We start from the raw sequence: 133,850 nt of genomic DNA on the forward strand, positions 1-133,850 counted from the left end.
TCATAAACAGAGAATTCCAATCATCAACCCTGTGAGGAATTCATCTCTCTGTTGAATGGTCAACCTCTTATTCTGAGAGTGTCACTCTAATCACCCCACCCAGGAGAAGCATTATCCCTGCATTTATCCTGCTAAGTTCCACAAAAATGTTGTACATTTCAATGAGATCAGCTGGCGTTCTTCTAAGCTCAAGAGCTCAGCCTGCTAACCTCTTATCATTCTGAAAAGCTGTCATTCTGGTGTCAACACCACTTGTGTGGCAAAAGCAGTGAAATTGTTAGCCAACAGTGACCTCAACCTTACTTTCACTACCCCAACCCTCTCCCCTCCAGCCCACAAACACAAGATGCTGATGGGATCAGCAAATGTTTCTACAGATGAAAGAATGGCGGTTCAATTCAGTTTCATTGAAGGTGGTTATTTTCTTGGCAGAGATAATATTTACCATTTGTTAACTCTGACCTGGATACAAAGGAAAATATGTGATATGGATGAGCACAGGGGAGCTGGATTAAAATACAGTAAGATATAAAGGTATTCAATGCATTGGATGACGCAGTTGGTATGCATCAGTTAAAATTGTTCTATGAAGACATTACCAAATGTTATTAATACTAATGATCAGTTTATTGATAAAGAATATTCTGCATTTAACAGCTATGTGTATAAACACTTAAAGTAGATATCCAAATGTCATGGTTTTAAATGTGGCCAGAACTGATGACTCAAGTAATTTTATAAGCAGATAATGGATAAATATACACCCAAAGTGTCAGATTTCCAAGGATATCAACCAAACTATTTATGAAAACATCATGTCTTCTAGAAGCTATTTCTTTCAAATATTTATGTTTAATTATTTGACTATTTTAATTTTGCTTTGTGACTCATTAAATACAGTGCATTATAAAAGACATGATAATTGTACAAAACCCACTAAAGGTTTCTTAAAAATCTTTTTGAAGGGATTAAGTTTCTTCGTTTTAATAATGGTGGAATAATTGCTGTGAACTATGCACTAATTGAATATTATGCCAGCAATATCAGGTTAACTGATGAACCATCAGCTGCACTAATATGAAAATGAAAAATACAATTTCAAAATTTGGATTTCATTTTCTCTGCTCCATATACTTTATTCCCTTTAAGGGACTGAATATCATTTTCCATGAACAGTATCACAAGATTCAACGATGCATTCCTTCTGCTAGAAGTAAACTGTCACCAATATGGACATGATAAGGAATTACTCTGATAATTCACTGAGGAAAACTGATTTATGAAGTTGTAGTGAAAGTGTTTGCTTTATCTATGCTTCCTTTAAGTTTGATGGAACAATTATTTTTTAGAACATAGAGCATAGAATGTTACAACACAGTACAGGCCCTTTGGCCCTTGATGTTGTACCACCCTATCTACCAAAAAACTAACCCTTCATTATGCTCTATTTTTTATTCATCCTTGTGCCTGTCTAAGAGTCTCTTATATACTTCTATTATTTCAGCACCTCCGCTCCTGGCAAGAATTCTTGGCACTCCCAACTCTGTAAAAAAAAAACTACCCATGATGTCTCCCCTGAACTTTACTCCCTTCACTTTTTACAGATGTCCTCTGGTGTTTGCTACTCCTGCCTGGGAAAAAAGGCATGGGCTGTCCACCTTATCTCTGCCTCTCAGAACCCCTTGTCAGTTGCCACTCATCCTTCTTTGTTCCAAAGAGAAAAGACTGAGCTATACTAACCTTGCCTCATAAGACTTAATTTCCAATCCAGGAGACATCCTGGTAAATCTCTGCACCTTCTCCTTAGCTTCCACATCCTTCCTATAATGAGGTGATCAGAACTGAACACAATATGTGATTCGCACTGTTCAGTGTCTGACCATTAACCCTGTACTCAGCCTTCATGTTTGAGCCTCAAAAAGTTATCACCTCACACTTATGTGGATTGAACTGCATCTGCCACTTTCCACCCAAATGTACATGTCTGTATCCTTTTATAACCTATACCAACCTTCAGCCCTATCCACAATTCCTCCAACCTTTGTATCATCCGCAAACTTACTGACCCAGCTTTCTGCCTCTTCATCTAGATCATTGATGACAAGTACAAAGAGCAGGGGTCCCAAAACTGATCCCTATGGAATTCCACTGACCTCCAGGAAGAATACTTTCTGTTCACTACTTCTCTGCTTTCTACATGCAAACCAATTTTTAATCCACACAGCCAAGGTTCCATGAATTCCACACCTCATGACTTTCTGAATGAGTCTCCCATGAAGAACCTTGTCAAATACCTTAATAAAAATACATATATACCACAATTACTGCCCTCCATTAATCAATTTATTTTGTTACCTCCTCATGAGGCATGACCTTCCCCTCACAAAGTCATGCTGACTATCTTTGAGGAAACTGTACTTTAGAGCGCATAGTAATTGGTGAAAAGTATTGAATATTTTACAATACTGGGTTTTTTTTATTTTAAGAGACTCATACCACACAGTGACTGATGGTAATGACCAAAAATGCCAAACAGGTTTAACCATGATCAAAGAATGTAACTAAAACAATGCTCAGAGGCTTATTAGTGGTTTTCATTCGTAATAATTGTTTCACTCCTGATTTCAATCTACACTAGCTCACATGTGCATACATTTATTCTATTTCTTTCAAATCTGAAAGTAAATAATGAAAATAATCATTGGAAAAGATAACTACAGTTGTTTGTTCATAACTTGTTGCTTCAGAAAGGAAAGTGCACATTGTTGACCTGAAATAATCTGGTCAAATCAGTTTGTAGAACTATAGAGCACTACAGCACAGAACAGGCCCTTCCACTCTTCTGTGTATGCCAAGCTATTTTCTGCTTAGTCCCACTAAGGGATATCCCTCCATATTCCTCTCATCCACGTACCTTCTCAAACTTTTCTTAAATGTCAATCCTGAGCCTGCATTTACCTATTTGGCTGGCAGCTCATTCCACACTCCTGTCACTCTCTGCATGAAGAAGTTCCCCTAACTGTTCCCATTAAATATTTTCCCTTTTACCCTTAACCCATGTCCTCTTTTATCTCACCTAAGCTCAGTGGAAAAGCCTGTTTGCATTTACTCTATCTACACCTATCATAATTTTGTATATCTCTATCAAATCTCCCCTTATTCTTCTAAGATCCACGGAGTAATGTCAAGATCTTGTAATTTCAGGACCGTTGCCAAAAAAGGAGGAACAAGGAAATGGGAGAGCTGTCAGTGTCAGGAACAAGCTTTGGTGAGTGCTTTTAAAAAGGAAATGGAGCGGGGACTCAGGCAATTGTAATTTCAAGGCCATTGCTGGAAGAGAAGGAGCAAGGGACTGGGGAGAGCTGTAAGAGTCAGAACCAGCTTTGGTGAGTGTATTTAAAAATGGAGCAGAGGGCAATTTAAGGGTTAAACAGAATGGTTATTGGTGGGAGTGGGCACTAATGATAAGGGTTAGTGACAAATAAAAAAGGGGAATCTCAAGCAGAGTGGCCAGTGTAGAGTAGCCAGTGTGTGAGTGGCTCAGGTTAGGAGTGGCAATTTGAGGCTTTGGCTCATGAGGCTTCAGTGAGCAGAGGTGGAAGACAAGATTGTTTCCAATAAAGTAAGGCCATGTAAGATCTTTGTATTTAAACTCGGAATAGATAATGGAGACAGCAGCTAGGGCAGTTGAATGCTCCAAGTGCAGCATATGAGAATCTGGGAGAGCACAAATGTCCATGATGACTACGCCTGCAGGAGGTGCATCCAGCTGCAGCCCCTAGGCACTAGAGCTGGAGTTGGATCAACTCTGGATCATTTGGGAGGCAGAGGCAGTGATAGAGGGGAACTTCAGGGAGACAGTTATCCCCAAGAGTCAGGAGGCAGTTAGCTGGGTGACAGGAGGGTGAAGGGGAATAGGCAGGCAGTGCAGAGCACCCCTGTGGCTGTTCCCATCAACAAGTATACCATTTTGGATATCATGCCTACAGAAAGCAAAGACACTGCAAAGGGAGTATCCACTGAGTCGGAGTGAGTAAAAGTCAGAAATAAGAAGGGAGCTATCATTGTGGTGGGAGTAGTCTAAAGGCTCCCGAATAGCCCTCAGGACACCGAGGAGCAGATTAGCAAGCAGATTTTGGAATGATGCAGGAAATACAGGGTAATAGATATGGGTGATTTCAACTTCCCTAATATTGACTGGCACCTCCTGACTGCAAGAGGGATAGATGGGGCTGAATTTGTCAGGTGCATTCACAAAGGATTCCTGACACAGTATGTGGACTGGCCGATGAGAGGAAACGCCATACTGGATTTGGTACTAGGTAATGAACCTGGTCAGGTAGTGGGCCTCTCAGTGGGGAAGCATTTAGGTGAGAGTGGCCACAACTCCCTTAGCTTCAGCATAGCTATAGAAAAGGATAAAAAGAGCCAAATTGGGAAAGTACTCAACTTGGCAAGGCTAATTATGAAGGGATGAGGCAGAAACTTGTGAGAGTAAATTGGAAATATTTTCAAAGCACGCAAGTAATGTGGAAGAAGTTTAGGGACCACTTGTGCAGGGTTCAGGATAGGTTTGGCCCACTGGGACCATGAAAAAATGGTAGGAAAATGGAACAGTGGCTGACAAAACAGGTGAGGCAACTAGTCAAGCAGGTGAAGAAAGCATATGTTAGATATAGGAAGCAAGAAACAGGAAGGGCTCATGAGAAATATATGGTAGTCAGAAAGGAGCCTAGGAAAGGACTGATCACCTCACTATAGGAAGGATGTGGAAGTGATGGAGAAGGTACAGAGAAGATTTACCAGGATGTTGCCTGAATTGGAAAACAAGTCTTATGAGGCAAGGTAAACAGAGCAGGGCATTTCTTTTTGGAGCATAGAAGGATGAGAAGAGACTTGATAAAGGTCTACAAGATTATGAGAGGCAAGGTAGGGTGGACAGCAGCACCTGTTTCCCAAGGTAGGAGCAGCAAACACCAGAAGACATATGTACAAAGTTAAGGGAGCAAAGTGTAGGGGAGACATCAAGGGTAAGTTTTTTTTTTAAACACAGAGTTGTGTGTGCCTGGAATGCCTCACTGGGGATGGTGATGGAGGCTGAAACATTTGGAGCATTTAAGAAACTCTTAAACAGGCACATGATGAAAGAAAAATAGAGGGTTATGGGGGTAAGGAGGGTTCAGTACTTTTTTTAAAAAGAATATATGGGTCAGCACAACATTGAGGACCAAAGGGCCTGTACGGTGTTGGAATGTTCTATGATCTTTGTTGATATTGTTGGTGGGGTGGGGGGGGGGGATGGGAACGATCGACAGGACAAATTGTAGTGATCACATCTCTGGCAAAGAGACTTGCCCGTTGGCTCAGAAGGGAAGAGGGGAAGAAGATGAGAGCTATGGTGAATGGGGACTTGTTGGTTATCTGAACAGATACGAAGTTCTGTGATCGAGATTGAGACTCCCGGATGGGGTTGGGTCCCAGATGCCAGGGTCAGGGTCGTCTCTGATTGAGTTCACAGTATTCTGGAGGGAGGGTGAGGGTGTCATGGTGGGTGAGGATGCAAGATGTCATGGTCTCCTCCTCCATTCTCACCCTGAGCACTGGAATGCCTCAGGGTGTGTGCTGATCCCTTTTTTGTACTCCCTTTTCATCTATGTCTGCATCCTGTACATGATTCTAACTCCATAATCAAGTTTGCAGATGACACCACAGTGGTTGGCCTGATCAGAGGGGATAATGAGATGGCCTAAAGGGTCGAGGTGCAGCATCTGATGGCATGGTGTGCCGACAATAACCTGGTCCTTAACACCCAGAAGATGAAGGAGATTGTTACGAGCCCAGAGGACCCATAAACCGAGCAATATCACACCTCAGAATATTATTCCTACCATGCAAAACCTTTTGATGTCCCTTTGTATTCAGTCTCCACATAACCTTTTTTCACCCTCGTTCCTCTGTCAGCTCTGGCACTCTAGGTGCCATCACCCTGCAAATCTAGTTTAATCCCACCAGAACAGCACTAGCAAGTCTTTCCGCAAGGATATTAGTCCTTTTCATGTTCAGATGTAAACTGCCCTGCTGGTACAGGCCCCAGTTTCACTGGATGATAGCCCAATGATTGGATAGGACTCACTTTCTGATTTGATTACATTGTTTTTTCATTCTCTGACCCTCATATACTCCATTGAGAGAAATATGGGAAAGTCACTGGTTTTGTGATAGTCACATGACATTTAACTTAGAATGATTTAAAAAAAGGACAAGGCAGGAAATTCCAGAGGCACTGATGATAAATAAATGAATGAATGAATGAGCTTATTGTCATATACATAAGTAGAATGTACAGATGCAATGAAGTCTGAAGCCCTCCCTCCTGCACCATCTCTTTAGTCATGCATTAAGCTCCATTATCCTCCTATTTCTAACCTTACTTGCAGTTGGCACTGGCTTAGCAATCCTAAGATCACAACCCTGAAAGCCCAGCCTTCAACTGAGCACCTAACTCTCTGAACTTCCTTTGTAGGAGCTCATCACCCTTCCTACTCACATAATAGGTGCCTGCATGAACCATGACATCTGGCAGCTCACCCTCCCTCTTGAAAATGTTGTGAACTTGATCAGAAGCATCTGAAAGACCCTGGCACCTGGGAGGCAACATACAATCTGGGATTCTCGATCTCTTCCACAGAACCTCTTATCTGTAAAATATTCTCAAATATGTTGTCCTCAAAACATTGTGGGTGATGTGTGTCTGTATAAAGGGCTTAAAGTGTTGGCAGCAATGTCTTTATTTGTTTGTCAATTGGCAAGCATCTTACTTCAGGCAATAGGGTAGAGCATGTCATGACCCTAATTCAAAATTGGCATGAGATTCAATGCCGGGTAATACTGAGGTGCAAGAACCCAATGGACAGGAAGTGATGCTACAAGTTGACTTCACCAACTAGATCTTCCACAGTTCCCACCACTGTTTTGTTGGAATGACAGATGTGTCATCAAAGAGTTCTTCAACTGGCTTCCTAAATTATGTTTTAGGTAGTAGTACTATTTAAAACTACATCAAAGCAACTTACCACATGAAGAGTTTTCAATTAGATAATTAGATGTCTAGAGTTAGTGGGAAAGGTCAGAAAGGATCTGAAAGAAATAATGGTAGAGTATAAATAAAACTAAGATGAGTCTTGTAAAAGATGTTCAATTTAATATTACTTTGATTTACAATAGCAAAAGAAAATGCTGAAGAGTTAGGAGGGAAATATTCCCTACATGAACTTCTACCAACGCTAACAAAGCTAACCTTTTAGTAGGTTGTGAGCAATACTTGTTGATTAATTGCTGTCACTTTTTTCATTTCTATGTGCTGTGTGAATGATTACAGACAGCTCCAGAATAGCCCTTGAATAGAGGACATGCCTCATTTGAGCTCCTCATTAACTGGTGTTTGTTGCACATTTTGCAGATGGAGCATTGGATGTGAAGATTCCACGTGCTTTCAAGAACATTTATGGAACACAAATGCACCATAAATGCTCTTTAAAGCTAATCTTGTCTCAAGCTCTGGTGACAGAGGACAAGATTATTCTGCTTGGAGCTTTCAGTGCTGCACATCAATGTTTCATTTTTCTATGGAATAGTTTATTAGGAAAGAAAGCATATCAATGGTCAACTCAAATAGCCTTCTACCTCTGAAGAAAATGCTGAGAAGGCATTGTCATTACAAACAGTACTTGGATTGAAGGTATCATTGTTCCAAATGCTGACACCACCTTAATTACATGCTCATTAGATCCTACACATGATTATTGGACCTAAGTGGATACAAGCCGAATCAATGTGGAAGAAATCCATCATTAATTACCTTCAAGGTGTAACCTGCCATGGTACAGATGAAAATTATTGTAAAGGATTGATGACTGCCATTCTTATTACTGAGCCCATTGACAATGCCACAGCCAACACCAAGATGAGAATGACACTGGCCTTCATGGTCTGATTCACGACAATAGAAAGATAGGTACATATTTATCTTTAAAAAATGATTATTTTAGAGAAACAGCATGGTAACAGTTTCAATTCAGGAAATTTTTTGATGTAAAAGGTCAAGTTTTATATCATCTAATTATGCATTTTCTCCTTTATATGATTTGACATTTGTCAATTGGTATCATGAAGGCATTCATTATTTTCAAGACTTGTATGTTGACAGTTTTTCTCATCTTTTGAACAGTTATCAGCAAAGTTTAATTTACCAAATTCACATTGTTTTAGATACTTGCAGATCAGAAATTTTTCACAGGTTCAATTACCAAATTTTCCCATAACTTGTGAATCTAACTTGCTGGATGTAATTTTCAAATTACAACCCTCCCAGAGGGTTTAATAACCTTTATATATTATATTCTTTCAAAATCGCATCAGTTTTCCCTCAATAAGTTAAAACTGCATGGGAGCATGATCTACAGCTTTCTATCTCAGACAAAAATTGAGATTTGATTCTTAAATTAGTTAACACATCTTCACTATGTGCTCAACATTCTATTATTCAGTTCAAGGTTGTACATCAAACTTGTATGTGTAAAGATAAATTATCCCATATATTTCCTGATCTAAATCCCTAATGTGGCAGAGGTAACAGCAGGGAAGCAACTTTAATACATATGTTCTGGTCTTGTCAAGTTCTTGAACCTTATTGGTGTGAGATTTTTTTGTGTTTTGTCAATATTATGTGTTAACCTTGAACCTAATCCTTTAATGGTTATGTTTAGAGTTTTAGATGATATTAATGAGCTATTTTCTTCATCTGATCATCACCATACTATTTACAACTCTTATGGCACAAAGAGCTATCCAACTTGGATGGAAAGATTCTGTTCTGCCCACTAGTACTCAGTGGTCATGTCTTGCCTTAGTTTAGAAAAGATCAGGAGTTCTATGTTGTATGCTAGCATTAATTTTCATAAAATTTGGAGTCCTTTTATGGACTATTTTCATGCTCATTAAATTTGTTTGTCTTGATCATTGAATGTATTTATTTATGTATATGGATTTTCGTTCAGTTAGGAATGTTTTATACATTCAGCAGAATTGTGCAACCTTTAATTTTATGTAAAAACATCCTAGGTTTTTTTGGTAAGGGGTTAGAGTTCATTTCCTTGGTTTCTTTTTTTCTTTTTTGTCATTCTGACAACATTGTTTGGGGAAGGGGTGTATCACTAATGTTTTATTTTTATATTCTTCGTATGTGGTAATCTTGTGTTCTCTATTAAATGTATTCTTTGTCTATAAAACTTAATAAAAAGATTGAAAGAGAAAGAGCATGGTAACAGGCCCTTCTGTCCATGAGCCCATGCTACCCAAACTATGAAAACTTATTTTAGTTTAAGAATAATACCAGCAACACAAAGCCCATAGAAAGAATTCTGACATTAAGGGTAGACCAGTAGTTCTCAACACTTTTGTTACCACTCACATACCATTTAAAGTATTCCCTATGTAACAGGTGTTCTGTGATTAGTAAGGGATTGCTTAAGGCGGTCTGTGGGTGCAAAGAAAACATTTGAAAACAACTGTTTTAATTGTACCTAATTGACTTGTTATGTGCACAGTTTCATAACTCCAAAGGAAATGGTCCAACGACCATTTTTCTCAAGCAAAGGTTTTCAGTAACAATTGGGACTAGAGAAGTGATTCTTAATCTTCCCTTCCCACTAGCATAACACCTTAAGCAAACCCTTACTAATCACAGAGCAACAGTGGCATAGGGATGACTTAAAGTGACTCATTGTTACTGATGAGATCAACTATGCTGTGTCATCTGAAAACTTGATGACACTGTTGAAGCTGGATCTGATGATGCAGTCATGGGTCAATAGCATGAACAGGAGCAAGCTGAGCACTAAGCCCTGAGATTCGCCACTGACCTGGATAGACTGTGGTGTTTCCGTTAGGAAGTCCAGAATTCAGTTACAGAGAGGGGTGTTGAGTCCTAGTGAGGACAACTTCTCCACCAGCCTCTAGAGAATGATCATATTAAGCCTGCAGATGGGTTGTCATTCTCCATGTGGATCAGAATGGAGTGAAGGGACAAGGATGTAGCATCATATGTGAAATGATTCCATCTGTAGGTGAACTGAAATGGGTCCAGTGTCTCTGCGAGGTGTACTTTGATGTGTTCGATCACCAGTCATTCAAAGCATTTCATAATAGTGGAGGTCAGTGCCACAGGGCAGTAGACATCAAGGACTGTTATTGTCATCCTATTGGGTACTGGGATTTACTGGTGCTGTCTTGAATCCTTCAGGAATGATGGACTGCAGCGATGAAGTGTTGAAGCTGTCCCTGAAGACCTCTGTCAATTGGTCCGAGTAGTTGTTCAGCACCTGACCAGGTATATGGTCTGGTCCAGCTACCTTGTGTGGGTTAACTCTCGATACAGTTCTCTTCACCTTGGCCATGGTTATGCAGAGAACCCATTCATCAGTGTGACATGGAGATTTTTTTTCAACGTAATTCTTTTCTTCATCAAACTGTGCATTGAAGGTGTTCAGTCTGTCTGGAAGGGAGGCGTCATTGTCCTTAACTCGCAAGGTTGACTTATGATCCATTAGCGTCTTGATCCCTTGCCACATCCGCTCATGTCATACAGAAAACAGTCAGTTGTCTGATTGTGTAGGATGGTTCAAACTGTACAGAGATTACACAAGTATTTCCTTGCCAAGGCGAATGGATGTTTAAAAGGTTGCAGTGGAGAAGTTGTCCTGTTTTGTGACCAAAGTAAGGCCTTGATCATTTTTATACTGATTTGTCTCTTTTTAAAAAATGTTTGCAAAACAGTCGACTTTCTCGAGACATTTGGAATCTCCACATAATAGGAAATCTGAAGAAAGTGTTTGTGGAGCTTCCGAAGCAGTCCTTTCCATTGCAGAACATAGCTGCTGATGCCTGGTCCAACAGCACTGTTGTTGACACTCTCCCTATTTTTTCCAGAATGGTGAAAATGGGTGGGCGAGAGCCAGCAAAGACATTGAAGGAAAAATACACGGTTTGCTCACAATTCAGGAATGACAGGAAATATTTAATCAGGATCTGAAGGTTTGACTTTCCTTAATGAGTATTGGCACCTCTTTGAATCTGAGTGGAAAGGGACTAGGGGAATTTAAGCCAGAAATGATATCAAGTTTATCTGATTACAGTTCAGTCTTGCCCTTTTCTTACTACTACAGTCTACAATTGGTTCTGAACCTTTTACTTTCCACTTATATACCACTTTAAGTATTCACTACACTATAGGTGCTCTGTGATTAGTAAGGGATTGCTTAAGGTGTCAATGTGGGTGAAAAGAAAAAGTTTGAAAACAACTGTTTTAATCGTACCTAATTGACTCATTACGTGCATGATTTCATAACTCCAAAGGAAATGGGCCAATGACAATTTTTCTCAAGCAAATTATTTCAGTAACAATTGGGTCTAGAGCAGTAATTCTCAACCTTCCCTTCCCACCCACATATGACCTTAAACAATCCCTTACTAATCATAGAGCACCAATGGCATAGGGAATACTTTAAGTGGTATGTGAGTGGAAAGAAAACGGTTGGGAACCACTGGTCTAGATCTATGAATTTCCTGCTTTTGAGTTCCCTTTTGCAATAATATGTACATGTCTAATATAAATTTAATAGATCTATTACAAATCAAGGTTTCTATTTCACTACTTTTAGGTAATAACATTGTTGAGCCCAGTTTATCTCATAAGTATGCTTTTATTTGATTATAACAAAATACTGTAATATTTTGTATCCTATATTTATTTTTAATAGTTTAAATGACATTAAATTTCCTCTTTCATATCAATCTTCTACATTTCTAATTACCTTAGAAAACAAAATATTCAAAAGTTGACAACTCAACCTTCTGTCAAGTGGGACTTTTTTGAAAGCCTTACTGGAGGCCATACAATCAATGTCTATTGCCCTGCCTTCTTCAATCTTCTTTAGTACCACATCAAAATCTTTCTCAAATTAGTGAGACATTTTCCCCCTACATCCTCCACACTATGCTGACTATATGTGGCTTTTGAACATTTTTCTTTAAAATTTAGACATACAACAAGGTTACAGGCCATTTTGACTCACAAATCTGTTCTGCCCAATTTACACCCTATTAAACTACACCTCCAATAAGTTTTAAATGGTGGGAGGAAACCGGAGCCCCTGGAGAAAATCCATGCTGACTGGGGAGAATGTACAAGCTCCTTACAGACAGTGCGGGAATCAAACACTGATCCTGTCCGGATCACTGCTGCTGTAAAGGCATTGCACTAACCACTACGCCAACCATGCTGCCCTTTCCAAATGCACATACGTGCTATTCCTGAGGATGTCCTCCAGTAATTTTATGATTATTAATACAAGGCTCACTGGTCTGTACTTTTATGGCTTTTTCCTGCTCCCCTTAAATAAAGGACACCATTAACTGTTCTCCATTCTTTTAGGACCTCATCAGTTGCTAACAGAGCAGCAAAAATCTCTAACATGATCCCAGGTAGCTCTCCCTTGCTTTCCATATCAATAATTTCTGTGTATCTGATGATATCCCATGAAACCTCTTCCTTCTTTATACTGATCTGCTCCAGATTATCCATGAGGCCTTTCATGAACTCATTCTCTTCCATGTCCTTTTCCTTGGTGGATACAAATGAGAAATATTAATTTAGGTCTATGTTACTAATGCTCCAAGCTTATCAACTTTAAATCTGTTCATAGAAGATCACCAATAAATTTGTTTGCTTATCATTTACATCATTTTCCAAATTTCCTTGCAGAATATAAATGAATGAATTTGCTAGGAATTATTCCTTAGTACAGTGAGTGAGATCTTCCCTGGCCCAATGTAAGGGAAGGACCAATACACAGTTGGTGGTATATTGGAAAATGGTGACCTCCTGCCTAGGAGTAAGTCCTGATGATGTTATAGGATCTCATGTAATAACACTCTCTCTTAGAATGTCTTGGAAAAACAGCCCAGCCTGTCCATGCTCTCATCTGCCTCCTCACATTGGGAAGAGAATTCACGAGTGTGAGATGGCACACCACCAAATTTAAGGACATATTTTCTCCTATCAGACTCTTGAATGAACCTTACACTGGCAAAATAAATTTGGCTTTGGTCTGTTTTAACTGATTTTTTTTCCTGTCATTGAGATTCCATTACTTACCAAAGTATTCACAGATATCTTCAATATCTCACCCCAGCAGAGTGTGGTACCACCTGGTTCAAACAGGCATCAATCGTACTGGTGCCCAAGAATAGTGTAGTATCCGGACTTAATGACTATTGACCAGTAGCACTTACATTAACAGTGTTGAAGTGTTTTGAAAGGCTGGTGATGAAGCAGATCAGCTCCTGTCTGAGCAGTGATGTGGATTCATTCACCTATCATAGTAACAGGTCTACAGTGGATGCCATCTCACTAGCTCAACACAAACCTTGAAACATCTGGACAGCAAAGATGCATACATCAGGATGCTCTTTATTGACTACAGTTCAGCATTTAACACTATTATCCCCTCAAAACTGATCAGCAAACTCCAAGACCTGGGAGTTAACACCCCTTCTGTGTAATTGGATCATGGATTTCCTCACCTATAGACCACAATCAGTGAAGATTGGTAAGAACTTCTCCATAATCTCCATCAATACTGGAGCACCACAGGGCTGTGTTCTTAGCCCCCTGCTGTACTCACTTTACACCTACAACTGTGTAGCTTGGTACCACAATAACACTATCTCCAAATCTGCTGATGACACCACAGTAGTAGGTTGTATAAAGGAAGGGGATGAGTCAGCATGGAGATTGAAAACTTGGCTGAATGGTGCACCAACAACAACCTTGCTCTCAATGCCACCAAAACTAAGGAGCTGTTTGCTGACCTCAGGAAAACCGGATGTACACAATCCAGTGATCATTGGGGGATCAGAGGTGGAGAGGGTGAGAAAATTTAGGTTCTTGGGAGTCACTGCGAGGATCTTTCCTGGACCCAGCATACCATTGGCATTGTGAAGAAAGTACGTCAGTGCCTCTACATCCTTAGGATTTTGCGGAGGTTTGGTAAGACATCAGAAACCTGAGCAAATTTCTAGAGATGTCGTGGAAAGTGTGCTGACTCCCTGCAACACGGTCTGGTATGGGAATACCAATACCCTGAGTGAAAAGCCCTCAAAAGGTAGTGGACACAGCCCAGGACATCACAGGCAAAACCCTCCCAACTATTGAGTGCATCGACAGGGAACACTGCTATTGGACGGCATCAGCAATCATCAAAGACCCACACCACCCAGCACATGCTCTGTTCTCATTGCTGACATCAGAACCGAGGTATCGATGCCCAAGGCTCACACCACCAGGTTCAGGAACAGCTGCTACCCTTCCACCATCAGATACCTCAATGACAAACTCATTCAGAGACTAATTTAAGGACTCTTAATTGTGCGCTTAGATTTTCTTTTGTTCTCTCTGTATTGCACAGTTTGTTTACAATTGTTATCTGTTTACAGTTCTTTTATTTGTTTACATTTTGTATAGTTTATTTTTACACTTCCAACTAGTAGTGTTTCTGCCTGGCCTGCAGGATAAAGGAATCTCAGGGTTGTATGTGCTGTCATGAATGTACTCTGACAATAAATCTGAAATCTGAACTATAAATGGGTCGACTAGTTGATTGCATAGAAAACAAACTTTTTCCTTGACAGTAAACTTATATCTGAACTTGCTGTAATAGAATTTTTTTATATATGGAATACATTTACAATGTTAGTTTTTACAGTGCAACAAGAAACCTTAATTCTTGGCTGTGGTTTCAGCCGGTGAACCTGAATGCTTTTTGTCACCTTGCTGCGACACTTCCTAATAATCATTCTGGTATGGAGAATTAGTGCTCAGTTTTCTGGTATGTTAATGTTACCACGAGGATCGCAACATATTTTTAGCGCTATTTTTACATTATTTGCTTTGACGCCACATTGGATTTTCTGCATTGGTTAGAAAATGAGTGCCACTCTATTTTTAACATATAAAAATAAAGAAAAATCAGTAGCATTCAGCCGACTGGTTGTACTTCAAAGGGACCCAAATACTGATCCTTAATTAGCATAATTAGTTAAATCTCTTTGCAAGTACTGAATTGGCCCCAATAATGTGAAATATACATCATAACAAATAGCAATTGGTTTACAGGAAGTTTTGGTGAGAGTTGATGTCAGGCAAGAATGGAATTGACAAGTGTTTTGTCCTCTGCCACTAGCCTCCCAAAAATATAGCCCATTACTGGATTTGCACTGAGTGCTGTTGCTATGTGTCAACATGTCAACTGCTTTGATAATTATGGTGTTCCATCAGCTCATTAAAGCTGGCTGATGAAGAGGCTTTTTAAAAGAGTGTTCCTGCATCAAAAAGAGAAGTGCAGACACAATGCAAGCAGTTTTATTTTACAGCTGGCCAGTCCAATTCATCTGGAGCAGAATGAGTGAATAGGATCGAGGAATCAGGCTAACCTAAAGCAAATAAAATGTGCAAGATCTTAATTAAATGCATGAAGGTAAGGCAAAACATGATTCTGCTCTTACTCAGGGTGGGATCACAGTGTGTTCTTCACTTATGCAGGAGAGTAGGTGTAACAGAAGCTCAATGATGCATTACTCTTAAAGGGATTGAGATTTTGCATCAAATATCATTTTCCTTCAGAGTCTGTTTCTGGAAGGAAGGCTTGGGGATATTCATTTTAAAATTTAAATTTTGTCTGTTTTTACATACAAACTGGAATTCTCAGTCACCAACTATTTTAATTCCTCTCTCCATTCCCACGTTATGTTGTTCCTCAAGTTTAAATTTGGTGAGACTAAATGTAGACTTTCATTTTCCACCCAGGAGGTCAAAAACCCACCGAGATTAACAGCAGATTTTCCAATTTTAGGTAACCCTGTGTCGGTGGATTCAGAGAGACCAAGCCTGGACACAAATGTTACAATCACACACAACTTTAATGAACACATGGGAGATAAAGAGGGGAGAATGTTAAATGTTATTTGATCTCTATTTCACTAAAGCGATATAGACATTCACCTCGGAATTCGGTTGGACTCCGACAATGGTAAACCTATACTTGACCTGCTAACACACTACAAACAGGGGCTCTTACACACACCCATTGCCCTGTACCAACAGGGGTGTGGCTCTCTGCAAGTATTGATCTATTCTAACATAATACGAGAGCTCAACTTCAGTGTAATGTACAGCTTACCCATGACACTTCCAGCGATGTTCACAGTAGTGACTTAGAGTGGAGCAATATCCGGGGCTTAGACCACGAGGCAGAGAGAAAGAAAGTGCCGTTATATACAGTGCTAATCTGTACTTCTAGCCAATAATGACCCTTGGTGATTTAAATTGTCCAACCGCAAGGTGTGCACTAATGGGTGGCCTAAGACCAACCTTGATTGACGAGTGATGTGACTCCCGAATAAGTTTCACACAGGGAGGACATGTGACCACCTACAATATACACATTCCAGACAGGTAGAGAGGCCATGTTTCCTCCACACACAACATTCCACTGTTCAGAAGACACATTACTCTGCAACAAAGACCATCAATAACTCTATGTACATGTATAATTATATAAAAAAGGAATAGAAAAAAAACAAAAAGATGTGTCAAAATAAAACCGATACCAATCAACCAGATCAATATATACACAAGTGCTTTCCATATGCTGGACAAGGCACATCATTTAATTCAATGCCTCTCCAGCCGTCCTCTGCCAAACATGGTCGCTGTGTTTCTGATGGAACTGCTCCCCAGTGTCAAAAGGGAGGGTAGAGAAAGGAATTTGTCTGGTCACCAATTCACATGACTGGTTTCTCCAGCTTAGCTGGCATATGTGAGCGCCCTTAACACCAATGTCTGCAAGCAGGCAGTGCAAGGTCATCATCAGGTGCAAGAGCAGTCTCTTGGCTTGCGCATCCCATGCCTTGGCTTTGTGCTTGGGCACTCCCTAAGCACAGAGTCCAGATGGCCATCATTATGCTATCTCATGGTGTGGCAGGGAGCAAGCTGGCAGAACTATACCCAAGGTGCACCCGGAGAACTCCATTTTCCTGGGTTGTTGTCCAACACTAGGACACCGATCCCACTCACCTTCTCTTTAAACATGTGCCACAGGTGCCTGTGTTAGATTCCTGTGATGATAGCCAGGAAGAGTCAGGACTGAAAGTTGGTCAATTTGCGATTTTAAATAAAAGGTTCCGAACCCCCCACCCCATGAGGTTTTTTTCTCTTAATGGGAGTTTCTGGGGCCATTCTGTCATTGTCAAGTGAAAAATATATACATTTTTTTCTATTGTTTGATCAATGACACTCTACTTATAAACTCTAACTTCAATTCCCTGAGTGTGCTTAGTAAAGACATTATTACTACACACAAAGGTAAATTACAAATTCTGTGCCCGAAATGCAAAACACCATACTGTAGATGCAATCGAATATACAATGCTGAGGTTTAGGAAAAGGAGAAAAGAGATGGCATCAACATTTAATACAATCACAAATGAAATAAAAATAAAAATATTAAATTACTAACAAGTTATGAAAATTAAATATAAATATTTAATAAATGGACTAAATTATCCGGGAATTTAAATAATTCAAATAAGGCTGCTAAATATCTATGAACCTGTTATATTCCTTTCTAAGTTTATAAGTAATTTTCTCCAGAGGTATACAATTTTGCATCCCCCTATTCCAACAATCAATATATAAGAGGGAATTGGATTTCCATGTTATCACTGAACATTTCCTGCTTATTGTCAAAGCAATTTTAATGCTTTTGGATTTACTTTTGGGGAAGTTAACATTCATGACAGCCAAATTCCCCAAAGGATCGATTGCAGATGAAGAATAAGTCCACCCTCATAATTTTCATTAATATTTCCCTCAAGTTTATCCATAAAGGTCTTAATTTCATAGATAACCAGGTAGAATGTATAAAAGTTCCAAAATCTATGCCACACATATTTGAGATTTCTGTTATGTAAATTTTGAGGGGTGAGATATAGTTGATGATGTAAAAAATTAAAATGTATCATTCTATACCTTGTATTAATAAGAGCAGACGTACTATCTAAGCATAAATTTGACCAGCATTGTTAATCAATTACAATGCCTAAATCTGATTCCCATCTCTCCCAATTTTTGGGCTTTGATCTTGGAACAGGAAATACTTAGGAATAATGAATTTACTTGTGTTCTCCTTTCAAATTAGAACCTCCATGCCTGTGCACATTGGTAAGACCAATGATGGTCCCAACATAGCCCTTAAAAACAAATTGCAATTGGAGTTGGCAGAAGAATGTTCTATTAGTCAAATTTATTTTTTAGTGTCTCAAAAGAACTGAATTGCCTCTATTGATTGTAACAATCCTCAATACACCTGAGACCATTTTGGTACCAGGTATTTAAAATTTTATTCCCCAAAGTCATGGGTATCATATTATTTTGAAATAAAGGTGTCTTTTAGTGCCATAAATTGTTCGATCTCGTCCCAGTCATAAAATACCTGCCTCAGTTGAGGAGGATTTGGGTATTGTTGGGGGAAACAGCCCAGATGGGGAAAGTGTCAGTGGCTCAGAAGGGTAGGGAAAGAAAGAGGAGGGCAATAGTCATAGGGGACTTGATTGTCAGGAGTACAGAAAGGGGATTCTGTGGACAGAGCAAGGAGAACCAGATGGTGGTTTGCCTCCCTGGTGCCAGGGACCGGGATGTTGCTGCTTGAGTCCAGATCATCCTGAAGGGGGAGGGAGATGAGACAGAAGTCGTGGTACATGTAGGTACCAACAACATAGGGAAGAATAGAGAAGAGGTCCTGAAAAGTGAGTGCAGGGAGTTAGGTAGAGTGTTAAAAAGAAGGACCGCAAAGGGAGAAATCTCGGGATTACTGCCTGTGTCATGCGACAGTGAGAGCAGGAATAGAATGAGATGGAGGATGAATGCGTGGCTGAAGGGGTGGAGCAAAGGGCAGGGATTCAAGTTTGTGGATCACTGGGACCATTTTTGGGGTAGGTGAGACCTGTACAAAAAGGACGGGTTGCATTTGAACCCCAGGGGACCAGGATTCTGGCGGAGATGTTTGCTAGGGTTACTCAAGAGACTTTAAACTAGAATGGCTGGGGGGAGGGAACCAAATGAAGGAGAACAGCAAGGAGAAGGTTAGAGTGCAATCAGAGAAAGCTTGTAGACAGTGTTTGAGGGGGGAAAAGACAGGTGATAGAAAAGGGGGATGCTCTATACGAAGGTGGACAGAGGTCGGTTACAAAAGATCATAAGAGAGATGTTGGTAAAGATAGGGGCCTACAGGAAGTAAAAAGTGGGAAATCTCTAAAATGCATATATTTTAATGCTAGGAGCATTGTAAGGAAGGTGAATGAGCTGAAGGTATGGATTGACACTTGGAAGTATGACGTTGTAGCGATTAGTGAAACATGGTTACAGGAGGGATGTGACTGGCAAATAAATATTCCTGGATTTAGTTGCTTTAGGTGTGATAGAACCCGGGGGGGAGGGGCAAGAGGGGGTGGGGTTGCACTACATGTCAGAGAAAATATTACTGCGATGCTTAGGTGCGATAGAATAGAAGTCTCATCCAGGGAGGCTATTTGGGTGGAATTGAGGAATGGGAAAGGGGAAGTTACAATTATAGGGGTGTATTATAGACCAACGAATGGGGAATGCGAATTAGAGGAACAAATTAGTAGGGAGATAGCAAATATTTGTAATAAGCACAGGGTAGTGATTGTGGGGGGTTTAATTTTCCAAATATTGATTGGGAAACCCATTCTGTGAAAGGGCTGGATGGGTTGGAGTTTGTAAAATGTGTGCAGGATAGCTTTTTACATCAATACGTGGAGGTAACAACTAGAGAGGGAGCTATGTTGGATTTACTGTTGGGGAATGAGATGGGTCAGGTGACAGAGGTATGTGTGGGGGAGCACTTCAGGTCCAATGATCATAGTGCCATTAGCTTCAAGGTAATTATGGAAAAGGATAGGTCTGGGCCCAGAGTTGAGGTTTTTGAGTGGGGGAAAAGTTAGGTTTGAGGAGATACGAAAGGATTTACAAGGGGTGGATTGGGACAATTTGTTTTCTGGGAAGGATGTAATAGAGAAATGGAGGGTCTTTTAAAGGAGAGGTTTTAAGAGTACAAAATCATTACAAACCTGTTAGGTTGAAAGGTCAGGTCAAACGTTTGAGAGAGCCATGGTTCTCAAGGGATATTGGAAACTTGGTTCGAAAAAAGAGTACTACAATAAATATAAGAAACATGGAAAAAAAGATGTTTGGGTACTATATTGAATGTAAAAAGAATCTTAAGAAAGAAATTAGAAAAGCTAAAAGAAGGTATGACGTGGCTATAGGTGAAAATAAATCAAAAGGGTTTCGACAAATATGTAAATAGCAAAAGGAAAGTGAGAGATAAAATTGGTCCAATAGAGAATCAGAAAGGACAAATGTGTGTGGAGCCAAAAGAGATGGGGGAGGACTTGAACAATTTATTTTCCTCAGTATTTACTGAAGAGAAGGATATTGAAAACTGTGCAGGGTAAAGGAAGCAAAGGGGGTATATATAGAGACTATAGTGATTAAGAAAGAGGTAGTCTGGAGCTTTTGAAACATATAAAGGTGGATAAGTCTCCAGGACTTGACATGATTTTCCCAAGGACCTTGAGAGAAGTTAATGAGGAAATATCGGAGGCTCTGGCAGTGATTTTTCAAATGTCATTAGAGACGGGTATAGTGCTGGAGGATTGGCACGTTGTACATGTGGTTCCTTTGTTTAAAAAGGGTTCAAGGAGCAAACCTAGCAATTATCAGCCTGTAAGTTTGATGTCTATGGTAGGTAAATTGATGGAAAGCATTCTTAGAGATAGTATATATAAGTATATGGAGGGACAGGGTCTGATCAGGGACACTCAACATGGATTTGTGTGTGGAAGGTCGTGTTTGACCAATCTTGTTGAATTTTTTGAAGAGGTGACTAGGAATGTTGATAAGGGTAGAGCAATGGATGTTGTCTATATGGACTTCAGTAAGGCCTTCAATAAGGTTCTGCATGGGAGGTTAGTTAGGAAGGCTAAGTCCTTGGGTATTAATTTGGAGATAGTCAAATGGATTCAACAGTGACTGGAAGGAAGGTGCCAGAGAGTAGTAGTAGATAATTGTTTGTCAGGATGGAGGTCGATGACAAGCGGTGTACCTCAGGGTTCGGTATTGGGACCATTGCTGTTTGTCATATATATTAATGATCTGGAGGATAAGGTGGTAAATTGGATTAGTAAATATGCAGATGATACTAAAATATGGGGAATTGTGGATGTTGAAGAGGGTTTTCAAATATTGCAGAGGGATTTAAACTGCTTAGAGGAGTGGACAGAAAGTTGGCAGATGGAGTTTAATGCTGATAAGTGTGAGGTGCTTCATTTTGGAAAGAATAATCAAAACAAGACATATGTGGTAAATGGGAGGGCAATGAAGAATGCAGTGGAGCAGAAAGATCTAGGAATAATGGTGCATTGTTCCCTGAAGGTAGGAACGCATGTGGATAGGGTGGTGAAGAAGGCCTTTAGTATGCTTGCCTATATAAATCAGTGCATAGAATATAGGAGTTGGGAAGTAATGATGAAACTGTACAAGGCATTGGTTAGGCCAAATTTAGACTACTGTGTGCAGTTCTGGTCACCGATTTATAGGAAGGATATTAACAAGACAGAGAGAGTGCAGAGAAGATTTACAAAAATATTGCCTGGGTTTCAGCATCTGGAATACAAGGAGAGATTGAGCAAATTAAATCTTTATTCCTTGGAATGTAGAAGGTTGAGAGGGGATTTGATAGAGGTGTTTAAGATAATGAGAGGGATAGATAGAGTTGATGTGGAAAGGCTTTTCCCATTGAGAGTAGGAGAGATGGATACAAGAGGTCATGGGTTGAGAGTTGACAGGCAAAGGTTTAGGAGAAACATGAGGGGGAACTTCTTTACTCAGAGAGTTGTTACTGTGTGGAATGGGCTTCTGGGAAAGGTGGTGGAGGCAGGGTCAATTTTGTTATTTAAGAAAGAGTTGGATAAGTATATGGATGGGAGGGGGATGGAGGGATATGGGCAGAGTACTGGTAAGTGGGATTAGAGGAGGGTACTTGGATCAGTGGAAGGGCCAAATTGGCCTGTTTCTGTGCTGTAATTGTTATATGGTTATTTGGGTTTTTTTCTGAAAACTTAGAGTCCCATTTATATACAAATTCTGCTGTCATATTTTCTCTTTCCATGCACAAACCAATTGTAACCCAGGAAGGAATGGCCATCTGATTAAAAAAGGAAGAAACAAATCCAGTCTGTGCAGCTACATAATATTTCATAAAATCAGCTAATTTTAACCCTCCCAATTTGTAATCCCAAATCAATTTTTACCATGGACATTTTAGCTACTTGCCTGACCATAAGAATAAATGAACATTTGTAACGTGACTGATTACACTCAGAGACAAGTGAGGAGTACAAACACGCTTTTAATAGCTTACAATCAATGGTCGGTAGACACAATAGTCCTCAGGTGAATCTCAGGTAAGGTGGGAAAACCAGGGTTTATATTTGGGTAGGTGAAGGTGGAGCCAGGAGATGATCCAGCCATCTGGACAATATATAAACAGAGAATTTCAGTTCACTGCATTCACCCCTTCCTCCAGAATTGAGCCTGTGGGTGAAAAACAGAGACCATTCATTAAAAAAAAACTAATAGTTTACAAATATTTGCAAGTTAAGTCTGTCATGGGGGGGGTGGGGGTTCTGGTAATTCTGGTCGAGCACTGCAGTATTAGAGGACTTTGGGCTTCCTGAACTTCCTGGAACCCCGTGGTACAGGGTCAGTGGGTCTTGATGGCTCCGGCTCAGATCGCAGAGTGGAATGACCCACTTCCCAAATGACATCCTCTGGGACCCTGAGTGGAGTACTCTGTAGTTCCTGGCACACTTGAGGCATCGGATCCTCAGTTCCAGCGGGTGCCAGGTCTCTAATCGAGATGGTGTCCCCTCTACCATCAGGGTATGCCATGTAGGGTGGCAAAGCTCATCATGCGGGTGTACCCTCTGGATTAGGGGGTCTGTCTTGCTACTCCTCACGTGCTTTCTCAGCAGGACTGGCCCTGGTGCCATTAGCCAAGTTGGGAGACTAGTCCCAGACGTGGCTCGTAAACATAAGCACGTGAGGAGTTGTGTTGGTCGTCATGCAGGGGAGCCATCTTATGGAATGGAGCGACATGGGTAGGACTTCCTTCTAGCATGTCTGGAAGGACTTTGGATTGGAGAGCTCATTTCATGGCCTTCCGTACAGTTGCGTTTTCTTTTTCAACTTGTCTGTTCCCCCGGAGATTGTAGCTATTCGTCCTGCTTGAGCCAATGCCCATTATGAGCACTCATAAATGATGAGCCCCAGTCACTATGGATATAGCTGGGATACCCAAAAAGGGTGAAAATAGAGTGCAAGGCTCTGATAACCGTTGTGATGGTCATGTCTGGGCAGGGGATGGTGAATGGAAAACGTGAGTACTCATCAATGACATTTAGAAAGTACTCGTTTCAGTTGGTGGAAGGGAAGGGATGCTTGAAATCGACACTGAATTGTTCAAAGGGGCGGGATGCCTTTATCAGGTGCGCATTGTTGGGGTGGTAGAAGTGCAGCTTGCACTCCACGCAGACCTGGCAAGACCTGGTCATTTCCCTGATGTCCTCAACGGAGTAGGGCAGGTTGCGAAGCCTTGATGAAATGAGCCATGCGAGTGATGCCTGGGTGGCAAAGCTCATTGTGTGGTGAATGCAACTGGCCGGTGTTGGCAGAGGCATAGCTTCCTCTTGACAGGGCATCTGGAGTTCATTGAGAGTACCTGACCTGTATACTATGCCTTAATTATAGATGGAGAGTTCAATCCTCCACCTAGCGATCTTATCATTCTTTATTTTTCCCCTTTTTGCTTTACTAAACATAAATGTCTCCACTCGCTGGTCGGTGAGCAGAGTAAATTTTCTGCCTGCCAGGTAATGCCTCCAGTGCTTGATGACTTCTACAATGGCTTGAGGCTCTTTCTCCACAGATGGGTTTTGAAGCGCATGGCCTTGTAGGGTGCAGGAGAAAAAGGCAATTGGCCTGCCTGCCTTGTTAAAGCTAGTGGCCACGGCTACGCAAGAGGCATCACTTTCAACCTGGAAGGATGTGTTCTCGTCAACCTCATGCATGGTGTTGCTCCGAACGTAGTCAAAAGCTGCCTGGGCTTAGGCAGATATTGGGAAAGAGGTGAACTTTAAGAGGGGAAAACCTTATCTGTGTAGTGAAGGACCCACTAGGCATATTAGTAGAAGAAACCCAGGCACCTCCTTAAGGCTTTCAAGGTCCTTGGGATCAGGTGGTCTAACAGGGGGCGCATTCAATTGGGGTCATGGCCAATGACACCTTTCTCCACCACATAGCCCAGGATGACCAGACGTTTCACCAGAACACAGACTCATTGTAATTATACGTGAGGTTCAGGGCTTTGGCCTTGTGGAGAAACCTCTGGAGGTTGGCGTCATGGTCTTCCAGAGAGTGTTCACAAATGGTGACATTGTCAAGATAAGGAAAGGTGTCTTTCAATCCATACTCATTAACCATTTTGTCCATCTGTCTCTGGAAGACTGAGACCCCATTGGTGTTACCAAAAAGGACCCCCCGGAACTGATAAAGCTATGAGTCTGCCTCAAATGCTGTGTTGGGATGGTCCTTGGAACAGCTCAGTAATGGATGGTATGCAGCATTCCGGTCGATGGTCTAATAGATACAGTACTGTGCATTTTAATTTACCACGTCCAAAATTCAAGGGAGGGAGTATGTCTCCAGGAGTTTGAAGCAATTAACTGTTTGGCTACAGTCAATCACTAGCCTGGACTCTTCTTCCCCTTTCACAACTACCACCTGGGTTCTCCATGGGCTGTGGCTAGGTTCAATGATGTTTTCTTTGAGCAGCTGCTGTGTCTTGGCTCTGATAAATTCCCGATCCCTTGCCTGCTCTTGGTAGCTCTTGGTTTGCAATCGGGATTCAGGTTCAGAAATAGTTGGGTGGGGGGGGAAATCAATATTTTGTGTGGAGAGACACATGTGGTGTCCGGCTTTTGGGACCTTTAGTTCCACAGTGTGATTGGAGGAAGTGGGCCAGAGTACTCCATGGTCACGCTTTAAAGGTGACACTGGAAGTCTAGGTCCAGCAACACAGGGGCACACAAATCCTTCAGTACATACAATCAGAACTTACAAAGTTCCCCCCCTTTTACAGTTAGAAGTACTATACAATACACCTGGATTGTCACAGATTGCAAGTGCGAAGCTTAGAAAATATGATAGTCCGTTGGGTACACTCTTAAGTTGTACCGCAGAGCCATCACAGAGTTTATAAAGCTCTCCGTGGAGCCACTGTCTACTAAACAATCAGTCAAATGTCCGATTATCCTCACCTCCATTGTAAAGTTATTCAATTGGTGAGGTATTGCCTGATCCAGGATGACCGATGCTACTGCTCCAGAAACCCCATCACTCCTCATGTTGATGTCTCCTCTTGGCCTGTGGGCAGACCACAAGGTGTGGCAAGATGGCTGCCCTCCATCTTGATCTGACAAAGGACAAGGTGGCACTGACCTTGAGTCTCAACAAAATGGCTGCCGTGGCTTCCCGTGATGCTTCACTTCCAGTGGCGGGTCCTGCCATGAGGCGCAGCAAGACACTGATGGGAAACAGCATGGAGTGGGTCTTTGAGACTCAGACACGGGTCGAGCGATGATTCAGGGGTGCACATTACTGTCACCTTCTTTGGGTTCCCTTTAGCCTGGCAGACCTTAATCCAGTGTCCTAGCTTACCACATCAGCGCACAGAGTCTTTCGTGGACCATCGGGCACGGGGGTGCTGTGCCTGTCCACAGAAGTAGCATCCCCAATCACATGCGGCCGCAGTGGTCGATGGTAGAGCTGCGGGGGGGGGGGGGTCACAGGTCCTCTGACAAGGTGCCACTTTCACCCATAAGGTTGTCAGCTCCCAGTTGGACCTGCTCGAGCAATTTTGGCAGCTCCAGGGTGCTAGCCAAGTCTTTCTGCCCCAACTCTAGCAGTCGCTGCCTTATGTACCTTGGCCTCACTCCTGCCATGAGGGTGTCCCGGATTTGTTCCTCTTCTCTCACCCTGGCCATGGCTGCTTTGTAGTGGCATTTTCTAGTCAGCACCCACAGTTCAAGAACATAATAGTCCAGCAACTCACTCTGATGCTACCAACATTGAGAGAGTCAGTGCCTCACCAGCACATCATTCTGGGGCCTCGCGTAGCAGGCCTTCAAGCTTTCTATGGCCGTGAACCCCTTGGGGCTGACTTGAGAGAGAAGCGCCGATCTGCTTAGCCATCCGATTTGAAGACGTCTTGTATGGCCATCAGGTAGAACTGGAAGCACTCCAGCCTCAGGGGGTCAAAGGGTCAATCTGGAGCATGCCTGGCTTCAATAGGGCTTCCATCCAGTTTCAAAGGTGGGAAAACCAGGGTTTTTATTGGGGTAGGTAAGGGTGGACCCAAGGGAGGAGCCATCCTTCTGAACAATACATAGACAGTGAATTCCAGTTCACTGAACATGTCCATTTAAAATGTTTTTAAAAAATTAGTAGGTAATGGGATAGGTAACAATTAAAAAAAAATTCAAGTCTCGGCATTATTTTAATTTTAGTACAGTTGGCAGGTCTCCCTGATTTTGGCTACCTCCCCATTTTGGAGGGTTGGTAGGGTGCCCTCGTGGCAGACCTGGGACCATGTGGTCCCTGGTTGGGCTTGTAAGGACTCAGGCACACAGGGGGAGGATGTGTGCCATGAGACTCCGTTTCCTTGTGGTTACCACCATCCATCCACACACATACATCTTCTAAACGTGTGTCGATCCCATCTCCTGCTGGACCATGGCTCAGTCTTTTCATGAGTCAAGCTGCAAGCTACCTTGTAGCTGTTGTGTTTCAATCAGCTTGGAAACTGCCTCCATGACTTTCTTTTCTAGGTAGGTCGCTCGAACTTGGACAGTCTTCACAATATTCATGTGGCAGGGATTCTATCTCCCTATCATTCTGGGCATCCGGACTACTTAATTTGGACGTGATATCCCACTACACCTAATTAGGGATATCAGTAACTATAGAGCTCCCCACAACTCCCCTGGCCTTAGGAAATCCCAGTAATTCCAGGTGGGAGATCGCATGGTGCCCTATATTCTCTCCATGGGGGTCCAACCTGTTGAACCAATTAACTGGCATAGTGTGGCTTGCCAGCCACACCGCCAAATGGTTGAACCCCTGACAGTCATTGCTCCACTGACCCTAGGTTACCTCCTGCTGCCCCCATTGGTGAGGAGGTACACAATCACACATGCATTGACAGGATGCCTATACACACACTTATTAATACATTTTCCTACATTGTTAGTACAATCTTCCATTCCCATACGGTTAAGACTCAACATCAGACCCTGCTCGCAGCACCAATCGTCATGTTGGGAAGAGTATCAGGTTCAGTGGGTGCACAGAAAGATGAGTCTGGACACGAGTGTTACAATCACATGTAACTTTAAATCATCGAAAAAAAACAGAACGTTAAACAGTATTCTATCACTATTTCCATTAAATGATGATTATAGACATTTACCTCGGACTTCAGTTGGACTCAGACAATGGTAAACCTATACTCTATCTGCTCACACACTACCAACAGAGACTCTTACACACACACCCAGTTCCCTGACCAACAGGGTCGTGGCTCTCTGCAAGTATTGACCTATCATAGTACTAAAGGCTCAGCTTCAGTGAAGTATCCAACTTACCCACAACACTTCCAGTGATGTCCACAGTGGCAACTTGGCATGGAACAATATCTGGGGCTTGGATCAGGCCTGATGGGCTACTCCTTGTCTTATTATGTTTTTATGTTCAGTGGAAATGTGGTTAGTGCAGGAAAGCATCACTGATGGAAAAGATCAACTTTGATCTTATTCAATGGCAGAGGAGACACAAATAACTGAACAGCTTCTCCTTTTTCCATTTTTTATATTCTTGGGCATAGAATGCATGAAGAACATAGAACAAGAGATTATAAATGTACAGGAAAGTAACTTTAGAATTTCTCTTCCACATCTTAAAGGCTTTAGTATGGTGATTGTAAAAAGTACAGTTTCTGGATGAGGACCCTCACTTCGCAAGGTTTTGAATGACTGCTCTTCATTGTTCTTAGCATGTAGTTCCTAGTCCAGCTACACTCGTGTGATGGATGAATTAATGCTAAACATTAATATTAGATCTATTAAGAGCGAGTTTTAATTCTGTGATTTTCTTTCAAATCTGTCAGTAATTCATCAAGGTAACAAAGACCATTACTGCCCTTTATTCACCCTATTTTCTGTCTCCCATTACACACACAAAACACGGTGGAAGATGGATGGCAGGGTGGCTGTAGAGATGGGAAGAGCATTGGAGGGTTTGGATATCTCTGCATTCTTGTAACATTGCACACCATATACTGCAGCTTATCAAGTATAAAAAATGAAACAACCCAGATATAACTGCAAAAGGCCTAATTTTAAAGTTTTCAAATTGCACAGAACCTAGAACATAAACAATGAGAGGAGAAAAAAAACCCAAGCTTTAGAGATTTTCAAATGAAGTGGAATAGCGGACAGATTTGCATTTTAAAATTTGTGTGAATGCTTGGCATATTGATACATAGAATATGGAGAATGAATGTGAACAAAATGACACAATTTTTAAAGGGTGGCAGGAACAGAGATGACTGTACTATGCAGACATTTGAAGATGACTGGACAAGAGCACGTGTTTAATTAAATAAATTATTGGAAGCTTGATTTTATAACTGGAGGTAGAAAGTACAAAAATGAGGAACAAATTGTAAGGAAGAATACGGAATTAGCTATCCAAATTGAGAGAAAATGAAAATCTTCACCCAAAAAGAAATGAATGTTTAAAAATTTCTACCTTGGAGGACTCTGAAGGCACTTTTGACAATATGTTAAGGAGCATGGGAATCGAGAAAGCTGGGATCATCGGGTGCTAGCTGGAGGTGAGTGCAGTTAAAAAGGCAAGGGTTAATCAGAAAGGTGATTTGTGGAGTAATTAAAATAAGGAGTAATGACTGTTATGGATTGGATTAATAAAATTATGACTAAAATATGTCTTTAAAATGTATAGATTGTTGGGGTTTAGTTTAGGTATTAGTTTAAGTACACTTGACAAACAGACATTAACATTTCATAAAACACATCTCATTTAAAATGCAAGAGAATGCATAGTGACTTTACAGAAACTTTGAAGATTGCTTATGGAGACTTCACAAGTAGGTGTTAATTGGATTGATGTTGTGAAAAGAATGGACTATAGTCTTTTAAGGACAGATGTCCAAGTTTAAACTGATTCTGGTGCCAGTGATCAAAGTCTGGTTAAAGGTTGCTATTCTAAGAGGGGCCACGTGGTTTGTGCAAACAGAGAGAGGAAAAACAAACAGGTGATTTCTCTTTGGAGAGACAGAGGGAGAGAAGTTTGTTTACAGGAGTTGGTGTTGGAGGCTGCAAGCTTTGCACTCCTGCAATAAAAAAGACCCCATTTGAAGACTAGTTTTGAGTGCTGAATTCAGCCTATTCTCAACCCTTGTAGTCAATCACAAGAGGAAGTGACTTGGTATTGCGTTTCTCCTGGAATAGGGGAAAAATAAAAACTGTGGTAACCTGGAAGAAGAGGTTATCTTTTGGGAAAACCCACAAGGGGGCAGGTTTCTTTAGCAAGACACCGTAGTAGCTGATGGAAGGTGATCAGTTTATGTGTGTGTCCAACGAACAATGAATATCTCTCTCTGAAATCATCAAAGACCTTCTTTTGCGTTAACAATTTAACTTAAAGCACCAAAGCCTGGTGAAGACCATAAATGTAACATTCTGGGCACAGTATGGAAATTGCCTGATACCAGTGAACTTGGAGAAGTGAAAAGTGAATGATTGGACAGTGAAACAAGAACTTTCCTGAACACATAGACATTACATACACTTGTGCTTAGAATTAGAAGAGAGTTATGCTATGTTAAGAGTAATAAGTTAAAGATTGATATTATTATGTTTGAAGAAAATTAAAAGCAACTTTTGTTTAAGTTACCTTTGTTTTGGAAAATTTTTGTTGCTGCTAGTTTTTGGAATCCTCTGAGGGCAGGTGAGATACAATCAGAGGATGTGGGTTAATAGTGAAAGGGGAAAAGTTTAGGGGAGGTGAGGGGAAACGGTGTGGAAAGAGCTGCCAGCTGAAGTGGTGAATGTGGGCTCAATTTTAACCCTTAAGAAGAATTTGGACAGGTACATGGATGGGTGGAGTATGGAGGGCTATGGACTGGGTGCAGGTCAGTGGGACGAGGCAAAAAAATGGTTCAGCACGGAAGAGAAGGGCTGAAGGGGTCGGTTTCTGTGTTGTAATGTTCTATTACAATATAAATTTTGTTTCTGATTCTAAAAGGTTGGCCATGGCCAATATTAACCCATATCTCAGTAAAGACTTGAACCGACTGCAATTCACCCAGTCATCACAATCACTCCACACCAGATGCAATATCACTGGTTCTCCACTCAGACCTGAATGACCTAGACACAGGAACACATACATCAGGCTGCTTTTCAATGATAACAGCTCAGGTTTCAACACCATCATCCCTTCAGTACTGGTCAGCAAGCTTCAAAGCCTAAGCTTCAGCACCTCCCTCTGCAACTGGAGATTTGATTTTCTTATCGAAGATGACAGTTATTTTGAATTGGTAACAAAATCTGCTCCTCACTGAAAATCAACAAAGTTTCAGCTCAAGGATGGGTGCTTAATCCACTGCCCTACTCGCTCTAGACCCATGACCCATCTACAAATTTACCGATGGCATCATGGTTGCAGCAGAATCACAGTCGGCAATGAGTTTGTGTTCAGGAATGAGAGATCAACAAGTTGATTGGTTTCACAACAACTGGAAATGTGGAGAACACAAACCATTCCTCATCAAGGAGTCAGCAGTGGAGAGGGTAATGAAATTCAGATTCATGGGTGTCAACATCTCTGATGAACTAGGGCCATCATGTCAATGCAATCATAAAGAAGGTTCACTATTGTTAAGAATTTGAGGATATTTGGTATATCATTAAAGACTTGTAAATTTCTACAGCTGCACCATGGAGAGCATTCTGACTGGTTGCACCACTGTCTGGTAAGGAAGTGCCAATGTACAGGACAGGAAAAAGGCAACAGAGAGCATTAAACCTGTTCAGCCCAATCATGGGCATTAATCTTTGCTCCATTAATGACATCCAGAAGTAGTGATGTCTCAAGAAAGCAGCATCTATCCTCGAGTACCCTCACTATCCAGTCCATTCCCTCTTCTCACTGCTACCATCAGGAAGGTACAAAACCCTGAAAGCAAACACCTGAAGTCACAAGAATAGCTTCTTTCCCCTCCACCATCAGATTTCTGAATGGACAATGAACCACAGACACAATCTCATTTTTTTCTCTTCTTTTGTTCCAATTTCTTTTTTAAAATAGCGTATTTATGGAAATAATAAAATGTAATAATTTATGCACCATAATCCTCGATAATGTTGTTGCAAAACAACAAATTACATGACATCATGACAATAAACCTGATTCTGATACTAGTTATGATCTGATCTTTCACTAAACATTTCTAAAACACTGATTTGGCATCAGGAGTTTATTAGGAACTTGGGTGGAGAAGAGAGATTCATCGAGATCATCTATGGATACAGGACTTTAATTACATGAAGAAACTAGAGAAACTGGTACTTCATTTCCATCATAAAAAAATCAAGGGAGGTTACATAGCAGTGTTTAAAATCATGAAGGACTTTGACAGATTTGGAATTCGTGGCCTTTTTCAATGGCCCCTTTCTCCAAATCAGATTCAATATACCTGAAGCTTTGACCAGCCCTTACTTGCATTCAGCCAGTCGGTCAAGTGTCATCGAGTCCATATTGAAATCAGATGATAAAATGGACCAACTTTCAGAGGAGATATGTATCACCCTCAACTTCATGCCAAGCCAATGCAAAGATGCCTGCAGCTTTTTTGATCCCATTTATTTACCTCAGTCACTTTTCTTCATCTGTTGCCCTGCACTTTACAGAATATGATATCCCATTCATGTTGTTTATCTGCCTCCCATGAGCAAATATGCAAATACAACAAACATTAAATCCCATTGTTATCTCTCTTCTTGGAAAAACAAAATTTTCTGCCTGGAAGATCACAGCCAATGGGTCCACTCATTTCCACAATATAGAAATCAGCAAACCTGAGACAGGTGCTGTGATGGAATCATTTGTTTCAATTATTCCACTTGATCTGGGTGAATGGACAGCGTGGGTCCTTGGACAAAATGTGTATGAACTGTAATGAAAATTTGAACTGGTATAAAGAGTCTGCTGTCCCTTTTTTTTCAAAAATCTGCCACATTATACCTGTACCACATTCAAAGAATAATCCTTCAATGCTCCATCAACTCTGCAGTGCTGCCATTTAATACTTGATTATTATAAAGAATGAGCAAGTAACCAGTTAACCAATGGCCTAAAAGTTTAAAACGCAATCTGCAGGAGGGATTCGGTGGGTTAAGCAGCATCACTGGGAGAAAAAGAATGAAAGGAATCTTTCAACAAGATGTAGAATGCAGAGGGGGGATAGGGATGGGAGGGATGAAGTATGATGAACAGATGGGAAGGTGAAGGCAGTTGGTTGGCAAGTGCCAAAGAGAGGGGGGGGGGGCAAGAAGGGAGAAAAAGTGAAGGAAGTTGAGTCATATAGGGAGGTGTACAATGCAGCTGGAGGGGGTTGGTGATAAGTCGAGACAAAAGCTATCAGTGCTAGAATGTGATGAATAGAGAAGGTAACAAAGGTAATATCATGTAAGCTATTGGGGGAGAGGTGAATAACAAATTGGACCAGATGAAAAACGATATATGGATAGCAAAGGTTTAGAAGCATATGGACCAAATCAAATGCCATCTACAAATTTGCCAATGACATCAGTTAACAACAGGATCACAAATGGCAAGGAGTAAGTGTACAGGAGTGAAATGGATCAGCTAGTTGAGTGGTGTCACATCAGCAACCTTGTAGTCAATGTCAGTAAAGCTAAGAAACAGATTGTGGACTTCAGGAAGGTGAAACCGGGAGAACCAGTCCTCATCAAGGGGTCAGCAGTAGAGAGAGGTTAAGAAACTTCAGATTCCTGGGTGTTAACATCTCCAAGTACCAATCCTGGGACCATTACATCAATGCAATATTGATGGTGGCACACCAGCAGCTATATTTCATTAGGAATTTGTCACCAAAGACTTCTATGGTGTAGCTTGGGAGAGCATTCTGACTGGTTGCATCACTGTCTGGTATGGACATGCCAATGCACAGGACAGGAACAAGCTGCAGAAGGTTATAAAATTGACCAGCACCATCATGGGCATTAGTCTTCACTCCATTAAGGATATCTTTCAGAGATGATGCCTCAACAAAGCACCTTCTATCATCAAAGACCCTCACTACCCAGGACATGCTACCATCAGGAAGGAGGTACAGAAGCTTGAAGCCACAGTCAACATTGCAAAAACAGCTTTTCCCCTCCGACATCAGATTCCTGAATGGACAATGGATCTATGGACAGTGCCTCACTTTTTCTCTTATTTGACTTTTTAAAAAATCTTGTATTTATGGAATAGTAATTTATTGCAATTTTGCACCTTATTCTGTACAATACTGTGCTGCAAAACAACACATTTAATGACACAAGTTCATGACAATGCCTGATTCTGAAATGCAGGCAATAGGACTAGCCTGCAAATGTTAACTTGATTGGCCTGGATAAGTCGTGTCAAAGGACCTGTTCTGTGCTGAATGATTTTATGAAGTGAGGGCTGGTCTGCCTTTGGGCCATATTTGCTATACAGATAGGGAGATAGAGACTTGTCAGTCTGATAGTAACTGCTTAATTTGGAAATACAGCACAATAACAGGCCCTTCAGTCCCATGAGCCCATGCCAGCCAAATAGACCCATGTGATCAGTGAACCAACTAACACCATACATCTTTAGAATGTGGGATAAAACTGGAGGACCCAGAGGAAATCCACATAGACATGGGGAGAATGTACAAACTTCTTGCAGACAACACAGGATTTGAACCCAGGTAACTGCTGTTGTCATCTTCTTTCTTTGGCTTGGCTTCGCAGACGAAGATTTATGGAGGGGGTAAAAAGTCCACTCAGCTGCAGGCTCGTTTGTGGCTGACAAGTCCGATGCGGGACAGGCAGACACGATTGCAGCGGTTGCAAGGGAAAATTGGTTGGTTGGGGTTGGGTGTTGGGTTTTTCCTCCTTTGCCTTTTGTTCGTGAGGTGGGCTCTGCGGTCTTCTTCAAAGGAGGTTGCTGCCCGCCAAACTGTGAGGCGCCAAGATGCACGGTTTGAGGCGTTATCAGCCCACTGGCGGTGGTCAATGTGGCAGGCACCAAGAGATTTCTTTAGGCAGTCCTTGTACCTTTTCTTTGGTGCACCTCTGTCACGGTGGCCAGTGGAGAGCTCGCCATAAATCTTGGGAAGGCGATGGTCCTCCATTCTGGAGACGTGACCCATCCAGCGCAGCTGGATCTTCAGCAGCGTGGACTCGATGCTGTCGACCTCTGCCATCTCGAGTACTTCGACGTTAGGGGTGTAAGCGCTCCAATGGATGTTGAGGATGGTGTCATAGCATTGTGCTAACTGGTACACTAACCGTTCCAGCCCTTTTATAATATTTCCTTTTTGCTTAAACCATCCCTGTGTGACCAAAGTCTGAGATCTGTACATCAAATGCAACCACACCATGATGACTCACTTTGAGCCCCCTTCTCTCTACAAGAAAAGGCTTATTTGAATCAACATTGTCAATTCTGAGGGGAACAGTTAAAGACTACTTCTATTTACATGCACCCTTGTCTCTCATGTGGAAGCTGATCAATTGCCTTCTGGAAGAGGTAAAGGGGGGGTTAAGAGAAGGAATTCAGCCATCCACAATGATGCAATGTAAATGGAATGTCAAAATCTACCTATTGGTTATCGGATGAATGAAAGAGAAAAGAATCCCATGTGAAGTTTTTTTTTAAATATAAAAATATACAATAAGTTTCCAATTATCCAAAAGCCACTTTACCGAAATTACCAATTATCTGCAAAAATTTTCAGCGACGACATGTTGAAAATAAGTTGATTTTTTTTTAACCTGGCATACTCAAGAACGACTCTGATGCACTGTTAATGCCATTTTGAATCCAACAGAGCTCTCATGTACTCAAGACTACCAGCCCCCCCACATCTCCATCGGGCACACAAAACTCAAAACGGTCAACCAGTTTACCTATCTCGGCTGCACCATTTCATTGGATGCAAGGATCGACAACGAGGTAGACAACAGACTCGCCAAGGCAAATAGCGCCTTTGGAAGACTACACAAAAGAGTCTGGAAAAACAACCAACTGAAAAACCGCACAAAGATTAGCGTATACAGAGCCGTTGTCATACCCACACTCCTGTTCGGCTCCGAATCATGGGTCCTCTACCGGCATCACCTACGGCTCCTAGAACGCTTCCAGCGTTGTCTCCACTCCATCCTCAACATTCATTGGAGCGACTTCATCCCTAACATCGAAGTACTCGAGATGACAGAGGCCGACAGCATCTAATCCACGCTGATGAAGATCCAACTGCGCTGGGTAGGTCACGTCTCCAGAATGGAGGACCATCGCCTTCCCAAGATCGTGTTATATGGCGAGCTCTCCACTGGCCACCATGACAGAGGTGCACCAAAGAAGAGGTACAAGGACTGCCTAAAGAAATCTCTTGGTGCCTGCCACATTGACCACCACCAATGGGCTGATATCGCCTCAAACTGTGCATCTTGGCGCCTCACAGTTCGGCGGGCAGCAACCTCCTTTGAAGAAGACCGCAGAGCCCACCTCACTGACAAAAGACAAAGGAGGAAAAACCCAACACCCAACCCCAACCCACCAATTTTCCCCTGCAACTGCTGCAACCGTGTCTGCCTGTCCCGCATCGGACTTTTCAGCCACAAACGAGCCTGCAGCTGACGTGGACATTTACCCCCTCCATAAATCTTCATCCGCAAAGCCAAGCCACAGAGAAGAAGAGACTGTACAATATTATGCTGATGCTAGAGGGCTGGGATCGGAGCGAGGACCTTGGGCTCCTGCTAAGCTCCAGCCCAAGGATGATCGGGACTCAGGTGAGAGTCAGTGCCATCAGCATCGGGATCTCCTCCAGGTAGGTGGACTGGCTCTTCGCTGAAGCTGGCAGTCAAAGCATCATGAGCTCCAGTGAATGGGTCTGGATTAGTGTTTGCAGCTGGGGCGTTGGGAGTTCCAGAGGGTGAGCGAGTTGATGGCCATGTCATTGGGTGCTCCGGTGTGCTAGTGGCCAGGGCCATTGTTTATGACAGCAGCTGTGGTGTTGGGAACTCCAGTGAGTTGGCAGCCAGGCCCAGTGTTCAGGTTGGCGGCCATGGTATTGGACGCTCTGTTGTATCGGCAGCCAGGGCCAGAGTTTCCCAGGCAGGTTCTGCGACAGCAGTGGGGAGGTGTCAGGGTTCTGAGCGGGGACCTCAGGCTCCCAGACAGGTTCCGCGATGAAGGTGGGGAGGTGTCGGGGATCAGAACAGGGAGTTCAGGTGCCTGAGGAAGTTCGGCGACAGCAGTGGGGAAGTGTCGGGATTGGTGACAGCTGATACAAGTATTCTGCTGCTAAAAGTGGGCTGCAGATCAGACATACAGAAAATGCAGTTAACCAATACACACCCAGTTCTGTATTTCGGATAATCAGAAATGTACTGTACATATCAGGTATAACTTACAGTATTTAATATGTTTTATGATAGGATAATCTACTTTCTACAAACATCAAGCTGAGCAATGATAATTATGTACAATATATCAGAAGCAATTATTATACATTAAAATAATAGCAATGAAATTACACCCCAGGAACTATTGTGCAAATACTTAATATATTCTTTGAATGCTCACGATAAAATGACAGAATAGAATGTGAGGTGAGACTTTATAGGGGCATATATTACTATAAAGCTCAAATGAATTGTGACAGCCTTTTTCACAGGGTGGGAGAGTAGAGGGTGAAAGTGACGGAGGAGAGATTTAAAGAGACCGAGGAGTAACATTTTCACACAGAGGGTAGTGGGTATTTAGAATGAGCAGCCAGACAAAGGCAGGTACAATTACAGCTTTTAGACACTTAGACGAGAAATATTTAGAAGGATATGGGCCAAATACAACCAAATGGGACTCACTTACAAGTAGACAACTTGGCTGGATGGAAGAGTTGAGCTGAAAGGTCTGATTCTGTGCTGTATTTGATTTCCATAACCTAACATTTCAAGTACTCGTATTGCTGGCAACATGAGGAGAGTATTTTTCAGGTAAATATATTTGCTACATTTGTTTTTTCATGGACGCTGATCTTGAGGAAGAGCCAACAGAGGCTGAGGTCTCAAGAGAATGATGTTCAGAATAGGTTATGGCTTTCTAAAAAAGATCATGTTTATGTACGGATAAAACCTTTTACAGCATAATAAACTTGTCCAGTATTCTTCATATGAGCGACTATCAGACAATTTTTGACATTGAAATAGAGATAATTGGATTTGCGACCAACATCTCAGACAAAAGGTTAGTTAAAGGATGATTGTAAAAATTATAGATTTTGCTTTCTAGTAAATGTGTTATGCAAAAAGTAAGTTTTTAAGTGATAGAGGCAAAGGGTAATTTAGTGTTCATGGAGTATGGAATGATTAATACAACAAAAAATATTTCAAGGTGATGTGTTACAAGTACAGATAACCAGGAGGAATAGTAGATCACAAGATATAGGAGCAGAAGTAGGCCTATTGGCCCACCAAGTCTGCTCTGCCATTCTAATCATGAGCTGTTCCATCCAATCACTCAGCCCCACTCCCTGGCTTTCTCCCCAGAACCACTGATGCCCAGACTATTCAAATACCTGTCAATATCTGCCTTAAATACACCCAATGACCTCGCTTCCACAGCAGCCAGTGGCAACAAATTTCCCAGACTCACAACCTTTTGACTAAAGAAATGTTTCCACATTCCCTATTTTAAATTGATGCCTTTTTCCTGAAATCATGCCCTCTTGTTCTAGAATCTCCTACCAGGGGAAACATCCTTGCCACATCTACTCTACCAGGCCTTTCAGCATTCAAAATGTCTCTATGATGCCCCCTCATCCTTCTACACTCCAATGAGTACAGTCTAAGAGCTGACAATCGTCCCTCATATACTCACCCTTTCATTCCTGGTATCATTGTATTAAATATTTTCCAAACTCCAACACCAGCAAGTCTTTTATCAAATACAACACCCAAAACTGTACACAGTATTCCAAGTGAGGTCTGACCAATACTTTACAGAATCTCAACATTACATCCCTGCTTTTTTATGCTATTCCTTGAGAAATGAATCCCAACATCGCATTTGCCTTCTTCACCCAACTCAACTTGGAGATTAACCATTTGGGTATCCTACATGAGGTCTCCCAAGTCCCTTTGCACCTTGGAATTTTGAATTTTCTCCCCATCTAAATAATAGTCTGCCTGTCTATTTCTTCTCCCCATGGAACACCACTGGAATCCAGTAACCAACCAGAATAGTAGCCTAATGTGTGGCATCTTGTCTAAGGCTTTTTGAAAATCCAAAAACACAACATCCACTGTATCTCCCCTATCTGTCCTATTTGTGATCTCTTAAGTAATTGCAATACATTTGTCAGGCATGATTTTCCTTTCAGGAAGCCATGTTGACTTGGGCCCATCTTTTCATGGACCACTAGGTATTCTGTTGAGGAACTTTGGGGGACATCCAATGCGCTCTAGTATTTGCCAAAGCCCTTTCCTGCTCACGGTGTCGAAGGATTTGGTGAGGTCAACAAAGGTGATGTAGAGTCCTTTGTTTTGTTCTCTGCACTTTTCTTGGAGCTGTCTGAGGGCAAAGACCATGTCAGTAGTTCCTCTGTTTGCGCGAAAGCCGCACTGTGATTCTGGGAGAATATTCTCGGTGACACTAGGTATTATTCTATTTAGTAGAATCCTAGCGAAGATTTTGCCTGCAATGGAGAGCAACGTGATTCCCCTGTAGTTTGAGCAGTCTGATTTCTCGCCTTTGTTTTTGTACAGGGTGATGATGGTGGCATCACGAAGATCCTGAGGCAGTTTTCCTTGGTCCCAACAAAGCTTGAAAAACTCATGCAGTTTGGCATGCAGAGTTTTGCCGCCAGCCTTCCAGACCTCTGGGGGGATTCCATCCATACCTGCTGCTTTGCCACTTTTCAGTTGTTCGATTGCCTTATATGTCTCATCCAGGGTGTGGACCTCATCCAGCTCTAGCCTTAGGGGCTGTTGAGGGAGCTGGAGCAGGGCGGAATCTTGGACTGAGCGGTTGGTACTGAAAAGAGATTGGAAGTGTTCTGACCATCGGTTGAGGATGGAGATCTTGTCGCTGAGGAGGACTTTGCCGTCTGAGCTGCGCAGCGGGCTTTGGACTTGGGGTGAGGGGCCGTACACAGCCTTTAGAGCCTCGTAGAAACCCCTGAAGTCGCCAATGTCCGCGCTGAGCTGGGTTCCTCAACATGATTATCCAACTGCACGAAAACCAACAAGGTCGGGTCAGATACAGCAATGAGCTCTCTGAACCCTTCTCCATTAACAATGGTGTGAAGCAAGGCTGTGTTCTTGAACCAACCCTCTTTTCAATCTTCTTCAGCATGATGCTGAACCAAGCCATGAAAGACCCCAACAATGAAGACGCTGTTTACATCCGGTACCGCACGGATGGCAGTCTCTTCAATCTGAGGCGCCTGCAAGCTCACACCAAGACACAAGAGAAACTTGTCCGTGAACTACTCTTTGCAGACGATGCCGCTTTAGTTGCCCATTCAGAGCCAGCTCTTTAGCGCTTGACGTCCTGCTTTGCGGAAACTGCCAAAATGTTTGGCCTGGAAGTCAGCCTGAAGAAAACTGAGGTCCTCCATCAGCCAGCTCCCCACCATGACTACCAGCCCCCCCACATCTCCATCGGGCACACAAAACTCAAAACAGTCAACCAGTTTACCTATCTCGGCTGCACCATTTCATCAGATGCAAGGATCGACAACGAGATAGACAACAGACTCGCCAAGGCAAATAGCGCCTTTGGAAGACTACACAAAAGAGTCTGGAAAAACAACCAACTGAAAAACCTCACAAAGATAAGCGTATGCAGAGCCGTTGTCATACCCACACTCCTGTTCGGCTCCGAATCATGGGTCCTCTACCGGCATCACCTACGTCTCCTAGAACGCTTCCACCAGCGTTGTCTCCGCTCCATCCTCAACATCCATTGGAGCGCTTTCATCCCTAACGTCGAAGTACTCGAGATGGCAGAGGTCGACAGCATCGAGTCCACGCTGCTGAAGATCCAGCTGCGCTGGATGGGTCACGTCTCCAGAATGGAGGACCATCGCCTTCCCAAGATCGTGTTATATGGCGAGCTCTCCACTGGCCACCGTGACAGAGGTGCACCAAAGAAAAGGTACAAGGACTGCCTAAAGAAATCTCTTGGTGCCTGCCACATTGACCACCGCCAGTGGGCTGATATCGCCTCAAACCGTGCATCTTGGCGCCTCACAGTTTGGCGGGCAGCAACCTCCTTTGAAGAAGACCGCAGAGCCCACCTCACTGACAAAAGGCAAAGGAGGAAAAACCCAACACCCAACCCCAACCAACCAATTTTCCCCTGCAGCCGTTGCAACCGTGTCTGCCTGTCCCGTATCGGACTTGTCAGCCACAAACGAGCCTGCAGCTGACGTGGACTTTTACCCCCTCCATAAATCTTCGTCCGCGAAGCCAAGCCAAAGAAGCAAAGAAAGAAGGTATTCTGTAATCTCATCCTTGATACTCAACTCCAGCAGCTTCGAATCCACCAACATCAGACTAATACGTCTAAAGTTTCCTTTCTGCTGTCTTGCTCCCTTCTTAAACAGCAGAGTGAAATTTACAATCCTCCAGTCCACTAGAACCATGCTAGACTCCATTGATTCCTGGAAGATTATTACCAGTGCCTCCACAATCTCTACAGATGCCTGCTAACATAAATTTAGCTTCCTCCCTAATTGCCTGTATTCCTTCTTCAGATCTTTCTCACTTTTCTTACCTATGTCATTGGTTCCAACATGTATCAAGACTTCTGGCTGTTCCTCTCTCCCCTTATTCTGGATGAATAAATGAATTCATAATGATCTTATCAGTGTCTTTACAGATATTGAGATGAAATGTTTCTTTCATGTTGTCTTACTATTCCTTGTAACTTAAAACATCTCATCCTTTGCTAGTCTGTTGGAGAATAACATCCCCAGAACCATTTCACTGGCATGTCAGGGGGTTAGCCCTCATGGTGGAACGGTTGGCATAGCGGTTAGTGCAATGCCTTTACAGCGCCTGCGATCAGGACTGGGGTTTGAATCCCACGCTGCCTGTAAAGAATTTATATGTTCTCCCCATGTGTGCGTGGGTTTTTCTCAGGAACGCCAGTTCCCCCCACCCTTCAACCCTTCAACCAGAGGTAATCAGGTGTAAATTTGGAGGCACAGACTCATGGTCTGAAATGGCCTGTTACCGTGCTGTATGTCTAAATTTAAAAATTTCTTTTAGATCTTGTGACAAATATCTGGACTTTCCCACATTGGAGGACATGATACACTCTTGAAATGTTTCCTTAGAAGGCTACATGCATATCCTCTGTTATTTTTCTTTGATGTATATTTACTCTGCCACTGTTGACAGCGAAGGGGATTCTAGTTGTCTTTGAACATGTAGTAGAGTTATTAAGAAATAAAAATCTTCTGAATATAATGCCACTGAATCAATCCAGGTGATTTGCCACAGGCCTGGAACGCACAGTGCATGAAATGTTCTTTTCTTCACATTTCAGCAGACTCTATGTGATGCAGATAATATCTAAAGTGAATGTTCTCCTCTCAAGATACTTCTGAACTTATAAATATATGGAAGTCATTCAATGTCTGAGTAGTGGTATTTAACCCTACTTCAATAAATATACACAGAGCTCAAGGTTATTTAATGTGAAGAATGCTGTTATTAATTATATTAGGCAGAACCACCCACTAATTATTGGCTTAATTGGTATTTCAGACACTGAGCACTATTCCAATTTAACTTGTTTAAACATTACACAGAGAATGAGGACTTATGGTAATTACCAGAGCTGCTGGGTTATCGGCAGTGTTAAGACATGCATTAGTTGGTAATTCTGGTAATATTGCTGCATACAGAACAATTCAACAACTGATCCTTTAGATAATGGTGGGAATGTCATTGCATTTCAGAGAGAACAAAAGTTTGTTGATTCATAAACTGTGGAATTAGATTCAACCATAAATCTTTTGTTCGGGTGCATTGGTTAAAATTCAACTGAACCTTTTATCAGATCTCAGCCACAGATTGTGCATTGCTCAGGTGATCATATTTACAAAATAACAAAACAGGATACCAAGCCTTTATCATGGATTAAAATAACACCTTTACACCTTAGGAAGAGAGCTTGAAACATGAGAGTTAGTGCACGACTGAATTATTACCATTTACTTAGTATTTGATAATCTGACTATTATACATTTAGAACATCGAACATTATAACACAGTATAGGCACCTTGGATCAGGATGTTGTGCTGACATATATAAACCTTCCCTGCTTCACACCCATAATCCTCTATTTTCTTGCATCCATGTGGCTGTCAAAGAGTCATTTAAATAGCCCTATTGTACCAGCCTCTATCACCACCCCAGGCAATGCATTCAAGACACCCACTATCACTGTAAAAAATAATACCCTCCTCTTCCCCCCCCCCCCACCCCCTGCCCCGATGCCTCCTCTAAGCTTTCCTTCCCTCATTGTCCTCTGATCTGTTATCCCTGGAAAAATGTACTGGCTGTCCACTCTATCTATGATTCTCATAATCTTGTAGACCTCTATTAAGTCACCTGTCACCATTCTTTGCTCACGTCAGAAGATGTTTTCCAATCCAGGCAACACCCTGCTCGCTCTCCAAAGCTTCCACATCCTTCCTGCAATGAGACAACCAGAACTTGAACACAATACTCCAGGTGAGGTTTAACCAAAGTTTTATAGAGCTGCAACATTACCTCACGACTCGAACTTAATCCCCCAACTAATGAAGCCCAGTATACCATAAGCATTCTTAACTACCCTAAACAACCTGCAGTGACCTTGAGAGATCTATGGATTTGGACCCCAAGGTCCCTCTGTTTTTCCACACTGTGAAGAATCTTGCCATTAACCATGCACTCCACCTTCAAGTTCACTTTTCAAAATTCATAATTTTACACTTATCTAGATTGAACTCCATCTGCCACTTTTCGGCCCAACTCTGCATCCTGTCATAACCTGTAACAACCTTCTACACTGTCCACAACACCTTCAAGCTTCATGTTATCTGAAAACCTACTGAACCATCCTTCTATTTCTTTGTCTAGGTCATTTATAAAATCACAAAGAGCAGGGATACCAAAATAGGTCTCAAGGTGGCACAGTTACCGCAACACTAGTGACTCAGGTTTGAAATCAGCGCTGTCTGCAAGGAGTTTGTATATTCTCTCTGTGTCTGTGTGGGGCTCCTCTGGGTGCCTCAGTTTCTTCCCACTCTTCAAAATTGTATCAGGTTTGTACTTTAATTGGTGTATTTGGGGGGCATGGGCTCGAGGGCTGGAAGGGTCTGCACTATGCTGTATATCTAACTTTAACAGATTCCTGCAAACTCCAATTGTCACTGACCTCCAAGCAGAACCTGTTCCATCAATAACTACCCTTTGCTTTCTGCAGACAAGCCAATTTGGAATCCATACAGACAAGGTTCCATGCCATATGACGTTCTGAATGATTCCACAATGGGGAACTTTGTCAAATGCCTTACTAAAATCCATATGCACTACAAATACTACTCTTCCTTCATCAATTTCTTTTGTTACTTCCTTAAAAATCTCAATTAAACTCCTGACTCATGGCATGCTCCTCACAAAGTCACATTGACTATCCCTGATAAGACTATGCTTCTCTAAATGCTTGTGAATCTTGTCTCAAGATTCCTCCCTAGTTTGCACACCATTCCTGCAAGACTCACTATTCTATAATTCCCAGGACTTTCCCTATAACCCTTTTCAAACAAGTGGACTATATTTGCTATTCTCCAGTGCACTGGTACCCCTTGCAACCTGGAGTATATATTGTGTGGACTTATCAATCCAAATGTTTTCAAGAAGATCAAGCACTTATTCTTTCTTAACCTCAACATGGTCCAGCACATAAGTTTGTTCTCTACTGACCTCACAGTGATCAAGGTCCCTCTCTCTGATGAGTACCAAAACAAAATACTCCTACCTCCTTTGCCTCCAGGCACATTACTTATTTTATCCTACGGGTTTAATTAAAGGATTGTGTTATCCCTACGGAAAGACAAGCAATTAAATACACATCAAACCCTTTCCAGGAGACACCACACTTGACGTAACAATGTATTCAAGTTATTTTAACTATTACCAATTGGAGATACTTTCAATCAATAAGAAATGGTTAAGTATGGCATGGTTGGCAGAGCAGTTAGTGCAATGCCTTTACAGTGCCAGTGATTGGGATTAGAGTTTGAATCCCACATTGTCTGTAAGGAGTTTGTACATTCTCCTTGTGTCTGCGTGGGTTTTCCACAGGGGTTCCAGTTTCCTCCCACCATTCGAAATGTACTGGCGGTGTAGGTTAATTGGGTGCAAATTGGGTGGCACGGTCTCAAGGGCTGAAATTGCTTGTTACCATTCTGTATGTCAAAATTTAAATTTTACATTTTAAGTCATATCACACAGAAACAGAGTCCACCCAGAGCATGAAGCATCTACTTACTTGGGTTCTACATTGATTCCATTTTATTCTCCCACTTTCCCATCACCTTCCTCTAGATTCTCTGACTCAGTGGAAATTCACAGTGGACCAATAACCCATCAACCCATCTGTCTTTGGGATGTGGGAGGAAATCAGAGCACATGAAGAAAACTAACATAGTCATTGGGAGAACATAGATAACACCAGAGGTCAGCACTCAATCTGAAGTCCCTGGATTGGTGAGATTGCAGCCCTACAAGCTGGACTACTATCCCACCCTCATTACCTCCCTCTAAATATCTGTTCAAAGGAGAAGATTCAAAATTAATACTCAATGATAAATGGCAATATTTTACAAATTCCAAACTCTTTAAGCAAACTTCTGTTACATTGACAAAATTAATTTTCAATAATCAGAATTCTTTTATTTTTAATTTTTAAAAAATTTTCACACTATGAACCAAATCAATCACAATACACACAAACATTTTCCTCTTGAATATACACAGTGGCATTTTCTCCCCCTTTTTCCCCCCTCCCTTCCCTCCCTCCTTCCCACCCCCTCCAAACCCATTAAACGTTCAACATATACAATAAAACCATTAAACAATGTCAATGAAAATAAACAAGAAAATTGTGTCATCTACTTTTATACACTGAATCAGGTCATTTTGTCTTCTTCTCATTCTATCTTTTTAGGGGGTGGAGCTCTGCGGTAGGCCCTCTCTGTTGTGTTCCATGTACGGTTCCCAAATTTGTTCAAATAGTGTGACTTTATTTTTTTTTAAATTATATGTTATTTTTTCCAATGGAATACATTTATTCATTTCCATGTACCATTTCTTATTTCCAAGTTGACATTATACATTTTTTTGCTACAGCTAATAAATCATTTTTTTGCTACAGCTAATAAATCTTTTTTGCGCTTCATCCAGTTTGAGGCCTAATTCTTTACTTCTTATATTACTTAGAAGAAAGATCTCTGGATTTTTTGGTATGTTGCTTTTTGTGATTTTATTTAATACCTGGTTTAGATCTTCCCAAAACGTTTTCACTTTCTCACATGCCCAAATTGCATGTACTGTTGTTCCTGTTTCCTTCTTACAGTGAAAACATCTGTCTGATAATGTTGGATCCCATTTATTTAACTTTTGGGGCGTGATATATAGCCTGTGTAATCAATTATATTGTATCATGAGTAACCTCGTATTTATTATATTTTTCATAGTTCCAGAGCATAACTTTTCCCATATATCATTTTTTATCTTTATGTTTAAATCTTTTTCCCCACTTTTGTTTGGGTTTATAGCTTATTTCATCATTTTCTTTCTCTTGCAGCATGATGTACATGTTTGTTATAAATCTTTTTATTATCGTTGTTTCTGTAATCACATATTAAAAGCTGCTTCCTTCTGGTAATCTCAGTCTGCTTCCCAATTTGTCCTTTAAGTAGATTTTCAGTTGGTGGTATGCAAACATTGTACCATGAGTTATTCCATATCTGTACTTCATTTGTTCAAATGATAATAAATTATTTCACAAAAAACAATTTTCTATTCTTTTGATCCCTTTTTTCTCCCATTCTCTAAAGGAAAGGTTATCTATTGTGAAATAGATTAGATGATTTTGCGTCAATAATAATTTTGGTAGTTGGTAATTTGTTTTTTCCTTTCTACATGAATCTTCTTCCATATGTTGAGTAAATGGTGCAGTACTGGAGAACTTCGATATTGCACCAGTTTTTCATCCCACTTATAAAGTATATGTTCTGATACCTTCTCCCCTATTTTAGCTAGTTCTATCTTGGTCTAATCTGGTTTTTCCCTTGTTTGATAAAAATCTGATAGATACCTTAATTGTGCTGCTCTATAATAATTTTTAAAGTTTGGTAGCTGCAAACCACCTTGTTTGTACCATTCTGTTAATTTATCTAATGCTATCCTTGGTTTGCCCCTCTTTCCATAAGAATTTCCTTATTATTCTCTTTAGTTCATTGAAGAATTTCTCTGTTAAGGGAATTGGTAATGATTGAAATAGGTATTGTATCCTTGGAAAGATATTCATTTTAATGCAATTTACCCTCCCTATCAGAGTTAGTGGCAATTCTTTCCAATGTTCTAAGTCATACTGTAATTTAATTTGTATAGGTGGCCTAAATTATTATCTAATCTAATACCTAGGTAGCGGATTGCTTGTGTTTGCCATTTAAGTGGTGATTCTTTTTTAAACTGTGTGTAATCCACATTATTCATTGGCATCACTTCACTTTTATTTGCATTGATCATGTACCCCGATATTTCTCCATATTCCTTCAATTTCTTATGTAGTTCTTTTATTGATATTTCTGGTTCTGTTAAGTATACTATGATGTCATCTGCAAATAAACTGATTTTATATTCCTTCTCTTTTATTTTTTATCCCTTTCATTTTATTTTCTGTTTTAACAGTTCTGCCAATGGTTCTATTGCTAAAGTGAACAGTGAGGGAGATAGTGGACATCCCTGCCTAGTTGACCTACTTAATTTAAATTGGTTTGATATATATCCATTTATTGTCACCTTCGCCAATGCTCCCTTATATAATACTTTAATCCAATTAATATATTTTTCTGGTAGGTTGAACCTCTGTAATACTTTGAATAAATAATTCCATTCTACCCTGTCAAAGGCTTTCTCTGCATCTAAAGCAACAGCCACTGTTGGTGTCTTATTTCCTTGTACTGCATGGATTAAGTTAATGAACTTACAGATATTGTCTGTTGTTCATCTTTTCTTAATAAATCCAGTTTGATCTTGTTCTACTATTTTTGGTACACAGTCGGCCAATCTATTTGCTAATAGTTTTACTATTATCTTATAATCTGAATTAAGTAGAGATATTGGTCTATATGATGCTGATGTTGGTGGATCTTTCCCCGTCTTTGGCATTACTGTGATTATTGCTGTTTTACATGAATCTGGCAAGTTTTGTGTTTCTTCAATCTGGTTCATTACTTCCAGGAGAGGAGGAATTAATAACTCTTTAAATGTTTTATAGAATTCTATTGGGAGTCCATCCTCTCCAGGCATTTTATTGTTCAGTAGCTTTTTTTCCTCTATTTCATATGGTTTTATCAATTTGTTTTGCTCCTCTTGCAATTTCAGTCATTTAATTTTAGCTAAAAACTCATCTGTTTTGTCTTCTTTCCCTTCGTTCTCAGTTCGGTATAATTGTTCGTAGAATTCCTTAAAGTTTTCATTGATCTTTGTTGGGTTATATGTAATTTGTTTGTCCTTTTCCCTTGACCCCAATACAGTTCTTTTAGCTTATTCTGTTTTAAGTTGCCAGGCTAGTATTTTGTGCATTTTTTCCTCCTAGCTCGTAATACTTCTGCTTTATTTTCATTATATTCTTCTCCACCTTGTAAGTTTGTAATGTTTTGTATTTTATTTTTTTGTCTGCCAATTCTCTTCTTTTTGTTGCATCTTCCCTTGTTGTTAGTTCTTTTTCTGTACTTACTATTTCCCTTTCCAACTGTTCTATTTCCCGATTGTAGTCCTTTTTCATCTTAGTTACATAACTTATTATCTGCCCTCTAATGAAGGCTTTCATTGCATCCCATAATATAAATTTGTCTTTCACTGATTCTGTATTTATTTCAAAGTACATTTTAATTGGCGTTCCATAAATTCTCTAAATTCCTGTCCTTTAAGTAGCATGGAGTTTAATCTCCATCTATATGTTCTTGGTGGGATGTCCTCCAGTTCTATTGCTAATAACAGGAGTGAATGATCAGATAACAATCTAGCTTTATATTCCATTTTCCTAACTCTCCCTTGGATATGGGCTGACAACAGGAACAGGTAAATCCTTGAGTATGTTTTATGTCTACTCGAATAATATGAGTGTTCCTTCTCCTTTTGGTGTTGTCTCCTCCATATATTCAAAAGTTGCATTTCCTGCATTGATTTAACCATAAATTTGGCTATATATAAAGATGTAAAAATAATGTAAAAGTAAGAACTAAAGAAGGGAAAGAAAAGGGAAGTAAGGGAGAGGGGAAAAAAGGAGGGGAATAAAGAGAAGAAAAGAGGGTTAGCTTTGTTTTAATGTGAAGAAAAAAAGTCTTTTCTGGAGGGGACTGGGTGGGAGAGAATAAGAGTCACTGCGAGATCAGTTGACACTTTCAAATGGGTTCGCAATCCAAATGGAGAGGGGAGTTGTGGTTGCCCCGCAAGGGACAAGGGGCGACTCAGAGAGGGGGGGGGACATTTGGGGTTAAGGGAATTTTAGATGTGGGAATGGTAGAAGTGTTGTCATACATTGAGTTCAAAAAAGGAAAACTGAGAGATGAAAGTGGGGAAAAGGGGAAAGGTGGTGGTGAGGAAGCTGAAATGAGGTGTAAACAGAGTATGAGATGGCCATGTTGCACTATATGACTATAAATATTAATGGAATACATAACCAAATCAAAAGGAAGAGCCTATTAAATTTACTGAAAAAAGAAAAAAAATAGATATAGTGCAGGAAACGCATCTAACTGGAGTGGAACATAATAAATTAAGGAGAGACTGGGTAGGGCACGTAGCGGCAGCATCATATAATTCAAAAGCCAGAGGAGTAGTTATATTAATCAATAAAAATGTACCAATCAAAATAGAGGAGGAAATAATAGATCCAGCAGGGAGGTATGCAATAATAAAGTGTCAGATATATTCAGAATTCTGGAATTTGGTCAATATATATGCACCTAATGAAGAGGATCAAAAGTTTATGCAAGATATTTTTTTGAAGATTGTAGATACACAGGGGAATATACTGATAGGCGGGGACTTTAACCTTAATTTGGACCCAAAGGTGGATAAAACTGGACAAAAGACTCGCAAAAAGAATCAGAATTCTTCTTTACTGCAGTTAAAAATGTGATCTTCAGCTGCTCCTCATCCTCTCACTCAAAGTATTTTTTGATTCGTGTCATCCATTGCCATTGGCAGTGAGTATATAAATGACACAAGCTGCTAGGAGTTGTATACTTTGGTAAAAAGTTATGGTGTCAATGTAGACACTTATAGCAGTACTATTACATTAATATCCTGTTCACAGAGCAAATTGATTCTGCTAACAGGATACAGCAATACACCAGCCAAAATTTTAAGTGTTACATGCAGTGCTTTGTTAACATGGAAAAACCCTTATGCAAGGTTTTCAGTCACAAACTACAGCACAAATGAGGCCTCTGCTGCGGCTGAAAACAGAAACCTGGCTTCAAGTTGTACAGCTTATCATTAACACCTAGTAGAGCAATTAAAAACACACTCCAGTTACAGGTATAGGTCAGTTAGCGCAAAGGTAACATTATTTTAATAATTTTAATAATTTAAAGCTACGAGGGCATAGGCATGTCATCAATCTATTCTTCACTCATTTAAAACAAATTACATAGTACTCTATGGGCTCTCTGGCCCATGATATCCTCACTTAATATTGTGCCCAAATTAAACTAAAACTCTGTTGTTTGCACATGATGCCTTTCCTTCTATTCTGTGTAGTAAGTAGTACATCTACCTAGATGCCTCTCAAATGTAGCCATCACATCTGCTGCCACCATTACTCCTGCCAATCCATTCTAGTCACTAAAAAAATCCTTCACATGTCCTTTAAACTCACCCCTTCCTTAAACTTAAATGCATCTCCTTTAGTTTGTGACAAATTTACCCTGGGTAATAGATTCTGCCCACCTACCCTATCAATGTCTCTCATAATTTTCATTTGTGTTTCTTTCACAATCATTGTTTAGGCATTTGCATGTCCCTTTAGCTGGAAATAAATGAGTTAGCTCTTGAGGCCAATAATGCAGGAGTTGATTACATGGAATGACTGGGCTTGAAAGCTTGATTCTTTACTTGCTAATATTGCATCATGGAGGACCATCTGGCCCACTGAGTTTGCTCTGCCATTCATCTAGATCATGGCTGATCTTCTATCTTGGCTCCATTTTCCAGCACAATGCTGATTTCTTAATTTCCCCCAACAGCCAGAACTCTATCAATCTCAGCTTTGCTTTGAATATTTTCAATATCCGAGCATTCACAGCCCTTGGAGCAGAAAATTTGAAATATTAATCAACATCTGAGTGAAAAAAATTTATTCTCATCTCAGTCCCTAACCCCTAATTTTGAAATATTCTGAATGAGAGGAAACATCCTCTGTTTTAAGACAAGATTAAACATTGCCCATTTTGAAGTTCATTAATGAAAATAGCAATCATGATGGACTAGTACCAAAAGACTTGGACAAATAATTTAAGAACTCAATTCCAGATCCCACAACAGGAGGTATGGAATTTAAATTCAAGCAATTTTAAAAAATCTTGAATAATTAAGGTAGAACCAGCAATGGTAAGCATGAAATTACCAGATTATAGAGTTGTCAAATCAAACAACACAGAACCAGACCCTTTGGCCCATCATGTCCATGCCAACTGCTCTACGCATCAATGTTAATCCCATTTGCCTTCATTAGGACTGTTTCCTTATATGCCTTGCCTGTTTATGTTTATCTAAATATCTCTGAAATGTAGTAATTGTATCTGACTGACTCTGCCACCACATTTCGCTGTGTGTTCCAGCTATCAATCACTCTCTGTACTATAAAACTTTCCCTTCAAATCTCCTTCCTCTCACCTTAATTGCAGAACCTCTTGTTTTCAATATGCTTTGTTGCAGGGAAAAGAAATTTGAGGTCTATACCAAGTAAAGAGGGACGTAGATTGTGCTAACTCAGTAACAGGGAACCGAAGACAGGCCCAAGCTGCGGAATACATCAGTGATTGCACCAAAATTTCAGGAACACATTTATGTTATAACATCCACCCTTTGCTGCCATAGGAAATTGGATTTATTGTTAAGTTCCAACCATGATTATGGATGTGATGGGAGATGAGGACCAGGATGCAATAGCGATCACGAAAGAGATAGATAAATCCCCTGGTCCTGATGGAATGCATCCTAAGGCACTGATAGAAATGACATAATTTACCAAAGTTCTCTGGACAGGTGTGGCAGATTGGAAGTTGGGTATGTCACACCACTATTCAAAAAAGGATGTAGGCAGGAAACTATAGGGCAGTTAGTTTAACATCTGAAGTTGGGACAATACTTGAAGCTATCATTAAAGAAATAGCAAGGCATCTGGAACAAAAAGGATCCATCAGGCAGATGGATCCAATAATCCAATAATGAATCCTGCATGGATTCAGCAAAGGGATGTCTTATTGGATACTGGAGTCTGAGGATATAAGCATGGTAGAGAAGGGAGCAGGTGGACATTGTTTACTTGAATTTCCAGAAGGGTTCCAATAAGTTGCCAGATAAAAGACACACAAGGTAAGGATGCAGAGAGTTGGGGATGATGTATTGGTATGGGTAAAGGATTTGTTAAGCAATGAAAACAGAGTTGGAATACAAGGTTGTTTTCTGGTTGGCAATCAGTAGTGAGCAGAATGCCACAGAAGTCAGTGCTGGGCCTGCAAATGTTCACAATATACATTAATGGAATTTACTCACAGAAGGGACAGAGTGTCGGGTATCTAAGTTTGCTAATGACACTAAATTGAGCAGAAAAGCACATTGTGCAGAAGATAGAGGGTCTGTACAGAGGTATAGTGGGAAGTGGGAAAGAGTCTGGCAGATTGAATACAATATTGGTAAGTTTGAAGTTATCTACTTTGGAAGGAAAAATGGAAGATCAGATTTTTACTTAAATGGTAAGCAAATGTACCATGCTGTCACGCAGAAGGACGGGAGTATTTGTGCATGAATCGTCAAAGGTTGGTTTGCAGGTGCAGCAGGCTATCAAAAAGGAAAATGGAATGTAGGCCTCATCGCAAGAGGAATTGAATTTAGGAGCAGGGAGGTTATACTACAGCTGTACAAGGTTTTGGTGAGGCTGCTTCAGGAGTACTTGCAGTTCTGGTCTTCTTACTTGAGAGAAGATGTACTGGCTTTCGAGGCAGTGTAGAGGAGATTCACCAGGTTTATACCAGAAGAGAGGGCTAGTTTATGAGGATAGATTGAGTCATCTGGGACTCTACTCACTGGAATTTAGAAGATTGAGAGGGGATCTTATAGAAATGTACAAAATTAAGAAAGGCATAGATAAAATAGAGGTATGTAAATTGTTTTCATTGATGGAGGAGACTAGAACAAGGGAACATAGTATCAAGATTCAGGGTAGTTAGATTGAAGGCAAACATGAAGAGGAACTGGTTTTCCCTTGAAGATGGTGAATCTATGGAATTCACTGCCCATTGAAGTAGTTGAGGCTACCTCAATAAATATATTTAAGACAAGGTTGGATAGATTTTTACAAAGAAGCAGAATTAATGGATATGGGGGAAAAGGCAGGTAGGTACAGATGAACCAATCATCAGATCAGCCATGATTTCATTGAATGACAGAGCTGGCTCAACAGGCCAGATGGCTGACTGTTCTATTCAGGAATAGGTTTCATGGGTTCAAGAGAATCAAGGCTGGACACCTGTTATCAACCAGCAGGGATCTTTATTTATGTATATTGGAATTCACAAAAAGGCACACACTCACACAGACTAACTCAGAATAACACACAAATACCTACACATTGGATGCAAATAAATCACTGCTAAACATTATGAGCTCTAGATTTAGAATGCAAGGCCCAACAATGTCCATCCTGCCAAAGGCACAGCACACCAATGAGCAATAAATTAATTACAACCGACTGGTATATCAAATGAACCTGGTTTCCAGCATTGACCATGACACAGGATCCAGTACAGGCCCATTGAAGTTGGCCCTCCGACGCCCACCCATGTCAGCAACCTGGACAGTACTGATCTCAAAGTAGCAGCAAAAAAAGGACCACCAATCATGCATCAACTGCACCTGTGGGCATATCTAACTATTGATTGGCACCCAGAGGACCAATCGCATGCCATCTGCAAGAACCAATTAAACATCAGCCTCACAGATGGGCAGATTAAGCCCTTGATTGGCAGGTGAGGTCATTTCCGACCAGGCTTGCTGGAGAGGTCCCATGACCCTCCACAATCCACATGACACCTCATCCTGCTCCTATTTCTTAGGTTCTTATAATATTGCTGTAAACAGAAATGTGGATTCATTGTTAACTAAGTTAAAATTATAGTTAAAAAAGCATCCTATTCTGTAATTAACTTTTATCTTGCTTGTAACTACAGTTGATCTTTGTAACCCCCATTCTGCATTCAAAACAGAAAAAGAAAGTTAATCAAGTTGAGAGTATAAGACCTGTTCCAAAAACATGCTCAGGTGATCAGCTTTGACTGGTCTCCTGATGCGCATCAGTTTTAATAAATTGCCTGTTGTTTCAAACATCAGCTCCAAATGGTATTTCTATTTTGCTCCTCCATTTTAACTCCTCTGCGGAGATCTGAAAGAGTGGTCCTTCTCTGCTTCTGCTTGAGGTAGAGTGGTGGTCCTCAGCCTGGTACAGGTGTTATACTCTCAATGGATACAATTACAGAAACTTGACTCTTGTCAGGAGTTATTTAGGTAGGTGAATAAACTCTTCCTGGCACAGGTATGATTGAGCCTGTTTGAAAAAGATGGATACCACACCCTTTTGGAGTGATATATTGAAGAAAAACATGAATACATTGGCAAGTTGATTAGCACATCATGGTAAATTATATCTTTATGTCTATATGTGATTATGACTGCTGTGTATTGTGTGGCTGTGTGTGCACCACTGTCCGTATAAACACTGTTTCATTTGGTTTTCTATGTATAGTCAGATGATAATAAATTTGAACTTGAAATGAGATTAAAATACAGGGAACACGCATGTTAAAGATGCTAGGGGTATGGAAATGTACCCTTACACAATTTGCAGCATTTACTAACCAAATAATTTAAGATAGGGAATAAAATTTGATCTCATGGAATTTGTCTGAAGAGAAAGTAAATACATCAGCATTTTTTTTTCAAATTGCACTTTTTGATGCACACTCTTATGATGTGGTTTGCATGTTTCAAAAAATCGTGATGTGGCCTGTTTTCTCAGAGAGCACCTCCTGTAATGCAGGGTCTGGGGTCTCCTGTAATGTGACTTTCATATTACAAGCTCAACGATTGATTCCAAAGTTTCCTGTGTTAATCATTTCTGATTTTAGCTGCAAAAGATAAATTGTTCAGACAAAAATAGAGTCCAATTCACAAGAATTTATGGAGTAGCCTGGCAGATGATGGAGTTATTTATTTCTTTTACTGAATAGTTAATTTTCTTTATTTGTTCTTTTGTTGGATTTTGGACATTGCTCCCAGGCTAACATTTATTGCCCATCCCTAACAGCCCTTGAGAGGGTGGCAATGAGTCACTCTCTTTAACCAGTGTCTTCCTACTGATGGAGATATTCCCATCTGCAGGCTCCCTTCCAAGACCTACAGTGGCCAGAGTTGGAAATATATGGCTGGATTCACTCAGAAATGGTGAAGGACGAACAATGTATTTCCAAGTCAGATTTTTGTAGGACTTGGAGGGAAAGTTGAAGATGCTAGAATTCCATCAACCTATTGACCACAATCTTGCTGGTCAAGACAACAGGTGTGATGACTGAGCTGCTCAGGTAAATGGTTATAGTCCACTTTGTAGATGGTATATACTGAATCCATCAAGCACCAAAGGTGAAGGGCACAAATGTTTAAGGTAATGGAAGGGAATGAAATTCAGGTGCTTTGTTCTTGATTGGATTTAATTTCTTATGTGTGAATTGGAGGAGCAAATCCGTAGAGACATAGCAAGAAACAAAGTTGTGATAGTAGGAGATTTTGACTTTCCACATATTGTCTGGGACTCCCATACTGTAAAAGAACTGGATGGCTTTGAGTTTGTCAAATGTGTTCAGGAAAGTTTTCTAAATCAATATACAGAGATACCAACTAGAGAGTGAAATACTGGATCTCCTATCAGGAAATGAGACAGGACAAATGACCTAAGTATTTGTTGGGTAACATTTTGGGTCCAGTGATCATAATGTTATTAATTCTAAGTTAATTATGGAAGAGGATATGTCTTGGCCTCGGGTTGAGATTCTAAAATGGAGAAAGGATCTAGAATGCATGGATTGCAATAAGTTTTTTTTTCGGGCAAGGATATGTGAGGTAAGTGGAGGACCTTCAAAAGAGAAATTTTGAGAGTAGAGTTTATATGTTCCTGTCAGGATTAAAGGCAAAGTTGCAGGCACAGGGAACCTTGGTTGTTGAGGGATATTAGGGATCTGGTTCAGAAGAAGAGAGAGGTGTATAGTAGGTACAGGCAACATGGAGTAAATGAGGTACTTGAGCAATATAAAAAATACAAGAAAACCCTCAAGAAAGAAATCAGGAAGGCTAAAAGAAGACAGGAGGTTGCTTTGGCCAACAATGTGAAGGAAAATCCTAAGTGTTTCTACAGGTACAGTATAATTTTTAAATATTTTTTTTTATTTAACACGTCACCATGTTATTTGTATAACAATATATACAAATATTCATCATTAAAATATACACAGTGACATTTTATTTTTCCCCCTTCCTCCCACCCTCCCCACCCCTTATAACTTATAGCAAGAAATAAAATAGAGAAAGCAGAAAAATAAATAAACAATAGAAGAATGCAAAAAAAAAAGAAAGAAAAAGAAATTGTGTCATCCAAAGTTTCATATTTTAATATTTTTGTACTTGTATCCTATCATTTTAAGAGATGGAGCCTGAAATTGGTGGTTTCTAATATACTCCATGTATGGTTCCCAAATTTGTTCAAATAAAGTATACTGTTACCTTTGAAGGTCAGAGTGGTTGGCTATGTATTGAGCCAAAAGAGATGTGGGAGATATTAATTTTTTTTTAAAATCAGTATTCACTCAGGAAACTGGCACAGAGTTGTGGGAAATAAGGAAGACAAGCAGTGAGGTCATAGAATCTAAACAGATTAAAATGGCGGAGGTGCTTGCTATTGGGTTAAATTCTCAGGGTCTGACAAGATATTCCCTCATACCTTGAAGGAGGCAGGTGTAGAAATTGCAGGGGCTCTGGCAGAAATATTTAAAATGTCCTTAGACACAGATGCGGTGCCAGAGAATTGGAGGGTAGTTTAATAAAGGGTCCAAAAGTAACTCTGGAAATTGTAGGCCAGTGAGCCTGATGTCAGTAGTAGGTAAATTATTGCAAGGTGTTTCTTAGAGATCGGATATACATTTATTTGGATAACCATGGACTTATTAAGCTACATGTCTTTGAGCTTGGTATGTCATGTTTAACCAATCTTAGCGAGTTTTTGAGGAGGTTACCAGGAAACTTGACAAAGTAAATGCTGTGGATGTTGTCTACGTGGACTTTAGTAAGGCCTTTGATAAAGTTCCACATGGGAGGTTAGTCAGGAAGGTTCAGATGCTCTGTATTCATGGTGAAGTAGTGAACTGGTTTTGACAATGTCTGGATGGGAGAAGCCAGAGAGTAATGGTGGATGATTGCTTCTCAGATTAGAGGCCCATGACTAGTGGTGTGCCTTAGGGATCGGTGGTGGGACCATTGATGCTTGTCATCTATATTAATGATCTGGATTGTATTGTGTGTAGTTTTGCTTACCTAACTACAGGAAAGTTATCAATAAGAAATAAAGAGCTCAGAGAAGATTTACTAGGATGTCTCCCAGACTTCAGGAACTGAATTACAAATTGAACAGTAAAGTTAAATAGATTAGGACTTTATTTCCTGGAGTGTAAAAGAATGAGGGGAGATTTGATAGAGGTATTTAAATTTCTAAGGGGAATAGACATAGGTAGGCTTTTTTCCATGGAGGGTAGGTGAGATACAAACAAGAGGACATGGGTTAAGGGTAAAAGGGAAAAAGTTTAAGGGAACACGAGAGGGAACTTTTTCACACAGAGAATGGTGGGAGTGTGGAATGAGCTGCCAGCTGAGGTGGTGAATGTGGGCTCAATTTTAATATTTAAGAAGAATTTGGACAGATACGTAGATGGAACTAGGCAGAAAAATGGTTTGACACACACTAAAAGGACTGAAGGAGCCTATTTCTGTACTGTAATGTTCTATGGTTCTATGTGGAATTGTCTAGGTTCCTGGAGATAGTCATATGTCTAGGTTCAAGCAGGAACATGGATATAATCACATTCGGTAACTGTCACCCAATCAAATAGGATTTGTCCAAATATTAAAATATATTCTCAAGTTTTGAAGAAGTTGTTGTCTAAATCATAGGTTAAGACCTCTAATTTTCTAATTTTTCTGTGTTAATGTATCTTGTTATTTTACTGGTGTGCCACTCAAAAACACACAAAGGAAAGTGATAAGAAATGGATTGGACACTGAATGTTCTAAAGTCATGTACCTGTAACTACACTTTCATTCTCACCCTTTCTGGATCCCCCTGCCTTCACCCATCCTATCACCCAGTTTTATTCCCTCAACCATCTGCTTCCACTTCCTGCTTTCCTTACTATTGAGATTCTACATCTGCAGCCTTCTGTTTTAAGGTTATCACTTTCCAGCTTCTGTTTCTATCTTCTCTTCTCCTCCCCACCTGCCTTCATCTCCCCCACCCCCATTTTTCCCTTACCCACCACCCATTGTTTCCCCCTGCTCCACCCAGCTCTACTACTATCTAACGTGTCTATCCTCACCCAGTTCCACCAATCACCGGCCCTGTTTCATCTCTTCTTCTCTCCTCTTAATACCAGTTATCTCTCCTCTGCACTCTCAGTCCTGGTGCAAGATCTTGAGTTGAAAAGTCAACCAAACCTTTGCTTCCATGGACACTGCCTGAACCCTTGAGTTTGATTTGCTTTTTGCTCCAGATCCCAGCATTTGATATCTTTTCTGCTCCACTGATTTTTCTTGCAAATGCTCTCCCACAGAAGGATAGAAGTTAAAATCCAACCTGATATGGGTGCCAGTGTTGGAATGGTGAAATCTGAGTTGTCTTATGTGGTGATAGGTATATACTCCTGTGAATGAGTGGCTGGCCCATCCACTGATGATTCGCTCCCCAGTATCTCCTCCCCTTATGACCTGGCCATAAAGATCAACCACCCTCCCCCTATCCATTCATTTGAGCACATGGTGTCGGGCCAGCTACAATCTAAAGTGTATTAAAGCCTATCATCTCCATCTCAGTCTTTGGAGTTATTGATAGAGCATATCAATTTAATACACTTTAATTTTTCACACAGGATGGACAAGCTGCTGAGACTCGACAGGCTAGACATCAATCCACAGGTGCCCGGAGCTGCCGAGCAGTATGAGCAGTGGATCGCCTGTTTCTCAATCTTTCTTGAAGTCACAGCAGCCCTGGTGGACACAGACGAGAAGAGACTCAAGGTCCTACAAGCTAGAGTTGGCCACCGAGTGTATTAGGCAATCCGGAGCTGCACCATCTCCCCAGAGGCCATGGCTGAACTCTGCACCTTCTACCGACCCAAAGTGAATGAGGTGTATTCATGATATGTGCTGGCCTCGAGGAAACAGCAACCTGCTGAGTCCATAGATGAGTTCCTTTGGGCCCTGTATGACCTGAGGAAAGACAGCTGGAGCACTGTTTCGACCCCCATACCTGCAGCCCAGTGCGTGGAGGAGTTGGTCCGGGATGTCTACGTGTCAGGGGGTGAGGTCTGACTATATTCATCAGTGACTGCTTGAGGAGGACAAGCTGCCTTTGAAGAGAGACTTTCAGCTTGCTAGGACTCTCGATTTTGCCCAGCGTAATGCCAAGGCGATTGCTGCCAATAAGAACAGGCCCTCTACCTGCAGGCCACAGGCACTGCCATTTTGGGACCTGGCATCACAGTCTGCCTCCATGCAAGTGGGTCACAACCCCACCACCACTGCTCCCATGATTGAATGCCTGAGGTGCCACTTCTACGACAAGCTAAAGCAGCCCCAACAACTCTGCCCAGGATATGGGAAGAAAGGAGATTACCAGAGCATCTGTAAGTCAAAACCCTCCTCAGTGAGTAGCGCTGTGTGCACCCCCTGGGGGTGGGCCATTGAACCTGATGCAGCTTCCGGTCCAAAACAGCTCGACTGCGTGCATGACATGGGAGTCGCCATCTTACCTGATGTCTCTTCCACCTTCCTGGATGACATCATTTCCACCTTTCACTGCCTGGACGATGTCACTTCTGCCTTTTTCCTTCTCCTCGGCCAGTATGACCATCTGGTCAACATGGGGGCCGCAAGGCCCCCCCCCACCCCAACAACAGCAACGATGATCCAATCCTGGACTCAGTGATACTGAACTAAGGCAGTCCTCACCTGATCACCCACTCGATGTTGGGGATTGAGGTAAATGGGAAAAGAGCGAACTGCCTGTTTGACAGTGGGAGCATGGAAATCTTCATCCATTCAGACACTGGCCATAAACACTTTTCCCCTCCCCCCCCTCCCCCCCCTCCCCCCCCTCCCCCCCCTCCCCCCCCTCCCCCCCCTCCCCCCCCTCCCCCCCCTCCCCCCCCCTCCCCCCCCCTCCCCCCCCCTCCCCCCCCCTCCCCCCCCCTCCCCCCCCCTCCCCCCCCCTCCCCCCCCCTCCCCCCCCTCCCCCCCCCTCCCCCCCCCTCCCCCCCCCCCCTCCCTCAGTTAGACCTACAAGCAGCACCATCTCTATGGCCAATCTGTTGAGATCCACGGGTACTGTGTAGCATCGTTAATGGTGGGGGGGGGGGGGTCGAACATTACGATAACTTTCATTTGCTTGTGATGCCACAGCTCTGCAAGCCAATCCTCCTGGGCCTCGACTTCCAGAGCCAGTTCAGAGTATCATGATGGTGTTCAGAGGATCACAACTGCCCATAACAATGTACAACCCCTGACACACAGCCTCCCACACCTCCACCCCCCCCCCCCCAGCAGCCAGCCTCTCCTGTGGCCTTTGCACCCTCTGCATACCCCCTCCATCATTATTTGAGAACCTGACCCCAGACTTCAAGCCTATTGCGACAAAGAGCAGGCGCTATAGTGCTGAGGACAGGGCATTTATAAAGTCCGAGGTGCAGTGACACCTGGCGGAGAGGATCAAGCCCACAGTTCGAGCCCATGGAGAACCCAAATTGTAGTGGTCAGGGGCGGGAGTAAACCCTGTATGGTGATCAACTACAACCAGACAATCAACCGATTCACGCAGCTAGACACTTACTCCCTCCTCTGAATCAATTGTCAACATGGTTATAAGATCGCCCAGCATAGGATGTTCTCCAGGATTGACCTGAAGTTGGCGTACCACCAACTCCCCCTTTGCCCAGGGGACCGCCAATATACTGCATTCGACGTGGATGGCAGGCTCTACCACTTCCTCCGGGTGCCTTTTGGAGTCATGAATGGTATCTCCGTGTTCCAGAGGGAGATGGATCGGATGGTAGACAGGCATAACTGATAGCCACTTTTCCTACCTTGACAATGTCACCATCTGTGGCCACGCCCAGCAGGACCACGTCACGAACCTTGCTAAATTCCTCCACACAGCTAAGTCCCTCAATTTGACTTACAATAAGAAGTGTGTGTTTAGCACTACTCACCTGGCCCTCCTTGGATGCGTCGTGGCACATAGTGTCACTGCCCCTGACCCCGACCGCATACGTCTCATGGTGCTCTCGATCCCTCACAACCTCAAGGCACAAAAACATGCCTGGGGTTATTTTCTTACTATGCCTAATGGGCGCCCAATTATGCTGATAAAATCCACTCCCAGTAAGATCCATGAACATCCCCTTATCAGCAGAATCACAGGCTTCATTCACCCAAATCAAAGGAGACATCATTAAAGCCACGATGCATGCCGTGGATGAATCCATCCCATTCCAAGTGGAAAGTGATGCCTCCGACTTCTCACTGGTCACCACTCTCAACCAGGTGGGCAGGCCAGTGGCATTTTTCCTCACACTCTATGGCATTGAGACATGACTCTCCTCCGTCGAGAGGAAGGCACAAGTGATCGTTGAGACAGTATGCCACTGCTGTCATTACTTGGTGAGAAAAGATTTACCCTGCTGATGGACCAATGAGCCATGGCCTTCATGTTCAACACTAATCTGCAGAGTAAAATCAAGAACGATAAAATCCTGAGGTGGAGTATTGAGCTCTCTGCCTACAACTATGATGCCCTATCCCGGGGGACGTGTGCCAGCGTGCATCTCAGCCTCCTCCAGTCCCTCTGCCACCCCAGAGTCACGAGATTGCTTCACTTCATAAAAGCTCGGACTCCACTAAGGGCCAGTTCTGTGCAAAATGTAAACCGAAGTTCTTCCAGCCTGACAAGTTGCACCGCATCAAAGCCACGCACCCCTTTGAACAACTCAGTGGTGATTTCAAGGGACCCCTTCCCTCATCCATTAGGAATGTCTAAATCATCAACATCATAGACGAGTTCTCCAGATTCCCATTTGCCATCCCCTATCTTGACATGACCTCACCCGTTGTCATCAGGCCACTCCGCAACATATTTACCCTTTTCAGGTAACTGAACTATATCCATAGTCCTTGGGGGTCCTCTTTCATGAGCGACGAGCTGCAGTAGTACCTGTTGGCTAGAGACATAGCCACTAATAGGACCACAAGCTACAACCCCAGAGGGAACAGCCAGGTGGAGAGAGAAAACACCACCATTAGATACACTCTATCAATGACTCCAAAGATTGAGAGGGAGACTATAGGCTTTAATACACTTTAGATTGTAGCTGGCCTGACTGCAGGTCACAAGGGGAGGAGCTACTGGGGAGTAAGTCGTCAGTTGGGAGGCGATCCATTTATACACAGCAGTATATACAGATCACCACATCTTATTCCATCAATACTCCTTCCATCAGCACCATGGTGTGTCAGTATGTCAACAGGAACGGACTGCCTTGGTAGTAGTTGTGGTTCTCCAGGCACATGCACACACAGAATTCACAGGCCTTGAACATGTTCAAACTCCCAATCTAAGCTGAGTAAACTAGCCTTCCACTAGCTTTGATTGCTTCATTGGGCACCTTTACTCTTTCTGCTGCAATGGTGGAGATCTCGCTGTGGAAACTCATTTCAATTCTCCACTCCGTTCTCATGCTGATACGTCTATCCGTGGTCTCATGTACTGCCAGTCTGACACCACCCACATATTGGGGGAAACACCTCATACTTCATCTGGAGACCCTTGAATTAGATGCCATTAATAACAACTTCACTGGCTTCCATGAGACCACCCTCCATCTCACCCCTTTCCATATCCCTATGTCTTCTTTCCTCTAGATCTGTATCTCTCTGTTTCCCTATTCCACCGCCTCCTTTCCTCTGGCTCTGCATTCACAGAGCCACCCCCCTCCCATGATCAATTCCTCTCCTGTCCTCTTGTCCATGTCCAATTATTATCTTTTGCCTGTTGGCTCTTTCTCCTGTCTGTTCTTCCATCCTTCCCCAGCATTTTTATTCAAATGCTTGCCTGCATTTTGCTCGTACTTTGTAGGATTCAGGCCCAAAACTTTGGTTATATATCTTTATCTCCTCTGGACATTACGAGACCTGTTGAGCTTCTCCAGCATTTTTTGTGTTTTTGAATACCTAGTGTTACTGTTGACTACTGACAAGGATTTTATTTAACATGTACTTTTTCTGGCTATTGGCTCAGAATATTGTAAGCAGCTATTTTCTTTTTCTTTTCTTGTTGATTGATTGATCCTATTGAACAGTCAGGATGACTGTTAGAAAGAAGTGGTTTAAAATGAAGTTAGTTACAATGATATATATTGATTTAGGCAATTGCTGGATTTGACATCTCAATGATGACTCTCAGTCACCAGTGCCTTCAGCATCACAGAGTCACACAGCATGGAAGTATGCCTTTCACCCCAACCTGCCCACATTGACCAAAATGTCCCATCCGCATTAGTCCTACCTGACTGACTTTGGCCTATATCCATCAAAACCCACTCTATCCATTCATCCATCCATTTTGTTTTCCTAAATGTTGCTACAGTACCTGCCTCAACAACTCTCTCCAACTATTCATTCCGCACATCCACCCACTCTGTGTAAAAAATGTTACCCCTCTGATTCCTAACAAATATCTCCACCCCTCACCATAAAACCATACTCTCTGGTTTCCCAATTCCTTAACTGTGGGCTAAAGAGTCTCTGTGTCCACCTGATCTGTTGCTCTCATAATTGCTGGCCTTCAGGTTTCTATACCTTCTTCCCTAAAGTAGCAGTGAGAAGAGGTTGTGATCAGGAAGATTGGATTCATGTTTGATCAGACATTGAATTCTTTCAATTATCATCTACTTGCTTTTTTTTAAAAATCATCTGTTTTATGTTGGAAATTCACAAACATTACTGGTATTCAGAAACATTAGGACTGGGGTCAGAACTGGACAAGTACACTTAATGCATCGTATTCATATATTTGTTTTCTTTTTCAATGCATGAACCAGTGGGGAAATTTTATTCCACAGGTGATTATAGAGACACATTATCTTGTAAATTGAGCAATATGAGGTGTCCTGGGGTAAACCTGTGCTGAACTGGTGTGCAGTTTATCCCAATAATTCAAACAGTTTTGCAAATACGGTTGTTAATTATATCGACTTTCTCATATTTTCTATCACTCTGTGTATGTGTGATGGGTTTGTTTACCTGTGTGCACATATGTGCTTTGATTTTGCATGCATTTCCCTTTCTATCAAGCAGAGGACTTAAGACACATGCAAGAAAAAGGGAGAAATTGTAAATGGACAAAGAAAGGAATTGTCTAAAAAGCAGTGAGCTAAAAATTTGTTGAGACAGTTCCACCCAATCAGCATGACATTCAGCCACGAGAGATAGGAGCAGGAGGAGTCAAACAGTCCTTCGACTCTACCGTTCAATATAATCATGAATTGTTGCTCTATTTTTTTTCCCTGATCCCTTGGTTCACACACATCCGTGTACCAAACACCATAGAAATGATCTCACCTTTACTGCCTTGGGTGTGCATATTCAATTCCATCCCTGCATACGATTTGCCTTATGAAAAATACATGGATGCTCTACATTCTCAAAGCACTGAATCCTTTCCAAAAGTATGTTGGCCCTGCAAGACTCCTGCTGAAATTAACATAGAAAGCACTGAAAGCCTGCAGGCCCTTCAGGCTTAAAAGAAATAATTGTGAGGATTTTATGAAATAGTGTCAGAAAAAGCAGCGTGTTCAACATAGGCAGCATGGTTAGCGTAGTAGATAGCGCCAAGCTGTCACCATGCCAGCGATCGGGACTGGCGTTCAGAATCCTGTGCTGTCTGTAAGGAGTTTGTGTGTTCTCCCCATGACTACATGGGTTTTCCCCTGGGGTTCCGGTTTTCTCCCACCGTTCAAAACGTACCGGGGATTGTAGGTTAATTGGGCGGCACGGGCTGAAAGGGACTGTTATCGTGCTGTATGTCTAAATTTAAATAAAAAAAATTATGTGGATCTGGAGTTTAGTGGCAATTGGAAAAATAACAATTCAGAGTGAGCAGAAGGTGGAGAATACTCGTGAAAGAAATAGGTGCTGAGATAGAGACAATGGAAGAAGAGTTCAGCTTCATGGCGTGTGTGAAACTATTTGAGGTGTGGGTGAAGGAGGGTGAAGGTGAGACCTCTACTGAGGACAGGGTGTCCTAAGAGGGGAAGGGCAGAGGAGAAGGGCTTCCCCATCTTCCCCTCCCACCCCAGCCTTTTTTATTCAGGTACCTGACTACTTTCCACTCACACCTGAAAAAATTGGTTATATACCTTTGGTTCATAAGGACGTTGTATGACCTGCTGAATTTATAAGCACTTTTATATATTGCAAGTGTTGGACATTGTGGGAAATAGATACAAGATCAAGACTGAAGAACAAAATCTTCTTGGAAGGTTGTAGTGAAGTTGATGCTGACAGAGAAAATGAGTGATGAGATCATGACAGAATTTTGTACAAGATACAGAATGTTACGTTCGAGATTTTAGGAATCTGGGATTCCATTGTAGAAGGTGAGAATAGGGAGATGTGCAGGAAAGGCTATGTATATTTTGGAATGCAAGCAATAAATATTTTCATGAAATTTATGGAATCTGGTTATGGAAAGTGTTAGATTGAACTAAAACACTTGCATAGTTATGACAGAAAGTTACTGCTCTAATTTTAAATGAGCAACTTGTACAATAACTTTACTTAAAGGTCCTATATAGATCCACTCCATTTTAGTCGTATTCGGAATAATTTCATATGGGTCCTTTATGATCTACTTCTTAATAATCATTTATAATTTTCTTCCTTACTTGTCTGATATACACACACACACACACACACACACACACACACACACACACACACACACACACACACACACACACACACACACACACACACACACACACACACACACACACACACACTAGTCTAAGGTAAATTAAGTTTAGGATCTCTGGATTATGGACTGAAGAGAAAACTCGATCAGAAATCTACCACTTTACTATATCTGTTGAATACAACTGGAAACCAGCACTGAATCCATATAGTTCCTGTGTGGATACTGTGAAGGGATGAATAGTCTTGGTTTCAACATCATACTGTTAAATCACTCATTGATATTCATTGGGCTAATGCTGGAAGATCAATCAACATTGGGTAGCTCAAAACATTATATTCAGCATTCAGTATAGAAATAATCCCTGTAGCTGATCAAAATACCAAAGTTGATGTTCCATTGAACTTTTAATTCATCTAACCCTATTATGATAAATCAATACTCCTTTCTTCTTCCATGGGTTTTGGTAACTTTCCTGTTAATTCGAACAGAGGCACTAGCAAAAGAGAACAGAAAAAAAAACTGGGATGGGGAAATAAAGGATTTTGTTGTGAAAATAACTGATCGTGTATTATTTTATGTCTACTAGCTAAATTACAAACCTCTTAAATATTGGAGGTTTCACAAGACCTGGATGATCTAATCTCTCTGCTTATGAATTTAACCAATCATCTGATTCATCTCGAGCCAGTGTTCTGAAATGATGCCAGTTCCATGGTGTAACTTGCCTTGCCTCAATCTCTTTGAACCCATTTAGTGCTACATTTACAACATGCAACAAACCACTGCTAACTCCCTGAAGAAGAATTCACAAAGTAAAGCAGTTAAATATAATTTAATCATAATCTTTTGAAAACACATTACACACATGCTTTCTTGTGTTAGATTCCACTGTTTACCAACTTCCATGTCAACTTTTTAAATCCAGTTGAACATTGGACTGTCTAAATACCAATCCAAATAACGCAATTTACTGGAACCCAACTTTATGAACTATTATTGATTGGATCATGATTATATCAATTGACAAACCTTCAAATTCATCTTGAGATATTTAAGACCATAATAAGTGCATAACTGATTAAAAATTAAGATAAACCAAATCATAAAAGCAAAAGTTAAAAATGAGGAATTAATGAAGGAATTAATAGGCTTTAAGCTGTCCCACTAAAGGACAGATCTTGAGACCTTGTCAATAGGACACTCAAAGCTGTGGCACAGGTTGACTGTGTTGTTAAGAAGGCATATAATATGTTGGCCTTGGGATTGAGTTCAGGATCTGTGAGGTAATGTTTCAGCTAAAATAAGATCTTGAATAGACCCCACTTGCAATATTGTGTTGAGCTATGGTCACCTCATTACAGGAAAGATGTGAATACTACAGAGAGGCTGTGGAGGAGACTTACAAGGATATTGCCTAGATTAAAGAGCATGGCTTATGAGGATAGGTTGAGTGAACATGGTATTTTTCTCCTTGAAACGACAGTGGAAGAGCGCTGACCTTAGAAGTCTACAAGATGATGAGAGGCATTGATCATGTGGATGGACAGAGGCTTTTCCCAGGCTGAAATGGTTAACACCAGAGGGCATTGTTTTAAGGTGCTTGGGAGTAGTTACAGGGGGAATGTAAGAGGTAAGTTCTTCACACAGACAATGGTAGGTGAATGTAATGCGCTGCCAGCGAAGGTGGTGGAGGCAGGTACAGTATGATCTTTTAAGGGTCTATTAGATAAGTACATGGAACAGTAAAAAGTGGAGGGTTATGCAGTAGGGAAATTCTGGACAGTTAGTAAAGAAGGGTATTATGTCAGCACAACATGGACTGAAGGTACTGTACTGTTCAGTAGATTTCTATGTCCTATGTTAAAATTGAAGTAATATTACAAGATGTTTGTAATACCCTCCTCAGCAGGTCACTCATTTCGAAAGGAAACAATTCTTCAAGACAGTGAGGAAGTAACAATGGGAACCAGGGGATGACACAGCCATTGTAAAGTCAGTTGACCAACTTACCATAGAGTTTTAATGTCATTATTATAATGAAATAGACAACATTTGTCAGCATTTGTTCTAGTACTGAGTAGCAGTTCACCTATCTGGAGCCTGTGACTTCTGGCATTTGTAATGGTATTTAAACCCAGCTCATGGAATTTCTTAAATTGTGTAGATTGACCAAAGGCAAGATGAAAGCAGATCAAGTGAACTGTACATTTCAAATAAATGATGGCTTTTATGGAGAAATCTGGCCGGAATGGAGCATCATCTTGCACCAAATGGCAGGAAACAGTGGGCAGAGGTGAAGGAGCAGTGCCAGTCATTGGATCATTCATCCTCCCACATTGCTCTGTGGCTTCTTCTGCTCTGAGTGCCTCCATCTGCATGACTCCTCTCCTCAGTCATGTTGTTTTTGTCTCTTCCACCAGCCATCACACACAAACACCCCATATAAAACATTGGTCCGACTATCACATACAACCCTGACTGAAAATACAATACTGGAGGAACTCAGCAGGTCTCTTAGCGACCAAAGGAGGTAAAGATGTATAACTTATGTTTTGGGCCTGAGTCTTTCTTCAAGGTATGAGCAAAATATTCAGGCAAACACCTGAATAAAAAGGCTGGGGGAGAAGGGAAGAAAAGGTGGGGAGAGGGACACAAGCCAACAGACAAAAAGTGATAATTGGACATGGATAGGAGGACAGGAGAGGAAAGGCAAATATTGATTGGGGATGGAGGTGGCTCTGCGATGCAGAGCTAGAGGAAAGAAGGGAGAGGGATAGGGAAAGAGAGAGAGACAGAGCTGGAGAAGAGGAGAAATAGGGGGGAGATGGCAGTGAGGGGTGAATGGGCAAACTGAACACAGAGAAGCCTATGTTGGAGGGTGCCCAATTGTTTCTCCAATTTAAGGGTGATGTCTGACTGGCAGTTCATAAGACGATGGAAAAATGTGATGACATGGGAATGGGGTGGGGAATTGAATCGGGTCATCACTATTGCTGCGGACAGAGCTAAGATGCTGAGTGAAGCATCTCCGAGTCTATATCCAGTCTCTCCGATGTAGAGGAGACCATTACAGGACTGGTAGATTGCAGTAGGTGACCCCTGAAAATTCACAAGTAAAGTGTTACCTGACTTGGATGGAATGTTTGAGGCCCCAAACGGTATCTTTTCTGTTCTGTCCTCCTATCCATGTCCAATGATCACCTTTCGTCTGTGCACATCCCCCTCCCATTTCTTCCCTTCTCCCAAGCCTTTTAATTCAGACACCTGCCTACGTTTTGCTCATACCTTGAAGAGGGCTTGGGCCCGAAACCTGTAGCTATATATCTTTACTTCCTATGTGTGCTGCGAGGCCTGCTGTGATAGTACAGATTCTATCACCAATGTGTATATGTACAGATTGTAGTGTAGGATGACTGTGATTGGCTGAAAGTGTAGCCACACCTACTGGCAGGTCTTAAAGGATTGTTCCTAGCCAGACCAGGTCATTTTGGACTGGTCAACCTACATGTGATGTGCTCCAGTCTTTTAGTTAATAAAAGCCTTGGTTTGGATCTTGTTATTTTACTGGTGTGCCACTCTTCCTCTTCCACCTCCTTTTTTGTCCCCTCTGCAAAGCACCCCCACCCAAAACTCCCTCCAATAATTCTCACCTTGGTTCCAACTCCCTCCATCACCCTAGAAACTTGTTTGTTTCCCCTGTGTCTGCACTAACCCACTTCCTCTGTCCATCATGTTTCACCTCTCCCTGGTTCACCAATTCCCCTGTCCCATCCTTCGTGCACTGAACTCTCTTCACTGGCTTCTCTATTACATTTCTCCAGTCACAGTAAAGTGTTTTGCCTCAAAACTTTGACATTCTATTTCTCCTGCTTGACCTGCTGAGTTCCTCCGGCTGATTTAGTTTAGCTTCAGATTCCAGCATCTAATTTGACTCCATGTTTTGTGCTGTATTGTGGGATGAAGGTCCTGTTCCTGACCTGTACTGTTTTATCTTCTAATGAATCTTAACATGCACACCCTCAAGTGATATTGTGTGGCTGCCACACACGCTCCCTTTCTGTATTGCAGACAAAGGAAATGAACATCCTTGAAAAATAAGAAAAAAATGATAGAGTTCTGTCTGGATTTGAATTGGCCATTTTTGGTCTGTCATCTGCATTGATATTAGCTTAGTTTTTCTCTCTCCATTTGTGCAGCTCAGCCTGCTGGACATGTCCCTCAACTCTGCTGATATACAGACAAAGAAGGATAAATAATTATCTTCTAACTGTCCCATTTGATCCTTTTGACAGGTTCACTCCATTGTCCTATCCATTGCTTCTGCCACCTTTTCAGCAAATTAAAAACATTTTTTTTTAATCCTCCTTTCCCAGCTCTGATGAAGGATCTTTGACTTGTTTTTCTTGCTACAAGTGCTGCCTGGCCTGCTGAGTGTCTCCAATTTTATTTTTCCCTCATGAACGAAAACGTTCAGAGATAATGAGATACTTGGGACAGTTCTTGCCGGGATGTGTTTGGCGCCTCCCATGTGCTGTGTTTGGCGCCTCCCATGTGCTGTGTTTGGCGCCTCCCATGTGCTGTGTTTGGCGCCTCCCATGTGCTGTGTTTGGCGCCTCCCATGTGCTGTGTTTGGCGCCTCCCATGTGCTGTGTTTGGCGCCTCCCATGTGCTGTGTTTGGCGCCTCCCATGTGCTGTGTTTGGCGCCTCCCATGTGCTGTGTTTGGCGCCTCCCATGTGCTGTGTTTGGCGCCTCCCATGTGCTGTGTTTGGCGCCTCCCATGTGCTGTGCTAATTTTAGCTCTGATATCTGAAGTAATTTTCACCTAATTACTCTATGATTTTTATCATTTCCAGACTCAGGTGCCAAGAGTTGATGATTGAAACCAAACTACTCATTTGACTTGCTGTGGAATTTTATTTCAGTGCATAGGAAATTTTATCCAGAATTGATTAAACACTAAAGGAAAAGTTTTGTTTATTGGTAACTACAGATAAGAGAAATAATTTTCTGGTCATGAGTACAAAGAGCGTCTTCATTGTTGGGGTCTTTCATGGCTTGGTTCAGCATCATGCTGAAGAAGATTGAAAAGAGGGTTGGTGCGAGAACACAGCCTTGCTTCACGCCATTGTTAATGGAGAAGGGTTCAGAGAGCTCATTGCTGTATCTGACCCGACCTTGTTGGTTTTCATGCAGTTGGATAATCATGTTGAGGAACTTTGGGGGACATCCGATGCGCTCTAGTATTTGCCAAAGCCCTTTCCTGCTCACGGTGTCGAAGGCTTTGGTGAGGTCAACAAAGGTGTTTTGTTCTCTGCACTTTTCTTGGAGCTGTCTGAGGGCAAAGACCACGTCAGTAGTTCCTCTGTTTGCGCGAAAGCCGCACTGTGATTCTGGGAGAATATTTTTACATCCGGTACCGCACGGATGGCAGTCTCTTCAATCTGAGGCGCCTGCAAGCTCACACCAAGAAAAAAGAGAAACTTGTCCATGAACTACTCTTTGCAGATGATGCCGCTTTAGTTGCCCATTCAGAGCCAGCTCTTCAGCGCTTGACGTCCTGCTTTGCGGAAACTGCCAAAATGTTTGGCCTGGAAGTCAGCCTGAAGAAAACTGAGGTCCTCCATCAGCCAGCTCCCCACCATGACTACCAGCCCCCCCACATCTCCATCGGGCACACAAAACTCAAAACGGTCAACCAGTTTACCTATCTCGGCTGCACCATTTCATCAGATGCAAGGATCGACAATGAGATAGACAACAGACTCGCCAAGGCAAATAGCGCCTTTGGAAGACTACACAAGAGAGTCTGGAAAAACAACCAACTGAAAAACCTCACAAAGATAAGCATATACAGAGCCGTTGTCATACCCACACTCCTGTTCGGCTCCGAATCATGGGTCCTCTACCGGCATCACCTACGGCTCCTAGAACGCTTCCACCAGCGTTGTCTCCGCTCCATCCTCAACATCCATTGGAGCGCTTTCATCCCTAACGTCGAAGTACTCGAGATGGCAGAGGTCGACAGCATCGAGTCCACGCTGCTGAAGATCCAGCTGCGCTGGATGGGTCACGTCTCCAGAATGGAGGACCATCGCCTTCCCAAGATCGTGTTATATGGCGAGCTCTCCACTGGCCACCGTGACAGAGGTGCACCAAAGAAAAGGTACAAGGACTGCCTAAAGAAATCTCTTCATGCCTGCCACATTGACCACCGCCAGTGGGCTGATATCGCCTCAAACCGTGCATCTTGGCACCTCACAGTTTGGCGGGCAGCAACCTCCTTTGAAGAAGACCGCAGAGCCCACCTCACTGACAAAAGGCAAAGGAGGAAAAACCCAACACCCAACCCCAACCAACCAATTTTCCCCTGCAGCCACTGCAACCATGTCTGCCTGTCCCGCATCGGACTGGTCAGCCACAAACGAGCCTGCAGCTGACGTGGACTTTTACCCCCTCCATAAATCTTCGTCCGCGAAGCCAAGCCAAAGAAGAAGAACAAAGAGGCATGTCATTTATCTCTGATGAAAAGTAGATCCTCATATTTTCTAAATACAAGAAGCTAGGAAATGTGCATTTTTAAAAAGGGCCTGGAAAACCAGAAAATCACTGTCCTTCCCTTGTCCCATGAACAAAGCATTTTGCTTGTTCAGATTGTAATGGTTCAGCCATGCTGCTGGGTCAGGAGTCACATATAGAAGCCATTCCAGTTAAAGAATGGGAGAATGAGAAATGCAAGGAAACCATTATACATTCTCTTCCATTCAATGAGATCATGGCTGATCATTTACCCCTTTGAAAGAGATTTGTGAACCAATTGTGTTCTTGATTTTATTGTCATATGGAGGGAGCTACAGGGATTTTTTTTTTTTTGCAAATTGAGATTCATACCTCCCAGTCAGCTTTTAATCCTTTGTGCAGCAGTATTATATTTTAACTACAGCGATGTAGAGGAAATTAGCAGAAATTTAGAGCAGTGCAAAAAAATTAATACAATTGCAAATAGAATGTTGACCTTATCCTGAAGAGGGCTGAAATACAAGACGAAATTGTGAAACAGATGTAGAGTGGCTTGGTGATTCCCCAGTGGGAGTACTCCATTCATTCTGAGGCACCACAACCCAGGAATGAAGCACTGGTCATGGAGAGGGTGAACTAAATGATGAGGACAGGTTGCACAAACTAGTCTTATAATCACCGTAATATTGCAGATGAAGAGGGAAGAAAACTGTGCTACTTAAGGCATTTAAATTGTTTGATAAGGTAAACAAATTATTTTCTGAAAAACTGACAGAGTGCAGAATGGGGGATAATGCAATTGAATCCACTACTTGATACTCTTTGCTTTTTAAATTCTACACCTTCCAAGTGTCAATGGGAAGTATATCCATTCTACTTACCACCATCCACCCATTCCTGCATCTTTTATATACTGTGTATATGTGTGTGTATATAATATTCTTTTTACAATGATATTTTGAAGCTATTACCATAGTCATTGAACATGTTATTAAGCATTAACAAATTATTCTTACTTATGGAGTTTCATACACTAATATCCACATTATAGGAATATAGACTTTGTATTTTGCAAAGAATGTACTGCAGTTATTGCATTTCTCAACTATTAAGCTCCCACTCTGTAAATTCTGGTAGTCAACAGCAATGCAATTAGTAGTTACTTACCATAAGAGGAAAAATATAGCTTTATTCCAGACCAACAGTTTAACCCCTCAATGGCAAAAATCTATAGTTGGCTTCAAATATAATGCAGGTTGCAGAAAGCATTGACCTACTTTCTGTTTTTTTTTCTGCTGTTTTGATCAATCAGAGAATTTCACACCTGCATGCACTTTGTGAATTATATTCGCAAAAAAACAGGTGCAATTCAATTGGAATTTGAGTAAAAATTATAAAATAATTATCAGTAATTAACAAACAAAGGCAACGTTAAGAGATAACTTAGTAAAAAGGACCTTCGTCCCACTCTCAGTGTATTTGCATAATTACAATTAGTTGCTGAAATGGTTCTTAGCTTTAGTTGTGGGTTAACTACAAAAAAAAGGATTATTACACATTGAATATATGGTGGGAATAAACTGCAGAAATAACGAGCAAATATTGTGGTAAATATAGAGTTTCTCACACCACAATGATGACAGCACACACAAATTGATGTTATTTATTTAAAATTTGTATAAAGTCGAAAAATATTAGTCACAAGACTCTAGAAAGCTAGTAAAGGAAAGGTAAATTGGTCTGAGTCAATAATATATTTCCTTTAAGCTGACATTTGTCTGCTGGGTCTATGGGTTTAGCATGACCTCTGTTTTAAAAAACTCCATTATAGGGGTGTACAAGCCACTGGAGAAAGAGAAGATGGAAAGTGGAATATAGGATTCTACCCTTCATTAAGTGGGGCAGAGAATATAAGAAGATGGTATATATTTTAAAAATCTTGTTCCCAACACAGCTTGGACATTGCATGCTGTTCAGTTTGCCACACTATGTGTAAATGCACTGGAAGTGTTCTGAATTTCTACCAAATTGGCAGGGTACATTGTTGGAAGCAAAATGTTCTTTGAATTATAGTTGAAAACAACTAAACATCTACATACATATTCTCTGACATCCTCACCCCATGAGGAAAGAAAATGATCAGCAATTCATTGTCCAAATTATCAGCTTCAGTTATTGAATTGGAGGGATAAACAGTGACCTCACAGGAACAATCTCTGGAGGTGAACAATAAGGGTGACAAGCTGCAAAACGTGGTGGAGACAAAACTGAAAGTTCTTAGCATGAGGCACAGTTGTGATTGCTTATCAAAGATGGAACATGAAATAGAAGCTCAAAATTAGTCATCTGAGGTAGAGCAGAGCTTTCTATTTTATGTAAAATTATAGAATATGCTTCATATAATAAATCTGGACATAATACATTTAACTTTAGCATATTATAATAGGATGCTGATTGTTGAATAGGAAATTAATCCTCTGACAAGTGGATCAAAAACTATCTTCTATTTGTTCCCTTTGCTCTTCTGCAGCTTAAATATTATTCTCCTCACTACATTCATTCAACAGTTGACAGACAAATGCTACCTCCTGATAAAGAAAACCTGTCAAAACAGTTGAGTGGCTGTTATTGTTTTAAGGAAGTGAAACATGAAAGTCCACAGATGCTGTGATTGTAGTTAGAAAACATAACAGGTCTCGCAATGTCCATTGGAGGTAATGATATAAAACCAGTGTTTTAGGCCTGTGCCCTTCAAGATACGAGAAGGCACATCAGCAGCTAACTTCATGAGGGGTTTGAGGGGATTTGGAAAATCAGCAAAGACTCTTGAAAATTTCTACAGTTGTTCCATAATGAGCATTCTGGCTGGTTGCATCACTGTCTGGGATGGAGGTGTCAATACACAGGACAGGAAAAGATTGTGAACTCAGCCCGCACCATTATGTCTTCACTCCATTGACAATATCTACAAGTGACAGTGTATTAAGAAAGCAGCCTCTACCTTCAAGTACCCTCACCACCTGGGCCAGGCCCTCTTCACACTGCTACCTTCAGGAGACTGAAGATAAACATCCAATGCCACAAAATCAAGTTCTTCCCCTTGGCCATCAGATTTCCGAATAGACAATGAACCACAGATGCTACCTTGCCTTTTTCTCTTCATTTGCATTAATTAGTTTATTTTTTTTAATGAAATTTCTGGGAATATTTGCACTTGTAATGTTGCAGCAAAACAATACATTTTGTGATATGTTCACGATGATAATTTCTGATTTTGAGTAAAAAGCAGGCACGTTTGAATAAAAAGGCAGTGGAGAAGGGAAGAATGGGGCAGAATGGGGCACAGACTGGCAGTAAAAATGTGTTAATTGGATATGGATAGGACAGGAAAGAGGAAGGTTGAAAATTGATTGAGGGAGATGGGGTGTCTTTGACTCTGTGAAAGCAAAACTGGGGGAAAGGAGACAGAGGGAAAGAGAGATAGAGTGAGAGGAAAATAAACATGGGAAGGGGGGTGAACAAGAACTAGAGGAATTACCTTTCCTCTCTCGATATTTGTATTATTTTGTTAATAATTCCTCTCTCCTGTTCTTGTGTCTACTAGGTCTCTGTAATGACCACAACATTGTAATTCCACCTATTAATCCATGCTCTAAGTTCATCTTCCTTATTCCTAATACTTCTAGTATTGAAATGAATGCATTTCAATTCTCCCATTCCCTGCAATTATACTGCAAAGTTGTTTTGAGATTTGTCTGAAGCTGAGTTTAAGTCTGACAATTCATTTGAAGACACATGGCTCATTCATTTGGATCCCTTATTTATAGCTTTCTTACGTATGACTGAATAAAATCTTTGAAAATGCATCACAATTTATTACTGAGAAAAATACTAAAGAAATATTTTCAGGAACAATTTTTAGATTATCAAAAATCAACAGTAAGAGCCTTTAATTCTGATATCTTGAAGTTGTCTAATGAAAGAAATAAATATTCACATTTTTAAAATATTTTATTTTGAGAATTTTCAATCAACATGCTGTCAAAATGAAGAATAATCAAAAAGAAAAACATCCATATCAATAATATAAACAAAAAAATACAAATATCGGTCCACAGGTCGATATTAAAGAAAGTGAGAAAAGAGAAGTCAACGTGATTCAATTATTATAAAGAAAGAAAAATTACCATAATACTACAAAAATGCCAATTCAATATCCATGTTGAACTAAAGAGAGAAAAAGATAATAGAGAGATAACAGAGAGAAAGAAGAACAAAATCCAGAATCTGCACATTAATCACATTTGAATTGATTACAAATTGAAAGCTGTGGAGGACCAGGACAAATAAAGGAAAAATGTGTCTTTGTCCCAAACATTATGGAAGGCACTGTACATTAAGTCATTGAAATGGAAGAAGATTTCACTTAGAATACCAATACCACGACAGATTAAAGTAAACAAGACATTCTGCAGATGGTGGGGTCTTGTGCAGTATCCAAAAAGGTTGGCGAAACTTAGCAGGTCATACAGCATCCACATGAAGTAAAAGATAGTCGACATTTCAAGCCTGAGCCATTGATCAGAGCTGTTAAAAATCAGGAAGATATTGGAACAAAAAGGTTTGGAAGGGGAGAAGGGAGAGGAGCACAGGTTAACAGCGTAAAAGGTAAATGGTGGACACAGGTGGGAAGGGTAGAAGAGAAAAAACTGAGAAGTGATAGGGGAAGGGGCAGAGGGTTAAGAAAGATACAAAGAGAAGGGGGTAGTCAGCTGGAGGGAAGGGAGACAAAGGAATGGCAGAGAGACAGAGATGGGGAAGGAGATTAAATGCCCAAAATGTTGATTGCATTTGACTTCCTATGGATACTGCGTGACCTGCTGAGTTTCTCCAAAATTTTTGTGTGCCGCACCACAACAGATTAGATGGGTTGAAGTTAATATACATATGTTTTCATTCATTACCCAGTGTGAGCCTGCTCAAATTTTATTGCCTATCCTTCATTATTCTCCAGAAGGTGGAGGTGAACCACTACCGTCCATGTGTTGGAACTGCTCCTCATATGGTAGGTGTCAAATTCCCAGAAATTAGATTCAATGGAAATAAAGATCCAGAAATATATTTTGAAAGTCAGGATTCAGAATAGAATACAGAAGTGAAGATGTTTTTATGCATCATATTTTATTTTCCTTTTACATATTGGAGAATGTAATTTCTCAGAGTGATCTATGGTGGCTTTAAGCAAGAAACAGTTGACCATCTTGTGTTTCTTGAGCTGTACTCATCTAAGCAAATTAAGAATATTTAATTCACTTTTTGACTAACATCTTGTGCTTTGGGGTGTCAGGAGATAAACCACTTGCTGCAAGCTACCCAATCTTTGACCTGCTCTTGTAACCATTCTAGTTACATGTCTATTCTAGTTAAGGCTTCATCAATGGTGATGCCCACTATGTTGATGCTGGTAGAGTGCAGCAATACCAACACGAGCAAGCATCTTTTGCTGGAGATGGTCATTCCTTGGCTCTTTTATGGTATGAATTGTACTTGCTAATCATCAGCCCATGTATGAATGTCATGCATGTTCATGCAGGAGTGGAATGTTGAGGCATTACAAGTGGGGTTGAACATTCTGCTATCATAAACAAACACACCCATTTCTGTCCTTATAATGGAAGGAAGATCACTGGAGCAACTTGTGATAAGAATGTTTCCTGAGGGAACCCTGATTCCAATTCTCTTGAACCGATAATGATAAAAGTCAATTAATTACAACTGCTTCCCTTTATGTGAGATATGACTATAGCCAGTGGAGTTTTTTTTTTAAACCTTGATACCCATTTTCATTAGTTTTCCTTATGTATAAGTTTCTTTTTCTTAATTTAAAAAATTTTTTTCACACTATGAACCATATTAACCAAAATAGACACAAACATTTCCCTCTTGAATATACACGGTGTCATTTTCTCCCCTTTTTCCCCTCTCCCTTCCTTACCTCCTTCTCTCCCCCCTCCCTACCCACTAAACGTTCAACATATACAATACAATAAACCCATTAAACAATGTCATCACACAATGAAAATAAACAACAAAATTGTGTCATCTACTTTTACGAATACTGTGATGTTATTTTTTAAATTATATGTTATTTTTTCTAGTGGAATACATTTATTCATTTCTATGTACCATTGCTGTACATGCAGGCTCTCTGTAGAATGGAATTATTTATTCAAAGTACTACAGAGGTTCAACCTACCAGAGAAATATATTAATTGGATTAAAGCATTATATAACGGACCATTGGTGAAGGTGACAGTGAATGGATATATATCGAACCAATTTAAATTAAGCAGGTCAAGAAGGTCACTGTTTGCTTTAGCAATAGAACCCTTGGCAGAACTGATAAGAACAGAAAATAAAATAAAAGGGATAAAAATAAAAGAGAAGGAATATAAAATCAGTCTATTTGCAGATGACATCATAGTATACTTAACAAAACCAGAATTATCAATAAAAGAATTACATAAGAAATTGAAGGAATATGGAGAAGTATCGGGGTACAAGATCAATGCAAATAAAAGTGAGGCGATGCCAATGAATAGTGCAGATTTCACAAAGTTTAAGAAAGAATCGCCATTTAAATGGCAAACACAAGCAATCTTATACCTAGGTAATATTAATTTTGGTAGTTGGTAATTAGTAATTAGATTAGATAATAATCTAGGCCATCCATACAAATTAAATTATCAGCCATTAATGAAGAAATGACAAGATGACTTAGAACATTGGAAAGATTTACCACTAACACTGATAGGAAGGGTAAATTGCATTAAAATGAATATCTTCCCAAGGATACAATACCTATTTCAATTGTTACCAATTCCCTTAACAGAGAAATTTTTCAATGAGCTAAAGAAAATAATAAGGAAATTCTTATGGAAAAGGGGGGAAACCAAGGATAGCGCTAGATAAATTAACAGAATGGTACAAACAAGGGGGCTTACAGCTACCAAACTTTAAGAATTATTATAAAGCAGCACAATTAAGATATCTATCAGATTTTTATCAAACAAGGGAAAAACCAGATTGGACCAGGTTAGAGCTAGACAGGTCAGAACATATATTTTATAAGTGGGATGAAAAGCTGGTGCAACATAGAAGTTCACAAGTACTGCACCATCTGCTCAACATTTGGAAGAAGATTCATGTAGAAAGGAAAAAAAACTAATTACCAACTACCAAAATTATTATTGATGCAAAATCAACTAATCCCTTTCACAATAGATAACCTTTTCTTTAGAGAATGGGAGAGAAAGGGGATCAAAAGAATAGAAAATCATTTTTTTGGGAAATAATTTATTTTGAACAAATTAAGTACAAATATGGTATAACTCACCATTGGTGGTTTGCATACCACCAATGGAAAACCTTCTTGAAGGACAAATTGGGAAGCAGACTGAGATTACCAGAAAGAAGCAGCTTTGAATGTGATTACAGACACAATGATAATTAAAAGATTTATAACAAACATGTACATCAAGTTGCAAGAGAAAGAGAACGAAGAAATAACCTGTAAAGCCAAACAAAAGTGGGAATGAGATCTAAACGTAAAGATAAAAAATGAAAAATGGGAAAAGCTATGCTCTGGAACTATGAGAAATACAATAAACATGAGGTTATGCATGATACAATATAATTGGTTACACAGGCTATATATCACACCCCATAAGTTAAATAAATGGGACCCAACAGTATCAGATAGATGTTTTCACTGTAAGATGGGAACAACAGTACATACAATGTGAGAAAGTGGAAAAGTTTTGGGAAGATCTAAATCAGGTATTAAATAAAATCACAAAAAGCAACATACCAAAAAATTCAGAGATCTTTCTTCTAAGTAATATAAGAAGTAAAGAACTAGGCCTCAATTTGGATGAAGCACAAAAAAGATTTATTTTTAGCTGTAGCAAAACAATGTATAATGTATTAGTTTCTTGAAGACCCACTTGGTGAAATGAAGCCTTGCTATTGTTGACATCCACTCTAACTTCACCCGTTGAATTCAGCTCTATGTCCAGATAGAGCATGGAACATAGAGCATTACAGCACAGTATAGGCCATTCAGCCCTCGATGTTCTTCCAACCTATCTAATCCAACCAAAGAATAATAAATCATTCCTACCTCATAACCCTCTATTTTTCTTCCATCCATGTGCCTGTCTAAGAGGGTCTTAAATGCCCCTAATGTTTCAGCCTCCACCACCACCCCGGCAAGGCTTTCCAGGCACTCACAACTCCCTGCATAAAGAAAATTACCCTTGATATCTTTCCTAATCTTTCCTCCCTTCACTTTGTACAAATGTCCTCTGGTGTTTGCTATTCCTACCATGGGAAAAACATGACGGCTCTCCACATTATATAGCCCTCTCAGATCCCTTAGTAAGTCTCCTTTTATCCTTCTTCACTTCAAAGAGAAAAGTCCAAGCTCTGCTAAACTTGCCTTATAAGACAAATCCTGGTAAATCTCTGCACCCTCTCCATAGCCTCCACATCTTTCCTATAATGAGATGACCAGAACTGAACAAAATACTCTCAGTGTGGTCTTACCAGAGATTTGTAGAGTTGCAACATGACTTCTTGACCCTTATTAATGAAGCCAACCATCCCACAAGCCTTCTTAAATATCCTATCAACCTGCGTGGCTACTTTGATAGATGTATATATTTGGACCCTAAGATCCCTCTGTTCCTCCTCACTGTTAAATATCTGACCATTAACTCTGTACTCAGCCTTCTGGTTTGACCTTCCAAAATGCATTGCTTCACACTTATCTGGATTGAACTCCAGTTGTCACCTTTCTGTCCAAATATGCATCCTGTATATATCCTTTTGTAACCTATGACAACCTTCAAACTATCCACATATCTCCAACCTTCGTATCAGCTGCAATCTTACTTACCCATTCTTCTGCTTCTTCATCTAGCTCATTTATAAAAATTACAAAGGGCCTTGATCCCAGAACAGATCCCTGCGGAACTCCACTGGTCACTGTCCTCCAGGCAGAATTCTTTCCATCCACTACTACTCTCTGCCTTCTACATGCAAACCAATTATTAATCCACACAGCCAAGGTTCCATGGATCCCATGCCTCATGACTTTCTGAATGAGTCTCTCATGGGAGACTGTCAAATGCCTTACTAAAATCCATGCACTATTCATTGTTACCCATGTAACACTCTACCGTCATCAATTTCTTTTATTTCCTCCAGAGAAAACTCAATTAGGCTGGTGAAGCATGACCTTCACCTCAGAAAACCATGTTGACTATGCCTGCATAGAGTTTACTTCTCCAAATGCTCATAACCCCTATCCTTAAGAACCCTCTCTAATAGATTGCACAACACTGGCATGAAATTCACCTGTCTATAATTCCCAGGATTCTCCCTATTAACTTTTTTAAAGAAGGAGACAACATTTGCCATTTTCCAATCCTCCGGAACCTCCCCTGTGTCCAAGGAGAGCTTACAGATCATAATCAACATTCCAGCTATTTCTTCCCTCCCTTCCTATAGCAACCTTGGGTATATTCCGTTATCAATCTTAATGTTTTTAAGAAGATCCAACACTACCTTTTCCCTAATCTCATCATTGCCCCGCACACATTTTGACTTCACCCTGATCAAAACCTGTAAAGGACCAAACTGTGATGATGTTCTGAAATCCAATAATTCAGGAATCAGAGAGCATTTTATTGACAATAATATTGTTGCTGATGCCTTTTGAGAGTAGATTAGTGGGGAAGTAACTGCTTTGATAGGATTTGTCCTGCTTTTTGGTGGGCAGAACATATCCCGGACAATTATCCACATTGCTGGATGGATGCCATTGATAAAGTGTATTGGAACACTTGTCTAGAGATGCAGCTAGTTCTGGAACATGAACCTTCATTGCTGCAGCTTGGACCCATTGGTTTTGTTTTATGTGGTGCTCTCTGCCTTTTATTTAATTCACATGGTGCAATGATTCCTAGAGCACTTAACACAAGCATTAAGTTGAAATATGTATACATCTGTTAAAGTGGATTGTTGTCCTGACATTGGAAATCAAAGTAGACATTTTCACTTTTATAGATTAAAGAAAAGGTGGGGGTGGAATTCAAATAAAGTCAAACAGATGCAAACAATGAGGAACTATGCAATTTAGGCAGTACTCATGAATAGAGATGGTTTCAGGTTGGGACCCTTTCGTGCGACTCAACACCATTCAAAATAAGGTTATCGGTTATTCTTAAGGAGGCTGCCTGGATTTCTGATAAAACACTGATCAAACTCTCAAGAAACAACGAAGCTTTATCTTAAAGTTGCAGTTCTTTTGTGAAGTATTTTAATTTTGATTTTAAAATACTGAATGCTAAATGTATTCTGAGAATGACTAGGTCTGTCCAGCTTGTGCTACAAAAATGGAAAACAGCTGAGATGTGGAGAATATTTGTTGTCAAAAAATGAATACATATCAAGGATTCCTTTTTTCACATCAATGTCTTCGAACATCCCTCCAACTACAATACGGAAAAACTAAACCAAACCAAGTATCACCATCCAATTTGTCCTGATCGCAACCCAACTAACAAAAAAAATGCCTTTTATCCTGTTGGGTGCAACCACATCAAGAGGTGCAGTCACACCAAAAGATGTGGGGTCTTGGAATGGACATTAGAGGTGGCAGGGGTAAATAATTTTATCTTGTGGCTGTCTATGATCATAGTGAGTGATATTGGATCAGCCCTGTTGAAATGCTCCTGTTGAAATGAAAATCATGAGAGACATATAGTTGCAACTGATTTGATTTTGCTCTGATGGCTCTTGGTGCCTGCCACATTGACCACCGCCAGTGGGCTGATATCGCCTCCAACCGTGCATCTTGGCGCCTCACAGTTGGGCGAGCAGCAACCTCCTATGAAGAAGACCGCAGACCCCACCTCACTGACAAAAGACAAAGGAGGAAAAACCCAACACCCAACCCCAAACAACCAATTTTCCCTTGCAACCTCTGCAACCGTGCCTGCCTGTCCTGCATCGGACTTGTCAGTCACCAACGAGCCTGCAGCAGACGTGGACATACCCCTCCATAAATCTTCGTCCGTGAAGCCAAGCCAAAGAAGAAAATGATGGCTCAAAGATAAAACCACTTCCCCAGTCTATCAATGCATCCTCCTCCAATTGCAGTGTTAAACAAGATGCAAATAAATGTAAAATTCCAGAAAGATATTTAAAAACCTCAAAACATGTCCTACTTTAAATATATAAGTCAAAAATAATGTTTTATTTTCTTTTTAAAAGCAGGTGAACTGAATTACAAGATAAATGGGTTTTGGTACATTTAATACAATTAGAGAGTGAAAATAGAAGTATGTTCATTGTTGAGAACTGAAGCAAGGACAATGCTTTGAAAGCACAAATGATATAATTGTGTTATCATCATTAGAAATGCAAAACCAACCAGTTTCTGCAATAAGCTTTGAGAAAACATCACTGCAGGTATTTAACAGAAATATTTCAGTGTTTGCAGATGGTAGTATTTACAGTGATTTAAGGGCGATATTAACAATCTCTACATTTCACAGTCAGTTGGCCAAAATCTCTCAGAGCTGGATGCTTAAATTGATCTGTTTAGTCCCCCATATTTCTCATCAACCATATCCAACTGAGCCAATGTGGTGGGTGTAGGAGTGTTCCATGTGGGCAGTGCAGATGTTGTTGAGTCTGGCTATCTCCCGCAGGATGCAGCTAACCATTACTAACCACGCTGCTAAACTCTATTTTACAAATCTTTAAAATATCTATCCTTACTGATGATTTCACAATGTTGAATTCCATTCTCAACTCCATAGAAGCTGAAGCAGCCCACACTGGCATTCAGCAAGACCATGTCAGCATTCAGGCATGAGGTGATGTGAAAAGTAACGTTTGTGCCATGCAAGTGCCAGGCAATGATTACCTCCACTTCCACTGACATTCAACAGAATTGCCATCATGGAGTGCCCTGTCATCAACTTCCTGGGGGAATCAATATTGATCAGAAATTGAATCAGGCCAGTCACATAAATACTGTGGTTATAAAGGCAGGCCACTGACTTGGTATCCTGCAGCAAACACCTCACTTCATGACTCCACAAATCCTTTCAGCAAACTGGGAGTCCCAAACCTGTGGAATTGTCTTCATTTGCCTAAATGAAAATTCAACATTCCTCTGAAAGTCGGGCTTGCAGAGGGAATGAGGGTGGGGGGGTGAAGGGTTCTGAATCAAAATGCCAACAATTCGTTTTCTTCCCACTGATCCTGCTGGACCTGCTGAGTCCCTCCCTCCAGCAGATTATTTTAGACCTTAGATTCCTACATCTGCACTTATCTCTTGAATCCATGCTAGAGTCAGCAATTTGACTGTAAACCACTAAGTAGTAAAAAAGAACCAGTATATGCCCAGCTCTCTGAGTTTTTAATTTCGCATTAATTGCAATCATTGATATGTTTCACACCGCGAGAAAGTGAACATATTGTAGTTCACGATGGAAGGTGCGGTCATTCAAATGCAAATCCACACAGTCACTGTGGTAGAGCTGCTAATGCAAGAAGCAAGGTCAATTACACACTTGGGGGGGGGGGGGGGGATGCTGCAAAGAAAGTCAAGGGCTCACTGAGGACCTGTAATGTTAATGCAGTTGCTCCATCTATGAATGGTGCGGGTGATATTTTCTGCTTTTATTTCTAATTCTGCCTGTTTTCAATGTCCAAATACTTCTTGATGGAGAAGTGCTTTGATTGGTTTTCCTCCACAGCTAAGAGCACTGTGGATAGTTAGTGTCACTACTGCCACCCCAGCTGAGATCAACCAGCTCAACAGACAAAGGAATGAACCAGCAAACCTGCTGGGTCCATATTGGCTCTGCGCCAAATCACATCGCACATTCATCCATCGAGCCATCAGGGAATCGCCACACAGCTATTTTCACACAGCTGTGTTGTAAAGTACATTTGAATAGCTTTTTGCATAATAAGTAATATTGTAGCTGTCCTGTTTAATTTTAGTTCAGTGGCATGAAACTGTTTGTGTTTCTCCTCCCAAATACATAAAGTGGAACCACTATTGTCTGCACCCTATTAATTCCTGTTTTATTCACCAGAAATTATATTGACAAAAATCTTCAGCAAGGCTTCACCTCACTGCATGGCTTTTTGCAGACATATTTCTCCATTTCTGATAAATAAAATAACAAAATATTTTTAGGTATTTATATCATGATTGTCTCTTGGTTTGAGATATCGCTCCACTATATGTAGAAAAGCAAGATTTAATCTGCATTATACACCAGGGGTTCCCTCCATTATAGCAGATAGAGGATGTAACCATTTTCACATTAATTTAAATAGAATAACAGATGCATTAAAGCATGAGACATGAATCAAAGATAACAATGTTAAAGTAACAATTCTGTTACACCTAATCCTGAGGAAAATTCCAAATCCTTGCTTCCCACATTAACATTAGGCATCGGAACATACTTGGGGAGAAAAAAAATGATATCAGCCAGAAGGTAAAATGGCAGCTTTCATCCTGCTCCTTTGCAAACTTAATCAGCTTTTCCAACTTGGGGGAAGATCAGTTGGAAGGCAACAGGGTGCTTATTTTGATAATGAGATGGATGATAAAGATACAGTTGCAAACTGACAACAAGGTTCAAATGGGGAAAGCAGATGCTGATGCCAGAGGAGCTGCAAAGACATACTTTTTCAAAATAAGTTTTAATTTCTTTGTTGACGAAAGAAGAGGGCATCCTTTTGTTCCCATAATACCAACAGATATCATTGAGCTGGAGTGTAACTGGGACTAGGGGGGTGCTTGAATTATAAGGAGAGGCTGAGGGAGGACCTTAAAGAGATTTATAAAATCATGAGAGGAATAGATAAGGTGAATCGTGGATGCCTTTATCCAGTGGCGTATCTTGGTAAAGTGGTGCCCTATGGTTCCCACTAGCATCGACTCGCCCCGTTAAAAAAACGCACAAAAAACCGCCAGACACCAGCCGTGGCACTGCCGCCTGACATAGTTTCCATTGTAAGAGCCCCCTCACCACCACCACACACACAGGTTGTGGATACAGGTTGCGGGATGCCAACCCATCTTTACCTGATCACTGGGAGCCCACATTTCGGCAATGGAAGTCTGTCAGACATTTGTTTGGGGAGCGGGAAGTCTAATATTTAGAAAGGTCCATCTGGCTCCAGAAATCTCCCATTTATGTTTTTGAATATTTTATTTTTGATTTTCCAATACTCGCAGAAATCCAAAAAATATAATCCTTCTCAACAATGATATATTACATTTAGAGCCCCTTATAAATCTGCCTTTTCTTAACAGGTTTGTCTTATATCTGACCCCAGGAGCAATAATACTGAACTGTCCTCACATATGGTCAAGAATTTGGTTCAAAAGAGATGGAGTAGGAGGCCCATTGGCCCATTGACCCATTGGCTCATCGAGTTTGCTCTGCCATTCTAATCATGAGCTGATCCATCCACCCACTCAGCCCCACTCCCCAGCTTTCTTCCCATTACCCTTAACTAATCAAACACCTGCCTTGAATCTCTGCCTCAAATACACCCAATGACCTCGCTTCACAGCCATTTGTGACAATAAATGCCACAGACTCACAATCGTCTGACTAAAAAATTTTTTTCCGCATCTCTGATTTAAATTGACAGCCTTTTATCCTGAAATTATTCCCTTGTCCTAGAATCCCCTACCATGGGAAAAGTCATTGCCACATTTACTCTGTCGAGGTCCTTCAGCATTCAAAATGTCTCTTTGTCGTCCACCTTCATCCTTCTCTACTCCAACGAGTACAGCCCAAGAGTCAACAATCATTCCTCATATACTATCCCTTTCATTCCTGGTAGCATTCTAGTAAATCTTTCCTGAACTTTCTCCAAAGCCACCATGTCTTTTCTCAAGTACGGCACTCAAAACTGTACACAATATTCCAAGTGAAGTCTCATCAGTGTTTTATAGAATCCCAACTATACATCCCTGATCTTGTATGCTATTTTTCTAAAAATGAATGCCAGCAGTACATTCGCCTTCTTCACCACAGACTCAACATGGAAGTCAGCCTTTAGGGTGTCCTGCATTAGGGCTCCCAAGACCTTTATGCACCTCCAAAATTTGAATTTTCTCCCCACCTAAATAATAGTCTGCCATCTATTTCTACTACCAAAATGTATGACCAGACACTTCCCAACATTGTATTTCATCTGCCACCTCTTTTCCCATTCTCATAATCTATCTACGCCTTTCAGTATCCTCAGCACCATCACCTATTTTAGTATCTTCTGCAAATTTAGACACACAGTCATCTCCAAGTTTTTATAAGTTTCCCAGTTCTCAATCTTCCCACTAATTTTTGCTTCCTTGTCTGCCCTCCCTTTTGCTTTTTCTTTGGCTTTAACTTCCCCCATCAGCCACAACCGTCTCATTTCTCCATTTACAATTTTCTTTCATTTTGTGATGTGTCTGTCCTGCACTTTCCTCATTTCGCACATTAACTCCAGCCATTGCTGATGTGCTGTCTTCCCCATGAATGTGTTTTTCCAATCGACTTTGGCCACTTCTTCTCTCATGCAACTAATTTCCTTTGCTCTACTGAAACTGACACATTGGACTTTAGCCTCTCCTTTTCAAATTTCAAAGTGAACTCAATCATATTGACAATCATACTGTCTCCTCGGGGTTCCTCAGGGTTCTTTAAGCTCTCTAATCACCTCTGGTTCATACACAGCACCCAATCCAGTACAGCTGATCCCCAGGTGGGTTCATCAACAAGCTGCTCCAAAAAGCCATCCCGTAGGCATTTCACAAGCTCACTCTCCTGAGATCCCGCACCGACCTGACTTTCCCAATCTACTTTCATGTTAAAATCCCCTATAATTTTGAGCAATAAAAATTAGCCAAACCAGCAATGCCCACATCCTATGAATGAATGAATAAATGAAATATAGTGATCATACGTGTCCTAGAATCAATTTTGTTTCCTATCTTGGCACTGAATAATTGTAAAATATGGATATTCTCAAAATATGCAAAAAATGTGCATCTCAGAACCAGGAAATCATGAAACATAGAAAATTAGAGCACAGAATAGACCCTTTGCCTCATGATGTTGTGTCAGCCTATATTAACCTACACAACAACAATCTAATCCTTCCCAATCTAATCCTTACACCCATAACCCCTTGTTTTCTTTCCTCCATATGCTTATCCAAGTGTCTTTTAAATGTCCCTATTGGAAGGGGGCCCTAGTAGAGCAGCAATGCATGGAGTTTCTGCAAGAAATGAGGAAGGTGCAGGATAAATGCAGACCAAAAAAGAGGAAATATTCAAATGGAAAAATGTCACAACCGTGGCTGATGAGAGAAGTCAAAGTCAACGTGAAAGCAAACGAGAGGGCATGCAATGAAGCAAAAATTAGTGGGAAGATAGAGGTTTGTGAATTTTTAAAAAACACAGAAGGTAACTAAAAGAATTTATAAGGAAGAAAAAGATGAAGTGTGAAAGTAGACTAGAAAATTATATCAAAAAGATTGTTCAAGTATATAAAATGTAAAAGAGAGTGAGAGTAGATATAGGACCACTGAAAAATGATGCAGGAGAACTAAATGAGTATTTTGCATCAGCCCACTATGGAAGACATTAACAGTGAGACAGATATCAACGGGTGTTAGGGAAGGGAAATGAGTGCAGTTACAATTTCAAGGGAGAAGGTACACAGAAAGTTGAATGGTCTAAAGGCGAATACGTCTCCATCCAGGTGGATTGTGTCACATTTGTGGCCCGAAATGTGAAGTTAATAAAACATCGAACGCAAGTTTTATCAGGTAAACTTCTCAGTATCTTTATTCTCCAGTTTCCTTTGTTCTCCTGCTTGTGCTCTTATCTCTCTCTCATACCATGTGACTTCTGGTACATCTCATACATATTCATTATCATGACATCCCTCCTTTAATCAGAAATAAACTTTACCTTCACTTACCAATATCCCTCGGAAACCTACAAACATCGTAACTAATGGTAATACTATAACTCAACTACATAAAATTGACTTCCTACAGCACTCATACATGCACTTTATGATATAAGATTAAAATACTGTCCCAAAGTTCTTACTAAAACTATGGCACAAAGTCTTCGTATCGTTTGGGCGCTTTCCGGTTTCGTTTCGGCCTGCCTGCGATATTGTCGTCGCTTCTCGGTTGTTCACTCTCGGCGTCGGAAATACTGCTCGCCACGGCTTCAGGTGTTTCTGGCGCTCTAGTCACTTCATCAGGAGTGCTGGTAACTGCCTCTGGAACATCATCAGGTCTCTCAGTTTCAGCATCTCATATTGGCCTTTCAACCTCTTCACTCGATGTATCTCTGGACTGGTACCTTTTTACACCTGATACATTTCTCTTATACAGGACTCCAGTCGGAGACTTGACTGTCACCATACTGCCACTTCTGGATACGACAGTATAGGGTTGATGGTAATAAGGTGTGTCTAGCTTACCACCAGTTTCATGCCTGACTAGAACATTATCTCCTGGCATGATGTCTGAGTACTTGGCTCCACGTTTCGAATCTGTGTACAGCTTTGCTGCACCTTTCTTTTCAGCATCGTGGTCCCTCATCTCCTGGTCGTCTCGGATTTTCTTTATTTCTGGCATTTTTGTGCGGATTTTTCTCCCAAAAAATGCTTCTGCAGGACTTTTTCCAGTGGTTGTATGAGGCGTTTCTCGATAGACAGCCACATAAGATAGCAATGCTTCTCGCCAATTTTGTCCTTCAGCATGTGCAATCCTTAATCGTTTTTCAATGGACTGATTTTGTCTCTCTACTTCTCCGTTGATTTGCGGCCATTTCGGAGTTACTTTATGATGGTGGATACCTGTGGTCCTCATGTATTCCGCAAATGTCTCTGAAATGAATTGTGGACCATTGTCAGAGTATAATGTAACAGGTAATCCATATCTTGCGAATATCTCTGCTAATGCTTGTATTGTTTTTTCAGTGGTTGTGGACTTCAACACCACGTATTCATAGTATCTGCTGTAGTAATCTATCACTACCATAATTGATTCACCCGTCGGTAAAGGTCCAAGAAAATCAACAGCTACGTCGATCCATGGTCCTGTCGGGAGTTGCGTACTCCGGAGCGGTTCTGGCGGATTACTCCTACTTGTGATTTGAAATCCGTGACAAGTTTTAACAAATTTCTCTGCGTCTTTATCACAACCTGGCCACCATACCTTGGTCCTGAGGTTTTGCTTGGTACCAACAATACCTAGGTGTCCTTCATGCGCTAAGGATACGATTTTCGGTCTCAATCTTTGCGGTATCACCAATCTGCAACCTCTTAATATACACTGTCCGATGCAACAAACTTCGTCTCTAATGGGAATGTAAGCCTTGTGAGTACACTTGTCCCATTGTCCACTCTGTATGCATTCTCTTACTTCCATAAGTTCTGGATCACGTTCGGATTCTCTCTCGACTTCCTTTGTAGTCACAGCTTTCGGTGTCGACTGAATAGCTACGAAGCGTACAAAGCTCTCTGTTTCTGTTCCCAATTCTGACTTGGATTGTGGACCACCATCCTTCACCAATCTGGACAGCGGATCTGCAATGTTTGCTTTCCCTGCAATGTGGATTACTTTATATTTGTAGGGTTGTAGTCTGAGTACCCATCTCTCTATTCTGGCACATGGTTTGGATCTAGGTGCATAGATCACCTCTAATGGCTTATGATCTGTGATGAGTTCAAATTCAATGCCATATAAATATGCATGGAACCTCTCACAGGCCCATACATCTCCGAGTGCTTCTTTCTCTGTCTGAGAGTATCTCCTTTCCACATCTGATAACGATCTGCTGGCATAGGCAATGATTCTCGGTCCTCCACCATGCATCTGGACCAACAAGGCTCCTAAACCAACCGGGCTGGTATCCGCTATGACTTTGGTTGATGCCGCCGGATCGTAATATCCAAGAGTTTTTGCATCTGTCAGGCTTTGCTTCCGCGCTGTGAACGCTTTCTTCTGCTCAGATCCAAAATGAAATGGTACACCTTTCCTGGTTAGTTTCCTTAGTGGTTTTGCCACTGTTGCGAAATTAGGAATGAACTTTGCACAAAAATTGACCAATCCCAGGAAACTCCTCACCTCTGTTGCGTTCTGAGGTGCACGTGCCTCTTCAATAGCTTTCACCTTGGCCTCTGCAGGGTTTAGTCCTTCCCGTGTAAGTCTGTGTCCCATGAAGTCCATTTCTGACACACCGAACTGGCACTTGTTTCCATTCACGGTAAGGCCTGCCTCCTGTAGTCTAGATAGTACACGCCTCAACCGTTTGTCATGCTCTTCCTTCGTTGGTGCATGGACTATGATGTCGTCAGAAATGTTGGCAACTCCAGGAATGCCTTGAATCACTCGATGGATTTAATACTGGTAGATCTCCGAAGCTGCATTAATTCCAAATGATAGTCTCTTGTAACGATACAATCCACAGTGAGTCACAAATGTTGTTACATCTCGGGAACCTGGATCCAGCTCTAATTGATGATAGCCCCATTTCAGATCAATTTTTAAGAATACCTTGCTGGTAGTTAGTTCTTGAAGTATTTCATCCACTGTTTGTATAGGGTGTCGTTCTCTAATTATAGCTTCATTGGCCATTCTCATGTCAACACATAGTCTTATGTCACCCTTTTGTTTGGGCACAATCACTATGGGACTGACCCATTGTGTCGAATGTTCCACCGGTTCAATAATGTCTTGTTCGATCAATTCTTTAATTTGGCTTCGACTTTCCCACGAAGTCCAAACGGAGTTCGGCGCATTGGTTGTGCCTTGGGTTTGACCGTTTCATATACCGCTAGCTTCAATTGTCGACCTTTCAGCTTTCCTACTCCTTGGAAGACTGCGGGGAATTCTTGCTTCATATCCTCGTATGACTGAATTGAATTGACACAAGCTCCAATATGAAGTATTGCCAGGTCTTGCGCTGTGCTTCTACTCAGCAATGGTTCTCCCCTCTCTTCTATGACCATAAACTCTGCTTCGGTGTACTTGTCTCCAGCTTCAACAGTTGCAGTAAAACATCCAATGGTCTGCAATGGCTTGGTTGCTGTGTATGGATACAGTTTCTTGGAACACTTCTTTGAGGTACAGATGATCTTTTTTCCTTTTCAACTTCTCCCATAAATGTCGATCAATCACATTACTGTCACTGCCTGAGTCTACAATGACCTGCACTGTCACTCCACCAATGATCACTGGGACCTTCTCATGAGAAGACACTGAGAAGTTTACCTGATAAAACTTGCGTTCGATGTTTTATTAACTTCACATTTCGGGCCACAAATGTGACAGATTGCACCCTTGGGTTCTGAAAGAGGAAGTAGTAGAGATTGTGGAGGCATTTGTAATGATCTTTCAGGAATCAATAGATTCTGGTATAGTCCCGGAGGACTGGAAGGTTGCAAATGCCACCCTACTATTCGAGAAGGACAGGAAGTGCGGGTGGGGGGTGGGGAGCAGAAAGGAAATTATAAACTGGTTAGCCTGACATCAGTGGTGAGAAAGATGTTGGAGTTAATTGTACTGAAGTATCATCCAGGTTTTCGCTACACAATGTTTTACATCACAATTGTCTCGGTTCTTTTGTATATTATTTAGTTAGACGCACTGGAGGACCTTGAAGGAAAATTGTAACTGTGTTCAATGGTGTAAGTCCCTGATTTTCTACTGTATTTTCTTTCTTATTAATACCGAATCAGAGGGCACAATGCAGTTTGCCTCAATATTTATTCTTCTTATACATCTTAATTCATATTGTGACAAAAAGCAATTGTCTGCACTTTAGATACATAGTGCTTTTTAACAAATTGAGTGGTACATTTGAGTCAACAGAAGAGCCACTCATGGCACATTTGCCACATACTGGCCACCACTGCTCTCTGAAAAACCCATAATTGTCAATGTCACTTTAATTCCAAATATCAAGGCCAGTCATCTTTTAATGATATGAGAGAAGGCAAAAAAAAAAACGTCAGGATCATGCAATTATTATTTTGGTCATACCCTATCACAGAATTTAAGTTGCTGGAATCAGTTCCAATGTTTCCCTTTCTTTATTGGTTTTATGTTGATTGAACTGCATCAGAACAAAGAAAAAAATTCAATTTAGAGCAGGCAACTTTTTGGATACAGATGCAGAAGTGAAGTGGATGGAAAGAATTAGGTTGTAATTTAAAGATGTGCTCCAAAAGATGCTTAGCATTTCTAATTAAGCAGCTAAAAGCTTATGTTAAAATTCTATTTAGAATCTAATTATTAAATTATGCCAGTTTTCATTAAGGAACTATGCAAAAAGTGTTGAGTAACTGTTTTACAATCTCTAATTAGCACATCCATAAAAGCTGTACGATATTTTATAGTCACGGGGCAGGGAATAGACCCAACTCATCCAAGCTGACCAAGATGACATTCTGGGCTAGTCTCATTTGTCTGCATTTGGACCATATTCTTCTAAGTCCTTCCTATCCATACATCTGTCTAAATGCCTTTTAAATGTTGTATTTATGTCCACTTCTACAGCTTCCTCTGGCGGCGCGTTCCAGAAATGGCCTTGACTCTGAGAGGAAATATTGCTCCTCAGGTCCCTCCTAAATCTTTCCCATCTCATCTCACCTTCACCAATGCCCTACTATTTCTGGAATTGTCCTTTAACTTAAGCATTTCAGTCCCAGCAAAATCCTGGTGAATCTCCTCTGCATTCGTCCCAACATATTGATATCCTTTCTGCAGCTGTGGGCAAAAAGAAATGCTCCAAAGATGGTCTGACCAATGATGGATCATGAGGTCTCAACAATATGTTGGAAATTCTTGCAATAGAAGTCGCTATTTGAATGGTTTACCAAAAGACTGCTCATTTTGGCAAATTGGCCATATTTTAGAACATTTTAATTTAGAAATTCAGTGGGAAGAATTTAGTTGCCAGCATAAATTACTTACCTGAGAATTAGCCACTGTTTATACATATTCAACCTCATTGATTTCAATAATATTGAAGATACAGTGATGAGAACAATCGGGAGATGATACACTTGCATGTGTTTACCACCAGTATCCTGAGACAGATTCAGACAGCTTATGGCTTCTAAATTCACGTTAGTATTGTTTTAATTTATATCAACATCTGCAGCTGTTGTAATCTCATAGGACCTTAAATAAGTCTGACATCTTACATTTGATAATACATCTTATATTACTAGATGACACCTCACTGCTTGCAGTTGGAATACTTGAGTAGGAAAGAAGTCACCAGGTACCCAAGCATTAAAATATAATAGGGTACTAATATTTTGCAAAAATTGAAATAGTTATATGGGCAGTGAGCAGTTTTGGGACTCATACATAAGGAAGAATGTGTTGTCATTGTAGAGAGTCCAGATGAGGTTGATGAAAATTATTCCAGGGAAAGGAGGATTAACGTATGGAGAGCATTTGATGGCTCAGGGGTTGACCTCACTAGAGCTTAGAAGGATGAATTGGGACCTCATTGAAGCATTCCGAAAGGTGGAGATGTATCCAGTAGTAGGAGAGTCTAGGATCAGAAGCCTCAGAATAAACATACTAGCTCAGATAAGGAACTTGGTCAGCATGGAATAGTTAAGCTGAAAGGCCTGTTTCCTTGCTGTATAGGTCTATGACTCCAGTCCCATTAGCTGGATTCCAGTTATTGGCCTGAATCTGGAGAAGATAGGGTCACATTATTAATAAATCATTTCAAAAAGGACTGTGGACTTCTAAACTGGCAATTTTTATAAACACTGATTTAACATGATTAAGTAACATAGACTAGTCAGCTTAACACCAGTATGAAGAAAAATAATGAACTTTTTTTAACAGGACAAATATAAAAATTGAGAAGTCAAAATATATAACATCAGTATAGAAAGTAAAATTGAAAATATTGTTTGACCAACCTCATTAAATGTTTCAATGATTTAGCAGAGCAAGTAATCAAGGATAATGTAATGGACGATATTATTTCTAGATTTCCAAAAGACCTTCTATCAGTGCTACATAATATATTAATGAATCAAGTGAGAAGATAAAAGTCAGCGTACAAGTATCAAAATGAATAACCAGGTATCAAAGACAGAAAGGGCATTGGCCAGCTATTCAGAGCTGCAGAAGGAAGAAAGTGAGTGCCTTTGTTCATTTTTTATGTTTATGATTTAGGCAGAGAATGTCCAAATCTGATGGCAGCAGTGGGAGCGCAAACTATGATATTTAATTAAAAGATGGATTCCAACAAACAGAATTATAGATTGAAAGAGTGACAGATTCATATAATTTACAACAGAGTCTACAATCTAATGCATCCATGCTGACCAAGTTGATGTTTTGGGCTAAACCCATTAGCTTGCATTTGGTACATATCTCTCTAAACCCCTCTTATCCATAAATTTGTCCAAATGTCTTTTGATTGTTGCACCTGCTTCAACAGTTTCCTCTGGAAACTCATTCCAGATGTGGACCACCCTCTGACTGAAATAAATTGCCTCTCAGATCCCTGCTAAATATTTCCCTCTCACATTAAACCTATGCCCCTTAGTTCTATAATCATCTAACCTTAGAAAAAAACAGAAAGCATTCACTTTATCCATGTCTTTCATGATTTTATAATAGTAATCTATAAGATCACCCTCAGCATTCTCCATTCCAGGGAATAAATCCATCCTATCCAACTTCTTCCTCAAATTGAACCTCCTCCCCCCTACCAGTCCATCCAACACCCTGGTGAATCTTCTCTGCACCCTCTACCAATTTATTCTTATAGCAGGGCAACCAGAACTCCACACAGTTCTCCAAGTGAGGTCCTATCAATGCCTTATACAGCTGAATCATTCTCACAAGTTTTGTACTCAATAGCACTTTGTGAAGTAAAAACACACTAGAATGCTGGAGGAACTCAGCTGATCTTTCAGCATCCATACAAACCAAAGATATATTGCTGACGTTTCAGGCCTGAGCTCTTCTTCAAGGGATAAGCAGAATGAGGCAGAAGATATCAGAAAATCTCAGAATTCAGACAATGGTGACTAGGGGAGGAATCCAAACCACCAGGATATGATAAAGGGAGAGATGAGAATTTATCATGTTAGTGCGAAAGGAGACAGGGAAAAGGGAGAGGTCCAGACCTGGGGCAAGGCAACGGATGAAGATGTGGGGTGGGGGTGGGGGGGGGGGTGTGGGGTGTGTAATGAAAGCTGGAAAAGTTGATATTAATGCCATTCAGTTGGAGGGTGCCCAGTTGGAAGATGAGGTGTTGTTTCTGCATTTGCGAGTGGTGTCAGTTTGGCAGTGCATGAGACCATAGACAGACATGTCAGCAAGGGAATGGGATGGGGAATTGAAATGTGTGGCTACTGGGAGATCCATGCTATTGTGGTGGACAAAGACAACGTGCTCAACAAAGTGATGTCCCAATGTAGAGGAGACTACAATGGTCCATTCTCTCTGATGTAGAGAATTCTGATTGAAAAGAGGGTTTGTGCGAGAACGCAGTCTTGCTTCACATCATTGTTAATGGAGAAGGGTTCAGAGAGCTCATTGCTGTATCTGACCCGACCTTGTTGGTTTTCGTGCAGTTGGATAACCATGTTGAGGAACTTTGGGGGGCATCCGAGGCACTCTAGTATTTGCCAAAGCCCTTTCCTACTCACGGTGTCGAAGGCTTTGGTGAGGTGAACAAAGGTGATGTAGAGTCCTTTGTTTTGTTCTCTGCACTTTTCTTGGAGCTGTCTGAGGGCAAAGACCATGTCAGTAGTTCCTCTGTTTGCGCGAAAGCCGCACTGTGATTCTGGGAGAATATTTTCGGCGACACTAGGTATTATTCTATTTAGGATAATCCTAGCGAAGATTTTGCTTGCAATGGAGAGCAGCGTGATTCCCCTGTAGTTTGAGCAGTCTGATTTCTCGCCTTTGTTTTTGTACAGGGTGATGATGATGGCATCACGGAGGTCCTGAGGCAGCTTTCCTTGGTCCCAGCAGAGCTTGAAAAACTCATGCAGTTTGGCATGCAGAGTTTTGCCGCCAGCCTTCCAGACCTCTGGGGGGATTTCATCCATACCTGCTGCTTTGCCACTTTTCAGTTGTTCAATTGCCTTATATGTCTCTTCCTGGGTGAGGCCCTCATCCAGCTCTAGCCTTAAGGGATGTTGAGGGAGCTGGAGCAGGGCGGATTCTTGGACTGAGCGGTTGGCACTGAAAAGAGATTGGAAGTGTTCTGACCATCGGTTGAGGATGGAGATCTTGTCGCTGAGGAGGACTTTGCCATCTGAGCTGCACAGCGGGCTTTGGACTTGGGGTGAGGGGCCGTACACAGCCTTTAGAGCCTCGTAAAAACCCCTGAAGTCACCAATGTCTGCGCTGAGCTGGGTTCGTTTGGCGAGGCTAGTCCACCACTCATTTTGGATCTCCCGGAGTTTGCGCTGAAGATGGCTGCATGCGCGACGGAAGGCTCATTTCTTCTCTGGCCAGGACGGCTTTGCAAGGTGAGCCTAGTGGGCAGCTCGCTTCTTTGCCTCAGCTCCTGGATTTCCTGGTTGTTTTCATCGAACCATTCCTTGTTTTTCCTGGAGGAGAAGCCCAGTACCTCTTCAGCATGATGCTGAAACAAGCCATGAAAGACCTCAACAATGAAGACGCTGTTTACATCCGGTACCGCACGGATGGCAGTCTCTTCAATCTGAGGCGCCTGCAAGCTCACACCAAGACAGAAGAGCAACTTGTCTGTGAACTGCTCTTTGCAGACGATGCCGCTTTAGTTGCCCATTCAGAGCCAGCTCTTCAGCGCTTGATGTCCTGTTTTGCGGAAACTGCCAAAATGTTTGGCCTGGAAGTCAGCCTGAAGAAAACTGAGGTCCTCCATCAGCCAGCTCCCCACTATGACTACCAGCACCCCCACATCTCCATTGGGCACACAAAACTCAAAACAGTCAACCAGTTTACCTATCTCGGCTGCACCATTTCATCAGATGCAAGTATCGACAACGAGATAGACAACAGACTCGCCAAGACAAATAGCGCCTTTGGAAGACTACACAAAAGAGTCTGGAAAAACAACCAACTGAAAAACCTCACAAAGATTAGCGTATACAGAGCCATTGTCATACCCACACTCCTGTTCGGCTCCGAATCATGGGTCCTTTACCGGCATCACCTACAGTTCCTAGAACGCTTCCACCAGCGTTGTCTCCGCTCCATCCTCAACATTCATTGGAGCGACTTCATCTCCAACATCGAAGTCCTCGAGATGGCAGAGGCCGACAGCATCGAATCCATGCTGCAGAAGATCAAACTGCGCTGGGTAGGTCATGTCTCCAGAATGGAGGACCATCGCCTTCCCAAGATCGTGTTATATGGCGAGCACTCCACTGGCCACCGAGACAGAGGTGCACCAAAGAAGAGGTACAAGGACTGCCTAAAGAAAGCTCTTGGTGCCTGCCACATTGACCACCGCCAGTGGGCTGATATCGCCTCAAACCGTGCATCTTGGCGCCTCACAGTTCGGCGGGCAGCAACCTCCTTTGAAGAAGACAGCAGAGTCCACCTCACTGTCAAAAGACAAAGGAGGAAAAACCCAACACCCAACCCCAACCAACCAATTTTCCCTTGCAACTGCTACAACCGTGTCTGCCTGTCCTGCATCGGACTTGTCAGCCACAAACGAGCCTGCAGCTGACGTATACTTTACCCCTCCATAATACTTCGTCCGCGAAGCCAAGCCAAAGAAGAAAAAAAGAAGAGAGAATTCTGAGATTTTCTGCTTCTGGGCCATTTGAACCATAGAACAATAGAACATTACAGAACAGAAACAGGTCTCTTCAGCCCTTTTAGTCCATGCTGAACCATTTGTTTTGCCGACTCCCTCTTACCTGCACTCTGCTTATTCCTTGGGTTCAGGCCCAAAACATCAGCAATATACCTTTGCTTTTTAAGGACACTGGAAGTCCTGCTAAGGTTCTCCATCATTCCAGTGTGTTTTCACTACAACCACAGCATCTGTAGAGTTTTGTGTTTCACCACTCTGTGAAGGCCAGCATGCCAAGCACACTCTTCACAACTTATCTACCTGAAATGCCACTTTCAAGAAACTAAGTGCCTGTACCCCTAGCTCTCTCTGTCCTATGACACTCTCCAAGGCCCTACTATTCAATGTGTATGTCTTGAGCTCATCTTAAAATGTGCTAAAAATCAGACAGACACCTGAGTGTGAAGGTTGGGGTGGAGGAAGGGGAAGGCAGAAGAGCACAGGCTGGGAGGAGACAGATGGATATGGGTGAGAGGGAGAAGAAGGGAAAGGAGCTGAAGGTTGATAGAGAGCAGGGGCAGAGGGTTGAGAAAGATAGCTCTGATCGAAGGAAAGAAATGGAGCTGGAGAAAAGGGAATGCAAAGGATGAAAGAAAGCAAGAGACTCCCGCATCTCTAGATTTCTTGTTTTCTCCCTGATCTCTCTTCTGTGGCAGACAATAGTAGTGACTTGAGAGCAGTTGAGAAGGAGCAGAAAGTCCTGATGCATACGAAGGTAAATAAATCTCTTGGGCCTAATGTGATATATTTGAATACACTGTGAAAAGCTCGAGAGGAAATTGTACATGCCCTGGCTGACATGTTTGAATCATCATTAAGTATAGGTGAGGTGCCAGAAGACATGAGGGTGGCAAAAGCTGTTCCTCTAATCAAGAAGAGCTGCAGAAGAAAACCTGGGAACTATAGGCCGGTGACCTAACATCTGTGGTTGGTAAGTTACTAGAGAGTGTTCTGAGGGTGAAGGTTTACATTCATTTAAATGGACAGAGGCTGACTAGAAATTGTCACCAAGGTTTGGTAAATGAGAGTTGTCTCACAAATCTAATTGAGATTTTTGAAGATGTGACCAAGACATTATTCATTGGAATGTAGATGGCTGGGAGGGGATTTGATAGAGGTATTTAAAATTATGAAACCTTATTGATGGAAATCCTCCTTGTCTACAGATGAAAACAGTGGTAAGGGATAGTGATATTGACATCACTGCATTACCATGTACATTATGGTTGGCCATATTCAAGTTCACGTTCAAGTTTCTTCATCATCCAATTGTACAATTACAGCCTAATAAAACACCATTCTCCAATTCTCAGTGCAAAAATGTGCAAATACATCAAACCAGACATAAAATACTGAGGAACTGATATACATATATAAAATTAATAAATATTATTTCATAAATAGTACAGTCTCAGAGGGTGAGTGTGAGCAGTTCATTTTGTTGTTCAGCAGTCCCACTGCCCGTGGGAAGAACCTATTTCTCAGCCTGGTGGTGCTGGCTCAGATGTATCTCTTTCCAAACGTAAACATAGAGGAGTACACAGGCTCAGTGACTGGCTGCACCAGCAAGTTCATTGAGGATGTCACCAAGATCAAATGTTTCTCAACCAGGGCTAACCAGAAACTATAGTTCGATGCAGAGGTCCAGACCCTTCTCAGAGCTCGTGCTGCTGCCTTCAGGACAGGAGACAGGGCGGCACTAAGATCAGCCAGGGCTGAACTCTCCTGTGCAATTGGGAAGACAAAGCAAGGGTTCACACAGAAGATCCACAGACAGCAGTGCGACACCAGTGACATGAGGCACATGTGGCAAGGGATCAAGACTATAACTGATCACGTCAACCTTGCAAGTTAAAGACAATGACACCTCCCTTCTGGACAGATTGAACACCTTTGAGCAGTTTGATGAGAAGAACAGGATGTTGCCAAAAAAAGCTCCATGTCCCCCTGATGAACTGGCCCCCCACCCCCACATAGTCGCTGCTGAGATGAAGAGAACCCTATCCAAGGTGAACCCATACAAGGCTTCAGGACCAGACAACAAATCTCGTTGGGACCTGAATGGCTGCACAGACCAATTGATGGAGGTCTTCATGGACATCTTCAACACCTCACTACAGCAGTCCAATGTTCCCGCAGAGTTAAAGACAGCTACCTCAATGACTACCACTCTGTGGCACTGACTTCCATCATTAAGAAATGCTTCGAATGTCTGGTGATCAAATGCATCAAAGGGCACCTCACAGAAAAGCTTGATCCATTTCAGTTTGCCTATAGAAGAAACTGTTCCAAGATGATGCTATAGCCTTGCTTCACTCTGGCCTGGCCCATCTGGAGAATGATGCCTCATACACCAGGCTGCAGTTCATTGACTTCAGCTCAGTGTTTAATACGATCATTCCCCAAAGGCTGGTGCAGAAGCTGTCCTCGCTGGGACTCAACACCTCTCTGTAAATGGATCCTGGACTTCCTAACAGAATGACACAGTCTGTCCTGGTCGGTAGCAGAATATCAAGCACCATTACGCTGAGCACTGGGGCATCTTAGGGCTGTGTGCTCAGCCCGCTCCTGTTCAAGCTATTGACCGTGACTGCGTCACCAGATCCAGCTCTAACAGTGTCATCATGACACTGTATATATTCAAGAGAAAAATGTCTGTATGTATTTTGGTCAATATGGTTTATTGTGTAAAAAATAAAAAGTTTAAAACAGTTTGCAAATGACACAACAGTAGTTGGTCTCATCAGCAACATTGATGAGTCGCACTACAGAGAAGAGGTGGAAAATTTTGTGAAATGGTGCAAGAGTAATAACCTGAGTCTTAATGTGGACAAGATGAAGAAGATGATCACGACTTCAGGAGACCATCCTCCATTACATGTCAATAACTCTGTAGAGAGAGAGAACAAAGAGCTCCAAGTTCCTTGGAGTTCATTTAACTAGTGACCTATCGTGGACACAACATCTCCTCACTTTTCAGGAATGTGTAACAGTGACTGCACTTCCTGTAAAGACTGAAGCTGGCAATGCTATCGGTACCATTATGTTAACTTTCTATAGGAGATCCCTCAAGAGTGCCCTGGCGGGCTGCATCACTGTGTGGTATGGTTGATGCAGAGAAATAGATCAGAGGTCAATCCACAGGATACTAAGTGTGGCAGAGAGGATCACTGTAGTCTCCCTTCCCCCTGCTCCCCATCGATGTAATCTACTGAGATCATTGTCTGAAGAGGTATGCAAACCTTCCACCCTGCAAACAGAGGACAAATGTACAAAGTGAAGGGAGTGAGGTTTAGGGAAGACATTAGGGCTAAGATTTTTATGCAGAGTTTTCGGTACCTGGAATGCCTTGCAGGGATGGTGGTGGAGACTGAAACATTAAGGACATTTAAGAGACTCTTATGCAGGAACATGGATGGAGGAAAAGTGGAGGTTATAGGGTAGGGAGGGCTTAGTACATTTTTTTAGGAATATATGGGTTGGCACAACATTGAGGGCTGAAGGGCCTGTGCTGTGCTGTAGTGTTCTATGTCCCTGACTAACCTCCCATGTAGGTCCTTGTCAAAGGTCTTGCTGAAGTCCATGTGGACAACAACCACAGCCTTTCTGAATCATAATCAGAATTTATTGTCATGAACATGTGTCATGAAATTCATTGCTTTGTGGCAGTTTTACAGGTGCAAAAAATAGTTAAAATTATACTTTAAAAAACAAATGAATTTGTGCAAAAGAAGAGAAAAAGTGAAGTAGTGTCTGTGGTCCATTGTCCATTCAGAAAGCTGATGGTGGAGGGGAAGAAGCTGTGTTTGTGCCATTGAGTGTACATCTTCAGGCTCCTGTACCTTCTTCTTATGGTAGCAGTAGCCCCAATCACACTGGCCCTTTGTCCCAGTAATTAACGACCAATATACTGGTTAACTTGCCAGTGTGAATGCTTGCAAATTGGCACGCAGGCATCAAATCACCCTGGTGATGGACTGCTGAGGTAAGGTATATCATCCTCAGAGTCATCTGATTGGCCCAGTGTGAAAGGGACATGGACTATCCAGGGACAAAGTAGTGATGCGTTGATGACATTTTGTGTGAATGGAGGAATGTGAAGAAAGCAAAAGATTAAAATGAAGGTATAAACTTTGTATTCATTTTACTAAATCCTGATCAATGTATTATGATCTTGATTTTAAACTACATAGGTGCACAATTCATAAAGACCGGAAAAGTCGCAGTGAGGGAGAGAGTGAGAGAGAGAGAGAGAGAGAGAGAGAGAGAGAGAGCGAGAGAGAGAGAGAGAGAGAGAGAGAGAGATGGTGGACCTGCCCTCGCAGAATTCCATCCGGCAATGAAACCTCTCCATGTGTGCTCAGTGCTCCATGCTCTGTGCATACAGCACTTTCTCTGCCACACGGAATTCTGGGAGGCAGGTCCACTGTGTGTCTCTCTCTCTCCCTCTCTCTCTCTCTCTCTCTCTCTCTCTTTCTGTGACTTTTTCACGGTCCTTATAAATTGTCCACCTATGTTCTTTATTGCTGCTACCACTTTCCCATGGTCCTTTATAAATTTATAAAAGTTTATATAGATTGGCACAATAACAGGGGCTGAAAGGTTCAAATGGTCCTGTACATAATGATTAATTTTGTTTAAATGCAAGAGCATTTGGATGCATCACTCAGATGTCACCAGTGGAGCATAGGCACCCCTCTTCCCAATGGTGAATGTGAAAGGACACAGAGAACTGGTTAACAGTGGTCCAGTGTGAATGGCAAAAATGGCTTCTTCATTGAACGGTTAGCCAGCCTGACCTGGGCTGCTTTCTTAGGACGCCGCCTCTTGTAGATGTCCTTAATGGAGAGAAGACTAATGCCCATGATGGCGCTGACCGAGTTCACAACTCTGTAGCTTCTTCCTGACCTGTGCATTGGCACCTCCATACCATGCCACCAGAATGTTCTCCATGGTAAACCAGTCCTGATTTGACTTTCCTGGTAACCTCCTTAAATAGTTCTATAAGATTTGTTAAACATGACCTACCATGCTCAAAGCCATGATGACTATCCCAAATCAGCATCTAACTATCCAAATACTTGCATATCCAATCTCATAGAACATGCTGTTGATGTACAAAAATAAACACTACTGGAGTCAGCTGAGAGTTGTTCACTGAAACTAATAAACATAAAAAATTAAGTGATCTACGACATGATTTTTAAAAATTAAATATTGAATTTCATTGCAGTGTATCTGAATGAAATTCTTGCAAGAGAGGAACATAGCAGTCAGGACTGATGAAGCATATGTTGATGGGATCATGAATATTTTTGCAATGCCACAATCACTGGAGCTACTCAACTCACAGATGCAAATGCAGATGTTTCTCACAAGGCAGTGAAACTAGAAGGGAAATCAGACAGGAGGAAACAGTTGGTAATGTATCAACAAAGGTGTGTTCCAGCTACTCTTGAAGACAAATTGAAAGTTAAATTACAGAGACTGATGAAGGAAGACAATGAAAGCCCAAATGAAGTGCTCACCCTTTGATTACCAACTGGTGTGCCTTAATAATCAAGTGGCAAGGTGAATATGCGCTGTCTATTCTCAACATACAGAAATTTCTGGAAAATGTCTTACAATAACAATCCTGTAGAATGGTCAGCCAGGAGCACACAGAAGCAGAACTCTGTGACAATTGCACAGATTGACAAAGAGCTACTTGCTCTGATCTCTGCACTGGAGAATTCATAAGGTTCGCCATCTTATGGATAAAGAAACTTCCCATTTCATCTCATCTCTGCACATTTGGAATACCATATAAAAGTGCAAACATTCACCGGCGACTAGATAATTGATGTTAAAGCACAAAAATGCTGGAGGTACTCAGCAGGTCTCTAGCATTTTTGTGTTTTTACTACAATCACAGCATTTTCAGACTTTTGTGTTTCACCCCAGATAATTAATGTTAATCACTTCCAAAGGGATTGCTGCCAGGATGTGAGAAAGCAAATATACAAGGTAGAGAATTAGTACTGGTTATGCAAAGACTTGAATGTAGCTGATAAGCTCAACTGAGTTTGTCTTAAGGATATAGGGATGCCTTTGAGAAGAACCACAAGACAATCATTATGGTGGGACAAACTACATTCCATCAGACAATGATAGGGGTCAGAGAGGTTTACCAGACAAGAGGAGGAGTGCCTTCATTGATCTCTAGGGTACAAATTTCATAAGATTCATCACCTTATTTTGTTACATGTCCATGAAAAGTAATTCTGATTCTGATTCTGGGTGATGAAACTTCTCATTTCATCTCATCTTTGCCCCTTATTTTGAGATGTGACCCCCTGATCAAGATGCCGCATTGAAGGGAAACATCACCTGTCAGGCCTTGAAGAATGTTCAATGAAGTCACATCTCAATCCACTGTTTTTAATTTAAAGACACAGCATGGAATAGGTCCTTCCATACCACAGCCCATGCCACCAAATTCATCCATGCAACCAATTAACCTACTAACCCCACGTCTGGAATGTGGGAGGAAACTGGAGCACACAGAGGAAACCCATACAGTCACAGGGAGTATATACAGACTCCTTATAAACAGCGCCGTATTTGAACATGCAATCTCTATGGAGGTATTATTAAAATAAAACAAGAGAGTGGTGGAGGTTGATGGGGAAACTGCAAAAATATGGGGGACAATATTTTGGTGATTGTTGGTAGCTGTGCTTTGATTCAATTGAATTGAATTGGGGTGAGAACCTCAGTGATAGGTTGGATTCTATAAGACAGATAAAGCCAGCATCAAATAAAAAGGGAAGCTCGAGTGGAGTGACACATTGTGTGAGTGGCCCAGTGTAGGAGTGGTGAGTTAGGGTAGCCCTTCTCAATTTTATTTTGGCTATAGCCCCCTTAGGACTCTGCTCAAAGTTTATGGGCCCCCTTTCATGTGAAGCAGTCATGTTTAGTTGGTGTCTTCCGTACTTCTCTCTTACCGACTACATTAAAAAATTATAATTTCAATTTGTGGCCCTCTCAAATATGCTGTGACCCCCCCCCCCCCACCCAACTGAACTGCATGGCCCCCATTCAGAATGGTTGCATTAGAGGCTTTGGTGAGAAGGTGCTTTGGCAAGAAGAGACTTTGGCGAGAAGAGGCTGAGGTCATGCTACAGGTAAGGTCAGGTAAAATCTTATCCACAGTAGGTAGTGGAGCTGGCAGCTAGGACTGTGGTTTGCTCCAATTGCAGGATGTGGGAAATCTGGGACACTACAAGTGTTCTTTTTGGCTACATCTGCAAGAAGTGGATCCAGCAGCAGCTCCTTACAAACCATGTTAGGGAATTGGGTATGGAGCTGGATGAACGCCAGCATTTTGGGCACAGAGGGGGTGATAGACAGAAACTATAAGGAGACAGTCACACTCAAGAAGCAAGAGGCAAGTAAGTGGGTGAATGGTAGGAGAGGAAAGGGGAATAGTCAGTCAATGCAGAGCACCCCTATGGCCATTCTCCTCAATAATAAGCATATTGTTTTGGATGCTGTTAGGAGGGAACAATCTACAAGGAACAAATCATTATGGCCAGGTGTCTAGCACAGAGTCTGAACCTTCAGCTCAGAAGGGAAGGTGGGGAGGGGGTGGGGAGAATTTATAGTGATTGGGAATTTGATAGTTAGGGGAATAGATAGGAAGTTCTGTGAACAAGATCAAGTCTCCCAGATGGTCCATTGCTTTCCAGTTGCCAGGGTCAGGGATATCTCAGATTGACACAACAATAGTTGGCCTCATCAGCAACAACAGTGAGTCGCACTGGAGAGAAGAAGTGAAAAATTTCGTGAAATGGGGTGAGAGCAACAACTTGAGTCTCAATATGAACAAAACGATGGAGATGATCGTGGACTTTGGGAAGGCCAGGAATGACTACCCTTCATTACACATTAACAGCTCTGTAACACAACGTTCATTGGAGTTCACTTAACCAGTGACTTATCGTCGACACTCAACATCTCCTCACTTGTCAGGAAGGCACAACAATGACTGGACTTCCTGAGAAAACTGAAGCGGGCAAGGCTATTGGCCACTATTAGATCAACCTTCTATGGGAGCTCTATTGAGAACATTTTGTCATCGCAGTGTGGTGCGGTTACTGCAGAGAAATGTATTGGAAGGCAATCTACAGGACAATACAAATGGTAGAGAGGATCACTGGATCTACTTTCCCCCTTCCCCTCCCCCTACTATTGACATGATCTACATGGTCATTATCTGAAAAGGGCATTCAAAATTATTGAGGACCCCTTTCAGGTGCTCCCATTGGGGAAGAGATACAGGAGTATCAGAGCCAGAACCACCAGGCTGAGGAACAGCTTCTTCCCATGGGCAATAAGAATGCTGAACAACGAAAGGAACTGCTCACACTAACCATCCGAGACTCTCAAATTCATGAAACAACATTTACTTATTTATTTGTATAGATGAATACTTGTCCTGCATATGTATTGTTTGTCTAGTTGTGTGTCTGCGTGTTTTAAACCAAGGACAGAAGCACACTGTTTCATGAGGTTGTATTTGTGCAATCAGATAATAATAAATTAGACTTGACTTAACTTGAGATCGAGTCCCCAGCATTCTTAAGTATGGTGACAAGGAGCCAGATGTATGGTCCATGTTTGTACTAAAAACAGAAATAGGTAAAGTTCTGAAGAGAGAATATATGGAGTAAGGAAGGAAGCTAAAAAGCAAGACCTCAAGGGAGATAATTTCTGGACTGCTGCTTGTGCCACATGTCAGTGAAGGCAGGAATAGGAAGTTATGATAGTTGACTGTATGGCTGAAGAGTTTGTGAAGGTGGCAGGGGTTCAGATTCATGGATTATTGGGATCACTTCTGGGGAAGATGTAACCTATATAAAAAGGATCACCTGAACCAGAGGGCGGCCAATATTCTGGCAGGCAGGTCGTTGGGATGGGTTTAAACTAATTTGGCAGGGGCATTTAAACCAGAATGTGAGGGTAGAGATGGTGGAAAGGTTGATGCAATGTGTTGTGAGTTTGTGAGAAAGGACAGGCAGTGGAGGGAGCATAAATGAAGTCAGTTGAAGCCTTCAAATGTGTTTATTTCAATGCAAGAAGTATTAAGAATAAGGGAGATGATCAGAGCATGGATCAGTACGTGGAATTACGATGTAGCCATAATGTAAGGACAGGATTGGCTGATGAAGGAACGGGGTTTTGATGTTTTAAAAGGGATGGAATGGGAGGGAAAAGAGGGGAGGGAGAAGTAGTAATACTAATCAGGGATACTATTGCAGTTGCAGAAAGGGAGGACGATGTAGATCAGAAGTTTTCAAACTGCCCCCCTAAACTCATGCTGTTGGTGTACGATGATTAGTAAGGGATTGCTTAAGGTGGTATGTGAGTGGGAAGGGAAGGTTGAGAACCACTACTCTGGGCCCAATTGTTAATTTAATATTTTGCTTGAGAAAATTTGTCATTGGCCCATTTCCTTCGGAGTTATAAAACCATGTATGTAACAAGTAATTTAGGTATGATTAAAACAGTGGTTTTCAAACTTTTTCTTTCCACCCACATACCACCTTAAGCAATTACTTACTAATCACAGAGCACTTACAGCATAGGGAATGTGTGTTTAGGGGGGCAGTTTGAAAGCTACTAATGTAAAAGTATTGTCTACTGAGTCAGTGTTGGTGGAAGTCAGGAACAGGAAGGGAGTGTTTACTGTTTTGGGAGTATTAGCCTTCAACTAGCCCTCAGAATACTGAGGAACATATTAGTAGGCAGATTTTGGAAAGGTACAGAAATAACAGGGTTGTTTTAATGGGAGACTTCAACTTCCCAATTATTGACTGCTACCTCCTTACTCTAAGTGGAATAGTTGGGGCAGAATTTTTCAGGTATGTCCAAGAAGAATTTCTGACACAGTATTTGGACTAGCCGACTAGAGAAGCGCCATACTGGATCAAGTACTGGGTAATGAACCTGGTAGTGACAGACCTCTCGGTTGGGAGTATTTTGGTGAAAGTGGCTGCAACTCCCTGACACGTAGGATAGGTATGGACAACTGCTTTTTAATTGTTCTTGTATATCGTCCACCAAAATTACATAGAGATTTTATCACTCAATTTTCAGACTTCCTTTCAAATACTATTCCCAAATTTGATCAAGTTCTGATTCATGGTGACATCAATATCCAAGTGTGTTTTCCAACTAAGCCCCTTGTAAGTTATTTTGTGCATTTAGCTGAGTCTTTAACTTTGAATTGCTTTCAACTGAATCCACTCATAAGCTAGGCCATACTCTCGACCTAATTCTTTTGTCCGATTTATCAATTAGCAACCCAGGAAGCAGTAAAGGCCGAAAGAACAAAATATTTTGCTAACCTAATTTCTGACAACTCCCATAATCCCAAGGTCTTGTTCAATAACATCAACTCAGTCATTGGTCCCTCATCCAATATCAACTCTGATGTATCTTGACCAAATTCAAAAATTTTTTTAAATTCTTCATAAACAAAGTTGAGAGCATTAGGGAAAACTCCCCTCCCCCTGCCCTTCTCACCAACCCATAACCTAACTATACCATAGTTATGTTTATCTAACCTGGACCGTTTTAGCCCCATCACACTACCCACCCTTGGAAAGAATGTGTCCTCCAAAAATCCTACAACCTGCCTCCTTCAACATTATTCCTACTCCCCTCCTGAAGGATGTTTTTGACATAGCTGGTCCTAGTATTCTCTGTATAATTAAGAGTTCTCTGGCCATGGTACTGTTCCAATTTTTTTAAGTGTGCTGTGGTCCAACCCCTCTTGAAAAGACACAATTTAGATCCCACCACACCCAAGAATTTCAGACATGCTTCTAAATTTTCATTTCTGTCAAAGGTTCTTGAAAAGTTTCCCTACCTACATCAAAACAACATATCGGGAAGATTTCAGTCAGGTTATAAGACTCACTGTAGCTCAGAGTTGACCTTACTAAAAGTTTGTCATGACCTACTCCTTTCTATTGACTCAGGTGGCTCTGCCATTCTAATTCTTCTCGATCTTAGTGCAGCGTTTGTTACTGTGGATCATGCTATTTTAATAGATTGTTTCCAGTATGGGTCGGTGTTAATAGCACAGCCTTGAACTGGCTTAAATCATATCTTAATGATAGGACTTTCTCAGTTAATATAGGCAAATTTTCATCTTCTTCCGTTACCTTTTCCTGCAAGGTCCAATAAGGGTCTATTCTAGGCCTCATTCTCTTTTCTTTATACATACTTCCCCGTGGTTATATCATTAAAAAACATGGCATCTCTTTCCACTGCTCTGCCGATTATATTCAGCTCTATCTCCCTTTGAAATCTAATGACCAATCAAAGATAGCCAGCTTCACTAACTGTCTAGATGACATAAAGTATTGGTTGGCTCAAAACTTCTTACAGCTAAACAAGGGCAAATTTGAGGTTATCTTATTTGATCTCCCTAAGTCTACCAAAATTATTTCCAATAGTCTTGGTAATTATCTACCCTCATTAAACTCACATCAAATCCCACCTTCAAGTTCAACAAACATGTTAATGCAGAAGTAAAAGCTAGCTTTTCCGAGCTTCACACTATTGCCAAAATCAAATTATTCCTTTCATTTAAAGACGTGAGAAAATCATCTATGCCCTTATATCCTCCCATTTAGACTATTCTAACTCTCAATGTACTGGGATCAGTCAGTCTTCATTATCCTGTCTGCAACCAGTGCAGAATGCTGTAGCCAAGCTCCTGACAGGTGCCAAGAAGAGGGGCCACATCACTTCTATTCTGGCTGCCCTCTATTGGCTGTCAGTATGGCTCAGCATTGATTTTAAAATTCACTTTTTTGTCTATAAAGCCCTTAATGGGCTACACCCCTCTTATATCACGGATCTCAAGTTAGCAGACATAAAGGGTCTTGAAGGGGAATAAGGAGTTAACACTTCAAGACCCCAACAAGTTGCCTACTCAGGATGCTTGGCTGTAATCTCAGAGGAGATTGTGCCTTTGCTATTGCAGCCGCCAAACTGTGGAACAACATTCTATCAAATTTACCCCATCCATCAACTCTTACATTTAGATTGAAGATGTATTTTTATTCACGAGCATTTTGAATCTTCCTCATGCACCTGATTGTTACCTTGTGTTCTAACCTCTCATATTCGTTTTATCCTGTACTTTAAATAGTTGCCTTGTCTTTTTGATCTGTACAACACTTTGATCAACATGAGATGTTTTAAATGTGCTATATAAATAAACAAAACTAAACTAAATTAAAGGATAAGAGCAGAAAAAATAATAAAGTGTTTAATTTTGGAAGGGCTAATTACAATGAGATTAAGAAAGAATTAGAGAGAGTAAATTTGGAACAAATGTTCTTGGGGATATTATGAGCTCCCGTTTCATTTAGTGTATCACTTTAAGGGCTAGTACCGGCTGCAACCATTCACAGCTGTGGAGAGACTGAGTAGCAACATCTAGTACAGACTATACCGAAAAGTGATACTCTGGAGAAAGAGAAAGAACATTTGTTCCTTTATCCAGGCACACAGGTGGTGAGAGTCATGTGAGTGGGACCCTGAAGGAAACCACATTTTTATTATTGACCACCAGCCATCTCATGGAACACTGAGGTGGAGTGACTCGGTGTGAAATGGACAATTCGGCTGATTCTCCCTGTCAGGGGAATTATTGAACCACACTATGACCAAAGGAAAGATCACTTCAACTGACCCGTGCCTGGGTTGTGGAAGCATCATGGAAGGAAAGGGGAGTTGTGACAACTGTTTGTCCAAAACGATATTTCTCAGCAAGAAACTCGACTAGGATTCATGGTTTTCAGCAGTATCGTCACTCATTCTCCCCCACCTCCTTCATGATTATTTCTGGGCATCATATTAAGAGTCTGTATTTCGACACATGGTTTCTAAGACTGAACTTTGGAATGGCTTTCCAGAATTGTACCTAAGCTGTAATTGTCTGGATATCTCACACACACACACACACATCTAAGTATAATCGTGCATAGTTAGGCTTAATTTAATTAATGTGCCATATTATTAGTAGTTATTAATAAATATGTTGTTTAAAAAAAAACATTAAGACTGTCTTGGTGAATTTCTATTGCTGCTGGTCTACGACATAACAGGGAAAAGCACAGAAGAAATATGGAGAATGTTTAGGGACCACTTGTGTGGGGTTCAAGATAGGTTTGTCCCACTGAGACAGGGAAAAGATAGTAGGATCAGGGAGTTGTGGTTGATAAAGGAGGAGAGGCGGTAAGTTAAGAGAAAGCATACATAAGATTTAAAAAGTAAGACAGGAAAGGATCATGACAATTATATGGTAACAGGAGGGAACTTAAGGACTTAGGAGAGCTTGAGGGGGCACAAGATGGTCTTGGCAAGTAGAATTAAGGAAAACCTTAAGGCATTCTATGCATATGTGAAGGTTGCTTTAGGTTACAACATGATATAGACAGGATGCAGAATTGGTGAACAGATGGTATTCAATCTAGGTAAGTGTGAAGTGATGTATTTTGGAAGATCAAACTTGAAGACAAAATACATGGTTAATTGCAAGATTCTCAATTGTGGGGTAGATTATCAGGATCTTGGGATCCAAATCCATTGATCTCTGAAGGTTGTAGGGAAGTTAAGAAGATTTATGCTATGGTAGCCTTCATTAGTCAGTGGATTGAGTTGAAGTGTCCAGATGTAATCTTGCACTTCTATAAAATTCTAGTTAGACCACTCTTGGAATGTTATGTTCAATTCTGGTCACCTCATTATAGAAAAGATGTGAAAGCTATGGAGAGGGTGCAGAGGAGATTTACCATGATGTTGCCTGGATTGGAGAACATATCTTATGAGGCAATGTTAATATAACTAAGTCTTTTCTCTGTGGAGAGAAGAAGGATGAGTCATGACTTAATAGAGGTCTATAAGTTTATAGAGGCATAGGTAAGATGGATAGCCAAGACCTTTTTCCTCAGGACATAAGCAGCAAACACCAGAGGACATCTGTACAAGGTGCAGAGAGGAAAGTTTAAGAAGTCATCACAGGTATGTTTTCTTTACACAGAGAGTACTGGGTGCCTGGAGTTGGTGGTGGGGACTGATTTAATAAGCACATTTAAAAGACAGGCACATGAATGAAAGAAAAATAGAGGGCTTTGAGGTTGGGAAGGTTTCGTTTTCTGAGTAGGTTTATATTGGTCGGCACAACATTGTGTCATTGTTAATGAAAGAGTGATAAAAGCAAAGGGTAAAACAGTTGGTGACGACAACAGATGCCATCCTGAATAAGAAAGGCATGCTTCTACATGAGAGGTGTCATGGATCTGAGAGTTGGAAAACAATAAGGACATCAGACACATGTCAAACGTGACAGAAGACAGTGGTGACCGAATACACATCCATCAGGAAGACCGCCACTGAGAATGATGGAAGCAAATATAGAGATGCCAGAGGATGCACTACTGGAGTAAGAGAAACTGCAACCAGTTATGCCAGTAATCAGTATAACAGTCCATCAACCCAGGTATTTCAAAGACTTTGTGGAAAAGGGAAATACAAGGAGATTGGACAGTTATTTGGGATTTTTGCTTTCGCATTAAATGAGGAATGTATCGTGTGTCATCCCTAATACTGATTGAGATCAACAATTGACTGTTTTGAGGCTATCGTACTTTAAAACGTATCATATTTTATTTTTTTATCCGCCAATTCTCTTCTTTTTGTTGTATCTTCCCTTATTGCTAGTTCTTTTTCTGTACTTGCTGTTTCCATTTCCAGCTGTTCTATTTCCCGATTGTAGTCCTTCTTCATCTTAGTTACATAACTTATTATCTGCCCTCTGATGAATGCTTTCATTGCATCCCATTGTATAAACTTATCTTTCACTGATTCTATATTTATTGCAAAATACATTTTAATTTGTCGCTCAATGAATTCTCTAAAATCCTGTCTTTTAAGTAGCATGGAGTTTAATCTCCATCTATACGTTCTCGGTGGGATGTCCTCCAGCTCTATTGTTAATAACAGGGGTGAGTGATCCGATAACAATCTAGCTTTATATTCCGTTTTCATAACTCTCCCTTGGATGATTCTGGAGGGGGCTGGGTGGGAGAGAATAACAGTCACTGCGAAATCAGTTGATGCTTGCGAGCGGGTTGGTTAGCAATCCAAATGGAGAGGGGAGATGTGGTTGCCCGGCAAGGGACAAGGGGCAACTCAGAGAGTGGGGGGAGGGGGACATTTGGGGTTAAGGGAATAGTGGAAATATTTTATGTTTTAGAAGTGTTGTCTTACAATGTGTTCAAAAAAAGAAAAAACAGAAATGGATAAGGAGGAAAGGTGGTGACGAAGAAGCAGAAATGAAAGGTAAACAAAGTATGAAATGGCCATGTTGAACTATATGACTATAAATATTAACGGAATACATAACCAAATCAAAAAGAAGAGGCTGTTAAATTTTCTGAAAAAAGAAAACATTGATATAGCATTCGTGCAAGAAACACATCTAACTGAAGTCGAACACAAGAAATTAAGGAGAGACGTAACGGCAGCATCATATAATTCAAAAGCCAGAGGTGTAGCTATATTAATCAATAAAAATGTACCAATCAAAATAGAGGAGGAAGTAATAGATCCAACAGGGAGGTATGTCATACTTTAAAACTTGTATGATGTGACTAACTACTCTATGTTGTAATGCTGTTTAGTGTAGAAATTTCAAGCATCTTATCTGCCTCTATTGAGACATCCAAGTAAGAAACATTGACTACACATTATGCTCTTCTTTTATTTTATTTGTTTTATATGTTGCTAATTTGAATTACCTGCATTTTTCATTGTCTAAAGGTATTTTTATGGAGGGGCATGGCTCCATTGTTCAAGGAGGAAGCCTGGCAACTATCGGCCTGTAAGTTTGACGTCTGTGGTAGGTAAATTAATGGAGAAAATTCTTAGAGATAGTACTTATAAACATCTGGATAGACAGGGTCTGATCAGGAGCACTCAACATGGATTTGTGGGAGGAAGGTCATGTTTGACCAATCTGATTGAATTTTTTGAAGAGGTGACTAGGAATGTGGATGAGGGTAGCGCAGTGGATGTTGTCTATATGGACTTCAGTAAGGCCTTCGATAAGGTACCACATGGAAGGTTAGTTAGGAAGGTGCAGTCTTTAGGTATAAATTTTAAGATAGTCAAATGGATTGAACATTGGCTGAAAGGAAGAGGCCAGAGAGTGGTAGTGGATAATTGTCTGTCAGGTTGGAGGCCGGTGACCAGTGGTGTGCCTCAAGGATCTGTATTGGGCCCATTGTTGTTCGTTATATACATTAATGATCTAGATGATGGGGTGGTGAATTGGATTAGTAAATATGCAGACGATACTAAGATAGGTGGAATAGTGGATAATGAAGAAGGTTTTCAAGGATTGCAGAGGGATTTGGGCTGCTTAGAAAAGTGGGCTGAAAAATGGCAGATGGAATTTAATGCTGATAAGTGTGAGGTGCTTAATTTTGGTAAGAAGAATCAGAATAGGACATACGTGGTAAATGGGAGAGCATTGATGAATACAGAAGAGCAGAAAGATTTAGGAGTGACGGTACATCGTTCCCTGAAGGTAGAAACTCACGTGAATAGGGTGGTGAAGAAGGCTTTTAGTATGCTGGCCTTTATCAATCATTGCATGGAATATAGGAGTTGGGAGGTGATGTTGAGATTGTATAAGACGTTGGTGCGGCCTAATTTGGAGTTCTGTGTGCAGTTCTGGTCGCCTAATTATAGGAAGGATATAAACAGAGTGGAGAGAGTGCAGAGAAGTTTTACCAGAATGTTACCTGGGTTTAAGCATCTAGAGTATAGGGAGAGATTGGACAGATTAGGTATTTATTCTTTGGAGTGTAGAAGGTTGAGAGGGGATTTGATAGAAGTATTTAAGATTATGAAAGGGATAGACAGAGTGGATGTGGATAGACTATTTCCGTTAAGAGGAGGAAAGATTAAAACAAGAGGACATGAGTTAAGAATTAAGGGGCAGAGGTTTAGAGGTAACATGAGGGGGAACTTCTTTACTCAGAGAGTGGTAGCCGTGTGGAATGATCTTCCGGGAGAAATAGTGGCGGTGGAGTCAATTGTATTATTTAAGAAAAGGTTGGACAGGTATATGGATGAGAAGAAGATGGAGGGTTATGGGCATTGTGCAGGGAGGTGGGACTAGAAAGGGGTGTTTGGTTCGGTGCGGACTAGAAGGGCCTAATGGCCTGTTTCCGTGCTGTAATTGTTATGTTATGTTATATATGTTATGAGAAAAATCTGCACTTATCTTTTTATAGAGAAGCCCTAAAAGCCTGCTCCAGCATCACTTTCATGAAGAGTGGCACTTCGTTGCAACCTCCGGAGCTGATGGAGGCTGGGCAATTGGAGCCTTAGCGTCGGTGCCAAAACGACGTCATACATGCGCACCAAGTAGGAAAGAGCCCTACATCAGAAATTGACAACCGTAGAGTAGGTAACTAGGACTGAAGATAAAAATGTATCTCCTTGTCGTGGACACAGTTGGGGTTTTAAAATTCGCTCTCCTGTGTCACAGGCTGATGACATCATTGCGATGTCCTGTGCAACCAGCCTGAGGAAAGATTGGATTTGATGTCTTGGAGCCGTGTGTGGAGGATTTATGGAAGTAGGCTCAGTGATATGAGGGTGGAGAATATCCCCACCTTTACAGTTGCAATTTTTTCTCCATAAAAGGACTGAAAAAATCCAGAAATGGGCTTCAAGAGCTGATCAGAGGCAGCTGATTGAAAAAATAACATTTACCAAAAAAGAATTTTAGCTAATCTCAGCAAATGATCTCAAATAGTGGGAGGGAGGAATTGCTGCAAAAGTTTCAGAACCAAGAAATAATTGGATACTTGTTGATCAAATCAGTTCTGAGATGAGGTGAAACTCAAGAGTATGTAGACGTTGTGATTGTAATAAAAAGACAGAAATGCTGGAAGAACTCAGCAGGTCTCACATCCATAGGAGGTAAAAATATTACTGATGTTTTGAGCTCGAGCCCTTCTTCAAGGTCTGGAAAAAGCTGGCAGTATCTGAAGAATCAAGAATAGATGGTAAATCACATGTTGAGTTCGGGTTGGATCCAGATGGATTCAGGAAGTGGAAGATCAAATCCAAGCAAGGCTGAGAAACAAACAAAACCTCTTTGAGTTAAAGTCCAGAGCTAAACAGTCCAAAGAAAGGTTGATAGAGCTAGACCCTTCTCTTTGAAGCAATAAAGGATGAAAGGTGACTTAATAGACATACAGTAAAATCCCCATAATCTGGAATTCAAGCGATCAGCAACCTCAAGCAATCGGCAAAAAAATTCATGGAAAATAAATAGACAAAAAATATAAACATTTAAAATTGGTGCCCCCTAGCGGTCAGTTTGCCAATCCACGCAACATGCAATTTCAAGCAACCAGCAAATTTACTTACCCGGCATCGACCAATGCCCATAGGTGCTGGATACCGGGGGTTTTATTGAATATAAGACCATGCAAGGCTTAGACAGGGTTGATAGCAAACACCTTTTTCCTGGAATGACAATGGAAAATACTAGAACCCATCTGCTCAAGTTGAGTGCAGGAAATTTTAGGGCAGATGTTAGAGGTAAGTTTTTTTTACACCAGAGAGTGGCGGGTGCCTGAATTGCAGGGATGGTGATGGAGACTGGTACAATAGGGTCAAATGAATGTAATAAAAATAGAGGTTCATGGGTGTGAGGTATAAAAGAATTAGATCATTGTGGAGTAGGTTTATATAGGCCGGGACAACATCATTAGCTGGAAGGGTCTGTACTAGTTCTCATTATAAGATCATGAAAAATTTGAAAACTGAGTTTTGCAATTGGATCAAATAATATTTATTGTTATTTAATAAAACAGAAATCTAATATTACACAAAATTGCCTTTAGTATGCAATGAGACAAAATTCGCCACTAGTATTAGCATTGTCCGGCACCACTTACAGTCAGAGAAAAAGAAGCAAAAGAGAGTCCCCTCAGAGTTACTGAGTGTCAGTGAATTCAGCTCCAGTGATTCCGCAATTTCTATAGCAGTACTCCAATTCCGTCAACCCAAGCCGAGATCTAATCCTCATGGGGAAATGGCATAATCAGAGGTTTCTCTCTGACTCCAGCATCCCTTCCAGCGCGCACCCTGGGCATCGATTATGACGTCACAATGCACCAGGTGACTGAGGTCACGCTGCATTTAAAGGAGCTCGCTGAATTTGTATAAAAACAGTCGTCAACGACCCACAATGTGGTGGCTGTGTTTCTTCCACTGCTCACACCGCCACAACGTCAACATTAGGACTGGACAATAGCACACCATGGGGGAGCTCTGTGTCTCTGCTCCACACTCTCCCTGGGTCCGTATCAACGGCAGCGCTGCCATTACAGCAGTTCTGGCAGTGCCATCATTCAGTAGATTAGAAAAATCATGTAATTATGTGAAATGCACATAAGTTTTCAATAAACAGGAGCAAGATTGGCCATTCAGCCCATTGAGCATTTTCTACCTCTCTATAAAGTCATGACTAGCCTAATCTTGGCCAATAAGAACAAAATAACCAGGAGCCAAGTGTATTCATGTTCATAAGTTGACTGTTGACAAAGTATAAAAATGTTTGGATGAATTATAAAATGAAGAGCAGTGTAATCTTGGGACCATTGCTGGAAGAGGAGGAGTGAGGGATTCAGGAAAGCTGTGAGTGTCGGGAACCAGCTTGAGGTGAGTGTATTCAAAAAGGGAGCAGAAGTCAAGTTAAGGGTTAAACAGAATGGCGATTGGCGGGAGGAGTAATAGAGATAAGGGGCAGTAACAAATAAAAGAGGGGCAGCTCAAGAGGAGCAGCCAGTGTGTGAGTGGCTCAGGATAGGAGTAGCACTTGGGCTCATGAGGTTTTAGTGAGCAGAGGCTAAGGATGAGCTTGCTTCCAGCAAGATAATGCCAAGTAAGATATTTGTATTTAAATTGGGAAGAGTTATTGGAGACAGCAGCTAAGGCAGTGGAACTTCCGAGTGCAGCATTTGGAAATCTGGGACAGCACAATTGTCCCTGATGACTATACCAGCAAGAGGTGCATCCAGCTGCAGCTCCAGGGAGACCATTAGGAAACTGAAGCTGGATGAACTCTGGATCACTCGGGAGCCAGAGGCAGTGATAGAGAAGAGCTTCAGGGAGACAGTCTCCCCAAACTTCACGATGCAGGTAACAGGGTGACTGTTAGGAGAGGGAAGGGGAATAGGCAGAGAGTGGAGAAAACCCCTGTGGCCATTCTCCTCATCAATAAGTATAGTTTTTGGGGGGGGAAATAATCTACTAGGGACAAGTCATGATGGTCATGTCTCTCACATAGAGACTGGCCCCTCAGCTCAGAAGGGAAGTGGGGAGAAGAGGAGAGCTATGGTGTTTGTGCACTCATTGGTTAGGCAAGTGGATAGGAGGCTCCGTGAGTGCAATCAAGACTCCAGATATGTACATTGTCTCCCAGGTCCCAGGGTCAGGGATGTCTGATTGAACTCATAGCATTCCAGAGGGGGAGGGGGAGTAGCTAAATGCCATGGTCCACATGATACCAATGACATAGATTGGGGTAGTTATGAGGTCCTGATGAGGAGTATAGCGGTGGCTCTCAACCTTTTTCTTTCCACTCACATTCTTTTTTCTTTGGCTTGGCTTCGCGGACGAAGATTTATGGAGGGGGTAAAAAGTCCACGTCAGCTGCAGGCTCGTTTGTGGCTGACCAGTCCGATGCGGGACAGGCAGACACGATTGCAGCGGTTGCAAGGGAAAATTGGTTGGTTGGGGTTGGGTGTTGGGTTTTTCCTCCTTTGCCTTTTGTCAGTGAGGTGGGCTCTGCGGTCTTCTTCAAAGGAGGCTGCTGCCCGCCAAACTGTGAGGCGCCAAGATGCACGGTTTGAGGCGTTATCAGCCCACTGGCGGTGGTCAATGTGGCAGGCACCAAGAGATTTCTTTAGGCAGTCCTTGTACCTTTTCTTTGGTGCACCTCTGTCACGGTGGCCAGTGGAGAGCTCGCCATATAATACGATCTTGGGAAGGCGATGGTCCTCCATTCTGGAGACGTGACCCATCCAGCGCAGCTGGATCTTCAGCAGCGTGGACTCGATGCTGTCGACCTCTGCCATCTCGAGTACCTCGACGTTAGGGGTGTGAGCGCTCCAATGGATGTTGAGGATGGAGCGGAGACAACGCTGGTGGAAGCGTTCTAGGAGCCGTAGGTGGTGCCGGTAGAGGACCCATGATTCGGAGCCGAACAGGAGTGTGGGTATGACAACGGCTCTGTATACGCTTATCTTTGTGAGGTTTTTCAGTTGGTTGTTTTTCCAGACTCTTTTGTGTAGTCTTCCAAAGGCGCTATTTGCCTTGGCGAGTCTGTTGTCTATCTCATTGTCGATCCTTGCATCTGATGAAATGGTGCAGCCGAGATAGGTAAACTGGTTGACCGTTTTGAGTTTTGTGTGCCCCATGGAGATGTGGGGGGGCTGGTAGTCATGGTGGGGAGCTGGCTGATGGAGGACCTCAGTTTTCTTCAGGCTGACTTCCAGGCCAAACATTTTGGCAGTTTCTGCAAAGCAGGACGTCAAGCGCTGAAGAGCTGGCTCTGAATGAATACTCCATCAAGTATTCCCTATGCCATTGGTACTCTGTGATTAGTAAAGGATTGCTTAAAGAAGTATGTGGGTGGAAAGAAAAAGTTTGAAAACCGCAGTTTTAATCATACCTAATTGACTCATTATGTGCACAGTTTCATAACTCCAAAGGAAATGGGCCAATGACAGTTTTTCTCAAGTAAAATATTTCAGTGACAATTGGGTCTAGAGCAGTGATTCTCAACCTTCCCTTCCCACTCACATACCACCTTAAGCAATCACAGAGTACCATTGGCATAGGGATTACTTAAAGTGGTATGTGAGTGGGAAGAAAAAGGTTGAAAACTACTGGAGTATAGGGAGTTAGGAAAGAAGTTAAAAAAGCAGGTCCTCCAGGATAGTAATCTCGGGATTTCTGCTGTGCCATGTCTCAGAGAGGTTAGGAATAGGAAATTGTGGCAGTTGAATGTGTGGTTGAAGGGGCAGAGGTTCAGATTTGTGGATCATTGGGATCTCTTCTGGGGAAGGCCTGACCTGTACAAAAAGGATGGGTTACACCTGAACTGGAAAGGGACCAATATCCTGGTGGGCAGGTTTTCTCGAGCTGTTGGGGTGGGGTTGTGAATCAGAATATGAGTCCAGAGAATAGGGCAGATGGTCAAAAGCATGATGCTATGTGTTCTGAGTTTGTGAGGAAGGACAGACAGGGGACAAAACACAAATGTAATGAGTAAAAATGTTTGAAATGTGTCTATTTCAATGCTAGGAGTATTAGGGATAAAGAGGATGAACTTAGAGAATGATCAGTATGTGGAGCTACAATGTTGTGGCTGTGACAGAGTCTTGAGTGGAGGAAGGGCAGGATTGGCTGATACAGGCGCAGAGGTTTAGATGTTTTAGAAGTTATAGAATGGGAGGTAAGAGAGGCAGAGAGTAGCATTACTGGTCAGATATAGTATCACGGCTATAGAAAGGGAGGACACTGCAGAGTGAGGGTTTACTGAGATGGTGTGGGTGGAAGTCAGAAATAGGAAGGGAGCAATCACTTTACAGGCAAACCTTGCCTTGTGCGATTAATTTGTCTGAATTTTTACTTGCATAAGCGATTAATGGGAATAATTATAATGAATCCCTGTCCTTTCAGATTGTCCAGCAAGACATAAAAATGTTTTAAAAACAACTTTTAGCTGCATATAATGCCAAAACTGTTAAGATTAATAAAAATAATTGTAATTTTTAAATTTATTTTGTAATTACATCATAACTAAACTATTTCTTAAAAAATATTTGTCCAAAATTGATTGCACAGATTTTGATTTTTTTTTCCCCTCATACTATTTCCTATAGCTATAAATTGCTGTAGACTTCCATGTTAGGATCGACATTTAGATAAAAATCTTTGACGGCTTCAACAAGTTCAAATACTTGAAAATTTTCTGGAAATTTTGCAGCCTCATTTTTATCAGGCACACTAGCAGCTTCCCCTGTAATTCTTCCATTGTGTAATCCTGTTCAATGTTTAAAGCCGTCAAACCAACCTGAACTTGTAGCAAAAGTTTCTGTATCCCCTTGAAATTTATTTTCTTTAAGCATCGAAAAGATGTTTAAAGCTTTGGTTTGAATGTTTTATTTGTACAAAGTGGTATTCGTTTTTAGTTACATATCTTTAATCCAAAGATGAATTAGCCATTCCATTTTAATCATTAATGGACTTCTGTTTCGAATAATTTGTGCTCAGAGAAACTGATGCAGCTTTACCTTGTTCATTATGTTCATTACCTCTTACTTAAAATTGTGCGTACTCTTGACTCACTGTAGCCCAGATCGTGTCCGATTTTCACATTGCTGGCACCGTCCTTCAAGTCATCTAATAACTTCAAGCTTTTCTTCTAAAGAAATTGCTTTTCTTTCCTTTTAATATCACTGCCAGATTCTTTTGCATATTTTCTTTTATCCTTATTTAACAGGGGGAACACACTGAGTCTGACTGTCATTTTGGCATATTTTATTTAGGGCTGTTCACATGATCTACTTGTAACTTGAGTTTTCCAGAAACTTCCAGAAAGTTCTCTTGGTAACTGAATAATTATGTGTAAAACAGGAAATGGTCGCAGTTTTCCAAATCGTGGTAAATTAATTTTGCGTTGATTGAAGTAGTGTATAGTGGGGTTTGCCTGTTCTAGGAGTAGTCTCTAGGCCCCCAAATAGATATTGGGACACCGAGGAGCAGATAAGCAGTAAGAATTTTGAATAGAGGTGGATATACAGGGTTGTTATTATGGGAGATTTCGATTTTCCAAATATTGACTGGCACTTCCTGGTTGCAAGATGGGGCTGAATTTGACACAGTAGCCCCTTTCAAATTCAACACCTAGATAGCCCTCTATTAAGAATAGTAAAGCGGAAAAAAAATCACTGGTGGGTGTTGTCTATCACCCACCAAATAACAACAGCACAGTGGCACCGGCCATTAACCAAGAGATAGCTAAGCCATGTAAATTACGGAGCATCAGCTGTCGTGGGGGTCTTTAACTTCCACATAGATTGGGAAAATCAGGTTGGTCGAGGTAGTCCGGAGGATAATGTCATAGAATGCCTCCGTGGAGGCTTTCTAGAGAAGAATGTTAAAGAACCAACAAGGGAGAATGCTCCTTTAGATCTAGTATTGTGCAATGAGATAAGTAAAATTAATTATCTAGTAGTTAGGGACCCTCATGGTCATAGTATGATCACAGTTAGATCTAAAACCACTGTATTATGCTTGAACAGGGGAGACTACAACAGGATGAGGGAGGAATTGGTCAGCGTGGACTGGGAGCACAGGGTAGTTGGCAGAACAGTTGAGGAACAGTGGAAGACTTTCAGAGAGATTTTTCACAGTGCTCAACAAAAATACCCATTTAAAAATAAGAGCAGTAAAAGAGGGAAGAGTCAGCCTTGATTAACTAAGAAAATAAAGGAAAATATAAAATTAAAAGCTTGTGTACAAAGTAGCCAAGAGTAGTGGAAAACTGAAAGATTGGGTAAACTTTAAAAGGCAATAAATAATAAGGAACGGGATTATGAAGGTAAATTAGCACAAAATATAAAACAGATAGCAAAAAATTTTATAAATATGTAAAATGGAAGAGGGTGGCTGGAGTCAACATCGGTCCCTTGAAAGATGGGAAAGGGAGATTGATATTGAGTAATGAGGAAATGGCCAAGGCATTGAACAGATATTCTGTGTCAGTCTTCACAGTGGAAGGCACGTCAAGCATGCCAAAGAGTGGTGATAGGGATGCGAAGGGAGATGAGGGCCTCGATAAAATAATTGTTACAAAATATATAATGATGAGCAAACTAATGGGACTGAAGGCAGACAAATCCCCGGTCGTGATGTGATGCATCCCAGGGTACTGAGGGAAATGACAGGAGTTATAGTTGATGCGTTGGTAGTCATTTACCAAAATTCTCTGGATTCCGGGCAGGTCCTGGCAGATTGCAAGACAGCAAATGTCACGCCACTTATTAAAAAGGGATGTAGGCAAAAGACTGGTAACTATCAGTCAGTTAACTTAATATCTGTAGTCTGAAAAATGCTTGAAGCTGTCATTAAGGATGAAACAGCGAGACATTTAGAACAAAAGAAATTGAGGGTAGGGCGATTGATGTGGTCCACATGGATTTTAGCAAGGTATTTGACAAGGTTCCCTATGAGAAACTCATCAAAAAAGTCATGTGGCATGGGATCCATGGAAATTTGGCTGTGTGGATAAAAAATTGACTTGCAGGAAAAAAGCAGAGAGAAGTAGTGGAAGGAAAGTATTCTGCCTAGAGGTCAGTGATTAATGGAGTGCTCTAAGGATCTGTTCTGATGACTGGATGAAGAGCCAGAAGGATGGGTCAGTAAGTTTGCAGATGATACGAAGGTTGGAAGAGTTGTGGAAGGAGCTGAAGGTTGTTGAAAGTTACAAGAGGATATAGTTGGGCGGAGAAGTGGCAGATGCATTTCAATCTGGATAAGTATGAGATGATGCATTTTGGAAGGACAAACCAGAAGTCTGAGTACAAGGTTTAATGGTCAGTTACTTAAGAGTGTGGATGAACAGAGGGACCTTGTGGTAAAAATCCATGCATCCCTCAAGGTTGCCACACAAATTGATGGGATAGTTAAGAAGACCTATGGGATGCTGGGCTTCATTAATATGGGGATTGAGTTGAAGACTAGAGAGGTCATGTTGCAACTCTATAAATCTCTGGTAGACCACATTTGGAGTATTGTGTTCAGTTCTGATCACCTCATTATAGGAATGATATGGAAGCTATGTAGAGGGTGCAGAGGAGATTTACCAGGATGTTTCCTGGATTGGAAAATGAGTCTTAAAAGTGAAGGTTGGGACTTTTCTCTTTGGAGTGTAGAAGGATAAGGGGACACTTAATAGAGGTCTACAAAATTATGAGAAGCATAGATATTGTGGACAGCCAGCACCTGTTTCCCAGGGCAGGAATAGCAAACACCAAAGGGTGTATGTACAAAGTTAAAGGAGGGAAGTTTAGGGGAGACATCAGGGGTAAGTTTTTTTTTAACACAGAGAGTTGTGAATGCCTGGAATGCCTTGGCCAAGGATGGTGGTGGAGGCTAAAACATTAGGGGTATTTAAGAGACTTAGACAGGCACATGGATGGAAGAAAAATAGAGGGTTGCACACCAGTGGTTCTCAACCTTTTTCTTTCCACTCACATACCACTTTAAGTATTATCTATGTCATAGGTACATAAGGGATTACTTAAGGTGCTATGTGGTGGAAAGAAAAAGGTTGAAAACCACTGTTTTAATCATACCTAATTGACTCATTACGTGCACGGTTTCATAACTCTAAAGGAAATGGGCCAATGACAATTTTTCTCAACCAAACATCTCTGTAACAATTGGTTCTAGAGCAGTGATTCTTAACCTTTCCTTCACACTCACATACCACCTTAAGGAATCCCTTACTAATCACAGAGCACCGATGTGAGTGGAAAGGAAAAGTTTGAGAACCACTGGGTTACAGGGTAGGAAGGGTTTAGCACTTTTTTAAGGAATATATGGCATGGCATTAAATTGAGGGCTGAAGGCCCTGTACAGTGCTGTAGTGTTCTATATTCTATGTTCTAATCTTGAAACATGACGTTATCTTCTTTGCATCAGTGTATTCTGTCCCAGCAATTTAACGATGGATCTAATGAAGGGTTATTAAAATTTATTTCTCTCTACACAGATGCACCTGATCTGCTGAGGATTCCCAGAATTTTATTTCAGTTATCAAAAATTTACAATCGTTTGCTTCTTAATTCAGCTAATCAGATTGCTCTGAAGTTGTCGTATACCACTTGGCTGACCGAAACCAAAAATTTGCATCATGTACAACTTGGTCACCATGAGCCACACAGGAGCAAGAAAAAATGAGGGAGAGGAAGCTTGGAGGCCCCAGCGCTGATCCATGTGAATCATTGGTTCTAGTCCTGCAATTTGAAAATCAACTCTCCACTACCGCTCTCTGCCTTCAATCTTCATGTCAATTTTATATCCAATTTACTATCTCACCCTGTATCCCATGTGATCTAACCTTTTGGACTTGTTTGCCATGTGGGATCTTGCTAAAAGCTTTGCTATCATCCATGTAGGCAGCCACTTCTCTCCTCTGCCCTGGACACCTCCTCAAAAAATTGATAAAATTTATAAGACATTATTTCCTGTGCACAAAACCATGCTAACTGTTCTTAATCAGTCCTTACCTTTTTCCAAATGCAAAGTAATCCTGTCTCCCCAAATCCTTTCCAGTAACTTTTCCACCATGGAGATAAGGCTCAGTAGTTCCCTGGCTTATTTTTGGAGCATTTCTTAATTAAAGCCACAACACTAGCCGTCCTCTAGTCTTCCAGTTCCTCAAAGCTGGGTAACAAGGAAACAAAAATCTCAGCTAAAGTCCCAGCAATTTCCTCTCTGGCCTCACATAAAATCCAAGGATATAGGTCCTCAGGTCCTCAGGATATAGCCACCTTTATGCTGTCAACTGTCAACACCTTCCCCTTTGTAATTTGATATGTTTCAGGATATTGCTGTTCTCTTCCTTGAACTCCTTGTCCCTTTTCACAGTCAATACAGATGAGAAGTATTCTTCAGATGCAAGGATCGACAATGAGATAGACAACAGACTCGCCAAGGCAAATAGCGCCTTTGGAAGACTACACAAAAGAGTCTGGAAAAACAACCAACTGAAAAACCTCACAAAGATAAGCGTATACAGAGCCGTTGTCATACCCACACTCCTGTTCGGCTCCGAATCATGGGTCCTCTACCGGCACCACCTACGGCTCCTAGAACACTTCCACCAGCGTTGTCTCCGCTCCATCCTCAACATCCATTGGAGCGCTTACATCCCTAACGTCGAAGTATTCGAGATGGCAGAGGTCGACAGCATCGTGTCCACGCTGCTGAAGATCCAGCTGCGCTGGATGGGTCACGTCTCCAGAATGGAGGACCATCGCCTTCCCAAGATCGTGTTATATGGCGAGCTCTCCACTGGCCACCGTGACAGAGGTGCACCAAAGAAAAGGTACAAGGACTGCCTAAAGAAAGCTCTTGGTGCCTGCCACATTGACCACCGCCAGTGGGCTGATAACGCCTCAAACCGTGCATCTTGGCGCCTCACAGTTTGGCGGGCAGCAACCTCCTTTGAAGAAGACCGCAGAGCCCACCTCACTGACAAAAGGCAAAAAAGGAAAAACCCAACACCCAACCCCAACCAACCAATTTTCCCCTGCAACCGCTGCAATCATGTCTGCCTGTCCCGCATCGGACTTGTCAGCCACAAACGAGCCTGCAGCTGACGTGGACTTTTTACCCCCTCCATAAATCTTCGTCCACGAAGCCAAGCCAAAGAAAAAAAAAGACAGATGAGAAGTATTCTCTAGTGGCTCCACACATAGATTACCAGGTTGACCCTCAAGGGGACCTGCTCTCTCCCTTATTGCCCTTTTGATCTTGATATTCTCCTTTGCCTTCTCTGCCAGGAATATCTCCTGTTACTGTTAAGTCCTCCTAATTTCCTTAAGTTATTTTCCTATATCCCTTATACTCTTCAAGAGACATGTTTGATTTCAGCTGCTTCCATTTTCCTGGTCAGAGTCTCAACATTGACTCAGGTTCACTAATTCTACCAACTTTGCCTTCCACTGTAAGAGATCGAGGGCAGAAACGGGCCATCTACATATGTTCCACCACAAGGGCCTTTGGCCTAGGACTCAGCGTCAGGTGTTACCAACCCGACCGCGGCTGCAATTATGCCGTCTGCATCGTCGAGATGCAACTTCTGCGGGCAGTTCAAGCACGCGAGATGCCTCTGCCCCGCGAGTGGAGCTATATGCTCAGGCTGCGGGAAGAAGGGCCATTATCAAAAGGTCTGCAGGTCCCGACCGCAGTCCAGGAGCAGCGCGGCGTGCATTCCAGAGGAGCTTCCAGCATTAACCACATACGCGGTAAGGAGAACACCATCTTGCTGGCCACCACTCCCAACCTCAGCACCTCGGCCTACCGCTCCAATGACGTCACTTCCGATCACCACGACTCCACTTCTGCCTTCTTCCTCATCGAACACTGCATGGTCAACATGGAGGTCGCCATCTTGGGCGGGCCTCCCCACCGACGATAAAATGACTGTCCTAGCATCGGTGACACTAAGCTAAGCCAACCCTCACCTGATCTCAAACTCCACAATGTGGATCGAGGTGAATGGGCATAAAACAAACTGTCTTTTCAATAGCGGCAGCACAGAAAGTTTTGTGCACCTCGATGTGGTCCAGAGACTCTCCCTCCCAGTTTGACCCATGACTGAGATAGTATCAATGGCAGCAAGGGATCAACAAACTCGTGTCCGGGGGTATTGAGTAGTGTCGCTGACAGTGGGGGGTGGGGGAATATTATAATAAATTTGTATTACTAATTATGCCTCGCCTCTGCCGCCGATCCTCCTGGGCCTCAACTTTCAGAGTCAGTTCAGGAATGTGATGATGGCATTCGGAGGCCCCCAACCACCAATGACCGTCCACAACCTCCAGCTTTCGGATGCCCACCCCCAGAACCCGGTACCGTCCTGTGGTCCTAGCACTCAGTCTCCGGCACCATCCTGTGGTCTCACCACCTTACGGGTGCTCCCCCACCCCCGTCACTGTTCGGGAACCTCACCCCAGATTGCAAACCAATTGCCACCAAGAGTAGGTGCTATTGAGAGTATATAAGAGGAGGACATGCAATTCATCTGGGCTGAGGTTCGGCAACTCCTGGCAGAGCAGATCATAGCCCCTAGCACCAGTCCCTAGAGGGCACAGGTCCTCGTGGTCAGAGGGGTGGGCAAGCCCCAGATGGTAATTGATTACAGTCAGACCATCAACCGTTTCACCCAGTTCGATAGCCAACTTGGTCAATAATGTTGCAAAGTACAGAGTTTTTTCGACCATTGACCTCATGTCGGCTTACCATCAACTTTCCTTCTGTCCGAGCAATCGAATCAACACGGGATTTGAGGCCAACAGGAAACTTTTCAACTTCCTGTGAGTACCCTTTGGTGTTACTAACAGTGTTTCTGCCTTTCAGAGTAAGGCAGAAGTCTGGATGGTGGAGGAGCACAAGCTGACGACGACGTTCCCCTACCTTGACAATGTCACCATCTGCGGCCATGACCAGCAGGACCACGACGCATATCTCGCAAAGTTCTTGCGTATGGCCAAATTCCTCAACTTGATGAACAAAAGGGACAAGTGCGTGTCCAACACGGAGACCCTGGCCCTTCTTGGATGCGTCGTGGGACATGGTGTCATTGCCCCTGACCCTGACCACATGCGACCACTCATAGAGTTCCCTGTCCCAAACACCCTGAAGGCACTAAAAAGGTGCCTGAGGTTGTTCTCAAATTATGAACAATAGGTGCCCAACTACGCCGGTAAGATCCACCCCCTAATTTGATCAACTACCTTCCCATTATCGGTGGAAGTCCAGGCTGCTTTTAACCAAATTTGAGGAGACATTGCTAAGGCCACGATGCATGCCATGGATGAATCCGTCCCCTTTCAGGTGGAAAGCAATGCCTCCAATTTTGCACTGGCCACCACACTAAACCAGGCAGGCAGGCCAGTAGCATTTTTTTCCCGCACCCTGCACAGTCCTGAACTCCGGCACTCCTCCGTCAAGAAGGAGGCACAAGTAATTGTTGAGGCAGTGCGCCACTGGCAGCACAACCTTCCCGGTAAGAGGTTTACCCTGTTGACTGACGGGAGGCCAGTGGCCTTCATGTTCATTGCTAAACAGTGGGGTAAGATCAAGAATGACAAGATTCTGAGATGGAGGATTGAATTATCCACCTACAACTATGATATCTTGTACTGGCCAGGTAAGCTCAATGATTCCCTAGATGCCCTATCCTGAGGGACATGCGCCAGCGTGCATCTTGACCGTCTCCAGACCCTGCACGATAATCTGTGCCTCCCCGGAGTCACGAGGTTGTACCATTTTGCTAAGACACGGAACCTCCCATACTCCATCGAGGATGTTCAGTCCGTGACCAGATGCTACCAGATCTGCACCAAGTGTAAGCCTCAGTTCTACCGGCCAGAGAAGGCACACCTCATCAAGGCCACCCGCTCTTTCAAACGACTCAGTGTGAACTTCAAGGACCCCCTCCCAACCACAAATAGGAATGCCTACTTCCTGACGGTGGTGGACGAATTCTCCAGGTTACCTTTTGCAATTCCCTGCCCAGATATGACCTCAGCTATGGTTATTAAGGCCCTGTGCAGCATCTTCACCCTGTTCGGGTACCCCGACTATATTCATAGTGACTGGGGGACCTCGTTCATGAATGAGGAGCTGCGACAGTACTTCCTGGCCAGAGGCATAGCCACCATCAGGACCACCAGCTATAACCCCAGAGGTAATGGCCAGGTGGAAAGGGAGAACAGCACTGTCTGGAAGGCGGTATTCCTGACACTTAGGTCCAAAAATATGCCAGTGTCTCTCCATGCCATTCAGTCATTACTGTGCACCACCACTAACACCACCCCTCATGAACGCCTCTTTGTTTTCCCTAGAAGATCGGCAAATGGTTTATCCATCCCTCCCTGGCTGACAACTCCAGGGCCGGTTCTGCTTCAGAAGCACGTCAGGGACCATAAGGCGAACCCACTGGTTGAAGCGGTGCACCTCCTACATGCAAACCCTCAATATGCATTTGTGAGGTACCTGGATGACCACGAGGACACTGTGCCAATACGAGACCTGGCAAGGGCCGGAGACCCTGAAACTGCCTTGCCGGCTGCCGACCATGCCGCGGATCCGATCGTGCTGCATCAGAGCACGACCCTGGAGTCCGAGCCACTTGCCTTGCCGCCGTACATCCAGGCTTCTACCCCCCCGTGAAGCAGCGGAGTCCCCCGCCAGCACCAGACACGCCAGTTCCCCGCTGGTCCGGCAGAAGGAGGAGGTCGCCCGTGCAGCTAAACCTCTAGCTGGTGGGGGTGTCCGCTTCTCCCACCCCCTTTGGTGATAATTATTGATGTTGCCACTGTTATTATTATTATTGTTGTTGTTGCTGTTATTAACCCCCGGTTTGCTGTTTGTTTTTCTGGTGTGTGATATGTGGTGATATGATTATGTGCACTGGCTGGCTCACCCTCTGGGTGTCTTCCTGTCCTTGACTCCTCCCTGGTCCTGCCCATGTGATCCCGGGCCATAAAAGTCAAGTCTTTCCTAGTAGAATAAAGCCTATCGTTCCCCTCAGCCTTTTGTCTGTGTCATTATTGGGGCTACAGATAGCGCCCAACAACCCCATACCTAGCTGCCTTCTCTCCTTCGCATCCTGTCAACCCCTGGACTTGATTCCCCAAAGCCATTGGAACATGGCAGCACATGTGGTCTGGCTGGAGGCTTACCCACAAACAGAAGTATGCTGTCCCTGAACTCATTCACTTTTAAACATCTACCCACTCCATTTACCCACAAACAACATCTCCCAGTCAATGAAAGAGAAGTGAATGAAGTGACTAATTTACCTTGACCAGCTATGTGAGGTCTCTAAATTATTGCAACTGCTCACCCAGATATTCAAGCATTAGGCACAGGCATTAAATGCCAGAGAGGCTCCTCCTGCCATCTAAGCAAGGGTCTTTAGAGCCCCTGAGCATCTTAAAAATTCATTAGATCATCCTTCCTCAACATCCCCAAGGGCTCAGAGCAGCACACAGTGAGCCAAACTTTCCTGGGCCTGCCCTGACTCTCTTTGTTAGTTGCAGTCACTTTTCAAAGGACTTGCACAATTTTTGCCACCATACCAACCCTTTAATCAGGGCAGGGTGCTTTAGACTGGCATTTTTCACTGATCATTTCCACTGGCATCTTATCCAGGGAATTAATGGGGAATTAACTGGTTAAGGGTCCAGTTGGAGAAGGAAAACAATCAATGCCGGCGTCAAATGACATCAAATCACATCGGGGATTGACAGCTCTACCCGTACTTGTATCCCCGGTGGCAGCTGATGCCAGCGTGCTGATTAAACCAGTGGAAAAAGGACAACTTCCATCCATTCCATTCAAAAGTAGGCTCTCTGATCCTCGGGGATGAGTTGTGTTCAGTGGAAAAGAAGGTTAAAGGTGGCCCAGTGGAAACTGCACAAACTGCACGGCCAATTAAATGGGATGCCAGTGGAGGAAAAAAATAGGTTCTAAGGGAAGTGAAATCCACACTAAAGGGATAAGCCAATGAAAAACATTGTTCTTGACAAAAAAAAATAGCGTGCATGATAGCTGGTTTTCAAAGTCAGCAATTTCAGAGGACTGAAGAAAGAGAGATGCTGTTAATACATTCTCAAGGTTTTTCCAACTCCAAACTTGGTCTCTGCTCCAGTCCCACCCTGGTCATGTGATTACTGCTCAGAATGCTCCGGTTGTGAATAGATTGCCATTTTCCCTGGAATTGTATAACTGATTATATGTAGGTGTCGTGACAATCTTGGAATTCTACTTTCTGAGCAGATGTATTGTTCAGATTCAATCCGGAAGGCAGTTTATATCTGATGAGGCTTGATCAACTATGAAAACATAGCATGATCTCAAACAAGAAGCACGAAG

At 41.7% G+C, this 133,850-nt stretch overlaps 2 long non-coding RNA genes across 2 annotated transcripts; one reads left to right on the forward strand and one right to left on the reverse strand.

Moving 5' to 3' along the window:
• Positions 1-49: 49 nt before the first annotated feature.
• Positions 50-9,202, forward strand: LOC138752749 (uncharacterized). Its single transcript, XR_011350894.1, has 3 exons — positions 50-413; positions 3,205-3,268; positions 7,787-9,202. It is a non-coding gene; the product is annotated as an uncharacterized lncRNA (long non-coding RNA).
• A 34,088-nt stretch (positions 9,203-43,290) lies between these two features.
• LOC138751034 (uncharacterized) lies at positions 43,291-119,191 on the reverse strand. Its single transcript, XR_011349675.1, has 3 exons — positions 119,060-119,191; positions 118,527-118,625; positions 43,291-43,375 (listed from the first exon to the last, which is right to left on the reverse strand). It is a non-coding gene; the product is annotated as an uncharacterized lncRNA (long non-coding RNA).
• Positions 119,192-133,850: the final 14,659 nt, after the last annotated feature.

This window comes from Narcine bancroftii, chromosome 1 (genome assembly GCF_036971445.1).
Source record: "Narcine bancroftii isolate sNarBan1 chromosome 1, sNarBan1.hap1, whole genome shotgun sequence".
NCBI lineage: Eukaryota > Metazoa > Chordata > Chondrichthyes > Torpediniformes > Narcinidae > Narcine > Narcine bancroftii.